The sequence below is a fragment of the Mytilus trossulus genome, chromosome 14, assembly GCF_036588685.1.
Source record: "Mytilus trossulus isolate FHL-02 chromosome 14, PNRI_Mtr1.1.1.hap1, whole genome shotgun sequence".
Lineage (NCBI taxonomy): Eukaryota > Metazoa > Mollusca > Bivalvia > Mytilida > Mytilidae > Mytilus > Mytilus trossulus.
The window spans coordinates 73,964,172-74,108,350 of record NC_086386.1 but is presented as its reverse complement, the minus strand read 5'-3'; the positions used below and the strand labels follow the sequence as shown (position 1 = coordinate 74,108,350).

General features: G+C 31.1%; 3 protein-coding genes across 3 annotated transcripts; all 3 read left to right on the top strand.

The window, feature by feature from the left end:
• The first annotated feature begins 30,343 nt into the window (after window positions 1-30,343).
• LOC134698053 (transcription intermediary factor 1-beta-like) lies at window positions 30,344-133,282 on the top strand. Its single transcript, XM_063560342.1, has 3 exons — window positions 30,344-31,137; window positions 132,170-132,217; window positions 133,231-133,282. Exons 1-3 carry the CDS (start codon window positions 30,371-30,373, stop codon window positions 133,280-133,282), a joined length of 867 nt encoding a protein of 288 aa, XP_063416412.1. The 5' UTR covers window positions 30,344-30,370.
• Window positions 76,658-84,080, top strand: LOC134696850 (transcription intermediary factor 1-beta-like). The gene is made up of 5 exons (XM_063558804.1): window positions 76,658-77,451; window positions 79,395-79,442; window positions 80,455-80,502; window positions 83,366-83,383; window positions 84,062-84,080. Exons 1-5 carry the CDS (start codon window positions 76,685-76,687, stop codon window positions 84,078-84,080), a joined length of 900 nt encoding a protein of 299 aa, XP_063414874.1. The 5' UTR covers window positions 76,658-76,684.
• On the top strand, window positions 88,310-91,275 carry LOC134696769 (uncharacterized). Its single transcript, XM_063558718.1, has 3 exons — window positions 88,310-89,433; window positions 89,973-90,123; window positions 90,670-91,275. The coding sequence occupies exons 1-3, from the start codon at window positions 88,609-88,611 to the stop codon at window positions 91,233-91,235; spliced, it is 1,542 nt and encodes a 513-aa protein (XP_063414788.1). The 5' UTR covers window positions 88,310-88,608; the 3' UTR covers window positions 91,236-91,275.
• Window positions 133,283-144,179: the final 10,897 nt, after the last annotated feature.

Sequence of the window (144,179 nt, the reverse complement as noted above, 5' to 3'; positions counted from 1 at the left end):
TCTTCGCCCAGGGATATGAATTTGACATTTAAAGTCCCTCAACAGCTTTACAATACCCGGCCGTGTCACTTCCGCGTATATTGTAGATGGAACGGATAATATACACAATGAATTTCATACACCAGAAATACTAATACAGCGAAATTTTACCTTTTTGGAGGACTCCGAAGAGGTGGTGCATTGCATGTGTGCTAATTTTGAACAAAAATCCAAATTTTTATTTGGGGTACGTCTAAACACCGGTAATGACCTCCTTAGTGCACTCAGGACATACAATGTGCACTCAGGATCCTTCATATTCATCCTATTTGCACACGGGACGGGATGGGTGAATATATTCATTACACGCTGCTTATTTAAGAGTATAATAGATTTTTTTTCATATAAGATGACCGATAGTGCTGTCTCAATTCAGAGATTGAACATTAAAAAACATGATTAAGTATGTATATAGTACAGAATAGTATAGAACGTGAAAGCGATTCGTTTGATATAGAATTTGCAGCAATTATCCAGTATAAAATGTCTGTCTATCTATAGCTACATCCAACGCTTTACATGTCATGATATAATGATATTCGTCAACTCTAAATCATTTTTTTACAGCCTTTTTTATCATAATATAACTTCTATAATAACTTTATGGAATTATACTGAATATAAAAGGGAATTTAACGTATGAATTTTTCAAATTGTTGAAGGCCGTACGTGACTATAGATGTTAATTTCTGTTTCAGTAAAGTTAACCTCTTTTCGTGCTTTTAGAGAGTTGTCTCTTTGGCAATCATACCACATCTCGACTTTTTTTTAATTTTTTATATATATATATTTAAAGTTAAACTTCAACCCCATCCCCCCCCCCCCATTTTTCATGAAACTCCTCATAGATTTATAATAGATAGCTTACATATAACATATGTTTCGATAGCTAATATAGATCTTATTTTAGTTTAAAAACTTTACGAATGCTCAGATTAAACGTGTTGCCGCATGATTCGAAGTGATCAGACTATCGCTAGGCCATTTCAACTCAAAATATATAAAAATATCGTTGCATCGGTAAAACTTTGAATCTTTTTTGACAAAACTATTAGAATTTAAGGCTGCCCTGTTTTTATAATAACTGTTATCTTGTTATCATTTCAATGAATATCAAGTAATATTTGTCGATGAACGGTTGTTGAGTTAATGCACGGTAATGTGATTTTTTTTCACAATTGAATTTATAGAACCTTTTGTTAAGATTCATTGTCCTATGTATCAAATTAAAATAGCTTTCTGTTATCAGTTCTTTGGCGTTGCAACACCACTGCATGGTCATCCAATGAAAAAAGGAAAGTCATAATATTTATTTTATTAATAATATAATCTTTTATTCGTAAGCAATACAACTTACAAAAAATAATTATTACAAATATTCAATTATATCAGTGAAATATATTTATATTAGTCAAATAATCATATAAGTAAGTATACCCATTTATATAACAGTACAGTACAGTATAATCAAATATAACACATTTTCAAATGAATTTAATTTTGTGCCTTCACAGTCAAAAATAAAAATTTCCCTTTAATTGTTAAGTTGCTTTACATAATGAACAGATACTGGTGAGCACCCAGCCACTTTAAAAGGGGGTCACAACCGAGCATCAAAAAAAGGGACGAACTATATGTCCCTATTCAAATGCATTGATCGTCTAAAAAGTCTAAGATTCGACGGTTTTCTTCAACAATATGGTTTGATAAATTTCTTTCGAAAACTCATTATACTTTTCACATACTAAAATAAAATGATATTCATCTCCAAATACTTGTTTATCACACATATTACAAAATTTTTGAAATCTCTCAATATTATAAAATCGACAAGTTTCTATATTCAAACGGTGAGCAGATGTATGCGGTATTTTCAAATAAATGATTCTATAAATATAATTTTAATACAGCATGATCTAAATAAAATTGTTGGGGTCAAATACATCTATGCAACAAACATTTAGGCGAGTCTTCAAAAAATTAGTTCATTTCACTATTAAAGCTACCGTTTAATCTATCTTTGAATTCAATTAATAACAAATTCACATTTTTTACACCCTGGTGTAATAAACAAAATTTAGCTGAATTTGTATTATTCAAATTAATGAAAAGGCAAGCTAGTGTAAGTTTAAAATGATATTGTTGGAATGGATTTATAACATGAAAAATGTGTGTAACCGATTTAACGTTGACTTGGACTGCGAATTGGAAAATAATATATTTGTGAAATCACATTCTACAAGATGACATATTTTGTAAGTACTTTAACCTTTGATTCTAATAATTCTAATACTAGTATCTTTGACATGCATTTTATAGCTGACTATGCGGTATGGGCTTTGCTCAATGTTGACGGCCGTACGGTGACATATAGTTGTAAATGTCTGTGTCATTTTGTTCTCTTGTGGACAGTTGTCTCATTCGCAATCATACCACATCTTCTCTTTTATATTTATATAGCTATTACTTTAAACTGTCATATTTACATGTTCCAGGCTCGTGCCGCTGAAAGAGGTCTCCTTTCAAGTTTGAAAATATGTTAATAGGTCGGAAAAACTATCAGAAATATATATGATAAAAAAAATCAGTAAAGTTCCCAATACTCTTTTAGTGAACTTTCTTGCTATTCCCGAGTGTGTTTTAATCGAAGAATTTTCTCTCTAATGACACTATGGTTATGTTAACCAGGATTGCAATTTAATATTTACGGAAGACTTGCGTTTCGTCTTAAAAAAAGGCTCATTAGACTAGTGCGCTCGAATCAAAAAATTAAAAAAAGGCAAAATAAAGTACGAAGTTGAAGAGAATTGAGGACCAACATACCTAAAAGTTTTCCCAATTTCATCCTCCGTTAGGTTATCTATTCCTGAGACAAAAAGCCTTAGTGTTTCAAAATTACAAAATTTTGTTAACTATAAATTTATAATTATGAACATATCAATGATAACTCTTCCATCCTTCAATTGCAAACCACATAAAACCTAAACAATTCAAGTGCACTTATAAATTAAATGATGCAATGATGTAAAGCAAGACTTTAGTTAGCGTGCTTGCTTTGGTTTTTTTATATTGTACAATCATTATGATAACACCAAATTTAATTCAAATATAATAATTATATAAATACAGGTTAAAATATGCCGATACATATTGTTTAAAGATGTCAATCTTATTAACAAAATTTGTATAAACAATTATACAAACAAAGCAAGCAAGTAAACCAAAGTTTTGCTTTACATGCATTAGGAAACTAGCTGTAAAGCCTTAATTTAGCCGACTTGCTCAAACAATAGATAAAGTAAGAGACGGATTTGATAAAATTTAACATATGGGGGAAAGTTTGGGTTTAAAACACTCTAGATAAATTCAATAGAAATTTTATTTATTTCAAATGTATTCCATTTAATTTCTTATAAATCGTATAGGGATCTTTATCCTTGTTTTTTTATCCATTTCCATATCCTTGTATTTTTTTTTATCCATTTCCATGACACTTCACCACTAATTACGTACATCTTGATATAGATTGAATCGTTGGTTTTCCCGTTTAAAAGGTTTTACACTGGGGCCCTTTATAACTTGCTGTTCGGTGTCAGCCAAGACTCCATGTTGAAGACCGTATTTTGACTTATTTTTATTATATACTATTATAAATTGTGACTCGGATGGAGAGTTGTCTCATTGTCACATACGACATCTTATCTATCTATGGCTCAAACCGAAACGAAACGGGACAAAAAGGGATAAAAACACACTTTTTTTATATATTTATAATGGGCTTAATATGAGTCAGAAAAGAGTAGAATAGCGAGTCGCGTTGGGGTATAAGCGTGACGCTGAATTGCCGATTGTTTTTGTAAGCGTGACACGTGAAAGTTAAATGATTGTGTCGTGAAAACGAGAAATAAAGTATAGCAGGACACGGAAAATTTCAAAAAATCAGAACTGCATATCATAAGCGGGATACGGGAATCTGACAAAGCAGTAAGCGGGATCAGGTATCAGACCCCCCCCCCCCCCCCCCCCCCCCAATGATACCCCAGAATAAGATATTTATTTATCTTCATCATATTGTTACAGTCATGCCTTCAATAACAAATGTATCCCATGCATGCATTTTCATATTTTGGTCCCTTTTTCAAGTTTGTGGTCTTCAAATTTATAGACAAAAGTCCTTATGGATATTTGGGGTTCTCTGACATGCTGAATCTAACCGTGTATCCAGTTTAGGGATCTTTTGCCAAGTTACCGAAATAGCCCACATAGAGGTCCAAAGGGTCTAAGATCATCAAACATGAATTGTAGCATGCATGTCGTGTACAATTACCCAAATGTGCATTGTTTGACCTCTGTGGTACTGAGTATCCACTCGCAGATTTAGAAATTTTCATAAGTAGGGCCCAATAACTGCCTAAGAGGGGGCCCGCTCCAGTGATTCTATAAAAGTTACCAAATGTTTTCCCAAAAAGGGGGCAACCCCCTGCCCCCCTAAATCCCCCCGTCGAAATTTACGAACATATATGCTTTTCAAGTGTGAAAACCATCAACAAAATTTATACATAATCGGGAATGTCTTTAACAGAATAGTCTCACACCGTAACTATATCGGGCCCAACTATATATAATAGCTATTTGACCAACAATGTATAAAAAAACAGAACGAATTTAATGTCATCTTTCCCTATTGTTTAATGTTATAAGTCTGTTTCAACTGGCAACAATACCCATAAAGCGGACAAGCAGTTTGTTCTTTAAATTGCTGTCATTGAATATCAAGAAAGAAAATAAATCCCGAAATTGATTTGAAACTTTGATACTCTATAGTTTTCCTGGAAAATATTCACATCGCTTAGGGATTATTAGTGTACGTCCAGTTGCGTACATATAACATGTATGTCGGAACAATTGTGATGATGACGAATTTCTTCCTTTATTCGAGAACAATCTAATTGATATATAAATGTCCAGAAATGAGCCAAAGAAAGTTTTATATCGATCTGTATTTAAATCTCTTCTTCTTCTTTTGGTATACAATAGTCTTTCGACATTTGATGATTACATACTGTTGGCATACGTGGACTAGTCTACTACATGTAACAAAACTTTTACCCCAATTCACACAAAATGTATGTTTCTTTCTTATGTACAATGTATACATAGATATAGGAAGATGTGGTGTGAGTGCCAATGAGACAACTCTCCATCCAAATAACAATTTAAAGATTAAACCATTATAGGTTAAAGTACGGCCTTCAACACGGAGCCTTGGCTCACACCGAACAACAAGCTATAAAGGGCCCCAAAATTACTAGTGTAAAACCATTCTGTATGTATTTGAATTTGCGCTATAGTTCCGTAACTTTTTATCCTGGCGTATATACGAATGGTCGACAAGTGCGTACATTTTTTGTTAATCAAAATTTCTGGTATAGTCTGATCTGTCCTTCACCATTGACAAAAAAAATGTATATAGATTTTAATTTCATCAAATCTGTTGTTTATTTTTATGTATTATCTATATTTTTATAAATAATTTTCTTTACATCAGAAATGTTATTCATAAACAAGCGTATGAGTTTAGTAATGACTAGTATATATAATATCACTTTCGGACACACAAGATAGAGATGCATATTATACGAATGTAGGAAAAAAAGTCACAGGAAAAAAAGTCACGGAAAAAAAGTTACGGAAAAAAAGTCACAGGAAAAAAGGTCACAGGAAAAAAAGTCACATGAAAAAAAGTCCCAATATATACTTTTTGCATGAAATAGTCATAGGATCTGCACATACATGTATTTACAGGAGAAACATTCCCAATTTGTATTTTTTTCTTATGGAAATGGTCACAAGGCCGCACATATATATGGATATATTAGCGAAACATTCCCAATAGATATTTGTTTGGAAATAGACATTTGTTAATTCATTTTATACGACTAGCTTTGGAAATTTAGATATAAATTGCAAATCATTTAAATGGAACATGTTCATGCTGGTGTACTAGATTGATACATGTTTTCAAGGATTTGTTGTAATTATTTTTGTTTTATATCTCTTAGAGATGTGAGTTTAACAGCAACAATTTCCCCTAATTTTAATAAAAGTTAGAAGTTCAGTATGGTTCATTCTGGCTATTCCTACATTTTAAAATTTATAGGTAGAATATTAAAATTTTATGTAGGAGTTCCCAGAATTTGTGTGTAAACAATGGGATTATGTAGGATTATGTTGTAATCTAATGAATGAAGGTAAATGCAGGTAATTCTTGTAGAAAAAAAAAGAAAAAGAATAATTTATATCACAATCTTATAGTTCATTTAATAATTTCAACGGCACAGTTTATGTAAATAATATTCAAATGCACAATATGAATTCATAGCTATAATTGCATGCACAAGTAATTCCAATTACAATAATATATACAAGTAAATAATATCATTTGAAATATCAATGTTAAATCATTCTTTAATCAAAGCAATACATGTTGAGTTATACTAAACAAAGCACCAAAAGTATACTAAATTTATAATTTTATTTATAGGACTCACATAGTAATACAACATATAAGAGAATACAAAGTCTTAAATAATGTGCAGGAGATGAGAAGCAGCATTTCCATACTCGACTGGAGTAAATTCATCCTTCTGTAACCTTATTTCCTATTATTATTTATAATAATTAAGTTTTTGATATTATATTCATTTTTAAAAATCATAATTTGTTAAAATAATGAAATTAATAAATTCTTTGTGTCTTTCTCAATTCAGGAGCCTGAAATTTAGTGGTTGTTGTTTGTTTATGTGTTACATATTTGTTTTTCGTTCATTTTTTATATATAAATAAGGCCGTTGATTTCTCGTATGAATTGTTTTACATTGTTATATCGGGGCCTCATCTCCTTATTTATATTTGAGGCTGAAGTTGAAAGTGTGGGTAACTATTAATTTTCTTTTTAAATCCTTTTTTTCAGACTTTCCAGACTTTTAAATGCTTTAAATTTACTACTTTTTCTTTCATATATTTTTATTTTTTCCAATGCTTATTTATAAATTCTATGGTATCAAAATACTTAAAATTATTACTTTATGCGTGTTTTCAAGCAAGAAAGTCTCATTTTATACATATAATTAATGATTTTTATTTAATTCCCACAGGTAAATTTACCTTTGACCAAATTAAACACTAATGATTAAACCAACATATTTTGCAATAACAACATGTATTGTTCTTCCACTAATCCCCCATGTAGGAATAGCCAGAATAGTAAAATACAAAATGTAGGAATAGCCAGAAGACACCGTTCAGTAAATAACTTGACCACATGTTTTTTGGATTTTTATAAAGATAAGTATTCTGTAATTTAGTGTTAAACAAACAACTCATTGCCATTAATAATAGCTTAGCATGTTATACGGTTTAGTCACGTTTCTCCAACATTTGATAATTACACTAAAACAACATTAGGGATTAGGGGGTCCTCATAAGGACTGGCATCTTGATAATTACCTGTAATTCACCTATATCAGGTCTTAACTAAAATATTGTAAAAAGGGATATTGTTAAAAAATATATATCAAAACATTAACAAACCATATATTTTTGGTCGGGTATTACCAGAAACTGTTACATAACTATTTTCATCCGTATTTGATATACAAAATTAAAAAGTTTATTCAACAACAAAAAAACCTTTTAATAGACAATGGAAATCTTAATCAAACTGAAAATATCATAAAAAAATATAAAATAATCTCGAAATTATTTGTTTTTAAATTATTTTTTTTTAAAAATCGCCTGAATACCTGGACGTGTCACACCCCCTGCAATACCTTTGGGAGTAATACCTTTAGCCATGCAGGTGATCAGTGGAACGAAGATCCTAATTTATTTGAATAAAGTTTATTACATAAAAGAATTATGAACTATTTAGATTTCCGAAAACAATTCAAGTTTCACGGAACAATTATTTATGATTTGAAATTTTTACTATTTAACTTATTCCAATATTATTATTATTGTTAAAAATAACAGATCATGGTTATTAAAAAAAAAAGATAAGAAAATTTTCCGTATCAACATAGTTTGTATAGTTAACTAGTCGGATAAAACAACCGTACGATTGACAAGATATCGACACGCAATTACGACTACATCGGGTTACTGTAGTTTTGTTCCTTAGACATATCTTGGGTGCAAAGCGGAGAAGGTAACAAAATGGCCGACCAGAGAGAATTGATACTCTAAATTCAAAATCGATGGTGATCTCTTATCTAGCAGAATTAAACTTTAATATTCATGCATTTGAGCATTTTTATACAGAATGAACATAATATCAATTTTTGATTTTTTTGCGAAGTTTCCCTTTAATGAAAATTCCCAATCATTACAATAAAAAGGGTGAAACAGCTTGTATACTTTGAGCTTTCGAACTAAATGGTAACCCCAACCCCCAACATAGAATGGTTCAAATTTTGAGTTGGAGCCGTTAGACTGCTCTATAATTTGATATAATTTGTCTCGGTGGATCCAGGGGGGTTCCGGGGGTTGGACCCCCTTTTTTTTGGCCGATCAATGCATTTGAATAGAGCATATACTTGGACCCCCCCCCCTTTTACTCTGGGTTGGGACCCCCTTTTTTAAAATGGCTGGATCCGCGCCTGATTGCAGTACACTGCACTGTGAGTATTTGTTAGATAATCACGCGCGATTTTATCATTTAAAGGAAATGCTTCACGAAATAACTAAGATCAGTTTATGTGTACTCGTAACACAAAGAAGAAAAGATTGGGCTGCCTCTCTTCAATTGTGTCTAGTTTCCAAAGTAAAATCAAAATTTATAATTCTCCGACAATGCACCTGGTGATATATTGTATATGTCATTCCAACACTTACACTTGTTCTTTTATTTGTGTGGTTATTTAATGACCATTTTAATTCAAAGCTTGGTCAGTTGGATTTGCATCCTTCATTTTCCAGTACTCCAGAATTTCTACATACATATCACAGTAAGTAATTAAAGTTGTGTGTTAAACGTCAATGCGAAAGCAAAAAATCCATAATTTTTTTTAGAGGGCACATATGTTTCTTTCGTCTGACAGCAGGTATACACCACAGTTATCGTAAATTATAAAAACATATATAAAAAAAATCGAAAAGAAACCATTATTTTTTTTAACACAAAACAGAGAAAAGAACTGATAAGTGCGGGGAATCCATGCGCCTTTCCTCCCTGATGTTTCGATATTTTAAAAAATAATTATTCTTTTATCCATGTTAACACGTGAAAACTACACCAGTGAGTTCCATATATGTCATAAACTTACAGCTGGTCCTGAATATGCATGAAGTATTTGCCACTGGACTTTAAACAACCAACAATCAATCACACTACAACTTATAGTATATATAGTTGTGAAATACAAAATGTATATTATAATTATACAATTAGCCAAATGAATAGAATACAATGATACACACTTTATATACTAATTAACTGACATAATTTAAAGGAATAATCTCTAAACTATACAAGTAGAGAAGCGAAAAGTTTCTTTTGAATAGTAAACAAACTTCCGAACAGTACATGTTTTTTAATGATTTTCCCTACGGCGCTCAAATATTTTGCATGGTCTTTTAGTGTTTAGACATATGACATTGTAAGAACCTTTAACGTATAATAGATTCAAATTCGTTATTTTGTTCAATATAAGAAAAACAAAGACATGTATATTAAAAACTGACGGTCAGACATCACTATTTAAATACGTGTATACACAAATTCATTAGTTCTTTATTAACGTTTAGCCCTACGGCACCTTTTTATTAAGAATGATGATGAGAGTAATTGTAAAATATAATAGGCATGTTCTTTCTTACGTTATGGATCATTGATTTTGTTACCTGTTGACCCGGTTGATTACTAGCACGTGCCATTGAAGTCGACCATTTTAACTAACACAGATTTTTTTTTAAATTAACGCCATACATATATACTAAGTACTATATACATATTATATGAATTAGAAAATAAATTTTATAAGGATACAACATTGTTTGAATGAACATTTTTATACGGTGATACTTTAACACGGTCCCGACAGAGACTGAATGCAGTATCATGATCAGCTTTTTGATCCGGGAAGTCTTTTTTTTGAATTTCCGGATGTCGAGAATATTTTTTTCCAAGGTTAATAGAATAACTCGCACGAAAAAAACATAAAAAAGCAACAGCTTCCACGGTAAACCATGACATATATCAACAGATAACGAATTAAAGCAACTGTAATACATAAAACAAAAATATGCATGTGTTAATTTGCCTCCGTTGCATTTCTGTGGATTGTCTCATTGGCAATCATACCACATTTCCTTAACTTTTTAAGGTAACGTTTAGGATTTTCCGTTACTTTTTAATCTTCAAATACGAAACACATTTTCACCGGTGTTCACATTTTAAGGTTAAATTGATGGCATACATTTTGGTGTGTATACAATAAACATACGTCCCTGCATTTAATTATCAATATATATATTCATATAAACTAACATTTATTAAAAAATAAACAATTATATAGACGAATAATTTAGTAGTTCCTCAACAAAACAAGAAAAGAAATAAAGAATCAACAGAAGATTTAATCCTTATTTATCTTTTAATTAACCAAAATATACTTCAAATTATAATTATATTAAAATACATGTATATTAATCTAAAATGCATTATCGAGTAGAAGGGGCGCAACTCGTGGTATCAAACCGATATACTGAACGGATCTAAACAGGGTCTGAAAATTTTGAACGTAATTTTGCATCCATGGTCTGTTTTGGTCTGACACTGTCTTAACGGGTCTAAACAGCCCGCTAGGCGATTCAGTCTTTTCCGTCTGGACATGCCTTAACGAACTGATTTACCTGATGCGGCTATCGATCGTAACGCAGTCTTAACGGTCTAAAATGTCTCGACGATTTCCTCTAGCGGTAAATCCAGTCAATCAAGATGTGATCAGACCAAAATGACCGTTTCAGACTTAAATCGTGCTACTAGTGAGTAATGGGCATAAAAGTTAAGAGACGACATCAAAAGTTTAATGTAGGATAAAAGAAAAAACTTAATTCACATAGTTTGTTCACCGCCCCCTCCTTTCCCCCTAATAACTTAATTTGGGAAATTTGATTAACCAATATGGCATTATGTCAAATCGATGTAAAATTAACAAAACTTGCAGCATCTTTTATTCCCCACCTCCACCTCAAACTATTTGATTTAAGTCTTTTTATCCTACATTGATCTTTTAAGTTAATCACTGTTTTCTCTCATTGATTATGGTCAATCCCAAAGTGTCACAAGACACAATGATTTTTTTTATAAAAAGATGCTATTAAAGATGACTTTGTTCTTTGCAGATCAACAAAAAAAATATTTTTGTGTTTTACAGAAATGACAGATTAACACATATAACGGCCATTTCCGTAAAAACGAGATCGGGGACATACCAATTTTATTAACTCATTATTATGCAAATATTTAATTCCTGAAATTCACAGTTAAAAAAAACCCGATGCACCTGGAAAAGGGATATTTTATGCTTTTTGTTGCCATGGCAACGCTTTTTTTAACCCCAAAATATAAAAAAAACTTGTTTTTATGAATTTTTTTATGATATTTTTAATTAAAATTTGAAGCATATTAATGAATGGACCACAATTCTTTAATTAATTATTTTTTTTATAGTCACTCGCATACATTATTATTTCAGAAGAATCCAAATACAAGTTTTCCTAAAAATTTTGAGTTTTTCGACTGAAAAAACGGGACGGGCGATGTTCGATTTTTTTTCATTTAAAAGTGGTTGGGTAGTCCTCCCTGAACAAAATGATGTATCATATTACTAAGAAAAAAATCAAGGTTTCATGCAAACCTTACCTTAAATTTCCATATAACATTACGTTGTACTGTTCTTTATCTCTATAATTATCATTTGTTCAATTGGTTTTGATTCCAGTGGAACCGATGAGTAAAAAATAAACTAAAAAGTTATCATATGTAAATTACTGGTTCTTTCTCTTTTGTACATGTATTTATTTAGTGGTTTGGCAGTACCGTAAATTGCTTTAAATTGATTCTCCTTTTGCACGTAATTAACTAATTTAAGCGACGTTGGTTTTAAGATTATACATAAAGTTTTACTTTTGATTGATAAGACTAATGGGTTGCACGACATACATAAACAATTTAAACATATGTAATTCGTTCAGTTTAGTTTTCCAAAATATAATACATTAAAGTATTCATGATAAAAATTTGTCCAGTAAAGAGATCAACACGTTTGAAAGATTGCTTAATTGTGGCGCAGAATATTGATATCAGAGTAAAATTTCTGAGCCAAATTAAAGGTGAGTAATCAAATAAGTTACATTAAAATAGTAAGACATCACGCTTGAGAATATATAAATATGATATATTTTATAGAGTAACCACAACGGTTAAACAATACAGATATAGATGCGATAGATGTCGGTAAGTGTGATGTTATTTAGTTTTCTTTGTAGAAGAGTACAAAAGACTAACTATAAGTGCAAAGTTCATTATGAAATAAAACATGTAAATTTGAAAAACAAATCTATGTAAAGCACAAATTAAGTTTTTTTCTTTCAACCAAATTTAATTCTATGTTAAAGATGTTATAAAACAAATGATGAATCATATCTGTGTTTTCAATATATAACCTTTGTTGTCAACAACTCCCCTGTAAATCATTGTCTCTTTCTTAGAAGTTATTTATCGTCTGGCTCTGACATTTACCTATTTTAGGTGATATGATATATGTTTGTTTTCTTATTCTCTGTTAACTATCATTTACAGCTTATCAATTTAAATACCAATACCTGTCGCTCGCATTTGATGGCATTGACAATTATCAATGTATATGTTACGCTTTTCCGTGTTCTTATTTTGAAGTAATATTTAGCTTCAAAAGGGGATGCTCGTTACACAAGAAACTTTTGACAGGTTTTTTTTGTAAAGATATGCACAGCAGAAGTTTTATGATCCCCATCACAAATGCGTTAACCGAGACGACTTGTTTATGTCTTATTGTACCTTATTAGGGCCATTTTTTCGTAGTTAAAAATCTTTCGATAGGGGAAAAGATGTATTAACTGCAATTTTATAACATACTTTACTGGGTAATGACTTGTATTCATTTTGTGGTAAGGCATGTATATCAGGAGAATTGTACCTTGTCAACTCTCCATAATGGAAGGAATGTGATGATCCTGTTTGTCACTTTGATTCGTTTTCCTTATAGAATTTTGAGAATTTGGCACCGGACAATCGAAGGACGAACTAAGAATGAGATCTAGATGCCTGTTGATTGATAAAATCGGTTTATTTCTGTTTTAGTTATTTTAGCCCATAATATTAGTGTTGACTTTTTTTTGTTCTGTCCGATTGATTTGCTTTAATTTTTACATTATATTAAATAAGTTCACACATATCAACATAAACGTTTAAATGCTTATAACAGAAACAATATTATAATATGTCTCAATCTTTAAACTATGATCGATTGATTTTTTATTGACATACCCATTAATTTCTAAAAGATGGTTCACGTTTACTTTTCTTAATTTTTCTAGTCTCAATACAATGATGTTAAACAGGTGTGTTATTACGTATTAAACTTTGCAGTTTGTGCATAACAAATATCGATTTATGGTAGACTTGAAGACATTAAAGATTGTTTCTTGGTCCATCATTTCTTATAAATTGCAAAGAAGTATTTGATGATTTCAGCATGGTCTACTATATATTTCAATTCAAAATGTATTACACTTATCTAAACTTGTGATGTTTATTAACTGAGAAGAATGATGTATTATCCGAATGCTTTGTTTTTTTTTAAGTACTTTTACTTGGAACTCGTTAAAGTCATAAAAAAACTCAAATTAAAAAAAATATGGATATGTTTTTTATAACTAAATGGATAGTTTTCATTATACAACTTGTGAACATGAGGAAAATTCTTTAATTTGTCCACACTTAGAAGAAGTTTACCTTTTTTGAATTGCTTGCTTCCAGGAAGCAATTCGCCGACATATTTTCCGTATGCAAAGTGACCCGAGCGTAACCCTCCTCGTAAAAATCCGGTGATCAATACACATGTATTTGTCATTGAAATAAACAAATATCTGATTATACATATTAAACACGTGCTCAATACCCATGCTTTTTGTGATTTGTTTACTATAAGGTGACAATCGGTAAAACTTGGCTTCAAAACACAGCATTTGATGAGCAGCCATATTTGTTAAATCATAACAATCAGAGAGAAACAAATTGACGATTATATGATATATTTGCGATAATAATGAGAAAATCGTGCACAGAGGACTAAGTTTATGATGTATACATGCATTGGTTCAAGAATTGGACAAATATTATTTTTCACCACTCACTCGTTTCATATGACTTAAGGAAACTATAAATCACATCGGTGTGTATAAAAAGCAATATTCCATACTTTTACAAAACGAATATATGTGTGTCTATTATTTATATTTTTGTCTTAGGTTCTTTGATATGTGTTTCGATTTAAGAATATAATTATAACTTTAAATTGTTTACATTTCAGGACAGAAATAACTTCTGAGTAAGTATTCCTATTCAAATTTATTAACGAAAAATATACTGCAAAAATCATATTGAATGGATACAGAAGTGTGATATAATATAAGAATAATAAATACTTTATCTGAAGAGGGTAAAATCAGTAAGAACATTACTAATCTTCTCCGTAACATATTTCGTAAATGTCAGATAAATAAGATCAATATATATATATTGATTTTTTAATAGTAGACAACTTAATCTGATAATTACGTTTTTTATTAGAAAATTATAATATTTTTGTTTGAACTGTTTTTTTTTTGTTTCTATCATTTATATTTCTACAGGAATACTGTTCAAACAGAACTGAACAGGAACATTGAAATATTTTTTTATGATTGTTCTATGACGTGGTATGACAATTATTATCTGATGAAAGCAAAGAATATCTTGCATTAACATTTTAAATTGCACACAAACATTATTAACATTGTATGTGATTGTATTTTGTAATTTACCTCTTGTTTCACATGTCAATGTGACTGAGTGTTTTTAAAATAAAGCATATTATATTGTATATTGTATTAACAGCAGTACATACTGATATATTTGAGTGGCTGACATAAACACAAATGAATTCATCATATCTTATAGTTGAGTAAACACAGCCAGGAACACCAATAAATATATTTTGGAGATATTGACACTTTACTGACCTAATCATATATTTCTGATAATTTTTCATTTATCGAACTATTCACATATTATCAAACTTAAAAAGGTGACCTTTTCCAGCGGCATATCTTATCATCTTGTATATAGAAAGTGCACACACAAAGGATCGATCATAGATCCAAGACATAGTTTATCATTTACTGTTCCGTTTATTGTAGTGTTACAATCAATGTTATTCCTTCTTGATATATGTAAGTGGCAAAAATTTTAGCATATTTATTTATTGGTGTTCTTTATGTTTTAATATTTCACAATACTGGGAAGTTTATCTTATCAGTTTGTTATTTTTTTTGCAGGAAAAAACCTGTGTAAGTATCAGCTTCATATCATTAAAGTCACTTAATTATACCTGAAATAAGACAAATGGTCAATGATTCAATATTGAGTTCTTGAGTGTTCAATGAAACTTGACACAGTCTGAAACCTTGAACTGTTTAATGTACAATGGGGACCTCTTCCCTGGTTTAAACGAACTGTGGTGCACCTGTATTAAAGAAACAATTGGGCAAAACTTTAGGAATTTTGGTTCTCAATGCTCTTCAACTTCGTTCTTTATTTGGCCTTTTAAACTTTTTTGAATTCGAGCGTCACTGATGAGTCTTTTGTAGACGAAACGCGCGCCTGGTGTATATACTAAATTTAGTCCTGGTATCTATGATGAGTTTATTGTTATACAAATTATAAAAGGTTTCACTAGAAATATTTGTCCTCTCCTCTAGTACGCAACTTTGTAAGAGGACGCGTTATCATATAGTTGTTTCTTGAAAAGGTCTCACATTAAAGCAATCCAATTAACGTAGATGGCATTTTTTGAATGGACACAAATTGATGTACTGGTTAAATACGTGAATGACAGCAAAGATGATAGCATAACGAAGACAGGGATAATAATTGTAGTACTCGAAATAGGATGATGTTAATTCCACATTTTAACAAATTTATCGGTTTAAAATATCATTTAAATTGTTACTATCTACAGAAATCAATACTGAAAGGGGAAAATTTCAAGCTATTTTACACTTTGATATTAACATTTTTATGAGCGTCACTGATGAGTTTTATGTACTAAATTATAATTCTGGTACCTTTGATAACTATTCTTACGTCCAACGAAGGTTCATAAGACATGTACAATACAATTATAAACCAAGGTTCAATGCCAGTTGTAGTTGTAGCTGATCGATTAAATTAAATAAAATGTTGAAGATTTGATACTTAAACCCTACACTAACAAAATGAACCTCGTACAATATTATTTATGCATATTTTGCAAGAAAGAACAAAAAACTGTAGAACACTTACTGTTGGGGTGTCATTTGTGATTTGTTGTCTTAGTCTTTAACATCAGAATGTCACATGTTACGTCTTATTGAATTATACATTTGTTTATATGTTAGTTGAATCGTATGTTTAACAACGTCCGTTTGTGAGCTGTAGATGTAAAAAGAATTATCGACATTCAACCTGTTAAAGGTTTACAGGTCTGTAAGGAAATGATTCAAACTTCACTGTTGATTGAAGTGACTAGATTTGTATAACAGGTCCAAAGTACTACACTCTTTTAATCACAACAATTGTAAAGTTTTAACCAGTTATATATCTGTATTCAAGATAACAGGATCCATTCTCTGATTTATCACAAACAATTTATTTTTTAAACATTTAATAAGTCTCGTTATCAAACATTATCTTAGAGCGTGCGAGGAAATTTTGTTAAATTTTGTTTTTCAAATATATTTGAAAATGCCTTTCTTATTTCTGTATCTTTATTTTCCAATAACATTTATTTTTTCCATTTTATAGCATTTTACTGTATTTGCACTATCTTATACATTTTATAACGATCATGGTAACTGTTCTATAGATCAAATATCAATGTTTTTCTTTTTTATTGTAGACCTTTTCTGTAAGTATACATTGTTTTGCCTTTCTTTAGATGTTTGTTGTATAATTATATCTGAGTTAGGCTGTTATCTGCTTGTAACTAGTTCTGAAAAAACATTTTTTTCACATAATGTATTGGAGTCTAATTTTTAGACCCCGAAGGTATTACAGCGTTCTTCAATAATACTGTTCATGGTATAATAATAAGTGAAGCGATACTTGTTCTCCTGACAAACATCGGGACCATGTAATTTAACCCTTGTTTGTCATTCCATCGTTTCATCATTCGACAACAAACTATAGACGGAATGTTTCCTAAACGCATCTACAGACTGTTGGTATTTAGTATCTGAATCTAATATAGTAAGCTACAGATTTGTTAACGTTTGATTCCGCTCCGCTGATTTTGGCAGAAATTACGCGCTTAACTTAAAATATCGTGAATAAAAGATGTATATACGTTTGGTTCCTAAACGCATTCAAATATTGTGAGATGATTTATAGATTGTGAGTCTATTGTGATGAGTTACTGATCATGTTTATATAAGATTCCATTCCTCTAATTTGAGATTGAATAAATTCGTTATAATAACAGTCCACCAGATACCAAATTTAGTAAATACACGTAACTATAGGTCAATAATAAAAAAAAAATGAGAATGGAAATGGGGAATGTGCCAAGGAGACAACAACTCGACCATAAAAAAGACAACAGCAGAAGGTCACCAACAGTTCTTCAATGCAACGAGAAATTCTCACACAATGAGGCGTCCTTCAGCTGGCCCCCTTACAAAAATGTGGGGGTTTAACATGTTTGTGAGATCTCAACCCTCCCCCTATACATCTAGCAGAATGCAGAATGCAGAAAAGTAAACGCATAACAATACACACAATAAAATTCAGTTCAAGAGAAGTCCGAGTCTGATGTCAGAAGATTTAACCAAAGAAAATAAACAGATTGACAATAATATATAATTAACATCAATCTACTAGCAGTTAACTGACATTCCAGCTCCAGACTTCAACTTAACTGATTGAAAGATTATGTCTTCATCATATGAATATCAAGCACAATCCTCCCCGTGAGGGGTTAAGTATCATACCATCATATGATATATATATATGAGAAGAACTTAACCCGTGTCATGCCAACAACTGGTTTTTAAACAAATGTGTTTAGTTCCGATGCAACTACCCTATAAGTGAATCAATATTAACGCCAAAATATGCAATCTTTAATGACCTGACAACAGTATCGTAACTGTATCCCTTCTTAATAAGTCTATTTAAAGTTTTGTTGGCTTCTGAGGTGAATACTGACATGTTTGTGCTTTATGAAGAATATTACCATAAAATATTGAATGTAAAATACCTGAACGTATAAGAAGTCCGCATGTTGAGTTATATTTACGAAAGATGTCCTTATACCGATGATAAAATTTAGTGAATGTTTTGACTAGTTTGTGATATTGAAAACCCTGGTGTAATAATTTTTCTGTAATACATACATTTCTCTGGTTAAAATCTAAAACATTGTTACATACAGGAGCGAGTTAAGTTAAGATATATAAACACCGTAAGATGGTGACAAGGGAGCGTCTCTATCTAAAAATGAATAAATAACGATAGGAAAGGAAAATTATCTCTTTTATCACCTCTTCTGTTTATTGAGGCCTGTCATAACAAATTATAACACAAACCGAAAGAGCAAAAGTATAAGTGTTTTCGCCTTACATCAAAATTTACGAGTATATGTTGTTTACATGATATGATTTTAACCCCTGTTTTAAATACAGACATCAAATGTTGCTAAGGTGGTGCAGGACCAATATCACTAAAATATGTTGATGATGTGCGACTCTGAAAGATAGGTTTCTATATGTCTAAATATTTATCAAATAAACAGGGACGTAGGGTGTTTGTTCGTCAGACAACAGCAACAACGCATCATGTCAATCTGGGTTTTACTTTTACATCTTGTTCTTGTTGGTCTCATCAGCACTTTAACGTGTTTTAAACATTTTAAATACTAGGTACTCCATCATTAAAGATTGATCCGTCTTCTTTTTAAATATTGATGAACTCAAAGTCAAATTATAAATTTATTTTTAATCTTTTACAGAGGTCGAGCTTTGTAAGTATTGTTGTGTTATACTATATATTTATAATAAGTATTTGCAATTCATGTTATGTCCTGGACCTTTTCTAACACTATAAAGGATAACAACAACTTCTATGTTATAGATAACGGTTAGAACTATTTTGAAATATTGAAACAAACATAATAATTATTTGTATAACGAAAATGTTTGGTTTTCTTTTTTTGTGTGAGAACTGCAATGTCGGCCTATAACATAAAAAAAAATTGTTCATCGATCTTGACATTTCTTAGATAATTGAATCGCCAAATTAAGAAAACAAACAAAAAACGAGGGAATTTTAAAAAAATGTCATTATTTTTTCCTATAATTCAATTAGTATATAATAAACATATGATACTAAATGTGGAATACAGAATTATGGAAATAAAATCATTGACCAGAACGTTGAAAGACAAATAATAACTTCATGTTGTTGTATATATTGATTAAATATAATAATAAGTTATCTCATTAATTGTTAATTATTTTTCATTTTCAGTGATTGTAAGACATGTGGGTAAGTTTTTTTGCATTTTTTTTGCTTCTTAGTTCTCTTTATTTCAAAAGATGTAGATCAAATGATTATAAAATTTGTCATAAATTTTAAGTAATAATATGTTAAGTAAATTGTGTTATTTAAAAGAATACATACTGATCTCTAAATTATTTGTACTATATGAGAACATTGATATATAACTTTTGGAAAACGTATATAATGTACGTTCGCAACGAAACATTTGGAGAACTTAGTATATATTCTGGTAGAAAAGATAGATAATATATGAGCATTTAAAGTATAATCATCATGATGTATAGCCAGAACCATCAATGGTATACCTTAACCTGAGAGATTTTTTATTTTGGTTTCATTACTATCGCATATCTTACTTCAAACTGGTTTGAAAGAGAACCTAAAGATACCAAAGAGTATTCAAACCTATACATAAGTAATTAACTACGCATTAACAATAAGAAGAGAAAAGAAAATGATAAAATAATACAAACAACAGTTAACAAAACATCGAAGGTAAAGAACTGAACTACAGAACCCCTTCCGGTAGTCTCTGGTGCTTTGGACGGTTCATCATATATGCCAATTAGTCGTCAAAAACGAAGACACAAAACAGAAACAAAACAAACAAACTCCTAATAAGAGTATTTTCAGAACCAACCATTATATTCCGTTACATCTATTGGTATATATATGAATGTCATGTCGTACGTTCTATAGACGACGATCTCTATCGTGAACATTCCACTACACTGTCCGTGTCACAATAGTTACGTTTTTTCATCATAATAAGAACCAATAGTTAAATGAAATCATCTGAGCAGAAGGACACCCGGCCCACCGTAAAATGTAAAATAACACAAATACAGAACTTCAAGGAAAATTCAAAACGTTAAGTCAGTAGCGAAATAACAAAATCAGTAGCTCATACATATCAATCAAATGGATAACAACTGTCATAATCCTGACTTGTTTTAGACATTTTTGTATGTTGAAAGTAGTGTATTACACATGGTGTAACTTATTCACAAAAAATCAAATCGAGATGGTCTATATTTAACTTTTTGATATTTAACTCAATGAGCGTGTTTAGGTGTTATCAATACTACATTTCAGCGAAAAAAATTAGGGATTTGAGCATATATCTATAAATGTTTAATTCATTGATACATGGCATGCATATTGCTTCATAATGGAATTTACTCAGTTATTTATCATTTTTAGTATGAAGAACTATCATGAAATAATTGAGGAAATATAGTACAGAATGACCATGCTAACTATTTTACCTTAAATTACTCTGAAGGACTAACGAATAGTTATCTATAGATTCTTCATCATCAGATCTTGTATGTTTTTAGTGCGCTTATGATTTTCAAAAATTGAGGATCAGAAATTCAACATTTATTGAAGAAATAAGCACCGGTTGCTGTACAATTAGTTACGTAAATGTTATCACCTAATGAAATTATTGTTAATTGTTTTGCAAATCTATATTCGACAGATATATATCATATTATACGAAATTCTGTACTCTTAAGGTTTTGTTTAATCTAAAATCATTTTTTATGCTATTATCCAAATGCTTATGAACTCTACATGCTCTATATTCACTTGTTACATTTTTTCAATATAAATCACGAGAGTAAAAATTTCAAATTGTACATGTTAAAATATTGTACTGTTAGTCTTTAATATATAAGAGCTAATACGTTTATATGCACAAAATTAAATAAATATATCAAAAAACCCAAACATTCTATTTTTCAAAAGGCTCAAATTTTAATTTCTCTATGAGTGTTACCCTCAAGATGTAGTTCGTTCATTTTGTTGTTGGGTTGTCTTCTAGACTAATTAGACCAAACATTTAATAATTGTACTAAATATCTTATCATACCAATATATTCTAGAAGTGGCATCATTTACTAAATTTATTTTTGTTTGTTATACATTTTATAGTAAGAAAATGAGGAAATTTATTTAAATTTCTTTTTAAATCTCGTTTGTCAATCCTTCAAACAAGAAAACGAATTCGGTAAAGTCCATATAAGCCAGATTAGAAGTCATTTTGTGTTTATCTGGCATAAAGATAAAATAAAACTTTCAAATACTGTATTTCTCTTGATTCCCCTTTTTGTTTCAGTAGAAAGAAACATGTTCTACATACATGTTTTTAGAAATTATAATGCATAGAGTAACATTATTATTAACATATGTGCATTTGATTTAATAAATGTATTTGTGTGTACAAGCTAATGTTAAATATTTGCATTGAAATGAAATAATTGTATAGTCCAATTAGTTAAGATAAAAACATTTACCACCCAAAATTTCTGTGTGTTTGTTTTATTCTGGTGTTTTTTTTTTTTTGCTTAGTTCCTTCCTTACATTCTTTTGGCCATAATTTAACGATGCTCTATATTCTATGTATCAATGGGTAATTTGATAGCTCTACTACACGTTTCCAAGATGCAAAAAAAAAAATATCATTTTAAAATGCATGCACTCGAAAAAATGTATCAGTATTTTATGTGTATTGTCGTCTCGACACCATCTATCTTACGACCAAGGTGACTTCTGAAAACCCGATATAAACATACATACAAAAAAATCGGTTAGCAATTATTTACTAAAAAACAAAAACACGAATACATTGAACTCTCAGTAAAATTCAAAAGGAAAGTTCGATTCAAACAACAAGGAAACCCAAAACTCAAACACCCCAAACAAACAAATAACAACTATCATTTTCCTGGCTTGGTACAGGCATTTTCTTATGTAAACAATGGTGAATTAAACCTAGTTTAAGAGTTAGATTATCTCAATTAAAATTGAGAATTGAAATGGGGAATGTGTCAAAGAGACAACAACCCGACCAAATAAAAAAAAAACAACAGCAGAAGGTCATGACAGACGCATAAAATTTCATTATATGGTTTGTTTGATTTCATATTAATGTTAATCATAGTTTTCACCTGACTGTATAAAGTAAAAACACAAAAATACCGAACTCTGAGGAAAATTCAAAAAGGAAAATCAAAAATCAAAAGGCAAAATCAAAAGTCCAAACACATCAAACGAATATATATAAGAATGAATTTTTGTGGATTGAATCCGTCAACCTATATCTAGCTAAGACGTTAAATGAACTGCCAAATGAATACGAATGCAATAAAGTCGAAGTATGGTTTTCAAATTGGTAATTGCTCTACATGTTCAGTAGCTTATTTCTGCGATATTTGCAATCTGGTAGAAAAATGTCAGTACAAAAAAAATAACATAGCAATTTATAACACCAAGAAACTCGAACCCCGCCAAAAACTAGAATTAATCTCATGTGATCCAAACGGGAGAGCAGATCCTGTTCCACGCGTGGTACACGCTGCTTTGTTCATGTAACAACATGGTGACAAGTTTAATTTTGAAGGTCACATTTGGGTTAAAGCGAATGGTATTTTATTCATGACAATTTGAACATGTATGTTGCCATCTGTGAAACAGACATTTCTTCTTTTATACCAAAAGTAACTAATACGTTGTCAATCAATTTATTAATTTAGCATCTTGATAATGTCAGTTTGAAGGATTTTTCATTTTTAGAAACAAAGTGATTTTTTACTAAGTACAATTTATGTGTTTCGTTTTACTCTATGGTGACAATAATTTAAGCTAAAACATTTATTTAACAGGTAACATGTATTTATATTCATTTATCAATTCAGTTTTGTAATTATGTTTAATAAAATATTATCAATCGCACAGCTGTAGTCTGATGAGTATTTCCGTCTTCTTGCGCCCTTTGCCTTGTCATGTCATACACTTAATCAATCAGTATTTCGAAGTGTCGTTTCCAATTATTTGATTCATTTTGAGTCTTTGGATATATATTTCATGGAAAAATGTTATTAGTAATATGAAGTCCCCAGTACTACCGTGATCTTAGTCAAGATACTGCAGCACTTTCATGATGAAGGATATCGATCAACTTGATGCATCTAGGAAAAGAAAAATTGAGACAGGGCCGTATTCATTTTAATCTTTTTAAATACGAACTATCTGTAAATTATGTTTCTTTCAATTTTCGAGAACATGAATTCTTGGTTTGCAGGTTTTTTTGGGGGGGTTTAAGTCACAAATAAATCTAAGAAGATTAAACTCATAGAGAAAAGGTGATGAATGACGATGACCATGATTGCGTCTGCGTCCGAGGAGTAGAGTGAACATGCTCACCACTATCAGCTTATTAAGGAAGAACTTTGTACTATACTTATACTGTCAATGTAGCAACCATATAGTGTCGCAGTTCGAAATTCACGAATCTGTATATAGCATATTGATGATACAAGATGAGGTTTATTGGTCATGTGATATTTTGTTTAGATGAAGCGGACTAGAATCCAATTTAAAATGCTGTTAAAGATGGTATGGGAGCCAAAACGTAGTATCTATTGATATATATTTTGAAAAATACAATAAAAATGATAGGTCACCGCGCATTTTCCCAAGCTACTGGACCTAACAAAATGACACATTTTGTATGGATTATACAGGGAAAAACACAATTTCGTGATTAAGAACTTAACAAAATGATAGAATTGTTAAAAACTTCAGAAAAAGATAGCTTTCAGACAATGCTTTGAGAATATCAAAAGAAAAGATAGGGTCACCGAACGTTTTTTCCGGCTAAAATGCAAAATAGGAAAATTCCACTAGAATCCTTCAGAAAATGCACGGGTTTAGAGTTACCTCCCCTTAAAATGTCATTTATTTTTTAAAACAATCAAATTAATCAACATTTGCATAAATATTAGTATTTATAAGCTATACTCTTATAAATTGGTTCTTTTGAATGAAAATACACATTAAATATCTGCATTCATGCATTAAATTTTGCTGAATTGATAGTAAATCTGGACCTTTAGTTCTCCGATATTTACAATCCAAGATGGAAGAAGACACCCATACCACCTTCAATGTCACTAATATTGTTGTTAGTGTTTGATCTATGGCACATCAAACGTTAGAATAGTTTTTATTTATGTTACCGACATTTACTATGTATTAATTATTTGGATTAACTCAATTGGCCTCTCACGATGGTAACATAACAATCATAAAACTACAAATGTTCAGAGCTCTGTTACAAGTAAGACAAAATATATGTTATCAAATATGAAGTAGTTTATAGTTAAAGTTTTCAACCTCTTAATGCATGCATTGTAAGAAGCACTTAGATTTTGTACCCTGCATACCCACACGGTCTCGGTTCTTTCATGCATTACCCCCAGTTGATGTCAATATCATTGCTCTGATCTTCCCGAATGGATCATTTAGATTTGAACATCTATGCAATGCATTTGCCCTCTATTATATGAGGCTTATGTAGTTGTATTAGTCGTACACCTTATGTCTCCGAACTCTATTTGTTTGATATTTTGTGGTAAATTATAGGGATGTTTTTGATCAAACTGTGGGATTTCATTGGCTACCAAGTGTAGATTCGAGTGGCATGGAAGGGGATCATCGAGATAAAAAAACAACATGTTATTGATTTTTTCAAAGATTTCCCCAAGATGATATTGACATGACAAGATTGTTTAATCACAATATCCCGATAGACCAACGAAGTGAAAACTAACAAACCTACATAACGAATTCTCTCTTAACCTAAAGGTTGACAAGGCGGTGTATCATAGAGAAGATATTCAACACTGAAGATTAAAACAAAAGCTATACTAGTACAACGTATTTACATAGTTTCCCTAAGATATCAGACACAGGGTCATTGCAACGAGGTTGACAATACATTTGTCTTGAACATGCGGTTTAGTATGATGAATCCTCTTGTAGTTGATGTAATTCTCTCGGTTTACGTTTTAACCCAGCTGTGTTATCGTTAACTCTATTTACTATTGAACAGCTGTATACTACTGTTGTTCTTATGAGTCAGAACTTTACAAACAAATTCTTCAGAGTTCAAATAAGTGCAAACTCAATCTATGCTACAAACATCAAGATGATTATGGCTTACTTACCTGATAAATGACAACTTTTCTATATATTTTATTCCGTAGCTAATCAAAAGTAAAATCAGAAAAATACTGAACTCCGAGTATCAAGAAAAAAACACGTATGACAAACCGTCATCAAAAGGAAATAAACTACTCTGACTTTTAAACATGAAATTTTTATTATTTTAATGTATTATATCAATTACGTTTATTTGATATTCTCCCTGAATACAGAATTAAATAGTAAATCTGGGAAACTTAGTGCAATGATGTACATTAAGCAAATTGTCAAAATCAATAGTATGAAATAAAAATTATAAAAGTATAAAAATGTAACAAATGCATATAACCAGATATCCATATATATACAGTTAACCCACGTTGTCTCGAACTCGGTTGACTCGAAATTTCGGATGAGTCGAAGTTTTCACGTGGGGCCAAACTTTGTTCCATATAAATGTAAGTATTTTCACTCCTGATGAGTCGAAATTGGATGAGTCGAAATGTCGGTTGAGTCGAACGTAATTTTCGGTCCCAAGGTTAACAAAAGCATTCAAAATTCATTATTTATCTCAAACTTATAAAAATATGTCAAAACATGACCTCCGGGATTTAAATGGATTGAAGAGTTATTCTGACAATACACGTCGTGTAATTAAATTTCCGGTCGCTGACCACTGTAATTGATTTAAGACATGATATTTCCACGAATGTTTATCTAAGATTATCTTTTATAGAATTTTTATAAATAATAAGTGATACATTGTTAATGTTTAATGTTCATGAAAAAGTATTTAAAATGTTTACAAAACAATTATTGGTGATTTACACAAGTCTAATGAGCTTTGGTGTGTATAAAGTGAAGATTACCTACAAACTACTCAATCGGCGTCTTTAATCTTATTGTATTTTCTTTTGAAAAGAAAAAGTGAGATGACACAAAATGAAGAAAATATCAATTTTCTAAAATTTCTTGTATCCGAGAATAATCAAATTTTATCAACTTTAAACATGGATGTGAAGTTAGCAGCCGGTTCGTTATTCGATATTCGATATTCAAATTTATTTGAAATTCATAAAAAAATAATATTTGATAACATTGATTATAAGCATGATTTCAATAGTTCAAAGGAGCGAAAAGATACGTAGGAAATCGTTTTATGACCCTTGGATGTGAAGTTAGCAGCCAGTTCGTTATTCGTTATTCAATATCAAACCGGCTGCTAGCAGTCTGTTGGATATTCAAATTTATTTCAAAATCATAAAAAATATAATATTTGATAACATTAAAAACATGATTTTTATAGTTGAAAGGAGCAAAAAGATACATAGGAAATCGGCTTATGACCCCATCAAGTTGTCTTAAACTCTCGTTGTCCTCGAATATAAACCCTTATCAATGCTGAAGTAAGTTGCATATTTGTCTTTATGATACATAGGTTTTTATCAATAAAACGACGCCAAAAATGTAATTTTATATATAACATTTCTTAAAACAAAAACAAAAACCCGATCACTCTAGAAACATATAGAACTATAAATAGAAAAAAATATGAAAAGCCTAAAAAACAGTAATATATAGTGAAAACCTACCTGAGACCGCTTAAATGAGGATGAAACCCACCTGGTCTTTCAAAGTCCATAAAATTCAAGTAAATCATAGACTCTGTATATATAAAGTTTGTTTCAAAAATTCCTTTGAGTCACGTTTTTATCTATCTATTAACTAATTGTCTGCATAACATTAGAAAGATTGAGAGATCAGGGGGCTCTCACCATTGCCCTGTGCCCTCTGTCATAAAATTTTGATAATTTTTAGCTGAAAAGTGACAATAAAAGCCCTCCATAGATATTGAATATGACATTATTCTGAGAAATCCTTCTAATACAACCTTTATATATACAGAGTCTATGATTTCATAAAATTTTATGAACATTGAAAGACCAGAGGGTCTTACCCTCATTTAAGCGGTCTCAGGTAGGTTTTCACTGTATATTTTGAATATCCAACTGGCTCTTTGGGCGCTCCGTAAACAGAAATGACAGGAAGTGTACCCAAATTCCTTTTCGTCACGTTTGTGTCTACATATTAACTTAATGTCTGTTTAATATTAGGCAGATTGAGAGATCAGGGGCCTTTCACCATTGCCCTGTGCCCTTTGTCATAAAATTTTGATATTTTTTAGCTGAAAAGTGACAATATCAGCCCTCCATAGATATCGAATATGACATTATTCTGAAAAATCCTTCTAATACAAACTTTATATATACAGAGTCTATGATTTAATTACATTTTATGGACATTGAAAGACCAGGGTGGTCTCACCCTCATTTAAGCGGTCTCAGGTAGGTTTTCACTGTATATTTTGAATATCCAACTGGCACTTTGGGCGCTCCGTAAATATGAAAAACAGGAAGTGTTACCAAATTCCTTTTAGTCACGTTTGTATCTTCCTATTGGCTAAATGTCTGCTTAATATTAGGCAGATTGAGAGATCAGGGGCCTTTCACCATTGCCCTGTGCCCTTTGTCATAACATTTTGATAATTTTTAGCTGAAAAGTGACAATAAAAGCCCTCCATAGATATCGAATATGACATTATTCTGAGAAATCCTTCTAATACAACCTTTATATATACAGAGTCTATGATTTCATAACATTTTATGGACATTGAAAGACCAGAGGGGGTCTCACCCTCATTTAAGCGGTCTCGGGTAGGTTTCACTATGTATTTCTTTTTTGGGCTTGCCATAAGTATTTCTGTTTTCTAGAGTTAGCGGGTTTTCTTTTTGTTTTTAAAAAATATTATGAATAAAAGTCTTTGAAGTTTTTTTTATTGACAACAATCTTTATTACATAAAGACAAACATTCAAGTTAGACAAGGGTTTATATTCGAGAACAACGAGAATTTACGACAGCTTGAAGAGGTCATGAAACAATTTTCTACGTATCTTATCAGATCTTAACTATGAAAATCATGCTTTTAATGTTATTAAGTATATATATTTTTTTTAATGATTTTTAACCTAATTTTGAATATCGAATATCGAATAACGAACCGACTGCTAACTTCACATACATCTTTAAACGACATAATAAACGCTATGATCGATTGGAAATTACTCTTGGATAAAGCCATTAGAAATTGTTTTAACTGAAACAATTGAATAAGTAAAAATAATAATTACTATAATAATGAAAGACCATGACATACAAATACATCGATCTGATACCAGAATATCGATCCCCTTCCAAAATCAATCCTGATTTATTTTAGCTTTACCAAGCTAAGCAAGAGTTGTGTCCCTTGGTCTGTCAAACTTCTGGTTTTCGTTTGAGTCGAACAACGTGTATCTCGAAATAATTATCTGGTCCGGCTGACTTCGAGATAACGATGTATCATGATTCAGTAATTATAGCACTACAACTTATTGCACCTTTTTTGTATTTACCCTCGATTTGTCTCTTCCTAATCGATTTCTATCATCATATTTTACCAATTAAAAGTTACATATATAGGGATAGGTAAATACATAGCCATGTGTAACATGTGTATCATGTGTAATGTCTCAACATGTAAAACATCGATTATACCTGTTACACACATGTATGTATATGTGACTAGTGTATCGCCTGATATGTTATAGATGTAATCGTCGTTATCTTATTGACTGTATTGTCCCTTTAACAAATACACACGATGGAGTAGCTAAATAAATCAACAAATTCAATGTGGTTAAACCTAAGTAGTAAATTGACTGCTAATCAACTATTTATATCTGATCATTTTAAAACATGAAATGTTTAACCTATTTTAAGTGTTTATGGTAACAAAGAAACAGTTAAAGTCGGTAAAATTTCCAATAAAAAGAACAATTATAAGTCGGTTTTTGAAATGGAATAAGAACTTCATAAGCAAAAAGCGTTGATGCCAAAATATATATACATGCCGTCGGGGCAACGAAAACACATTCGTTGCTTATTCACTTCCTTTATCCTACACTGTAAATTACACACCATTCAAAATTTATTTTGAATCATGATAAATGAGGAGTAGACGAAGCAAAAAAATTTAAAACCAGTGGCTTATTTCTAATGTAGCCTAATTCCAAATATATCAATTACCATCTTACTAATAAAAAAATACCAAATATTGAATAACCACTAATTGTTACTTATATATTATATTATGGGATTGAAGTGATCACTTGACAACAGTATCAAATGATTATATCTATACTTTTAAATATAACAAATGACGGTTAATCCTTTAAAAACAAAAATGACAATAATGATTTATAATAGGAATAATTACGACTTTTACCTTTTATACAACGAAAATTCATTGATGATCCGGAAAAAAGTTATTCTATCTCCGTATATGATCGGGATTTAAATAACCTTGTCATAACAACTTGAAAACAAAACATACCAAAATGGCTCAGGCTGCTTCTAAAACGTGTGAAATTTGTGTTTCCGGACCTGGACATAACTATTGTGAACAATGTGACCAGCTGTTTTGTGATGGATGTAAAATATCTCATTTACGGACAAAGATGACCAAGAATCACACATTTCTAAGTGGTCCAAATATAAACCCGGAAGTAAAACAATATTGTAAAGAACATGATGAAAACTTTATATACTTCTGCATGGAATGTGATGCACCAATATGTAAAATATGTGTGATTAAAAAACACAAATCACATGATTTTGCTGAAATCAAGGAATCAACTGAAGGCATCAAAGCTGAGGTCAAAATGATGATCGACATGAAGGTGAGAAACCTGCAGTCACATATAGCAGATATTGACCAAGGTACCCATAAATATCAAGCTGATGTACAGCAAGTTGTCCAGACTATAAGAGAAGAGGGCAGACAATTGAAAATAATGATTGATAAGGAAGTTGAAGGTCTTATTAATACGCTACAGAAGAAAGACACAAAGAATGTTCAAACCTTACAGTCGGTTGGCAATGAGTTGAAAACAGCTTTGGACAAGGCAAAGGAGCAGCAGAAGTTTTACCAAGACACCCTGGGTATAAAAGATACTACGAAATTGTTACAAAAACTCAAACAAATAAAGTCACAAATCGATCAAATACAAGAAATACAGATTCCAATTATGCCATCAGTCAAATATGTTAGACAAAAAGTAGCAGAGAGTGAAATAGGGAAACTGTTTGGGGAATTAACATTTGGGTGAGTTTGATCTTAGTTATTATTGATTCTATGAAATTGCTTTGAACACTCTTATTGTCTTTTCCTCTTTTTTTATATGAAAACTTTGTTCTACAAGCGGTCTCTTTTCGATTGCAAAGGTTGAATAATTATGGCATCTTCCGCTTTGTGTTTCAATTATATTATGTTGTTGTATATCATATAATCAAAATTCTCCAGATTTAATAGAATATGCGATAATCATGATAATGCAATTTCTATATATACACACTTATTCAAAATTGTCAGTCGTATTCTGATCATTGATTAAAATCACCAGCATTTCATGAGTTACAAAACAAGCAAATTTATGTGTTGACTTTATAGAATCCTAAATATATGTTGACAGTTTCAATTGGAATTCAGTAGGATCAAACAATCCTCCTCCTACATATTTGAATTTCAATATCTACTTATAGAAATTGGAATACCGATTTATACTTTAAATAATAAAAATCCAGTAGCCCTTTTAACAAAAAATCTTAAGTGTAAAATTAATCTTACGATAAAAATATTAAGTTGAATTGTTAAGGAATGTTAAAAACTATAAAGAACCTCTTATAAGCTAATGATAAAGCGAATTTAAAAAAAGATTGAATAATTTTAAGACAAAAGCTTTGAAATGAAATAAATTTAAAGGAAACTGTAAATCCGATTTATCCAATGATGTTTCAGGATCCTTCTCAATCATATTGTACCGTAACATAAACATCTCAACTGATTTTTTTTTAATTTTTGACGAAGATCTTTTCAATATTTCACTCCGCAAACGCTTAATTATGTGTTTAAGTTTCAGTGAATGATTTGCCTTTCTAGCTGAAGTTTTATCTCAAGACTTTGCAACTCACACCAATCAGCAATCAAAGAAAACTAAACGGTTTTCAATAAGGGACATAAATAAAGCTACAGTTTTCAATTACAAAGTGTCAGTACAAACTTTATATAACAATTATCATCAAAATCTTATCAAGTCAATCTTAAGAAAAAAAGTACTTTTAATGCAATTTGGGAACTAGTTTGCGTTATTTTTGGGTTATCTTAATAAATAATTCTGTTTGTTCATATTTCGAAAAACACTGTTTATTTGATTTTATAATAATTTACAATTTTGACGCACATATAAGATGAGAATGAAATTGTAAATAAGATCATTGTTTTTTCTCAGAGAAACTGTCAAAAAAGAAAAAAACCCGAAACCTCAGAAGAACGTCAGGTTTGTATTTATAATAGACATTTCACAAAGTTGTTTCTTTTGTTTCCATTTTTAATGTTCTTCTGTGGATTGGCTTTTGCTGCAATAATAAAACCAAAATACAAAGGTTTCACATTACGTTGTAGTGTTCTTCATCTCTATAATTATCTTTTGTTCAATTGGTTTTGATTCCACTTGAATCGATAAGTATGATATTAGGGTGGTACCTAACACTACAGGGAGACAACTCTGTAAAATCAGCTAAACGTTTAAATTACGTTGTATGGTTAAGAAAATATTTAGCTTCTCAGTGATCAAAATTAGTGTTTTTTAAACTGTTAATATCCAACCAGTTTTTTTCTGAGAATGATTGGTTCAAGTTTTTTTTAAATTTTTATATTTTTGTCAGAGGGTCAGGGTAAATATTTTGTCAAAATTTTATGAAAATAAAACGAGACAAATAAATTTTAGTCAAGGTACCACCTTAACAATACTCACGTATAATTTACTGGTTCTTTCTCTGGCAGACATGATATTATTATATAACAAACCTAAGAACTAATCAGTTTTTTAGCAGTACCGTAAATTGCTTTAAATAAACCCATCATAGATACCAGGATTAAAATTTTATATTTACGCCAGACGCGCGTTTCGTCTAAAAATGGCTCGAATAAAAATAAATCAAAAGGCCAAATAAAATTGATTCTCTTTTTGCACATACTCAATTAATTTTAGCGAGGTTGTTTTCAGAATATACATATGGTTTACTTTTGATTAATAAGACTAATAGGTTGCACGACATACATTAGAAATGTGAATATGTGTAATTCGTTCAGTTTAGCTTTCCAAAATATTATACCTTAACATTGTAAAGTATTCATGATAAAGATTTGTCAAGAAAAGAGATCAACACTTTTGAAAGATTGCCTAACTGTGGCGCAGAATATGGATATGAATAAATAAAGATAACAGTAGTATACCGCTGTTCAAAACTCACAAATCCATAGACAAAAAACAGAATAAGGATAACAAACTAAGACTGAGGGAAACGCATTAAATATAAGAGGAGAACAACGACACAACATTAAAATGTAACACACACAAAAACGGACTAAGCATTAGACAGAATCATATGAGAATAACAATTATAACATCAAAACTAAATACATGAATTTGGGATAGATAAGTACCATCACACGTCTTATAGTAATGTGAATTCACACTAAAAAAAAAAGAGAAAACAAACGACACAACGGAAACACAACGTTAAAAGGTAACACACACAGAAACGAACTATAATATAAGAATGGCCATATTTCTGCCTTGGTAAAGGACATTTTTAAAGAAAAAATGGTAGGTTGAACCTGGTTTTGTGGCATGCCAAAACCTCCCTCTTTTATGGTAATGTGAAATATAACATTAAAATGACAACACAGGATTACAGGACAACCAATATAAATACACAGGAGACCACAATTGACAAAGAAACACACGAATAATAGCTTACAAAAGGAAACAAGTTTAAAATTTAAATACCCCAGAAGTGCATTTTGTCCGCACAAGACTTACTAGTGACGCCCAGATACAAAACTTTGAAAGCCAAAACAAGTAAAAAGTTGAACAGCATCGAGGACCAAAAGTTCAAAAAAAATGTGCCAAACGGCCAGGGTTTTCTGTTAGATACCAGAACATCCCTATTATTTATCTATGAGAGTAAAATAAAAGAGCAAAATTAAAGGTGAGTAATCAAAATAGAAGTTACGTTAACATATTTATACAAGATCAAATGCTATGAAAGTGAGACATCTTCCTTGAAAATAAATAAATATGATATGTTTTATAGTGTAACACCAACAGCTAAACAATACAGATACAGATGCTTAGGATGCAAGTAAGTGTTATGTTATGTAGTTTTCTTTTGGAAGAGTACAAAAGACCAAGTATAAGTGCAAAGTTCATTATGAAATCATATATGCAAATTTGAAAGACAGATATGTAAAGCACGAAGCAAGTTTTTCCCTTCTAATAACATTTCATTTTATGTTTAAGATATTATAATACAATTAATGAAACAGATATGTGTCAATCAATATATAACCTTTATTGTCAATACCATACACATTGATTCAACTTTCCTGAATGATATTATCAAAACGCGCGTATGGTATATACAGATGATAACATGGCATATTTTATTTTGGACCCTTTATCAGTCATAGGTCCAAATATTATATCTTTGAGTATTTATGATAAAACTCATGTCGACTTCTCATTGTTAATTAGTTATTTATCGTCAGACTCTGACCTTTACCTATTTTAAGTGATATGATATATTCGGGAATATGTATTCTTCCCTTATGTATTTACTGTTAAATTCTAATTCGTCAACTCAAACGAACATTACTTATTAATCAAATCTACACAAACTCTAACATGGGAAACGCCACTTGCAGAGACAAGCGCACATTTTATTATAAATATGAGTATAATATTGTGGAAAATTCGTAAAAATACACAGGTATTAAGCAGCTTGTACTTGTTTCCCAAAACTAGTGGCCTACAAACCTGAAAATAAATAATATAATTAACAATATTTTTTTATTTGGCAAAATGCTACTGTACACTTTGACTTCAATGGCTCGAATGACTTTAAACCATCTGAGTTCACTCGTGATTGAACTCAATATCCCAATTGAACGGACATTACTATAATTAATCAAACACGTGTCAACTATAAACAAACAACATTTTAACATGTTCGATTTTGTACAACTTTGATAAATAAATATAAAAGACTATTCCTGAGTAAACAAATATTCCACCATGATAAAGAGGACACAATAGTTAATTCAACAATGTAGAGCCGTAGACCTTTTTTTAAACTTTTGGAAAAAAAAAGCATTGTGATAATAGCAAACATCATTAATATGTTAAGCCCTGTTTATGTTAATACTGAACCTCAAATATGTAAGACATAAAATATAAATGTCCTCATTCAGTAACTTAGTCAGTGGTTGTATTATCAGTCTATGGAGAAGCGAATCGATAAAAGCTTTTCTTATATCAACGAGCGATATTGTCTTATATCAACGAGCGATATTGTCTTATATCAACGAGTTGCATTGGGGGAAATTTCCGACGAATGTTAGCATTTGTACGAAGAAAGGCAGATTTCTCGGTATAAAGTAATGACTCTTTTCTTAAAACAGGGTGACATTTAACACGAAATACGTTTGCTGTATAATTTCGATGAATTATTTTATGTAATAACAAGGTGTTATTTAAACGAGAAAATTGAATTGTTGAATAAATGGAACATAAATGCACGATTTATCAATTGTAGATATATATAACGTAACAAATTCAGTGGAATGCAATTGAGATGAATGCAACTGTTTGCTAAGCCAAAATCCCCTATAAGTCAAAGATACTGTTATATTTTATTATGTCAATGCGATGTTTGTCTTATATCATAGCGATGCTTTTTATATATCAACAATGTATGAATGCGATACTTTTCTTATATAACTACAATAGTTTTCTAAAAAAAAATGAACCAAATGACACGTCACAATGCATGTCAAGAAAACGCAAATATAATTCACAAACTTAGTTCATGACTTTTGAAAACGGCTGGATCCACCCTTGAGGTCACACTGCTATAGCCTATCTACATTGGTAATATCGAAATAGACAAAAAATATCATTACTTAAAAGAAAAGAAAACATTCATTCAAACAATCCAATCCCATTCAGCTCCAAAAAACAAGGAATTTTTAAATGGTAAATTAAATATTCCAAACAAATCAAAATGTACAAATGTTGATGTCCCGAACTTTGAAGATACCAACTGAGTAGCCTCAGACTATTAATTCAACGACTTCAGATACAACGAAAATCAAATATCTTGTCAAACAGAAAATGTGTGTATTATTAACATAGAAAAAAATATTGACAAGGAAAACAGTTCTTTTTGGATATCAAAGACTTTTCTCGTTTAGTAAATCGATATCTCTATGAACATAATCAGCTCGCCGCATGTACGCTCTTTTACAGCGTGATGGCCGTGAGGGCATTCCGATGTATTGTTGCCACAGAGATTTGACTTTCGTTTTTGACTCGTAACCGATTGTATAAATACGCGAATATAGCAAAATAACAATCCGTATCTATTCTATATTTATAAATTTAGATCGTTCAGTGCTGTTTATTTGGTAATTTTATTGACGTAATCGTTCTTGTACCATCATAACTGTCGTTCCTGTTAAAGCTTTAGACGTGTGCTAGTTCATATTGCACTTTACAAAAAAAAATTCAGCACCCAAATGACGTTTTTGGAGGACTGGAAAGCAGTTATTCATAAGGGGTAATGTTAAAGATTTATAGATATAAGAAGACGGTGCATGAGTTCGAATGAGAAAATTTTTCGTTAAAGTAAGAATTTGTTTCAAGTAAACCATTATAGATCGAGGTAGGGCATTAAACACGGAGCCTTGGCTCACAGCGAACACCACGCTATATAAGAACAAAATACTAGTGTTCAACCATTCAAACAGGAAAACCAACAGTCTAATGTGATTTTCCGAATCAATTTGAACGAGGACAATACTGTATGGTTCATCTTTGTCACAAGTTAGTTTCATTGTTATCAATAAAGAAAGTCGTCCATGCGTGCGTTGCGAACATATCAGATATATATATTATTTTGGTGCGTTTATTATAAAATTTGCTAAATGATATATATGTGAACAATAATTTTGATACTTAGCTATTTGATTACGACATTGTTTATTAAACCGAAATGGTACTGGCATTTTCAAATTTCTAAAATGGTGGATTGAACCTGGTTTTAAAGTGCTAACCCTCTCACGTGTATGACAGTCTCATCAAATACTGTCATATTTACAACGATGCGTGAATAAAACAGATATAATAGTTAAAATTGTCAAAATATAGATACATCAGTCAAATATTAATACTAATAAGTACCAATATTGATATAAGAAAATACCGCTATGATATGTTAAAAGTATCGCATTGATGTTAGAAATAATAGCATTTGTATAGTTATACATTTGTATATTATATAAGAAAAACACAACATTTCAAATTTTACACGGACATAAACGTTTGCTTTAAACTAACTTCTGAATGTATATTTAGACTCAATAGTTGTTTGAACAATAAGTCTCAATTTTTCGTTGCCGAAAACAACATATCCGCATGGAATGTCTGCATACTAGTATTTACAATTGATATTAGACAATATCGCTATGTGATATAAGAAAAGATTTTATCGATTCGCTTCATCAATAGACTGATTATATAAGAATCTATTAATCTATTAATATTATCTTTTCCCTACCTCGGGACTACAGCTTATCAATTTAAATATCGGTACTTGTCTGTCGCAATTTATATGTCATGCTTGTATATGTTCCCATTTGAAGGTCATTATAAGTTAGAAAAGTGGAGGTGGCGATGTCCTAACACAAAAACGTTGAGACAGTGTTTTACGATATACATGTTTTACGATCCCGATCAGAAACGGGTTAACTGAGACGACTTGTTTTCGTCTCAATTTTCCTTATAAGCGCCATGCTATCGCAGTTTTCAGATCTTTGAATAGGAGAATAGATGTCTCAAATGCAATTTGAACTATAGTGACATACTTTACTGGGTATACATGGAGGGTAATACATGTATATCAGGAGAAGCATACCACGTCAACTATCCATACTGGAAGTAATGTGTTGATCTGCTTAGTCATTTCAATTTGTCTTCTTAATGAAATTCCGAGAATGTATTTCCGTTTCAGTTATCTTAACCAAATATACTCATGTTGACCTTTTCTTTTGTTCTTTCCGATTGGTTTGCTTTAATTTGGATTATGGTGAATAAGTACACACATATCAATGTAAACGTTTAAATGCATAAAACGGAAACATTGAACCACATGGGGATTGTGTCTCCATCATTATAACTATGATGAATAGTTATGTTATTGACAAGCATAACACATCCTTTTATTTTATATGATGGTTCACGTTTACTTTTTTAAATTTTCTAGTCTCAATACAAAACATAAACAAGTTTTGTTATTGCACATTACATTGAGGATTGTGTGCATACCAAGGATCTTTTTGGCAGACTAAAATGACATTAAAGACTGGTTCGTGATTTTTTTGTCATTATAAACTGCAAAAAAATATTTGGTGATTTCCACATGAGCTACTAGTAGTTGTCTCAATTCAAAATTTTATTTTAGTTATCTCATCTTATTATTTTTATAATATAAAAAAGAAGATAAGGTATGATTGCCAATGAGACAACTATCCACAAAAGACCAAAATGACACAAACATTAATAACTATAGGTCACCCGATAAGACAATATAAAACAATGCAAACGAGAAAACTAACGGCCTAAAGTTAAGAAGAAGGATTTATTATCTATAAGTTTAGAAGAAGGATGTATTATCCGAATGCTTTGTATTTTTAAATTATGTTACCTGTAACTCGGAAAATATAAATCGTATGATCACATCGGTGTGTATAAATAGCCATAGACAACACTTTTACAAAACACACATATGTGTGTCAATTATTTTGTCCTAGGTTCTTTGCTATGTGTTTTGATTTACAAATATAATTTGAACTCTAACTTGTGTACATTTCAGGACAGAAATAACTTCTGAGTAAGTACTCCTATTCAAATTTATTAACGAAAAGTATACTGAAAAATTCATATTGAATGAATACAAAAATGTGATATAATATAATGATAACAAATACTTTATCTAAAGAGGGTAAAATCAGTAGAAACATTACTAATCTCCCCAGATGCCCTCTGAATAACTTAAAATTTAACAATAATATAATATATACGTTGACAACTTTTTATGCAAACACTAATGACAAAAAACCCATACAGAATCGGTTAATTAACATATTTTGTAAATGTCAGATATACAAGACAAATATGTATATTGATTTTTTAATAAGTAGACAAACTTCATCTGATCATTTCATTTTTAGTTAAGATACAAGAAATTATAATTTCGTTTCTATCATTGTGATTTCTACCGGAATACTGTTCCAAAGAACTGTACCGGAATATTAAAATGTTGCTTTTTTTTAATTTGTTCTCGAACGTGGTATGAAAAGACAATGATTATCTGATGAACGCAAAGAATATCTTCCATTAACATTTTCATTTGTACACGAAAACATTATTACCAACAATACATACTAATATATTTGAGTATCTGACATAAACACAAATGTATTCATCATATCTTACAGTTGAAATAATGTTTATAAACACAACAGATCTGGAGTTAAAGGAGAATATGACCGACCGATCCTCAGTGGCGGGTGCAAACTTCAATACTTAGTTGAAAGGGGTGCCGCTGGGTTTCTGTTACCCCTACCTTTTATATAATTCAAATTTCAAAAAGTTATACCTTTTCATATACTGAGTAGGTAAAAATGTTACCTTTTCCCATATTGTTTGGGTTTCGTTTGTTGTATAATGTGACATTGGAAAACCAAAAGTGTCAAGAGTCAAAAACAAATGGTTGATCAAACACAGCCATGAACACCACTAAAGATGACAGACGAAGTTACAGGAAATTTATTGACCTTATCATATATTTCTGATAGTTTTCCCAACTTATTCCCATATTATCAAGCTTGAAAAGGTGACATTTTCCAGCCTATCATCTCTTATAGAAAGTTGACACCCCAGGGACTGATCATTGATCCAAGACATAGTTTATCATTTACTGTACTGTATACTGTAGTATTACAATAAATTTTATTCCTGATTGATATATGTAAGTGGCATAAACTGTAGCATTTTTATTTATTGGTGTTCTTTATGTTTTAATATTTTACAATAGTGTGCAGTTTATTTTATAATTATATTGATTTTATTTCAGAAAATCACCTAATCGGTAAGTATAAGCATCATATCATTAAATAAATAATTTTACCTGATATAAGACAACTCCTTAAACATTGAGTTCATTAATAAGACTTGTCACAGTCTGCAACCTTCACCTGCTTAATGCATTATGGGAAACTATTCCCTGGTGTAAACTGTGGTGCACCTAGATAAGAACGACATTTGTTGTATTTAATATACGGTCTACTAGAAATATTGGTAGTAACGTCTTGTAAACAATGTTGAAAGAGGACACGATATAAAGTTGTTTCTAAGAACAACCCAATGACAATCTGTATACCGTACTGTAGAATTTAGGTAGCTATCTTGGTGGTAAATTAACTATTTTACACATATTTTGGTTGAATACATGAATGAAAGCAAAGACGTTTGCAGCATGACAAAGACAGTTATTGGAATCGTAATATTTGGTAAATGTGATTCTTTTTAAACCAACATTCTAACAATTTTACTGGATTTAAATATCACTTAAAAGATTACAATCTATAGGAATCAACACTGAAAAAGAGGAAAAAATACCAGCTGTGAATTTGTATATGCTTGTAAAAGGATATGTATCAGTCATTTTTTTTTGGTAGTTAGAAACCAGTTTTATCATTTATATCTAATATACATGTATAGTCATTATATAAAAAAAAATACTATTTGCAAAAGTATGAATTATTCTAAATGATAAGGATGTTCTTATCCTAGCCAGAAAACCCTATATTTGGCACAACTTTTTGGAACTATTGGTCGTCAATGCTTTTCAACTTTGTAGCTTTTTTTGGCTTTCGAACTTTTTTCATCAGACCACTGGTTGGTCCTTTGTAGACGAGACGTGGTCTGGCGTGTTAAATTTAAAAATTAGCACCTAATGTTAGCTATTATTCGTGTGTTTCTCTGTTCTATATGCTCTCCCATATTTTTGTATTGTAGTCCTATCATGTAATGTTGTCATTTTAATGTTATATTGAACATTGTTATAACAGCGGGAGGTTTGGGAGGCCACAAAACCAGGTTCAACCTACCATTTTTTTTTCTAAAAATGTCGTGAACCAAGTCAAGAAAATGCCCATTGTTATATTATAGTTCATTCTGTGTGTGTGTTACATTTTAATATTGTGTTTCTGTTGTGTTGTAGTACTCCTCTTATATTGGATGTGTTTCCCTTAGTTTTAGTTTGTAACACGGATTTGTTTTTTCTCTATCGATTTATGAATTTCTATCAGCGGTATACTACTGTTGTCTTTATTCTACAAATAAAGACAGCAGTAGTAAACCGCGTTTTGAAATAAATAAATCGATTGAGAAAAAAAACCCAAATCCGGGTTACAAACTAAAACTGAGGGAAACACATCAACTATAGTAAACCCCGCCACATTCTTTATGTATGTGCCTGTCCCAAGTCAGGAGCCTGTAATTCAGTGGTTGTCGTTTGCTTATATGTTACATATTTGTTTTTCGTTCATTTTTTGTACATAAATTAGGCCGTTAGTTTTCTCGTTTAAATTGTTTTACATTGTCATTTCGGGGCCTTTTATAGCGGTATGGGCTTTGCTCATTGTTGAATGCCGTACGGCGACCAATAGGTGAATATAACTGTGTTTTTTAGTTTCTTTCTCATTGACAATCATACCACACTTTTTTTTTAATATCAGAGAGAACAACGACACAACAGAAACACTAAAATGCAACAAAAACAGAAACGAACTTTAAGATAACAATAGCCATTTTCAAGAAGTCAGACAAAGGTTCAAAAGTCGTGTATAATACAATTTTAAACCAAGATTAAGTTCAGTTGAAATTGCAGATGATCAAAATTTTAAGAAATGTTTGAAATTGCAAAAACAAAACACAATGTGTTATTAAGTTTTTCAAAAACAATTTCAATACCGACTGATTGACTGGGTTTTATCAACTAATATTGATTTTTTAAATGAACCTTTTGCAGTGCAAGGAAGAACCAGAAACTATAGAACACCTACTGTGGGTTGTTTGTCATATTGTAGTTGAAATCAACCTGGTTCTGTCTGAATATTTGAATTTATGATGCAAAATAAAAACAAAACTCATATAGAGGAACTTATAAAGGACAATTAACTTAATAAAGCATATTTGCCCCAAAAAAATAATTGTGTAAATGAACATATCATATTCTGGAACTCCAAGGTTAAAGTCACTGAATGAATTTAAGAATTGATGTATCGATATGCTTGTACTGTGATTATAATCAACTTTACTTAGTGAAAATGTAATACTTATATATTTTTTTCTGTAATGTCGTATCGTATTGTTTTTCTCTCTCTCATTTTGCTAGTTTTATTGTGTGCAACCATACATGATTATGTATAATGCCTGTCAATCCATGAAGAAGAAAATGATACAGAAAAAAAAAAACACTTTATTAATTTCTAAATTATTTTCAAAATGTGATATTTGAATATCCCTACACATATTGATATTTCAATAAATATGGATATTGTTATCTTTGGCCCATATAAAAACTATAATCTATGATATAGTTCTTCAGTGCTGTACAACTTTGTACTTTTTTCACTTTCGATCTTTTATATCTGGGCGTCACTGGTGAGTCTTGTGTAGACAAGGCGCATTTTTGGCGTATTGAATTTTAAACCTGATGCTTGTTGTTATCTATTAATCATGTTTTTCTTTGTCTTATATGTTCTCCTATTTATTTGTATTGTAGTCCTGTAATATTATGTTGTCATTTCAATGTTATATCTAACTTTGCCATTAAAGTGCGAGGTTTGGCATGCCACAAAACAAAGTGCAACCCACCACTTTTATTCCCCTTTAAAAGTGTCCTGTACCAAGTCAGGAAGATGGCCATTGTTATATTATTGTTCGTTTCTGTGTGTGTTGCATTTTAACGTTGAGTCATTTGTGTTTTCTCTTATTTTTGAGATATTGAGATAAGACATGGCACGGTACTTGTCTATCCCAAATTCATGTATTTGGTTTTGATGTTATATTTGTTATTCTCGTGGTGTTTTGTCTGATGCTTGGTCCGTTTCTGTGTGTGTTGCGTTTCGGTGTTGTGTCGTTGTTCTCCTCTTATATTTTATGCGTTTCCCTCGGTTTTAGTTTGTTACCCCGATTTTGTTTTTTGTCCATGGATTTATGAGTTTTGAACAGCGGTATACTACTGTTGCCTTTATAGTCATTTTCGGGAAAAGAATAAATCAAAGACGCAAGATAAAAAGCCGCAAATAGAGGGACTTAAATTTTATAAAAGACAATTTAACTTTATATAGCATATTTGTCAAAACAAATTATGTGTGTAAATGATCACAACATATACTGGAACTCCTAGGTTAAACCGTTGGCCCTCCATATTTTAAACCACACATTGATTGGATGATAAACAAAATATATTATGTCACAGGAAATGAAGAGCGGAAAGGCTCGTCAAATCACTAAGCATAGTATTATTGCCGGCGTTGCACTGACATATGTAAATGAGATGACATTTACGTGATTTTTTTCTAAATAATCGTTCTATAGAGGCATTGCATCCTTTGTCATAACCGAGTAAACTACTGATTTTAGAAGCCGGAACATATGGCAAAATTTTGCTGATTTTCAAAGCGGTCATTTTGCCTCATCAGAACGGACATTACAATAGCATGATATATGAACGGCAGCCATTACAAAAGCATTATATATGCCCCTAAATTAAAAATGAGAATATGCCCGTTCATATGCTGTTTCAACAATTTGTTCGAATAAAGGTGAATTGTACAGGTTTTTAGGGTTCTTTTAGAGTTCAAAAAAACATTCATTTGACTACTTTGAAAACTTTCATTCTTTTCAATTGAAAATCGGACGCGTATAAACCGACTGATAATTGCTATGTAAAATAGCTATAAATCTGAGAAATGCAAGGTTCAGAACAGAATCAAGATACAAGAAGATATTGTTCATGATTTGTCCGCATATAGGGAAACACCTTGTAGGTTGAATTTAACATGTTTAAAGCTTAATAACTTTTAACCTACCTGCTTTCTTAAGTTTTCGTCCAAATTCTTTTAAAAACATAATGATTTCAACCTTCCCATTTTGAAAAAAATCTTATTTTCAGCATTTTCCCTTATATTTACACATTATTTTTGTAAATATCCGTCAAAGTAAGTTTTCTAAAACACATTATATTTAGATCCATGACGCAAATGGGCTAGATTATCCACAAAATTGATATAATTTAACATCTCAATCCTGAACTAGGGGAAGTAATTTAATCAAAAGGGTCAAAGTCACGTGGTGCAAATCATAGGAATAACGTACCCTTGATTTTGTCATATGGTTCGATTGACTAGAGTTGAACTTATGTTTGGAATACGGTGCAGTAAGACTGAGGATATTCGTTAAGCTGTGGTATATCTTTTTCATCTATTTGAATTGCCACTTCTTTTTATTTTCCTCATTTGTTGTCTTAGTCTTCAATATCAGAATGTCACATGTTATGTCATTATTGAATAATACATTTGTTGATTTGTTAGTTGAATTGTATGTTTTACAACGTCCAGTTGTGAGTTGTAGTTGTATAGAAAATATCAAAATTCAACCTGTTAAAGGTTCACATGTTTATAAGGAAATGATTCAAACTTAATCACATTTAATCTCAACAATTGTAAATTTTAACCAGTTATATATCTGCATTCCAGACAACATGATACATTCATGATTTATTACAGACATTTTTTTTTAAATTCAATGAATATAGTTTTAAAACATGTTAAACGTTTTTCCTTCAAGCATGCTGGAAAATTGTGTTTGATTTAGTATTTCAAGCATGATTTGACATTCTTATTTCTATATCTTTTTTTCCAAATAACATTACATTTGTCCATATTATTTCATTTTACTGTATTTGAATTATATTATACATTTTATAACGATCAATGTTTTTCTATTTATTGTAGAGGTTTTTTGTAAGTATACATTTTTATTTACCTTTCGTAAGATATTCGTTATATAATTATATCTGAGTTATAATCTGGTATCTATTTGTAACTATGCCTGAAAAAAACATCATTTTCACATAAGGTATTGGACCATAATTTTCAGACTCCGAAAGGATTACAGTGTTCCTCAATAATACTGTTCATGGTATATCATAAAGAAAACAATAAAATTTCTACGGAGAAACATCGGGGCCAGGTTAGTTTTTCACTTTGCATCATGTTTCCGGTCAATCAAACAGATTACTGTATTGCTTATGTGATATCAAATCCGGTAAATAGTCTAATTCGGAAGGTCACATTTAAGTAACTGTGTTGCCTTTTGATATTATCATGTTCTTCAAGTCAGATAAAGGGTCAAAAGACACGACTGTATATTACAATTGTAAACCTAGGTACAATGCCAGTTTTAATTGCAGCTGATACGAAATGAGAGATTATATTCAATATTTATGTTGGAGATGTGAATAAAAGTACATACTTATGCTAGTAGGTTTTAAAAAAATACCAAGCTCTATTCGTTTGAATACCGATTTATTTGTACTAATACTTTACTTTTAAAAATGAATAATGTAAAAAGTATCGTATACACAATTTGTAAGATGAAACAATAAACTATCGAACACTTACTATGGGGTAGACAACTGGCACAATTTAAATGCTTTTTACTACCAAAGTACATATACAAATCGTAGATGCAAGATAAATGCTTGGATTTATAAAGCAACACATATTGCAATGATTACGTATTTTTTCCGTTTTTTTGGTGATTTTCCTTTAATTTTATATTGAGCTTCTATTAAAACTATCAAGTTAGAACTTATACCAAAGAAAATAGTAAGGCCTATTTCCTCAAATACAGGAGTGTGAAAAAATATAAACCAGAAATCTTGTCTTAATTATTAATTACTTAATATGCGTAAATATGCTGATTATGTTATTACTATAATCTTTATCATGTTTATACCAGTGAAACTGTTATATAGTGTTCAGATATTGTATCTGTTATATCGTATTATGTTATTCCCTTCATTTGTTTAATAATGCTTTTTTTTTTATCAGGCTTGCTTAATTATGTGACACCTCACGTGAATATGTGCGAATGCCCTTTAATCCATGAAAAGACTGTAAAAATATATAAAAAACACTTTATTAATTTCAAAATTATATTCAAAATGTGATAGTCGAAAATCTCCAATATTTCTTCGTGTAGACCGAGGAAACCTTGCTTTTTAAGGGGAATCTTTAATTTTATTGTGGTTTTTTTTTCTGAACGGTTTGGTTGGTTGAAAATTTAAATTTAATATTTTGTTTGCGGTTTCTTAGATTTTTCGAAGACGTTACAAACTGTAAAACATTCTCGAATGCACGTTTATCTTACATATTTTAAAGAACACGTTAATTGGTTTACATACATACCTTATGCTTTTAACAAAGACAACATGATCCAATAACTGAGAACCGTTACTATAAGGTCATTTCAATTTAGAAAAGTGTTCTTCGTGACCCTTAATCAGTATCAGTAGCAAACATTTTCTCGAAGCATGCGTGGAAATTTGGTTACCAAATTTACTTTGCCGTTCTTAGCATGCTTAGTTTATATCGTTTCATTTTCTCTTAGAAATAAAATAACATTTTACTTTTAATGTTTTTTTAATTGATTGATTGATAGTTATTTTATTCTTTGTAGATTTGGTCCGTAAGTATATATTTTCATTTTTATTTCCTACGATAATCGTTGTAGGAATATATTTGAGTTTTTCTGGTATCTGATTGTAAATAGTTTGAAAAAAACATAACATTATTATGTAGTTTTGTGTACCATTATGTTCAAACACAGAACAGGTCACATTGTCATACATAGATACAGTTCAGGATATAATAATAAATAATTGATGCATGCACTACTATAAAACAAAATTTAATGATCAAGTATAATCACTTTTTGTTATGTAAACAAAGGACATTTGTTGTCTTAGTCTTTAATATCAGAAAGTCACATTTCACGTCATTATTGAATTATACATTTGTTTATTTGTTAGTTGAATCGTATGTTTAACAACGTCTATATTTGAGCTGTAGTTGTAAAGAAAATATCAAACCTCAACCTGTTAAAGGTTCACAGGTTTATAAGGAAATGATTCAAACTTAATGACATTTAATCACAACAATTGTAAATTTTAACCAGTTATATATCTGTATTTAAGATAACATGATCCATTCACTGATTTATTACAGAGGTTTTTCTTTAATTTAATGAATATAGTTGTTAAGCATGTTAAAAGATTTCTTTCAAGCGTGCTAGAAAATGATTTTTAATTTAGTATTTCAAGCATGATTTGACATTCTTATTTCTATATCTTTTTTTTCCAAATAACATTACATTTGTCCATATTATTTCATTTTACTGTATTTGAATTATATTATACAATTTTTACGATATAATACGACCAATGTTTTTTATATTTATTGTAGAGGTTCTATGTGAGTATACATTTTTATTTGCCTTTCGTAAGAAATTCGTTATACTATTATATCTGAGTTATAATCTGGTATCTGTTTGTAACTATGTTTAAAAAAACATTATTTTCACATAATGTATTGGACCATAATTTTCAGACTCCGAAAGGATTACAGTGTTCCTCAATAATACTGTTCATGGTATAATCATAAAGAAAACAATACATTTACTACGGCGAAACATCGGTGCCATGTTAGTTTTTCACTCTGCATCATGTTTCCCGTCAATTAAAGGTTGCAGTCTTGTAATTGACTGCTCCATAGGCTTACATGCTAAACAGCTGATCTTTGAAAATAAAATAATAAAAAATGCTACATAGAAAAAAAAATTCAAAATCACTTTTTGTTATGTAAACAAAGGACAACGAAAAGACTCTATGTTGAAAATGAATTTAACTAATTGTTTTCAAATTTGTTAATTTGGCTAACAAAGGTCTACTTATTATTGTACATGCTGTATATGCCAAGATATGCATTTGCATAGGCCCAACCACACATAAAATGGTCTGGGTCAAATAATTTTCCCGTCATTCCTTCATTGAGTTGTTCCGTCATTCCTTCATTGAGTCGTTCAGTCATTCTGTCATTCAGTTATGGCGTAATTCTCCTTTTTCTTAACCATTTATATAGAGGGCTTGTTTTGCCAAAATAACGTGCTTTGATAATTTCAAAAAAATAATAATGTTTTTAAGCTCATTCACTCATGGAGCTGATTGATATCATGTGAAACTATAATGATGAGTAACAGATCGAGTTTACGTTTGGTTCTTCTCCTCTGTTTTTTTTCCGAAACGACGGGCTTCGGACTTATGTGAAAATTACAAGATTGTTCTTTTGTAAATAAAGGCAATGCAATTTCCAATATGGACTCATTTTACTGATAAAACTGTCCTATTTTTTCTATGAACTTTTGTAGAAGAGTGTATCCTGTAAGGACAAATTTATATGCACTTCAATTTTTTTCAAAGATAAAAACATAGGGATGTGCGGCAGATTTACAGCATGTATATGCCCCGAATCTCAGATTTTTTTGATTTTTTGTTCTTCTCCTCCTTTTACGTATGGTCATCTTTAGAATTCAATATGACCACTAATCATGTGTATTTATATTGGTACCATTCCAAAGCTATGTCACCCAACATTTTTATAATAATATGTAGTTCTCCAAAAGAGCATGGTGAGTGTAACAGCTGTATTTACAAAAGGCAATCCATATGCACTTTTTTAAACACCTTCATATATTGAGCGAATTTTTAGTATGTGGGTCTGCTATGATGAGTTTTAGATTTATTTTACTTTTGGTTCTGCACTTCTAATTTTTGCTTACATTACAGGCTCTAGGTGAACAAATGACCACAAAATTTCAGAAAAGGAAAAACTAATGACATATTATTACATTTATTTTTTTTATCGACAAAATAAAATAACTGACGATAGTCATTAATATAAAAATAAAATAATGTGGTATAAATGACAATTTGACAACTATCCACCAAATTATTTCAAAACAAATAATTGTAGGCAACTTCTAGATCAATGAGCAAATCCCATTCAAAAAGTAACCGTAAACGTCCAGACATAACAAATATAACACAATTTGAAAGAGCAAAATCAGTTTGCCTTAGAAACTTACATGCTAACTTTGAAGTTTTTCAGTATAGAGTAAAATTGAGAATGGAAATGGGGAATGTGTCAAAGAGACAACAACTCGACCAAATAAAAAAAACAACAGCAGAAGGTCACCAACAGGTCATCAATGTAGCGAGAAATTCCCGCACCCGGAGGCGTCCTTCAGCTGGCCCCTAAACAAATATATACTAGTTTAGTGATAATGAACGCCATATTACTAATTTTATTTGCTATGATTTTCTACCACTAATTGAACTACAGACGTCCCTCGTTGCTTAGATGGTGTAATTTACATAATTCATTATTCAGTCGGTTTTATTTTTTTAAAACCTGGTACCTGGCCTTTTGTTGGCTATTATTCGTTTGTTTCTCTGTCCTTTATTTTCTCCCATTTATTTGTATTGTAGTCCTGTCATGTACACTAAAGAGCATAACAACAGCTAATGTTATATATTCGTCAATGATAGGCTGACAAACTGTTAGAACTAGTTTGATATATTGAAACCAATAATTATTATTAGCTGTTATTAGAAAACTGTTTGATTTACTTCTTTCGTACGATAACAGCAATGTGCTTGTTAAATGAAAGCAACAGTAGTTCCTCAATCTTTACATTCTAAGAACATTGAAGCGCTAAATCAAGATTACAAACAACAATGGAAGAATTGTAAAACAACGTCATTCGTTTTCCTCTATAACTCAATCAGTAAATAATAAACTTACAATACTAGATTGAGGAAACACAGAATTATGATTCATGTTATGTCTTGGACCTTTTTCGGAATCCAAACGGAATATTATCTAAAATAAGTTTACATACTAGTATGATTTTGTTTAAATTTCGCACCGTAGATTGTGATCGTTCTTAAATAACTATGCAAGTCAAATACAAGGTTCTGATCATTCCATTAATATCAACCATTGCTCCACTAATTGTACACATTTTGTGTAAACAAATTTGAATAATGAACAACCCAATCATGTAAAAGTCTTATTGGACCACATACAACAAATAAGATCAAGATAAATAACTTGACAATTAAAATTTCGCAGACTGTTTGTCTTTAGTATGTGAATCTAATATGATAAGCTACAGATTGATTAACGTTTGGTTCTGCTCCGCTGATTTTGGCAGACATTAAGCGCTAAACTTGAAAAATATCGTGAAAATAACATGTTTATACGTTTGTTCCTATACACATTCAAATATTTTGGGTTGAATTTTAGTATGTGACTCTATTATGATGAGTTTCAGATCATGTTTACATTAGGTTTCATTACTCTGATGTTTGCCGAAATTTAAAGCTATGAGTTGAGCTTAAATAAATTAGTTAAAATAACAGTTATTGAGACTATTTTTTAAAGTCCTACCCATATTGAGCTTGCAATCGTTTTTGAAAACGAGGTTATACGTGTCATTCTGATACATCAATGTATTGTTTTTTTTACTCTATTATCAATCCATGCAGTGTTAACATGTAAAGATCAGTTTATTTTATCATGTTGATAGTCTTCCGCGCTATTGGCTGTATTTTAACAATGTTTGATTCCATTGCTTTGCCTTATAACTGTCTTTTTTTTTATTTATCCTACGATTACCAATGCACACTGGGGTAAAGCTGAAGACCGTACCTATCATCTTTAAAATATTTTCAAGATGACCGTAACATATAATAAGGATGACCGTGATTGGTAAAATGATGACTGTAATTTCGAAAGGATGACTGTAATTTATATAAGGATGACCGTACCTTTCATAGTATAACCGTAATTTCTAAGAAATATCCGTATTTGTATTACCTTTTTTGTATCAAATAATTAATCGTGTTGGTGAAGGACGTATTTATAAGACAACATTAGTTTAAACAATATTTATTGAGATAATTCATCATGATACGATATTATACAAAGGGGATAATATTCAGGATTCAGAAACAAGCAATTTGCTTTTACAAATCTGTCTCCTTTACAAAAATAAAACACTTATTGAACAATACATAAATATAAATACTGGCATGCTCTGTAATAAATATATGAATATGAAAAAGGTGAAAGAAGAAAAAGAAGAAAAAATTTAAGGAGAAAACAAAATAAAAAAAATAAACATGAATTGTTGTAATGTATATCAGTGTGAAATGCTTTGGTTCCTTTTGAGTGATGAAGCATTTACATCAAGGGTTAAAACGTTTATAAATAATAATATAGTTCTGCACCAAACTAAATAAAAGACTATTTTGCTCATCTGAGAGTACCGTTGATCCAAAAAGCAAAGTTTTTATGTTAACTTGGACAGGAAGAACTGAAACAGAATCCAATAGTTCTTTTCTTAAATTAGTATATATAGGACAAGATAACAGGAAGTGAGAATTTGTTTCTACATCACCACAACGACAATTTGGAGAGTCTACTAAGTTACGAAGGAAAAGGTGAGAATTCATTGAGCTTTAATCCATTCTTAAGCGAGCACAAAGAATTTGACCAAAACGATGTCCTATATAATAATACGCTGGGATCTTACTATTTTGGGTAATAATTTGTTTTTTGAATAATGATAACGATTCACATTTTCTTATGTTTAAGTTTAGAGTGTCCCATAGTTTTGTTGTTGCAGGGATGAAATATTCAGAATATAAACGGGTCCGTGTGTTAATTTGTGAAATATTATTTCTCTGTCTTGTATTATGATCATGCATACTGCCTACTGAATCAGGCAATAAGTCTCTTAAATACTCTGGAGTTTTATTATTCAAAATTTTGTGATAATGAGTTAGTCTGTGATTGCGTCGTCTTTCAGATATTTTTTTCCCATCGAGTTTCAACGTATACATTGTTTATACTGGTAAGTTAAGTACCCCCGTGACGATACGCGCTGCGTCAAGCTGAATACTTTCAAGTTTTTCAATCAAATTCTGATTTTGAGAGTCCCAAACGACATCGGCTTATTCAAGAATCGGGCGAAATTTTTTCAAGTCAAAATCTATCAAGAACATTTTTCATTTTTCTCATTATATTTATTCTTTTGTAAGATTTAGAAACTATATATTCAATATGGTCGTTCCAGGATCCGTTGTTAGAAAAAAAAAAGACACCTAGATGTTTGTGTTTACTTACTGTTTGTAGCTCTTGGGTGTTCATATTCAATGGAGGATGAAAGGGTCTATTTATTTATTTTTGAAATTATCATACTTTCAGTTTTTTTGGAATTAAAATTAACAAGCCATTTTTTTGACCAGTTATAAATCTTATCTAGATCGTCATTTAAAATTTTAGCTGTTTCTGTTGGATTGTCAACCATAATATATAATGAAGTGTTATCTGCGAATAGCTTTATTTGAGCTTGAATTTCTTCTACACTATCGTTTATAAATATCAAAAAAAGGAGAGGGCATAATATGGACCCTTGTGGGACGCCTTCATTTACAGGTAACCATTCGGAACTTGAATCGTTAATAACCACCCGCTGAACTCGATTTGTAAGATAATTTTCAAACCACCTTAGTAAAGAACCCGGTATGCCCGCTTGTTGTAGTTTACATAGTAGTCCCTTATGCCAGACTCGATCAAACGCTTTACTTATATCACATAATACTACCCTTATTTCTTTACCGCTATCTAAAGCCTTCACAAAATCATTCGAAATGTTAATTAATTGATTAACTGCTGAATCCCCCCGTGTAAAGCCCGACTGATTTTTCGTTAAAATATTATTGCGCATAAAGTGATTGTAAACATGTTTATGTACACATCGTTCCATACACTTTGATATTACACTCAACAAGGAAATAAGTCTATAATAGTTTTTAACGTCATTCGGTTTACTATTTTTATAAACTTGGGTAACATTTGCTCTTTTCCATTGATTTGGAAAAGTAGACGTACTTAAGGATAAGTTAAATAGTTTACATAGTGGATACTTTAAAACAGAAGATGCTTCTTTTAACAATTTGGGACTTATGAGGTCTGGGCCAGAAGCTTTTGTGGGATTAACAATTTTCAATATATCTTCAACTTCAGTAACAGTATACACCTATTGACTGGGTGTGAGGGTAATAGCAAGTTTGTTGTCCCTGAGATACCAACTATTGCTCGAGGCAAAGCCGAGAGCAATAGTTGGTATGCGAAGGGACAACAAACTTGCTATTACCCGCATAACCAGTCATTAGGTGTTTAATTATACTGAACAACACAGTCATTAAGTGTTTTTATAAACCAAATTAACTAATTTTCTAAAAGTGTAATTATATCATCTGAAAGAAAAGATAAAAATGTCACATAACTTGACCTGCACAAGATGAACTATACGTCTTTTTTATAGTTTTTTTTTGTATTTGTAAATATTTCATTAATTGCAATTTTAGACTAGAAATACTTGTGTTAAATATTCCGTGCATATATGATAAATTTAAGCTAAAGTACACCAAACGCAAATTCACTTTTAGAATATGACGACCAAACCAATTTTATGAATAAGGTACTATATTTTAGATCTTTACACAATGCGCACAAAGATGTTCTCTCTTTTATATTTGCTTCTTGTAAATGAAGTTACAATCGACACAAACAGATTGTACCGTTTACAATATTAGAGTTTGACGTTGCCAAGCAAAATAGTCATTGACATCATTATTGTCCAATGAAAAATAAGCATGAAAAGTACGGGAAAGATGATTATGAAACTATTAACCGGGGTAATAGTCTTTGAAACTATTGACTGGCAAATAGTCTGTAGAATGGAATAGCACAACTATATCATTAATTTTTATATAGAAAAAATATACTGAGGTATAATAATAAGTTCTATATAAGTTATGTCATCACTAATATTATGAAGTTCGTCAGGTAACACAACACTTGAATCATCAATATTTGACTGGGAAGAAAAAATCGATTAAATTCATTTGCCTTTTCGATTTCATCAAATATTAAGTTGTTATTAACCATTAATGCCGGTACACTTGCGTCGTTGTTTTAATCCGGATATTTGTTTAACCGTTTTCCACCAGTTAGTAGTGGACGGGTTACTGCATGTTCGTGATTTTTTTAATTAAATTGTTGTTATAATCAGCCTTCGATTTTCTTATTAAACTAGTAACTTCATTTCGTATTTTCTTAAATTTTGACCACTCCGATGGGTTATTATATTTTTGAGCCTTTCTGTGGATTCTATTTTTTCCCTTATCTTTTTTTTTTAACATCATTTGTTAGCCATGGAGGTTAATTTTTGCGAACCGTTATTATTTTATTTGGAATACAATTTTCAGCAGCTTCTATGATAGTTTTTGTTATTTCGGTTGTAAATTGTTCAACGTTATTTAAGTTAATTACGGAATCCCAATTTTTTTCAGATAAAATGTTACGATATCTGTCATAGTCTCCTCGATCATATAGCCAAATTTACCGCTTAAAAGTTTTTTCACGACATTTTAGAAAGTTCAAAAGACTAATTATAGGACAGTGAAAACGTATTTGGTCTAATAAAGGTGGCCCGACTCCAGTGTCCACAGTAATTTATTATGTGAGCATCATTTGTTATAAAAAGGTCTAACAATGATGACGACGATTCAGTAATATGAGTAGGTTCATCTATCATTTGAGTAAGACTAAATTGGCTTAACAAAGGTGTAATTTTTGAAGACAACATTATCCTAAAGGTAGACAAAAATAAGACGTGCTTCAAATACATGGTTCGTCATATGTAGCATCCAACTACAAGCCAAATAGTTAAAAAGAACTAACCGAGCCCCTATTACGACAAATCAACAAAAACAATGCAACAAATATGGATATTTTTTCAATTGACGGTCATCCATTTAAATTTAGTCATTCTTTATAAATTACAGTCATCCTTAACAATTTACGGTCATCTTTTAACCAATTACGGTCAGCCTTGTTATGAATCGCTAATCCTGTTACGGTCATCTCGATTACGATTTACGGTCATCCTCGCAAATTTTTCAAATCCAAATTCCCGTTTTATACACGTTCCTCGGTAGAGATTTGTGACTTCCGTGTGAATCTTTTATATACTTACATCGTATCAAAGTATGCTTTGTAAAGAAAATGATGTAGAAACACCTTAACAGACAATAAAAATACTGACCTAATTTTTCATCCGACATCTTGGGATGACCGTGAATGCAGTTACGGTCATCAGCTTTACCCCAGTGAATGCAGTCACATTTTATTTTGGATAACAACAATGACCTTTGCATCAGGTTTCCATCATAACAATAGTTGTTTACACATAACTGTATTGCCAGAAATCACTTTTAGAATATAGCCAACATAAGACAAGAACTAATGCTACATTTAACCAGATTTATTGTTCAATTTTACCAGAAATATTACACAAGTTGAAATGCCACCTATAGACTTTATAATATCTGATGGTCCTATTTTAGTTTTTTCTTTGTCCGGATTTTTCTCCTAAATCCAAACCGAATATTATTTAAGATTAGTTCACAAAGTAGTATGATGTTGTTCATAAATTCAAAATGTCAATCCAACAACTCCAGAGAATTTCTAAGAACAACAATACATCAATGTCTGAATAATTGTTGTGTCTATATATATGATTACTACTGAAACTTCTACAACACCGTAAAAGTTTGAATGTCTCACCGTAGATTGTGATCGTTCTTGAATCATTACGCAAGTCAAATAGAAAGTTCTTATCATTCCATCAATATCAATGATTGCTCAAGTGATTTGTTAACATTTTTTTGTAAACAAATATAAATGACAAACAACCTATCAAGTACACATCTTTTTAGGCCAAACACAACAAATTAGGTCAAGATGAATTACTTGACTATTACAGTAACATAAAACTACCAAATTTAAGAAAAACAATCACATAACGCTAAACTGCATCAAATTTCGAATAACAATAAAAAAGTACAAATGACAAGAGTGCTTGATATAAAGATAAAACAATGTGGTATGATTGACAATTGGACAACTATCCAACAGATACCAAATTGGATAACTGAGCAAATCCCTTAATGTGCTAATCATAATAAAGTAAAACAATCCAAAGGATCAAAACAAAGATTTCTCTTTGCCTTAGAAGTGTAACAGCCAACCATTAAAATTTACGAGTACATGATGATTAAATGATGTGATGTTAACCCCCTGTTTGAATTGTTGCTATGGTTATGCTATACATTAATCCGTTGCTATAAAATAGTATATGTTGATGATGTGCGACTCTCAAAGATAGGTTTCTATATGTCTAAATCTTTATCAGAATCAGGTTCAAAGATCAACAAAGAAACAAAAACGCATTTTTTTATGCATGTGTACATCAAGATTATTTGTCACTAATTAATGATTTTGTATGGTATCATTTAACTTGATCCATTCTATGCATAGTGGTTGGTATTGTTTGAATCACCACGCGTTGTTTTATCTCTGTGTAACAAAAAAAGGTATTTTTATTACATTTCTACATTAAATACAGTCACATGACAGCCTTGTGGCCATATAACTTAATGATTCATCTATTTTCTGTTTATGCTTTTCAACTTCGTGTTAAAATAAGTCATGCAAATTGTTATTTGAGCTCCAATGGGCATGCGTAACAAATTGACGTAGCATGCATTATGTCTGGTATCTTTGATATGTTTTGCAGTCCTGATATTATTATGAAGTTTTATCATGATTTACCAGGTAAACATTTGAATACTCAACAAATCTTCATTTTCAATAGTTCTGTCGGTTTTACTATTTCTTAGTCTTACTTTTTAATTCTGAATTACTGGTATATTTCTATCAATAAACAGTGACGTAGGATATTTGTTTGTCAGACAACAGTAATAACAAACCATGTCAATCTGGGTTTCACTTTTACATCTTGTTCTTGTTGGTTTCATCAGCACTTCAACGTTTTACGAAATCTTTTTAAATGCTTTTAAAATAATCCGGCATTACTGAAGCGTTATGAAATGTCGAAATGTTGAAATGGTGCAAAATATTTTGTACCATTAAGGCTGTTAATACAAATGATAAAAAATGATAAAATCTCCGTTGTGATAGGAACTAAGACTGCTTCAGATTAAAGTTTAAGGTTTATAGACATCTGAATATCAGATAATATTTACATACTTTCATTATGTAATATATCACAAATCAAACTATCAATTAGAAGTTAAAGATCAGAAAGTTTTTATTAAGTAAAAGTTTAAGGTGAATGAATTTTGATGGAAAAAATAACATGAATGTGATTGCAATGTATTTCAAAGTGTAATTCAAATAAAAAGATAGAAAACCATAAGTCGAGTTTTAATTTCTGCTAATTTATTATATTAAGATCAAAGATTGATAGACTTCTTTCATAATATTGAGTTAATTCATTAAATTATTTATTATCTCTTAAAATCTTTTACAGAGGTCAAAGATTGTAAGTATTGTTATGTTATGGCATATATTTATTAGAAGTATTTGCATTTCCTGTTATGTTTTGGATCTTTTCTAACACTCGTGTTCTTTCTCTAAACGGCCTTTACACTAACGGACATAACAACAACTTATGTTATTTATTCGTCAATAAAAGATTTCAGGCTGGCAAACTGTTAGAACCATTTTGAAATATTGAAACAAAAATTATACTTATTTGTTATAACGAAACTGTTTTTTTTACTTCTTTTGTACAATATCAAGCATGTTGGCCTTTTAAATAATAACAAATTGGTTCATCAATCTTAAAATTTCTTAGATCATTGAGGCACCAAATGAAAATAGCAAACAAAATATATAACTTTCTCATTGAATAATAAACATATTATACTAGATTCAGGAGACACAAAATATTGTTTTAACTGCTGATGTTTTCTTCCTTTGGTGACTTTCATCAAACCGTTATATATATACATATTTGTATCTTGCAATATCTTTTGCTTTTAAAAGACACAAAAAACATTGCACATGTATAATAGTATCAGTGCAGTATAGTTATATTAGTTGTTTTTAATCATTTTTCATTTTCAGTTATTGTGAGAACTGTGGGTAAGTTTTTGTTGCTCCTTTTTTTGAAGATTTAGAATTATATTAAAATTTGTCATAAACTATAATTGAAAATATGACTAAATCGTATGTGTATAAAAAGTATCACAATATACTGGACACCTAAGAACATTCTAAAAGGGGAAGTCCATACAAACCGACAAAATCAAACAATCAATCAACGGAACAAGTTAAAAACAATACAATAATATTGATTTGGTTTAGGTATTTTTGAAAAGAAAATGGTGGGTTAAACCTGGTTTTACAGCTAGTTATAGTCGAGATACATCAACCTTTTAAAATATTTCTAACTAGAAATGTTATTAACATAAAGGCTGTTTTTTAACAGAATAAACATTGAAAACATATAAATGTGCTGAAGCAAAGGAAAACAAAGGATCTTTCTACAAAATTACTTCTTGCATATGACAAACACTGGTCTGGTATTGTACAGAAATCGTAACAGATTAAATGGATTCAAAGTTAAAGACAAATATAAACATGATAAAAAAAAGAGTTGCAATATGAACAGAAAAATAATAGTACAAAGTAGAAACCCAATTTTATCAATTGGATCAACATAACTGCCCCTTGTAAGATATGAAATTACATTTAAGGATATTTTTTGTTATTCATTTAAAGAAGATTTTCCTGGTGTTTTGCAACTAATGTCAACAAAAAAAGGTTAACAAATTATTTGTTCTATGTGAGAACATTCATCATGTTGATATATGACTTTTGGAAAACGTATTTAATGGTACGTTCGCAACAAAGCCTTTGGAGAACTTAGTATATATTCTAGTAGAAAACATATATGATATTTGGGCATTTAAAGTATAATCATGTATAGCACAATCCATCAATGGTATTAAACCTTAACCTGAGAGATTTTTTTATTTTGGTTTCATATTTTACTTCAAACTGGTTTGAAAGAGAACCTAAAGGATATTCAAACCCATACATAAGTAATTGACTACCAATTATCAATAAGAAGAGAAAAGAAATTTATAAAAATACAAACAACAGGTTACAAAACATCGAAGGTAAAAGACTGAACTACATGAGCCACTTCCGGTAGTATCTGGTGCTTTGTACGGTATATCTGATATGCCAATTGGTCGTCGAAAAAAAAGAAACAAAACAAACAAACTCCTAATAACAGTAATTTCAGAACCAACCTTTATATTCCGGTACATCTATTCGCACATATATGAATGTCGTGTCGAACGTTCTATAGACGACGATCTTTATCTTGAATATTCTGTGTCACAATGCTTATTTTTTTCATCATAGTAAGAACCAATTGTTCATTGAAATCATCTACGAAGAATACCACCAGGTCCACCTTTGTAAAAAATAAAATTATAAAATATTGAACTCCGAGCAAAGTCCGTAACGAAATAACGAAACCAAAAGCACATATATATCAAACAAATGGATAACAACTGTCATATTCCTGACTTGGTACAAGCTTTGTCGTCTGTAATGTTTTTGTTAAAAATGGTGTAACTTTTTAACTAAACCAAATCACGATGGTGTATCTAATTTACTTTTGATATTTTTAAATCAGCGAGAATGTTTTAGTGTTATATATATATTACATTTCACTGAAATATATTGGTTTAAGTATATAACTATATTTGTTTAATAAAGAAATATATGCTATCATATTGCTAAATGTACTTTACCGGTATTTTATTATTTCTAGAATAAGACAATTTTACGGCTTGATGGGCGAACTGTAGTACAGAATGACCATGCTAAGAATTTCAACTGAAATTACTTTAAATGAATAACGAGTAGTTATATATAGATTGTTCATCATCAGATCTTCTATGTTTGTATTGCGCTTAGGATTTTCAAAAATAGAGGATCAGAAATTAGAAATTTATTGACGAAATAAGCACCAGTTGCTGTACAATTAGTTACGTAAATGTTATCACTTAATGAAATTATTGTTGATTGTTTTGCAAATCTATATTCGACAGATATATATTATATTATACGAAATTATGTACTCTCAAGGTGTTGTTCAATCTAATATCTTTTTTATGCTATTATCCAAATGCTTATGAACTCTATATTCACTTGACACATTTTTTCAATATAAATCAAGATAGTACAAATTTCAAAGTGTACATGTTAAAGTCTTGTACTGTTAGTCTTTAATATAGAAGAGCAAATACGTTGCTATGCACAAAATTTTAATAAATATATAAAAAAGCCAAATATTATATTTTTCAAAAGGCTCAAATTTGCATTTTCTATAATAACAAATGAATCAATTGAATATTCTTGAAAGGCCATAAAAAATGAATTGAGATAAAGTGCATACCCATGTACAAATGTAACAGCAACCTGGTGTCTATAAAGTCAATTGAAGTCGATCAATATATTCTTCATCAATAAAAAAGTGTCTTTGTTATATTTCAATAATTCGGAATTTGAATTTCTCTATGAGTGTTACCCTCAAGATGTAGATCATTTATTTTTTGTTGGGTTGTCTTCTATATTTATTAGACCAAACATTTAATAATTGTACTAATTATCTTATAAATTTGTTTTTATTCATACAAATCTGTTCTAGAAGTGGCATCATTAACTAAATGTATTTTTGTTTGTTATACTTTTTATAGTAAGAAAAAGAGGAAATTTACTTAAATTTCTTTTTTAATCTCGTTTGTCAATCCTTAAAACAAGAAAACGATTTCGGTAAAGTCCATATAAGTCAGATTATAAGTCATTTTGTGTTTACTTGGCTTAAAGATAAAATAAAACTTTCAAATACTGTGTTAATCTCTGGGTACCCTTTTTGTTTCATTAGAAAGAAACATGTTCGACATACATGTTTTTCGAAATTATAATGCATAGAGTAACATTATCATTAACATGTGTGCATTTGATTTAATAAATGTACATGTGTGTACAAGCTAATGTTAAATATTTGCCTTGAAATGAAATAAATGTATAGTCCAAATAGTTAAGATAATAACATTTCCCACACAAAATTTCTGTGTGTATTGTCGTCTCGACACCATCTATCTTACGATCAAGGTGACTTCTGAAAACTGTTGACACTCATATAACCCGATAGAAACATACATACAAATAAAATCGGTTAGCAAACATTAACTAAAAAGCAAAATCACGAATACATTAAACTCTCAGTAAAATTCAAAAAGGAAAGTTCGATTCAAACAACAAGGAAACCTAAAACTCAAACATCCCAAACAAACAAATAACAACTATCATTTTCCTGGCTTGGTACAGGCATTTTCTTATGTAAACAATGGTGGATTAAACCTAGTTTAAGAGTTAGATTATGTCAATTGTATGACAGACGCATAAAATTTCATTATATGGTTTGTTTGACTTCATATTAATGTAAATCATAGATTTCACCTGACTGTATAAGAATGATTTTTTTTTATCTAGCTAAGACGTTAAATGAACTGCCAAATGAATACGAATGCAATAAAGTCGAAGTATGGTTTTCAAATTGTTAATTGCTCTACATGTTCAGTAGCTTATTTCTGCGATATTTGCAATCTGGTAGAAAAATGTCAGTACAAAAAAAATAACATAGCAATTTATAACACCAAGAAACTCGAACCCCGCCAAAAACTAGGATTAATCTCATGTGATCCAAACGGGAGATCAGATCCTGTTCCACGCGTGGTACACGCTGCTCTGTTCATGTAACAACATGGTGACAGGTTTAATTTTGAAGGTCACATTTGGGTTAAAGCGAATGGTATTTTATTCGTGACAATTTGAACATGTATTTTGCCATCTGTGAAACAGACATTTCTTCTTTTATACAAAAAGTAACTAATACGTTGTCAATCAATATATTAATTTAGCATCTTGATATATCAGTTTGAAGGATTTTTGTATTTTTTAGAAACAAAGTGATTTTTCACTAAGTGCAATTGATGTGTTTCGGTTTACTCTATGGTGACAATAATTTGGTCTAAAACATTTATGTAACAGGTACACATGTATTTATATTCATTTATCAATTCAGTTTTGTAATTATGTTTAATAAAATATTATCAATCGCACAGTCGTAGTCAATTCGGAATGAGTATTTCCGTCTTCTTGCGCTCTATGTCTTGTCATGTCATAGACTTAATCAATCAGTATTTCGAAGTGTCGTTTCCAATTATTTGATTCATTTTGAGTCTTTGGATATATATTTCATGGGAAAATGTTATTAGTAGTATGAAGTCCCCAGTACTACCGTGATCTTAGTCAAGATACTGCAGCACTTGTAGAAGCAATGTTTATGGTATAAGTATAAAACATGATAGGTTGAAACAGATTTGTATAGCCAACAGGTATTGATTCATGATAAAAGATATCGGTCAACTTGATGCATGTAGAAAAAGAAAAATTGAGACAGGGCCGTATCTCATTTTAATCTTTTTAAATGCGAACAATCTGTAAATTCTGTTTCTTTCAATTTTCGAGATGACGAATTCTTGGTTTGCATGTTTTTTTGGGGGGTATAAGTCAGAAATAAATCTAAGGAGATTAAACTCATAGAGAAAAGGTGATTAATGACGATGACCATGATTGCGTCTGCGTCCGAGGAGTAGAGTGAACATGCTCACCACTATCAACTTGTTAAGGAAGAACTTTGTACTATACTTATACTGTCCATGTAGCAACCATATAGTGTCGCAGTTCGTAATTCAGGAATCTGTATATAGCATATTGATGATGCAAGATGAGGTTTATTGGTCATGTGGTATTTGGTTTAGATGAAGCGGACTTTAATCCAATTTAAAATGCTGTTGAAGATGGTATGAGAGGCTTAAATAAAAATGATAGAATTTGTTCAACCTTTACCAATATATATATGATATATGTTTAAAATTATAATAAAAATGATAGGTCACCGCGCATTTTCCAAAGCAACTGGACGTGACAAAGTGACACATTTTTATTATACAGGGAAAAACACAATTTTGTGATTAAAAACTAAAGAAAATGATAGAATTGTTAAATACTTCAGAAAATTTTACTTTCAAACAATGCTTTGAGAATTTCAAAAGAAAAGAAAGGGTCACCGAACGTTTTTTCCGGCTAAAATGCGAAATAAGAAAATTCCTGATAGAATCCTTCAGAAAATGCACGGTTTTAGGGTAACCTCCCCTTAAAATGCCATTTATTTTTTAAAACAATCAAATTAATCAACATTTGCATATATATTGATATTTATAAGTTATGCTCTTATAAATTGGTTCTTTTAAATGAAAATACACATTAAATATCTGCATTCCTGCATCAAATTTTGCAGACTTGATAGAAAATTTGGACCTTTAGTTCTCTGATTTTTACAATCCAAGATGGAAGAAGACACCCATGTCACCTTAAAGGTCACTTATATTGTTGTTAGTGTCTGATCTATGGCACATCAAGCGTTAAAACAGTTTTTATTTTTGATACCGACATTTACCATGTATTAATTAAATACATTACCTCCATTGGCCTCTCACGATGGTAATATAACAATCACAGCTCTGTAACAAGTAAGACAAAATATATGTAATCAAATATAAAGTACTTTATAGTTAAAGTTTTCAACATCTTCTTATGCATGCATTGTAAGAAACACTTACATTTTGTACCCTGTATACCCACACGGTCTCGGTTCTTTCCGAATTCATGCATTAACCCCAGTTGATGTCAATAACATTGCTCTGATCTTCCTAAATTGATCATTTAGATTTGAACATCGATGCAATGCATTTGATTCTATTATATGAAATTTTGTAGTGGTATTAGTTGTACACCTTGTGTCTCCGAACTCTATTTATTTGATATCGTGTGGTAATGCTAGGGATGTTTTTGATCAAAATGTGGGATTTAATTGGCTACCAAGTGTAGATTCGAGTGGCATTGAAGGGGATCATGGAGAACAAAAAAAACCATGTTATTGATTTCTTCAAAGATTACCCCAAGTTGATATTGACATGACAAGATTGTTCAATCACAAAATCCCGATAGACTAACGAAGAGAGAACGAACAAACCTACATAATGATTTCTCTCTAAACCTAAAGGTTGACAAGACGGTGTAACATAGAGAAGATATTTCACACTGAAGATTAAAACAAAAGCTATACTAGTACAACGTATTTAAATAGTTTCCTCTAGAAATTAGACAAACAAACACGTTTTCAGGGAACAGGGTCATTACAAGGAGGTTAACAATACATGTGTCTTGAACATGTGGATTAGTATGACGAATCCTCTTGTAGTTGATGTAATTCTCTCGGTTTAAGTTTGTAACCAAGCTTTGTTATCGCTTAATCTATTTACTATTGAACAGGTGTATACTACTGTTGTTTTAATGAGTCAGAACTTTACAAACAAATTCTACAGAGTTCAAGTAAGTGCAAACTCAGCATATGCTACAAACATCAAGATGAATATGGCTTAAGGTTGATTAATGGTATACCGCCATCTTGGATTGTATAATTACAGTACAAAATCGTTCTAGTTATTTGCCCAAATCAGCAAATTTGCAACATATTTGCAATTTTATGGTTATACTATTTAATTATATAAGGAAAACTTGTTAATTTTATTGTATTATCCAAAATATTTTAACAAATATTAATCTTTTTGTTTTTTTTTAAATCATTTTTTGCAAATGAGCCATTTAAGGGGAGATAACTCTTTTAGAATTTTTTTTATACTAGACTAATAGGGAAATTTTTTTTTTTCTTTTAATTTTTTTTAAGGGAATTACGAAACCTATCTTCTCACAATTTATTTCAAAATTCTATCTAATGGAACTTTTTTTATGCACTCTTATGTTTTTTTCCATGAACAAACTAACAAAATTAAGGCAATTTTCAACGACTCATAGCTTGAAAAAAAAAAACCACGGTGACCCACATTTTTTATTATATTTTTGAAAAAAAAGCATAGTAAAATCGTCATTTTAGTAAATTATAAGAAAATTCTGTCTAAAATAACATTTACTTATGATGTACCTTAATTACCTGATAAATGACAACTTTTCTATATATTTTATTCCGTAGCTAATCAAAAGTAAAATCACAAAAATACTGAACTCCGAGTAGCCAGAAAAAACACATATGACAAACCGTCATCAGATAGAAATAAACTACTCTGACTTTTAAACATGAAATCATTATTATTTAAATGTAATTTATCAATTTACGTTTATTTGATATTCTCCCTGAATACAGAATAAAATAGTAAATCTGGGAAACTTAGTGCAATGCTGTACACTAAGCAAATTGTCAAACTCAATAGTATGAAATAAAAATATAAAAGTATAAAAATGTAACAAATGCATACAACCAGATATCCATATATATACAGTTAACTCATGTTGTCTCTAACTCGGTTGACTCCAAATTTCGGATGAGTCGAAGTTTTCACGTGGTCCCAAACTTTGTTCCATATAAATGTATGTATTTTGATTCCTGATGAGTCGAAATTGGATGGGTCGAAATGTCGGTTAAGTCGAACTGAATTTACGGTCCTTAGGTTAACAAAAGCATTCACAATTAAGTATTCCTCTCAAACTAATTAAAATATGTCAAAATGTGACCTCCGTGATTTAAATGGATTGAAGAGTTAATCTGACAATACACGTGTAATTAAATTTCCGGTCTCTGACAACTGTAATTAATTTGAGACATGCTATTTCCACGAGTGTTTATGTAAAATATCTTTTATAGAATTTTTATAATTAATTAGTGATACATTGTTAATATCTAATGTTCATGAAAAAGTATTTAAAATGTTTACAAAATAATTATCGGTGATTTACACAAGTCTAATGAGCTTTGTTGTGTATAAAGTGAAGATTAAGACTTCCGTTGATGATCACCTACAAACTACTCAATCGGCGTCTTTAATCTGATTGTATTTTCTTTTGAAAACAAAAAGTGAGATGACACAAAATGAAGAAAATCTCAATTTTCTAAATTTCTTATATCCGAAAATAACCAAATTTTATCAACTTTCAACGACATAATAAACGCTATGATCGATTGGAAATTACTCTTGGATAAAAGCCATTAGAAACTGTTTTAACTGAAACAATTGAATAAGTAAAAATAATAATTACTATAATAATGAAAGACCATGACATACAAATACATCGATCTGATACCAGAATATCGATCCCCTTCCAAAATCAATCCTGATTTATTTAAGCTTTACCAAGCTAAGCAAGAGTTGTGTCCCTTGGTCTGTCAAACTTCTGGTTTTCGTTTGAGTCGAACAACGTGTATCTCGAAATAATTCTCTGGTCCGGCTGACTTCGAGATAACGATGTGTCATGATTCAGTAATTATAGCACTACAACTCAGCGCCTTTTTTGTATTTACCCTCGATTTGTCTTCTCCTAATCGATTTATATCACCATATTTTACTAATTAAAAGTTACGTATATAGGGATAGTTAAGGTGGCTCACCCCAATAGTGACCCCCGGTAGATTTTTTTTATTTTCACTTATTCTGTAGATTTTTTTATGCTGAATCCAAAAATGCAAAGAAAAAAGGGCGTCACCAGGCTCGTTTTTCCCTCAAATTGAAGCGAAGTGTGCGATTTTGACCCTATTTCCAAACAAGTCCACCCTTACAACAATAACGGTTACATCAAATTAAAAGACTTTTATAACCAAGTCAGTATAATTTTTATGTGAATAAACATTAGAATTTGAAATGTAAACCTTTCTCATTGTTGTTTTTAACTGAAAAATCCTTTTTTTTTTTTCGGATTTATGTCTATATTTTGCATTTTAATTTCAGTTGTAGGCAAAAAATATTGATTGAATCGATTTTTCGTAAAATTTCCCCGGTAGATTTAAAAAAAAAACAGATATGTCAAAGCTATTAACTCTTCGAGCATTTTAAGGTAAAATAAAACGGTGGTCACCAGGTTTTAAAAAAAGTTACTAGCTTTTGTTTAACCCCTCTACCCTATAAGATCTGATTTCAATGCACTCCATTAATTACGTAATTGTAATTTTTTTTATTGATGGCTTAAATGAAATAATGTTTGTAATTATATCAATAAACGATGGCTGAATATAAATGTGGTTATCGTATGACTGTTTGTTATCAAAAAGCGAAATTTTGATTATTTAGGTGAAATACGGTAATTTTCTCTGGCGCGAGTTGCTTCCCTCTAATTTGGCGCCATAATCGGACCAGAGGAATTTCAAGGTCGCCATTGCCGAGTAGCATACTACATTAATAAATACGACCATGTACATGCATAACAGACATTGTGGCGAATATACAACGATGAAGGTAGAGTTATTACATAAGAAAACATAGATTTCGATATATTAGGCAGCCAAATGTTATCAGTATCACGAAAAATACAAACTTGGGGGCTGTCTCAAAATACTCGCTACTGTTGAAAATCACTGCGACTGAGAACTTGCATGGGCTCAATTTCTGTTCCATGTTTTATCGTTATAGCCGGTATCTTTTTTATGTGTTAATCCTAGTATTTTTACCCTTTACTGACAAGTTGTTAACATGTCTGGCCCGTTTTGAAAGATGTCCGTGCGCTAACAGACGGAGAGGAAGCACCACAACTGTCATTTTTACGCTACTGTTAGTGTCAATGAATTAGTCTTTTTTTATCATCATTTGTGAAATCTAATTTCGTAGCCAAGTTAGGGTCATATGTATGTGAGGTACCCCATAACTTCCCTCGGGCAGTTTCTACTCCCTTGCTCCAACTATATTTTCCTTCCTTTTTAATACCCTAAATTTTTTCCTCTTTCCAAGACAAAATAAAAATGACAAAATGTATTTTCAAGATAACCCTTTTCTCTGGATTCCCTCATTTCCCTGTTTCCTTACCCCTGTCCACCCTCAAATAATCAATTAAGGTTCTCAAGGGGTTTGATTGACTTGGTTTTTTGGTTGTTGAGAATATGACATAATTGGCCTAATTTGTAAATGATAACCCTTACAGTAGGAGGCAATACATCGTTTTGAAGAATTCGTCTTGATCAATCACAATTAAACAATTTGTTAACAATTACCCCCCATTGGATTGAATTTAAGCAACCTGGTACCAATAGAAGTAGTATTGTCACAGGTTTGTATATTGTGGTTCTATTTATTTTTTTAGTCTCATTTTCATTATTTTCTGTTTAAAATAAATTTGTTATAAAATGATAATCAATCAAATTAAATTATTAAAAAATATTTTATGTGACAGTGTTCTCAAGGGAAAACAAAAACGCATAAAACGAACCTATTATCAAATAAACACATATTAATTTACTTCTTTTAATGCCTCGTAGATATAAATTAAATCCAACCATACATTTTTAAATGCCCTCATAATATTTTTTTGAAGTAATGTGCTTTTATTTGATAAAAGTAAAAACACAAAAATACTGAACTCCGAGATAAATTCAAAAAGGAAAATCAAAAATCAAGAGGCAAAATCAAAAGTCCAAACACATCAAACGAATGGATAACAACTGTCATATTCCTGACTTGGTACAGGCATTTTCTAATGTTGAAAATGGTGGATTGAACCTGGTTTTATAGCTAGCTAAACCTCTCACTTATATACATGATATAAATGCAAAAAAATGCAGATGACAAATACTTTTGGCCAGGTACTGTATTTTGAGTTGAAAATAATTGTTGCTTTGTGAATAATAAATTTTAATGAATACAAAATTTGTGTATTCTATATTCCAAACAGGGTACAAAAAGCCTCAGCATAATTTTTTCTTGAGGACTGAGCTGCATTTTCAAAATTCGAGGCAGCCGAACAGCAAGAAGTCTTTATTCAACATAGAGAAACAAAATCAATATTTACACTTGTTGTGCATGTAATTATATTTTGTTTGCTCATTACTGATCACAACAAATTCTTCATTAGTTTTACACCATATATGCTTTTGAATGTCAATAATTGTTGATTTTCTGACAGAATTACTCTGATATTTAATTTACGGCTACAAGTACATTTGTACATGTACATGCAAATGGAAGGAGTGATCTTGGAATGTTCAACTTTACTTTGAAACTATTGGCAGAGTACTGACAGAATTTTATGAGAAGCCAGTATCATCTAGTCTTGCAACCGGAAACTATGTGAAAAGTGCTGAAACTTAAGAACGATATTCTCCATGTATATGCAATATGTGTTGGCAAAATCCACTTGAGGAGCTAAGATCAACTATAAATTGGAACTACATGTATATGCTTTAGTGCTGTCAAAATCCTTTAAAAAATGCTTTAAAGGACCTACTTCACCTTCCTGTCCCAATGATGAATACAGATCATGTATATCTGTATATATATATATATATATATATATAAAAGTCTATAAAAAGGACCAACCAGCAAATTTACTATGTACCGGATCGTCTAGAATAGGCGATACTATGCAGATAAGGAAAAAATTATATCAGTCTAAAGATTTGCACAACGGTACTGATATAAGGTGTTATTAAACGAAAATGTTGTTATAAAATCGTGTTGACAAATATTTCGGCTCAACAAATGGCCTTCTTCTTGTGTCACAAGTTTTAACAATACTGATACATAATGTATAAGGTGTGAAAATAGATCAGGTGATAATACAGGTAAGTTTTGGTCGATTGATTTTAATCCTGAATATCATAATTTAAACAAAACACTATAAGTCAATATACGTGACTGTGTATATTAACAATAAAAATAAGTGAAAACAAAACTGTTAGTATTTCTTATTGATGCCATTTGGGTGATGTACATTAAGTTCCTTTATCCAAAAGCTTTCCCGAACCTGTCGCTGTGCATCACTCCAGTGAATGTTCTGTTCAATCACTAGAATTTTCATGCGGTTAAAGTCATCAAGTTTGTGATCTGACTGTCTGAAGTGCTGAGAGACTGGAAGAAGTGGCTTCTTAGATATATCACTCCTATGGCCATTGAGGCGTTTGTGGAAAGGCTGCTTTGATTCACCAACATATTGGAGGCCACAAACCGAACATTCTAGTATGTAAATAACATTCATACTTTTGCAGGTAACATTGCAAAATATCTATAGTTATTTTCGGTTGCCTTACTGTGAAATGTTGACGAATGCTGCATCTGTAAACAGCATTTGCAGCGTTTTTCTCCACACGAACGACATTCTCCAGGAGTACTTCTATTATCAGACACTTCAGCCCGCACTAGTAGGTTCCGTAGACTACTAGGTTGCCTAAAAGCTATCATTGGAGGCTCAGGGAAAATCTTGGACAGTTTGGAATTCTTTTCAACTGATTTCCAATGCTCACGAATGACACCAAAGCTGTTTTTGAGAGATGGGTGATAAGTTAGAACACATGGAGTCCTTTTGCTTTTCTTTTTAACTTTGTATTCCAATAGTTCACTCCTCGGAATTGACTCCGCTTTCTGAAAGCTTTTTTTGATATTTCTGTGTTTGTAGCCCCTTTTCTTCAAGCGAGTTTCAAGTTTACGCAGTTGTCTTTTAGTTGTTTCTGTGTTGGAGCATATTCGCTTGACTCTAAGTGCCTGACTGTATGGAATGCTCTTGGTAAGATGAGCAGGATGGCAACTTTTAGGGGACAAATATTGATGAGTGTCAGTAGGCTTAGAATATAAATCTGTAGATATGATGCCCTCTGTGAGCGAACTTGAAGTATCGAGGAAGGCGATTTTGGATTTAGACTTCTCATGAGTAAATTTGATACTTGGATGTATGTTGTTGGCATGAGTGATAAAAGTGTCTAAATCCTCGTCGCTTTTATTCCATTTCATATCCACATCATCTATAAATCTAAACCAGGAAAGCGGTTTTTCGATGGAAGTTTCAAGGAGTTGTTTCTCTAATTTGCCCATAAATATGTTGGCATATGACGGAGCCATTTTGGTGCCCATGGCAGTTCAATTTACTTGCAAATAATGATCTCCATCAAAAGTGAAGTTGTTTTTCTTAAGTACCAGCGTGAGCATTTTGACCAGGCATTCAGTAGGTGGATATTTCACTGGTCTGGAATTCCAAACTTCTTTGCATGCATCGATGCCATCTGCATGTGGAATATTAGTGTAGAGGGAGGTAACATCCATGGAAACAAGAGTCGTGTCGGAGGGGAGTGGGTTTAAGGCCTGCATTTTTCTAAGATAATCGGTTGTATCTTTGATGTGAGATGGTAAGTCTTCAACATGTTGACGAAGATGGAAGTCAACAAATTCCGATATTTTTTCCGTCGGATGACCGTTCGCTGAAACTATAGGTTATCTTTCTTCGTCCAGAATAGCAGTTGAATCAACTTAAATCTTTGTTATATACAATATACAATGTAAATTCACTTTTTACTACCAACTGATAAATTAAAACAATCTTTACCATGTGTATACCATTCAGTGATAACAAGCCGTTTTTAACATCTTTATATGTTATGATGTATTTAAATGAGTAGTTATTGTTGCAAACTCCATTAGAAACTTGAATTGAGATCAGTTTTGGAATAAGGGATAGGGGGATGTGAAAAAAAAATTGGGTTTGGGGGGGGGGGGGTGAGTTCAATTTTTCTCATTTGAAATTTCCTAAATAAAAAGCAAATTTCTTCAAACATTTTTTTGATAGGATTAATTTTCAACAGCATAGTGAATTGCTCAAAGAGAAAACAAAAATTTAAGTTCATTAGAACACATTCACTTGTGTCAAAAACCTATGCTGTGTCAACTATTTAATCACAATCCAAATTTAGAGCTGGATTCAGCTTGAATGTTGTGTCCATACTTGCCCAAACTGTTCAGGGTTTAACCTCTGCGGTCGTATAAAGCTGCGCCCTGCGGAGCATCTGGTTCAGGATGTAATATGGTACACCATTGACTGTCAGAGACGTGAACATGGTCGACATATACTCATGTAACAAATACTAAAAGGTACACATAGTAGATAAACTATTTGTGTGCAAAAGTTTACAATTCTCACAATTATCATTGACCACATAATCATTTGTATGGTTCATTGATCAACAGTAAGTCCTCTTTTACTGTGCTATATTGTGTAATCAATAGATAATCTTCATGTATATTTGGTGTAGTAAATGTATTATAACAAATTGAAATAACAAATAAGAGGATGTGATATGATTGTAAATAAGACACAAGAGACCAAACAACACAAAATTAATTATACATGTAGGTCACCATACAGACGTCAACAATGAGTAAAAATTCTGCATGGTTGGTTTTTCTTGAAATGACAAATGAACAATTTAAAACAATTCAAATGAGAAAACTAATGGGTGATTAATGTACAAAATAATGAATGAAAAACAAAAAAGTCTGTCTTGCAGGGTTTATCTGAACTTAACCTCATTTTCATGGATTTATCTATTTCTTGAATTCTAAATGTGTTTCAAAATATTTGGTTGATGGGATGATTTTTAGAGAGTCTGACATTGGGTGCAGGCTCATTGGTTGATAATATTGCGAATAACTGAAGCCCCTGCGTTGGCTGTCAGACCCTCATTGTCACTAGTGAATTAAAATAAGAAAACAAATGGTATAAGAAAAAAAAATGAATCATAGTTTCCTGTCGATATGCACATCTATATAGTATGCCCTTATTATCTAAAAAGGTGTCAGCAATTCTGTTTTGCGGTTTAAGAGGAGTTGCGATGAAAAACTGTAGCAATACTATATTACAGCAAATAAGTTCAAAGGGGCATAACTCCTAGAAAAAAATAAATGAATTGTTATTGCCTTTCGATATGCACATCTACATAGTATGTTCTTATTATCTAAAAAGGTTTCATGAAATTCTGTTGTGCGGTTTGAGAGGAGTTGCAATGAGAAACTGTTACAGTACCGTATTGCAGAAAATAAGTTCAAAGAGGCGTAACGTCTAGAAAAAATACATGAATCGTAATTTCCTGCACATCTACATACATGTAGTATGTCCTTATTATCTTAAAAGGTTTCATGAAATTCTGTTGGGCGGTTTGAGAGGAGTTGTGATGACAAGTAACAAGACTGACTGACAGACGGAAAGACGGGTCAAAAACATTATACCCTTTGCAACTTCGTTGCGTTGGGTATAAAAATAGGAAGATGGGTATCATTGTGTATGAGGCAACTCTAAACCGGAGACCAATTACTTAGAAGATAACAATTGTGTCCCCGTCAATTACCAATAAAAACATATACAACATTTTTTTTTTATTTATTGATCATTAAGAATATTTAATTTGTTCATACTGACTGGTCACTGGCAAATATTTCAAACATAATACGGATGAGAACATATAGAAAAGTGTCAATCATGAAAGTTATGCAATTATGCTTGGTGCATGTATAGGCAAAATTCCCCATTTTGACCTTACGAGGCTTCGTATGTATACATCCAGCTGTTTGAGCACCCTGTATAATCAAGGGATCATCAGTCAGATTATTCAGATTTCTATCTTATCCATACGATTTGTAAAGAAGCAGATGTAGTATGATTGCCAATGAAACAACTATCCACCAAAGTTCAAATTTAAAATTCAATATTATAAATAAAAACATCATCTCCTTTTATCATCACGCATAGATTAGTTATACATTTCTTTGCCACAGTAAGATCAAAGACCATTAAATCCGTGCCCACAAACAAAATTGTCATTCACATTTTTTTGCCGCAATGACATCACTCCACTATAATTATTTTCATCATCAAGAACTTTCCTTATTAGCTTACCTTTTAAAAAAGCATGTCAAAAATTAAGATAAAAGTAAAAATTTGCCCGGCTAATATAGCGTTCCTGTGTACTGAGTGGAGTTTTAAAATTACCATCCAAACTTTTCCTGAACCTAGTAGTGGTATAGAATTTTTTTTATATATATATAAAGTCTTTAGTAGTGTTTGTGACTGCCCGACACGATGCGAGTGTTCCTAGAAAAATGCCGACAAAGTAACCAAAATTTTTTGCGGTCCTCCGCAAAGCATGCAGTATTGAGGAATTATATCATAGGTCGGAATACTCAGCCAGTCCCGGTTACTTTTGACAGTGGTGGATCCAGGGGAGGGTTCCGGGGGTTGAAACCCCTTTTTTTGGAGGATCAATGCTGTTGAATGGGAAAATATAACACACCCCTGTTTATCCTGGATTGGGAACCCCCTTTTAATATGGCTAGATCCGCCCCGATTGATCAATTTTCATCTTCATGAAAAGGCGGAAAAAAGCCAATTATTGAAGTGTCCTTTTATTTCTTCAGGAAAACAAATAGTAATTTTTGTGAAATAAGTTGCTGAATTCATAAGTCTATTATAATAATAACACCTGCTCTGATTCATTTAATGATGTTTCTTTTTTTTTTAAATTGAACTCGATTGACATATTGAAAGATACAGCAGCAAATTGCAAATCATGCAAAATAAGTAATAGAAAAAAATCATAAAATAAATAACATTGGCTCCGAGGTCTTAGATTTTAGGACTTAGTCTATATTCAGGAAATACTGGAATTGTGATACGAGGAAGTTTATCAGATGATTTTCGTGCTCTTTCATTGATAAGGTAAACAAATCTTTAAATGAAAATGTTAGTTGTGCCTTTCAAGTATTAAATCTGTTAGAAAATTGGCAGGTTCAAATTTGTTTCGGGGTAAATAAAAAATATTATACTATAATTATCAAAATTTTGCAGTATAAAAAATATCGCATAATCGGTAATAAACTCCTAAAAATAACTCGAAATAAAGATATTAAAGAGATTTGTGACAGAAACAAACTGTTATAAAACGCCAAACGGATAGCTTGAAAAAGGAACCGCCCCGATGCATTTAAATCATACTATATACGGGTTTTAGCTGTTTTTGAAAGCTGCACGATGACATGCAGTTGTGTACGTCGCTATCACTTGTTTACAGTTAATCATTGCGTCATTGGCAAAACATTTTCAAAAATAAATCTCCAAGACATCATTTAATATTCAATCGGTATTTAAGTGAATTCAAAATCTGGTACGAACGGACCCAAGGGGCGACCGTGTAAGATGACAATGCGTTTTTGGAGCGAAGCGGCACCAACGACGTCATACATATAACTTTGTCAGTATTAATATTCTTTGGTTTTTTAATGTTTATATGCTTAGATTATGTATATTTCTCTCCTTTAAGACTTTAATGCCAAAAATAAAGAAAACACTCTGAATTTCTGACCGTTCGTATTTCCTGTTTTGAAGAACGTTTTGCATCACTTGTTTACATCGTCAATGATGCTTTCATACACGCCCGCGTTCCAAGGTCGTCAAAGCTATTTTTGAGAAGACCCCTGAAAAGGACCGTTTCCAAGGCACTCGTCGTAAGAAACATGCGTTAAAATATGCGCATTGTTAAAGGGCCGAGCCACCTTAAATACATAGCCATGTGTGGTGTCTCAACATGTTAAACGTCGATTATACCTGTTACACACATGTATGTATATGTGACTAGTGTATCGCCTGATATGTTATAGATGTAATCGTCGTTATCTTATTGGCAGTATTGTCCCTTTAACAAATACACACGATGGAGTAGCTAAATAAATCAACAAATTCAATGTGGTTGACGGCAGTAGTATTTAAACTGCTAATCAACTATTTATATCTGACCTTTTTATCACATGGAATGTTTAACCTATTTCAAGTGTTTATGGTAACAAAGAAACAGTTGAAGTCGGTAAAATTTCCAATAAAAAGAACAATTCTTAGTCGTTTTTTTTAAAATGGAATAAAGCGTTGATGCCAAAAGATATATACATATGACAAAATGCCATCGGGGCAGCGAAAAAACATTCGTTGCTTTTTCACTTACTTTTATCTTACACTGTAAATTACACGCCAAATTTACTTTGAATCATAATAAATGACGAGAAGACGAAGCAACAAAATTTAAAACCAGTGGCTTATTTCTAATGTAGCCTAATTCGAAATATATCAATTACCATCTTACTATTAAAAAAATATCAAATATTGAATAACCACTAATTGTTACTTATATATTATATTATGGGATTGAAGTGATCATTTGACAACAGTATAAAATGATTATATTTATACTTTTAAATATAACAAATGACGGTTAATCCTTTAAAAACAAGAATGACAATAATGATCTATAATAGAAATAATTACGACTTTTACCTCTTATACAACGAAAATTCATTGATAATCCGGAAAAAAGTTATTCTATCTCCGTATTTGATCGGGATTTAAATGACCTTGTCATAACAACTTGAAAACAAAACATACCAAAATGGCTCAGGCTGCTTCTAAAACGTGTGAAATTTGTGTTTCCGGACCTGGACATAACTATTGTGAACAATGTGACCAGCTGTTTTGTGATGGATGTAAAATATCTCATTTACGGACAAAGATGACGAAGAATCACACATTTCTAAGTGGTCCAAATATAAACCCGGAAGTAAAACAATATTGTAAAGAACATGATGAAAACTTTATATACTTCTGCAAGGAATGTGATGCACCAATATGTAAAATATGTGTGATTAAAAAGCACAAATCACATGATTTTGCTGAAATCAAGGAATCAACTGAAGGCATTAAAGCTGAGGTCAAAATGATGATCGACATGAAGATGAGACACTTGCAGTCACATGTAGCTGATATTGACCAAGGTACCCATAAATATCAAGCTGATGTACAGCAGGTTGTCCAGACTATAAGAGAAGAGGGCAGACGATTTAAAATAATGATTGATAAGGAAGTTGAAGGTCTTATTAATACGCTGAAGAAGAAAGACACAAAGAATGTCCAAACATTACAGTCGGTTGGCAATGAGTTGAAAACAGCTTTGGACAGGATAAAGGAGCAGCAGAAGTTTTACCAAGACACCCTGGGTATAAAAGATACTACGAAATTGTTACAGAAACTAAAACAAATAAAGTCACAAATCGATCAAATAGAAGTATTACAGATTCATATTATGCCATCAGTCAAATATGCCAAAAAGACAGTAGCAGAGGGAGAAATAGAGAAACTATTTGGGGAACTAACATTTGGGTAAGTTTGTTCTTAGTTATTGATTCTATGAATTGCGTTGACAATTTTTATTATCTTTTCCATTTTTAGTTCACCTGGCCCAAAGGGCCAAGTGAGCTTTTCTCAACACTTGGCGTCCGGCGTCCGGCGTCCGTCGTCGTCCTGCGTTAACTTTTACAAAAATCTTCTCCTCTGAAACTACTTGGCTAAATTTAACCAAACTTGGCTACAATCATCATTGGGGTATCTAGTTAAAAAAATGTGTCCGGTCAACCAACCAAGGTGGCCGCCATGGTTAGAAATAGAACATAGGGGTAAAATGCAGTTTATTGCTTATAACTCAAAAACCAAAACATTAAGAGCAAATCTGACATGGGGGTAAAATTGTTTAATCAGGTCAAGACCTATCTGCCCTGACATTTTCAGATGAATCGGATAACCGGTTGTTAGGTTGCTTACCCTGAATTGGTAATTTTAAGGAAATTTTGCTAGTTTTTTGTTGTTAATATCTTGAATATTATTATCGATAGAGATAAACTGTAAACAGCAATTATGTACAGCAAAGTAAGACCTTAGAATAAGTTAAAATGACCAAAATGGTCGATTGACCCCCGAAGGAGTTATGCCCTTCAAAGTCAATTTTAAACATTTTTCATAAAATTTGTAGATTTTCACTAACATTTCCCACAGAAACTACTGTTATAGATAGAGATAATTGTAAGCAGCAAGAATAAAGTAAGATCTTCAAACACATCACCATCACCAAAGCACAACTTTGTCATGAATCCATCTTTGTCCTTTGTTTAATATTCACATGGATCAAGGTGAGCGACACAAGCTCTTTAGAGCCTCTAGTTTTTTTATATGAAAACTTTGTTCTAAAGCGGTCTCTTTAATACTGCAAAGGGTTGAATAATTATGGAATCTTCCGTTTCTTGTTTCAATTGTATTATGTATTTGTATCTCCGATAAATCAAGTATCCCAGATTAAATAGAATCCGATAATGCAATGCATATACATGCACTGTCATTCAAAATTGTCAGTGTTCTCTGATAATAGATTAAAATAACCAGCATTTCATGAGTTATAAAACAAGTAAATTTATGCGTTGAATTTATAAAATCCTAAATATATGTTTACAGTTTAAATTGGAATGCAGTATGATTCAAAATCTTCCAAGTACACATTTGAATTTCAATATCTACTAATCAAAACAGGAGTACCGGTTTATACTTTAAATAATAAAAATCCAGTAGCCCTTTTCACAAAAAATCTTAAGTGTAAAATTAATCTTACGATAAAAGTTGAATTGTTCAGGAATGTTACACACCATAAAGGACCTCTTATAAACTAATGATATAGCGAAATCAATTTAAAAAAAGATTGAATAATTTTAATACAAAAGCTTTTAAGTGAAATAAATTTAAAGGAAACTGTAAATAAGATTTATCAAAGGATGTTCCAGGATCCTTCTCAATCCTATCGTACCGTAACATAAACATCTCAAATGATTTTTTTGGATTTTTGACGAAGACCTATTCATTACTTCACTCCACAAACGCTTAATTATATGTTTAAGTTTCATTTAATAATTGGATTTTCTAGCTGAAGTTTTTTCTCAAGACTTTGGAACTCACACCAAGAAGTCAGCAACCAAAGAAAACTAAACGATCTTTAATGAGAGACATAAATGAACCTACAGTTTTCAATTACAAAGTGTCAGTACAATATTTATATAACAATTATCTTCAAAATCTTATTAAGTCAATCGTGAGGAAAAAAGCACTTTTAATGCAATTTGAGAACTTGTTTGCGTTATTTTTTGGTTATCTTAATAAAGCTAATTCTGTTTGTTTATATTTAGAAAAAAACACTGTTTTCTTTGATTTTGTAATTATTTACAATTTTGACGCACATATAAGATGAAAATGAAATTGTAAATAAGATCATTGTTTTTTCTCAGAGAAACTGTCAAAAAAGAAGTAAAACAGAAACCTCAGAAGAACGTCAGGTTTGTATTTATAATAGACATTTAACAAAGTTGTTTCTTTAATTTCCGTTTTTAATGTTCGCTCATCTCTCCCGTTGATTGGCTTTTGCTATTATAATAAAACCAAAATACAAAGTTTTGTCCTTCAAAGTCATATTTGACATTGCGTTGTAGTGTTCTTCATCTCTATAATTATCCATTGTTCACTTGGTTTTGATTCAAGTTGAACCGATTGTATGATATTAGAGTGGTACCTTACACTACAGGGAGACAACTCCGTAAAATCAGCAAAACGTTTTAATTACGTTGAATAGTTAAGATAATATTAAGCTTCTCAATGATCAAAATAAGTGTTTTTTAAACTGCTATATATCCAACCATTTTTTTCTGAGAAAATGATTGGTTCAAGGTTTTTAAAACTTTTATTTTTGTCAAAGGGTAAAAGTAAATATTTTGTCAAAATTTTATGAAAATAAAACGAGACACATTAATTTTCGTCAAGGTACCACCTTAACGATACGCACGTATAATATACTAAGTTATCATATGTTAAATACTGGTTCTCTCTGTGGCTGACATGATATTATTATAAAAAAAAACACTTAGAACTAATCATAGTTTGGCAGTACCGTAACTTGCTTTAAATTGATTCTCTTTTTGCTAATCATTTTTGTATCCACTAATTTTAGCGACGTTGGTTTTAGAATATACATATGGTTTTCTTTGATTGATAAGACTAAAAGGTTGCACGAAATTCATAAGTAAGGAAAATATATACTATTCGTTCAGTTTAGTTTTCCAAAATGTTATACCTTAAAATATTCATGATAAAAAAAAATGTCAAGAAAAGAAATCAACAATTTTAAAAGATTGCCTAATTGTGGCGCAGAATATTGATATGAGAGTGAAATGTCGAGCTAAATTTGAGTTGAGTAATCAAATAAGAAGTAACGTAAACATATTTATATAAGAACAAATGCTATGAATGTTAGACATCTCCTTTGATAATATCTAAATATGATATCTTTTATAGAGTTACAACAACGGCTAAACAATACAGATACAGATGCGAAGAATGTGGGTAAGTGTGATGTTATATAGTTTTCTTTCGGAAGAGTTCAAAAGACTAAGTACAGGTGCAAAGCCCTTTATAAAAAAAACTTGCACATTTAAAAATTTACCTTTTAATGAAATTTCATTTTATGTTAAAGATGTTATAAACAATTATTGAAACAGACATGTGTCTATCAATTTATAACCTTTATTGTCAATAACATACACATTGATTCAACTTTCCTGAATGATATTATCAAAACGCGCGTAAAGTATATATTGATTACAAAATGGCATATTTTATTTTAGACCCTTTATCAGGACGAAATATTATATCTTTGAGTATATATGATACAACTCATTTCGACTTCTCATTCTTAATTATTTATTTATCTTCAGACTAGGACCTTAACCTATTTTAAATGATATGATATATTCGGGAATATGTATTCTACGCTTATGTATTTTCTGTTAAATTCTAATTCGTAAACTCAAACGAACATAAAATATTTATCAAATAACCACAAACTCTAACACGGGGGACGCCACTTGCAAAGACAAGCGCACATTTTATTATAAAAATGAGTATAATATTGTAGAAAGTTCGTAAAAATACACAGGTATTAAGCAGCTTGTACTGGTTTCCCTTTACTACTGGCCTACAAACCTGAAAAGAAATAATATAATTAATAATAATTTTTATTTGGCAAAATGCTACTGTACACTTTGACTTCGATGGCTCGAATGACTTTAAACCATCTGAGTTCACTCGTGCGTGAACTCAATATCCTAATTGAACCGACATTTCTATAATTAACCAAACACGTGTCAACAATAGACAAACAACATTTTTTACATGTTCGATTTTGGACAACTTTGATAAATACATACACGATAGATATAGGAAGATGTGGTGTGAGTGCCAATGAGACAACTCTCCATCCAAGACTGTTTCTGAGTTAACAAATATACAAGACTGTTTCTGAGTTAACAAATATACAAGACTGTTTCTGAGTTAACAAATATATACCACCATAATAAAGAGAACACAGTAGTTAATTCAACAATGTAGAGCCATAGAACTTTTTTTAACTTGTGGAAAAAAAGCATTGTGATAATAGCAGACAGCATTAATATGTTAAACCCTGTTGATGTTAATACTGAACCTTAAATATGTGAGACATAAAATATACATGTCCTCATTCAGTAACTTAGTCATTGGTTGTATTATATTAAAATCTTTTAATTTATTAATATCCTCTTTTCCCTACCTCGGGACTAGTTACAGCTTATCAATTTAAATATTGATACTTGTCTGTCGCAATTTATATGTCATGCTCGTATATGTTCCCATTTAAAGGTCATTACTAGTTTGAAAATAGGGGGGTGACGATGCTCCTAACACAAAAACGTTTATACAGTGTTTTAAGATATACATGTTTTACGATCCCGATCACAAACGGGTAAACTGAGACGACTTGTTTTCGTCTCAATTTTCCTTATAAGCGCCATGCTATCAAACTTTTAGATCTTTGAATATGAGAATAGATGTCTCAAAAGCAATTTGAACTATAGTGACATACTTTACTGGGTATACATGGAGGTTAATACATGTATATCAGAAGACGCATACCACGTCAAGTCTCCATACTGGAAGTGATCGCTGATCTGGTTAGTCACTTCAATTTGTCTTCTTAATGAAATTCTGAGAATGGGGCTACGATCATTGAACGAAGAACCTATGATTGGGATCTAGATGGCTGTTGATTAATGATATCGATGTATATCCGTTTTAGTTATATTAACCCAATATATTCATGTTGACCTTTTCTTTTGTTCTGTCCGATTGGTTTGTTTTAACTTGGATTATGTTGTTTTAACTTGGATTATGTTGAATAAGTACACACGTATCGATGTAAACGTTTAAATGCATCAAACGGAAACATTGAACAATATGGGGATTTTGCCTCCATCATTATAACTATGATGAATAGTTGTGTTATTGACAAGCATAACACATCCTTTTATTTCTATATGATGGTTCACGTTTACTTTCTAAATTTTTCTAGTCTCAGTACAAAAAATTAACAAGTTTTGTTATTGCACATTACATTTAGGATTGTGTGCATAACAAACATCTTTTTGGTAGACTTAAATGACATTGAAGACTGGTTCTTGATCCATTTGTCATTATAAACTGCAAAATATTATTTGGTGCTATCCACATGAGCTACTAGTTGTTTCAATTCAAAATTTTATTTTAGTTATCTAATCTTATTATGTGTATTAATTAAGGAGAAGGATGTATTATCCGAATGCTTTGTATATCTGAATTCTTTTACCTGTAACTCGTTAAGGAAACTATAAATCGTATGATCTCATCGGTGTGTATAATAAATAGCAATAGACCATACTTTTACATGGTATATAAAAAAAAAAAAAAATTAAAAACACAAAAATACTGAACTCCGAGGAAAATTCAAAAAGGAAAGTCTCAAATCAAATGGCAAAATCAATAGTTCACATCAAACGAATGGAGAACAACGGTCATGTTCCTGACTTGGTACAGGCATTTTCTTATATAGAAAATGGTGGATTGAACCTGGTTTTATAGCTAGCTAAACCTCTCACTTGTATGACAGTCGCATCAAATTCCATTACATTGTCAACGATGTGTGAACAAAAGAAACAGACACAATAAGTAAAAATGTCAAAAATATGGGTACAACAGTCAACATTGTGTTATCATCTTAATCACTATAAAAACAACAAATGTAACGAAGAAGCACATAAAAATATGTGTGTCTTTTATTTATATTTTTGTCTTAGGTTCTTTGATATGTGTTTTGATTTACAAATAGAATTTTAACTCTAAATTGTGTACATTTCAGGACAGAAATAACTTCTGAGTAAGTACTCCTATTCAAATTTATTAACGACAAATATACTGAAAAATTTATATATACAATTGATACAGAAATGTGATATAATATAATAATGATAAATACTTTATCTAAAGAAGGTAAAATCAGTAAGAATATTAATAATCTCCCCCGATTCCCTCTGAATAACTCAAAATTTAGCAATAATATAATATATACGTTGACATAACATTTTCACTTGTACACGAAAACATTATTAACAGCAGTACATACTGATATATTTGAGTATCTGACATAAACACAAATGTATTCATCATATCTTATAGTTGATTAAACACAGCCAGGAACACCAATAAGTACATGTATGACAAACGAAGATATTGACACTTTATTGACCTTATCATATATTTCTGATAATTTTACCGACCTATTCAAATATTATCAAGCTTAACAATGTGACCTTTTCTAGCGGCAGATCTTATCATCTTGAAAATAGAAAGTGCACACACAAAGGATCGATCATAGATCCAAGACATAGTTTATCCTTTACTGTACCGTGTAGTGTAGTATAACAATCAATTTTATTCCTTTTTGATATATGTTAGTTTCATAAACTATAGCATATCTATTTATTGGTGTTCTTTATTTTTTTTAAATTTCACAATATTGTGCTGTTTATCTTATAATTATATTGATTTTTTTCAGAGCATCACCTAGTCTGTAAGTATAAGCATCATATCATTAAATAATTAATTATACCTGAAAGAGAATTCTCGATATCTGACTTTACTAACGTCATACATAAAGTATACGTAAGAAATCACAATTGAGACTATATTTGAGATTGAAATTTCTCCCTTTTTTCGAAATGCATTCAGTTATAATTTCGCCTTTATCTTCATATTTTTCCTTAATCTAATTAGAACATTTGAATTAAGACAACATTAGTGGAACGTTTATTTTCAGTTAGGGAATCATGAATACATTGGAAGATTAAACAATCTTTTGTTGGTTGATACTGTACGTGTAAGTCTGTTTTTTTTATAGAAACAAACCGATCGAAAAAACAGATACAGCCCAATGCCATTAATCGGCTGAGTTCTGCTTTATGGTCTGGTGGTGTCTTATTGAAATGTTTCGGTCTTTCATTTTTTTTTATACTTCGTCATCCCGGGCACTGATATCTCAGATCGTTAATCTATGTCATAGCTTAGTCTATTTCTTACGAGTTATTTATTGTGAATTGTTGCAACTGTCTTTTTAAACTGATTTTTACCGACTGCTGTTGCATCACTTTCTAAACTTAGGGAAGAATTTTGAGTCGGTAAACATGTTTGTCCACCGCCATAATTTATGATTGGTCATATGCTACTCAGTGCTTGACTAAGTTGCTGCTTATAATATTTGTGTTTTGTTTGCACATGTTTGCTTTCTCGTTTTAATTCCCTTCCCAAAAAAAGAGATTTAGTCAGTGCACAATTCGTCGATCTTTAAGCTAACATGCACGTCTTAAACTTGAAAAAGCAGTTTTGATTTTTTAAGTATTTAGTGATTCTGGTAACTTAAAATTATTGACCATTAAATCGAAAGAAAAATAATCGTAATTAATGGAAGCAAAGGAAGGTATAAAGAGCTGATATCCAGTTTAGGATTCAATAACTGGAGACACTGCTATACATCTGTTATACTTTGTTTTAAATGTCAAGGGTTAATAATTAAGTCAAAGCATATTATATTATAATAATATTATAATTGAAATAAAAAATCTCAAAATTCAAATATCATCTCACTTTGTTGCCGATATCCACGATATTCACACCAAAATAGGTTGTATCTCTAATTTAAAGTTGTGTTTGACGTAAAGTTGTGTTTGGAGTATAGTTATCATAACTAGTATTCTGAAGGTTTTTTTTTAACCCCGTCAGATAGACCTTTTCCTATATATATATATATTGTCTTGGTTTTTTTTTCATGTTGTTCTTTCCAATTGTGAGTTAAGGCTATTTTTTTTACTTAGTAAAAATAACGTTCGATATTCAATCATTTGGTCATTGGAAAAATCGTTCTAAACCGATTTTTTTAAATAAAAAACGGTTAACAAAAAGGTAAAATAACAAAAACACGATTTCAAAGGAAATTTCACATCTGAAAAAAGTGAATTAAACCTTACAAACAAGTTATTACACAGAAACATTATAACGACTGTTAGATGTGAAAATCTTAAATATCGAACTTCAATTTCATTTTGCTATCGTTTACGTTATAATTTCTACATGTGTTGATACTAGTATATTGATATCTATACGTTTAAAGATCTATTACACTCTAAAGAAAGTATCATGATAGAGCTTAATAATTTTTCACAACCGTTTTTACATCTATACGTAATTGATCGATAGTAAGAGGTGAATTATCTGTATTAAAGTACCGTATAGCGGGTTATTTTCGCGGGTGTAAAATTTCCCGATTTTCATTGAATAAGGTATACGAAAAATTTTGGCGGTTATTATTTTGGCGGATTCAACATTTTTAACATTACCTTTGCATGTACACTTTCAAATTGGCGGAATTTATTTTGGCGATTTTGTTCTATCCGCGAAAATAAGCGAAAATTTACACCCCGCGAAAATAACCAGCTATACGGTATGTCAGTAGGCACCAGGTCATGCATACAATTTTTAAGTGTGACTTTATATCTTTATTGGAGCATTTTTTATGAATACTCTTACCTGAAGACGTTTTAATGTAATTAAACTTATTAATCGATAGGAATAATTCTCAAAGTATGCAAGTGCATGAACCTCTTTAAGGTCTTCAATTATATTGCTCTTCGATCATGTTTAAAACAAGATAGCTACAAAGTGAACTTTTAAACAATAGAAATTTAACTCTTATTGGATTCTATATATTACAACATTTGTACAAAGGAGTATGGCCACGAAGTGCCTATATTGGCCCTGTAAAATTACCAAAAAATAAATATAAACAAGGTGGATATATTGTAGTTAAAACATATCTACCATTATCGTTGTTTGTTATTTTGTAAAAAAAAAATATTTTCATGACGTCACTAATGTGACGTAACACCCGAAATCGAACCGGAACGCTCAAAACATCGAAATTTTCGAAGAATTTCACACTTCTTGGTTCAATTTCGCATTGGCCACAGGTCTCGACCAAAGTAATTCTAATCTCATTTTAATTGTTTGACACTTTGAAATCGTTTGCAACAATTTTTAGCGTGGTCGAGGCCTGTGGCCAAGTCGAAAAATAAACTTTTGCAAACAAGCAAATCTGGATTCGACACTGTTATTTCCGAGGTACGATAGATTTTTTGGCAAACTAACTAATGAATGTACCACGAACTTATATTAAAATAGAAACAATTTATATAGTTCATCTTCTTTTTATATTATTTTTAATAAATTCTATCATTTTTCTGGGTTTTTTTTGTGTGTGTGTTTTGGAATTACATTGCGCATGTTTGTTGCACTTACCTAAAGAAATATGGATGAAGGCCGTTTTGCCGGGCGGTGACATGATCGGCATTTTTTGTTTTCCCTGACATATACTGTAGACTATTATGTGAATCTTTTCTTGCAATTGAAGTATGGAGATACCATATTGAGGTAAGTCAAAATTAATTTACAGATTTAAATAACAAATAAAAGTTGGAATAAAAAGTTCCGTAGTTTAGCTTCGTCAACTGCCGACGGGGATTTTTTTCTCGTAGTTACATTTTTTTTTATTGAAACACAGGACAAAGTTGAGGAAAATAAAATGACAAGTAGATAAAAAATTGATTGAAAGTTCACTTTCGACGTTATTTTAACACTTAAAAAAGATTTTGAAATGTTATGTCAAGTTAAGATTGGTCTGCTTTGTTACAAAAAGAAATGGGGCAGCTTTTAATTAAGGCCGAATTAATTCTATGAAAACCGTCTTAAAAATATCCTTATAACTAGGCTAGAACAGTAATATTATACTGATGTTAAAAACAAAATAAACAAAAGCAGACGACTAGCTTCAGTACCGACTTAAATTTAAGTACCACTTGTTTTCATTTTTTGGTAAGGACGACGACGTGGTGTAATGGTTAGAGTGTTACGCTTCAGACTAGCGTGACATTTTTAGCATGGGTTCGCGGCCCACTGGTATACAAAGTTTTTTTTCTTTTTTTTTTTTATATAATATCATTAAACCTAATGCATTACTTTCATTCCTGTGATTGTTTGAATGGATCCACTGATATTATTATTTTTTTAATCATTTTCTAGTCTTACTGATTGATTGATAACATTTTTTTGAAACGTTTCTATTTGTCATTTGATTTTATTTAAAGAAGAAATTGTTATCCAACAAATTATTTTTATATAGAACTTGCCTTTCTGATGTGTAATAAAAATTAAGCAAGTTAAGATACCTGCATATTCAGTCCAACATAAATGATTAAATATGATATGATCTATAAATACTGATTGTAGTCTGACTACTAGTGTCGGTGACTTAGGATTTGGAACTGAATTATTTTATTACACATTGTACGTTCAAGCTTCATTCCTGAATACATATGTTTATACACAATAATAAAAATTAGATGTGTTATAAAATTGTTGCTCTGTTTTATATTGTTGGGTTGCTGTTCATTATCACATGCATCAAATCCTCTGTTCTAAACTGCAGTCGTGGTTCGCGTACTAAGATTCATTTCTTTATTTCACTTCAGAATGCCTGGAAGCGGTCCAAAGAATTACCCGTGCGTTCTATGCAATAAAAGGACAAAACCACACGAAAGAAGATCAATCAATAAATCTGTAGCAAAGTATTTGAAGAAGAATTTTTTGATAACACATAAGCAAGAAGACAAAATATGCAATACGTGTAGGCACACATACTATGTTAAGGAAACCAGACAATACTCTGTTGAAAAGCATATATTATCTGACGATGAAGATTATGTTCCACCAGCAAAACGTAGATCTACTGTTTTATCCAGTCCACCATCAGTATCTCTTTCAATACCTTCTACATCAAAAAGCCATTCATACTGTTTTATATGCAAAAAGCCTGGACCAAAGCTAATTGTTGTTCCATCACAAGCAAGATTTTCTGCATTTCTTAAAAAAGAGGTTATAATTCCTGCAGGATGTCGCTGTTGTCCGGGACATTTGACGGAAGACAATTTTACAGAAGATGCAATAAGTAAAATAAACTGTACAAATGATAATGTCATCCTTAACAGATCTACAATTATGGATCTTTTGAAGAAGTTACGATATACAGCCTTACAAAATGAACAATCAAGAATTGACTTTGATACAGATAAAGTGTTATCTGACTCTGACTTTATCAATTTAACCGGTATAAATAAGGACAACTTTAATGATCTTCATTCCTATATCAAAAATATAGTAAGAAATACACCTACACGAAGCACAAGAACTTCTCTTGGAATTTTCCTTTTTAAATTAAAATCTGGAATTTCAAATAAAGTGCTGTCTACCATTTTCAACATATCAAGATCAAGTTTACGCCGAGCCATTTCGTGTGTCAGACAAGCTTTAGTTAATAATTTCGTACCTGAAAATTTGGGTTTTAAACACGTCAGCCATGATGATGTTGTTAATCTGCACACACGACCACTAGCTCAGACTTTATTTGGGGATGGAACAAACACACAGGCTATCTTAGTGCTTGATGGAACCTATATGTATATTCAGAAGAGCGGAAATTTTCATTTTCAAAGACGGTCATATAGTTTACACAAGGGACGACCGCTTGTTAAACCAATGGTAGTTGTTACTACTACAGGATACTTCGTGACTGTTCTTGGACCATACATGGCCGACTGCAAAAATAATGATGCGGCAATCCTCAAACATATGTTTAACACAAATGTAGAAGATATCAAAGAATGGGTACAAGAAAATGATATATTTGTAGTTGATAGAGGGTTCAGGGACTCATTGGAGCTGCTTGATGATTTAGGGATAAAGGCACAGATGCCAAGCTTTTTAACGAAAGGCCAAAAACAGATGACAACAGATGAAGCCAATGCAAGCAGATTAGTTACTAAGGTTTGTACCCCTACAGCAAAAATACTGTATTATAACTCTCAAAACAAATTTTAAAACTGTGTCACTTTATATAGTATCATGTTAAAATATTTTTAGCTTTTTTTACACACAAATATCAATTAAATAAACCAATAACGAAAAAAACTTGAGGTAGCACACCTTCCATAAACGTTTTATATTCTGCACACGTGACGGTATTGCTGTTACTGTTCGCAAAAATGACAATGTATATAATATAATTGACATTGACAGACATAGTTTTAATTGCAACCAATTATAAATTGCAGACTTTATGTTTAGAGCTATTTTTCTAATGCGTGTAGATCAGAGGTTTGGTTGGATTGCTTGCTTTTATCGTATAAATGTTTAGTCAAGCAACCACTAACAATATATAAACTAAAGCCCTACCTATGTATTTATTACAATTGTAAAATTGTATTACAATGTTTGGGCAAACAGTTATACAAAGCAAGCCAACCAAACCTTTGATCTACATGCTTTAGGAAAATAGCCCTAAATTACTATTTTTTTCATTTTAGGTCCGTTGGGTAGTAGAATCTGCTAATGCAAGAATCAAGAGATGGAAGTATCTGAGCCATGTTTTACCAAATAAACAAGTTCCATATATCGGAGATTATGTTTGCATTGTATGTGGAATATCAAATAAATATTTACCGCCGTTGTCTCCAGGTAAACATTCTCACTAAGATAGCTCGTATTGGTAACTGTGTATGTATATCATCAAATCATAAAAAGTGATCGACCCAATTTGTGATATTTTAAAGACACATTTTTGTCACTAGAAATTTGCACTGTGAGAGCTGTCATTTCCCACTTAGTTAAAAAAAAATGTATTTGTAAGAAAACGTAGGAAGAAAACAAACTTTCTCTGAAAAGTATTATTCACCCTTCCCTTACTATTCATTAGAAAGCAAATAAACCAAACAAGCAATCTAAACAAAATATATAAGACAAATGATAAATAATACCACATGATAATGCATGTATAAAGCAACAATTTTTATTGTTCTTTTGTATATAGATATAGGAAGATGTGGCATGATTGCCAATGAGACAACTCTCCATATTGCGACTAAGAGTTAGTAATTTTTGTGTATTTTGGTTAAATTGAAAATAGTTGTATTGGAAATCACAACACACTTTTTTTTTATATTTGATTAAAAAATTGTGAAACTATTAACTTGTATTATAATTGATATTTTCTTGTTTAAAAAGGATGTGACAATGAAGAAGCATTGGCTGCAAAAATGTTGTATCTGTCGAAAAGAGTAAATACACTGAAACAGAGGGTAGAAGACGAAAATTTGGAGAGACGTAAGACAATTTGGAAAGAGCCAGATAATCATACTTTAGACGATTTCCCACTTCTTGATGAAGAAGATCTGAGAAACATAACGTGCGGTGTTTATCAACTAAAACTTAGCACTAGCTACATTCAGGAACACTTGGAGGGCAATTGTCAAATTCTTATACATAAAGAGGATGAACATTTGATACGCGTGAAACTTCAGAGCCGTCATGTTTCTTCTAAAACCTATATTTTGTGGATAGAATACACATCTGCTGAAATTACCGCATGGTACTGTAAATGCAGAGCAGGAGCACGTGTTGTGGGAGTGTGTGCGCATATTGCATCAATACTCTGGTATCTTGGTTATGCAAGGCATAATCAAGATTTATCTTATGGAGTCCAGAATTGGGGAGCATATCTAGAAGATGCAGCATCTATTCCACAAGCTGTAGACGAAAGTGATAGTGAGGAGAGTGTCGTTGAAGAATAGAATATTGTATCAATCCTTGTTCGGTCACTGTCTCCTTGACTTTATCTTTGTATTCCACTTGCTAATGTATTTGAGCATGGTGAACTCTTTTTAAATATATTGTAATGGTGTTGTTTTTTTTTCAATTAAGCAAACTTTTAAAAAAAGTTATGAAGTATTTTATTGATGAATATAACCTATTCATCAGACATTTCATACAACATTAAAGAAAACAAAATATAGACACAATAATAGATTTTATCTACCGATAGTAGTAATTTACAGTTTTTAATAATAAATAACTTTAATTGACACAGCTTACATTTATACTTTAATATCATTTATATCATTTCATTCAACTCTATAGTTAACAAGTAAATCCGTAAATGAACTTATCCGATTTTGACAACTAAGATGGAGCATTTTGTCAATTCTTTTTGTATAGCCTTTTTTTAAAAACATTTACTAGATAAAAAAAAACCTTTGGGAAAATATGAAACGTATCCACTGAACAATTGAAATATATTCTTATTAATTTTAGAGTTGTACATTGAACATATATTCACGCGCTTAAGGTACAATTAGAGACAGTAAAACTATAAATTATAAATATTGTGTGTGTCAGTGGCCGTTGGTGTATACATGCAGAGCAGTGTTGAATGAAATTGTCGTTCATACGTATTTTTATTCTAAAAGAACGAGCGTGGTGCTTATGCGTGCACGTGTGGTACTTTTGTATATTATGTGTTATATGATTATATCATATGGAATTATATGTATTGTCTGTATGAATTGTTTTCATTCTTATTTTTTTTCCAGGAAATAAAATGTTTTGAGTTTCATCGAAATCACGGGTTTTATTTTCGTATTAAGGTTCCACTGAAGTAAAAATATAGGACACTTCATAAACATCTAAACTTTGCCTGTATTTTTCAACCTATAATGAATAAAGTCATAAACTGTGAGAACATATGTTCATTTAAACAAACTTTACATATACACATTGGGTAAATTGTAAATAAACTTGAAATTGTTATGTTGTGGCCAAACCGGTTCTCGGGGTGAACACTAAATTTTCAAAAAAATCTGCAGTCCTGCAAGACGACTTAATTTGCTTAAAATTGGTATGGACGAATGCTGTTACATGTAATGCAGGGCAAGCGCATGCTGATTTGTCACATACATATGTTTTAATGGCATATTTGTTCAATTTCTGTATTGTACCTTCGATATTCGTTCACTTAGACACATGAAATTAACCAAAACTCGAGTATCAATACATTTTATAAAAAATCAACATGCGCTTGCCCTGCATTACATGTAATAGTATTCAGTGGTCATTGTTGTATAAAGAGCAGTGTTGAATGAAATTGTCGTTCATACGTATTTTTATTCTGAAAGCTGAATTGAGAGTAGGCATGTAAATCCTTCAGAACGAGCGTGGTTCTTATGAGTGCACGTGTGGTACATATGTATATGATGTGTTATATGATTATATCATATGGAATTATATGTATTGCCTATACGAATTGTTTTCATTCTTAATTTTTTTCCAGGAAATAAGATGTTTTGAGTTTCATCTAAATTACGGGTTTTATATTCATATTAATCTAAAAGATGACATGGCATGATTTCCAATGAGACAACAATCGTTAAACATTTTTAAAGATGTTTAATCGGCTGTACTCGGCTCGCCAAGATATTTTACAGTTTTCAATGAATGTGCCTTCTGCCAAATATAAGACTAATATGCTATAATGTGTTTGGAAACTATATATAACTTTGAATTTAATCTATGCTATAGAATTTTGATAGTCTGCAATTTCTTTTTCGTGAATATCAAAGACTAAAACGAGTTTTCGGTGCAATTGTACTTAATGTAACTGGAGCATTGTTTGCCACTTTAATCTCTCCGGCTTTTAGTAAGTTTCTGTTAATATATATATAAATAAAGAAGGAACTATGTGTACGAGATTCAAGAAATACTTTGCAAAATAATACATATGGCAAAATGATTATATTAGTATAAGAACGTCAAGAAAAACAATTTTGACGTTACGCACAAATTGTTAAAATAGGATTTCACTGTGGTCTTTTCTGACGCTCAGGAAAATTATACAGACAGAGTTACAAGTCTGGTGGTTATCAATTTATAAACTACCCTAGTAAGGGATCATTCTGACTTAATTTCGTGAATTTCTAAGACAGGGCCATTTTTGACCCTTCGTGGCCCTACTCCTTTGTATAACTAATCCGTCCATACAATATTTTTTAGCATTTCGGAACGTTCAAACAGAAAAATATGGAAAGTTCATTAACGTTTTCCTGTTATTAATGCGTTGTGCTACAGCACTTCTCTAGCTTTTCCAACGACCTCAGATTTTATACTTGGTCATTGGCCCTTTATAGCTTGTTGTTCGGTGTGAGCCAAGGCTCCGTGTTGAAGGCCGTACTTTATCCTATAATGATTTACTTTTTTAATTGTTATTTGGATGGAGAGTTGTCTCATTGGCACTCACACCACATCTTCCTATATCTACTTATAGTCAAGTCAGAATCACCATGTTTGAAATTATAAAAAAATCTAAAGATGAATATTTATGGTTGATACAAAACTTCACGCCAACATATACATGTGTCGTACATCTTATTTCAAGATAGTTTGTTTATTGTCGTCAGTACATAATTAAGGCAATCTGAAATTGAGCCCTGGGTCTGGACTAAAGCTCAATAATGAAGGTCATACGGTAACCAATAGTTGCTATAAATCAACATTACTCCCCATTATAGTTAGCTATCTGATTGTTTATATTGTTTGATATCGACCATTCATCTTTTGTGGTTAAACAAAGGATTTTTTTTTAAAGTTTTATTCTTTATGCTTCATATACACTTCATCAAATTGTCTGTACGAAATAAAATGTCCCTCCGCACCAAATTTTTAAACAAATAAAAGGATTGTGCGTTCCTTCTTTGATGTCAAAAGTAGAAAGAAAATTAACGGAACATCTGAGTGGCAATCTTCTGGTTATATTGTTACTTACATCTCTTTAAAGAAGTATCTACAGTAAGGTTGAACACATAAGTAACAAAGTTTTTTTTGGGAAAGAACTTCTTGCAAACACGTTTATGAAATATCGAATGAAACAAGTGTGGACACAGGCTCGTGGATTGTATCCAGCATATAAAGAATAACACGGTCAAACTCATAAGACCCAAACAAATTCGAACTTGATCTGGATTTAATCATGGACATTTGCCAGCCAGACAATACCACCAGAAAGACAGATATACAGACAGATAAGACCATCAGACTGACAAGACCATCAAAGACAGACCGACATAAAAAAAACACCACCAAACAGACACACAAACAAGACCATCAAAGAGACACAGACATACATACAGACAGACAGACAGACAGACAGACAAGACCACTAGACAGACAGTCACACCAGATAAACAGACAGACGGACAACAACACCAGATAAACTGACAGATAGACAAGATCACCAGACAGACAGACATACAATACCAGCAGACAGACAAGACAACCAGACTGGACCACCAATCAGACAGACAGACAGACAGACAGACAGACAGACAGACAGACAGACAGACAGACAAGACAACCCGATAGACAGACAAACAAATATACAATAAAGTCTCCTATAGCGCCACTTCACAGGTCAGGAACTTGTATAACTAGTGAACACTAGATAAGTAACGATCTATATCAATCAGGAATATGTTTTTTTAGATAATTAAGCACAAGTCCCACACAAATCAATTTAGTTTAATTAACCCAAGTTAAACTTAAGGATGTTTGCTACTCTATTTTAAAATAACAAACTTTTTAAAAGACTGTTATAAATTGATAGTATACAATTAAAGAAACTATAAAAGCAGAAAAAAATGGAGGGTCCGTGTGCATGTTTTCGAGATATATAAGTCGCACAGGCACTTGTTAATTATATTAAGGTATTTAGGTGTTTTTTTTCTGAGACAAGTGCCTGTGATAAGTTGTTGAACATTTGGCGGGAAACTATTTTCTGTAGACTTTTCATTCATTAAACATTGGCCACTATCTATTTAAAACAACTATAAAAAATAACAAGGATTTTGTAAGATTTTGAAAAATGGCTTATTTAAGTATATGTTATGAAAATATAAATAAAAGAAAGGGGGTAAATGGGCAAAAAATTCGAGGCACATTGAAGGATAAAACCAGAGGATTCCTAAAATCTGATAAAATGTCTAAAAACTGAGTAGCAAACCTCCTCAATCAGCCTATATTTGCGTCTTGGCGTTAAACGTCATATATAAATATGTAACATAACGTTGCTATGAAATAAAGAGAAAAGCAAATATATATTGCGGGTTCCCAAAAGGTACATGAAATACTATGGAGACCGAATATCTACAGATAAGCCTTTTTATATTGTACTATAACACCCCTGTTCCAGTTAAGGGGGAGGATTGGGACTCCGCTAACATGTTTAACCCGTTTTACGTACATATGTGCCTGTACCCAAGTCTAGAGCCTGTAATTCAGTGGTTGTCGTTTGGTACCGTGTTACATATTTGTTTTTCGTTCATTTTTTTTGTACATTAATTAGGATTTTAATATGTTATTGTTAATCTTTAAAAAATTAGTCTATCACAATTATTGGTCTCTTCAAAACTGAGTCGATCCAGAGCTTTACATTTTGTGTAAAAAATGCATGTTACTATATTGCAGATAAAAGGCCTAGACTACAATTAATTGACGGTTCATGTAATTGTTGTCGTAACTTATATAGCTACGACTGGATTACGAACTTGACAGATAAGAATTAATTGGAAACTAGTGATACGAAGCAAAAATGTAATTCGTTTTTAAACAACAATTTCCTATCAGAAATAGTTTTCTGTGACTTTTTGTTTTATTTATATCCACCTTTTGACGCTTTTATACCCCCTTGTTGACATCATGTAAACGGATTTAACCTATGAGATTAAAACATTTGTTTCATCAAAGAGCTCAACACATTTGTTTCATTAAAGAGCTTAAAACATTTGTTTCATCATTAGATTTTTTTAGATAAGGTTGTACAAGTTCCGGATAGATGAAATTTCAAAAAAAAGGAAGGACAGAAATTTTTATTTAAAAAATAAAGGACATGAGTTTCAATTGAAAAAAAGGCAGGATGAGCAACTGGGCAAAAAAAACAGGACCAAATAAAATAAAAAAATGCAGGAGAAAAATTACAACTTCAAAACAATGCAGGACACAATTTTTGTTATCGTAGCCCCCCCCCCCCCCCCTTTCCTGAAATCAAAAGGTAGCTTGCTGAAATATCAGATGTATGACATTAAGTGATGTGAATATACTCCTTACATTGTGATGCGGCAACTGGTCTACCATGATAGGAATACTAACCGCATCATTTAATTTCAAAAGGTTTTTCGAGAAATCATGCATTGAATTTGCGCTTCAGAATTGTGCAACATTTCGCGAAACTAAATTGAATCTGTAGGAAAAAGACTTTATCTTATCTGTGAGAAGATATATTTAAACTTCAATGTTGGATGACGTTATACAGCCGATGTTAGTTCTTTATCGTCCCTGGAGTGCCGATTGGGAGTCCCAACATCTTTTCGCCTTTTTAGTTCTAAACTTCTCGGATGGGTTGATTTGTATAGAAATAGTTCTAGGTGCTTTTTTGTTTTTTTTTATCTTGGGTAACAATGCAAAATCACTGCAAGTTCCAGCTCAGAACAACTCTTCACTAGAAGATGGAGTAAATTAAAATAGTTCCGGAACAGAATCGATCAATGTTGGGCTTCATAACGTTGCAACTACGAGACAGGGCTTTACGGGTTGGGGTGCTTTCTATAAGGTCCGCGTTCTCAAATTCATATATGAAATTGACTAGGATGTCAAATTGTCTCATTGGCACTCACACCACATCTTTTTATTTATATTGATAGGTTAAAATTCTAATTTGGGTGCTTTCTGTGACGTTTTCAAGTTGTGTTCTCAAATATCGACCTAGTGTAGTAGTGCGCATTTCACACTTTAAAGTATTGCCGCTACTGCTGTTGCTTCATGTTGAGTCATATACAAGGTGTTTCCATGTAATGCTTTTACTTCCTCTACGGCTTTTGTGCTCACAACCTTCTTGCATGTATTTTGCTGCTGCCGCTAGTCGAGTATAGAGAGTTGTTGTTGCTGTTGCTTAAAATACTCATATTAAGATTTTTTTAATAAACTGTTTTCAATGCTCCTGCAACTTTTGTCGTTCTCATTTCACTACCTAAGTAGTTATGCTGCTGCTGTTGCTTAAGGGAAGAACGAACAGAGGGGATTTTTTTTTAAAATTCATAATAGTTATCAAAAGTACCAGGATTATAATTTTATACGCCAGACGCGCGTTTCGTCGACATAAGACTCATCATTGACGCTCAGATCAAAATAGTTAAAAAGCCGAATAAATACAAAGTTGAAGAGCATTGAGGATCCAAAATTCCAAAAAGTTGTGCCAAAATACGGCTAAGGTTATCTACTCCTGGGGTTAGAACATCCTTATTTTTTCGAAAAATTCAAAGTTTTGTAAACAGAAAATTTATAAAAATGACCATATAATTGATATTCATGTCAACACCGAAGTGCTGACTACTGGGCTGGTGATACCCTCGGGGACGAAACGTCCACCAGCAGTGGCATCGACCCAGTGGTGTTAATAGTTATCAAAAGTACCAGGATCATAAACATATAAATAAAGTAAAAAAATCATGCAATGAGTTTGAATGAGATTTCCTTTATTTGATTCTTAAAAGCAGCAAATTAACAGCAACATCATAAATATCCCAAGCAACAGCAGAATACAATGAGCATAAGAGCAAGCTATAAAGGGTCCCATAATGACCATTGTATCACAATTCAAACAGAAAAACCGACGGTCTAGTCTATTTACCAAAACGAGAAACATTTATCAAACATACCAACAAACGACAAACACTGTTCCTGAATTAAATTCCTGACCTAGGAATATATGCAGCGGATTTGGACGTTTTAACAGGGACCAACCTTCACCATAAACCTGATACAGCAGTATATTAACATTACAAACAGAAAAGATGCACTATAAAATATTAATCGAAAACGGCTTTACTCAGACTTTAAAATAAATGAATGTAATATGAAATCGTGTGTACCAGTGTATGACTGAAATTTCCTCAAATTTACTTTACATATGTTGTAATGGCTCTTACCCTTTCTGCATGAAAGAGAATAAACTTTCAATGATGAAAAAAATTGCAGCCATCAGCTACATTTCCTTTTATCTGTTTTGACTCCTTATAATTTTAAAATCTTGATTTATTTCCTTGCATAAACTTCAAAGTGTGTTCGATTTCATGTAGTATGCGCTGCAACGCATTAAAACAAATTGGAATTGATGACTGGGGAATCTACAAAGATCTTCTAGTAATCTAAATAAGTGTCCATCTGTAAAGGTACAAATGTCGTCTTCACCGAAAACTTTAACAAATCAATTTGGAAAAAAAGGTTTCAAATATGACAACTTAAATTAAAAGATACTGATATATTTCATTTTAGCTTACTGTCAAAATAAAATATGAATCTTTAAAATCAATCACGGACTTACCATCTTACGTATGCAAAGTCAGTGATTAATACATGTACGTTTTCACCTGTTTAACGGTCTAAAAATGATTTTGGAAAAAGGAAGACAATCCAAATTAATAATTTTCACTTTCATATGTATAATGTATGTTGAAATGACTATTGGAAGGTATAAATAACATGAAGTTGACGCTTCTTACGTACAAATACCATTGTTAAGTAACTGAAATTTAACGTATAAAGTAGATACTTATGTCGCTTGTGTTGTTTCCTCTGATATCAGACAACTACTTAAACATTGAGTTAATTGGTGAGACTTGTCACAGTTTGAAACCTTCACCTTCTTAATGCATAATGGGAAACTCTTTCCTGGTGTAAACGAACTGTGGTGCACCTAGATAAGAACGACATTTGTTGTATTTAATACACGGTCTACTAGAAATATTGGTAGTAACGTCTTGTAAACAATGTTGCAAGAGGACACGATATAGAGTTGTTTCTAAGAACAACCCAATGACAATCTGTATACCGTACTGTAGAATATAGGTAGCTATCTTGGTGGTAAATTAACTATTTTACACATATTTTGGTTGAATACATGAATGAAAGAAAAGACGGTATGCAGCATGACAAAGACAGTGATTGGAATCGTAATATTTGGTAAATGTGATTCTTTTTAAACCAACATTCTAACACTTTTATTGTATTGAAATATCACTAAAAAGCAATTTTATTGGATTGAAATATCACTAAAAGCAATTTTATTGGATTGAAATATCACTAAAAAGCAATTTTATTGGATTGAAATATCACTAAAAAGCAATTTTATTGGATTGAAATATCACTAAAAAGATTACAATCTATAGGAATCAACACTGAAAAAGGAAAAAATATCAGCTGTGAATTTGTATATGCTAGTAAAAAGATATGTATCAGTCAGTTTTTTTTTGTAGTTAGACACCAATTTTATCATTTATATCTAATATACATGTATAGTCATTTTATAAAAAAAATACTATTTGCAAAAGTATGAATTATTCTAAATGATAAGGATGCTCTTATCCTAGGCAGAAAACCCTATATTTGGCACAACATTTTGGAACTTTTGGTCGTCAATGCTTTTTCAACTTTGTAGCTTTTTTTGGCTTTCGAACTTTTTTCATCAGAGCAACACTGGTTGGTCTTTTGTAGACGAGACGTGCGTCTGTCGTGTTAAATTTCCAACCTAGCACCTAATGTTAGCTATTATTCGTGTGTTTCTCTGTTCTATATGCTCTCCCATTTTATTGTATTGTAGTCCTATCATGTAATGTTGTCATTATAATGTTATATTGAACATTGTTATAACAGCGGGAGGTTTGGAGGGCCACAAAACACGGTTCAACCTACCATATTTTTTTTCTAAAAATGTCGGGAACAAAGTAAAAAAAATGGCCATTGTTATATTATTGTTCGTTTCTGTGTGTGTTACATTTTAATGTTGTGTTTCTGTTGTGTTGTAGTTCTCCTCTTATATTTGATGTGTTTCCCTCAGTTTTAGTTTGTTACACGGATTTGTGTTTTCTCTATCGATTTATGAATTGATATCAGCGGTATACTACTGTTGCTTTCATTCTAAAAAATTAAGACAGCAGTAGTACACCGCTTTTCGGAATTAATAAATCGATTGAGAGAAAAAAACAAATTCAGGTTACAAACTAAAACTGAGGGAAACACATCAACTGTAGTAAACACCGCCACATTCTGTATGTATTTGCCTGTCCCAAGTCAGGAACCAGTAATTCAGTGGTTGTCGTTTGGTCATATGTTACATTTTTTTTTCGTCCATTTTTTGTACATAAATTAGGCCGTTAGTGTTCTCGTTTAAATTGTCTTACATTGTCATTTCGGGGCCTTTTATAGTGGTATATCCTTTGCTTATTGTTGAATGCCGTACGGTGACCAATAGGTGTTTATTTCTGTGTTTTTCGGTTACTTGTGGAGAGTTTTCTCATTGACAATCATACCACATCTTCTTTTTTTTTATATATAAGAGAAGAACAACGACACAACAGAAACACTAAAATGCAACAAACACAGAAACGAACTTTAAGATAACAATAGCCATTTTCAAGAAGTCAGACAAAGGTTCAAAAGTCGTGTATAATACAATTTTAAACCAAGGTTAAGTTCAGTTGAAGTTGCAGATGATCAAAATTTTAAGAAATGTTTGAAATTGCAAAAACAAAACACAATGTGTTATTAAGTTTTTCAAAAACAATTTTAATACCGACTGATTGACCGTGTTTTATCAACTAATATTGACTTTTTAGAATGAACCTTTTGTAGTGCAAGGAAGAACCAGAAACTATAGAACACCTACTCATGCTACTGTAGGTGGTTTGTCATATTGTAGTAGAAATCAATCTGGTTCTGTCTGAATGTTTATTCCAATGACTAAGGATATTGTTGTCTTTGGCCCATATAAAACTATAATTTATGATAGTCATTTTACTGGAAAAGAATATATCAAAGACGCAAGATAAAAAGCCGCAAATAGAGGGACTTAAATTTTATAAAAGACAATTTAACTTTATATAGCTTATTTGTCAAAACAAATTATGTGTGTCAATGGACACAACATATACTGGAACTCCTAGGTGTAACCGTTGGACCTCCATATTTTAAACCACACATTGATTGGATGATAAACATATATTATGTCACAGGAAATGAAGACCGGAAAGGCTCTTCAAATCACTAAGTATATTATTATTGCCGGCGTTGCACTGACATATATAAATGTGATGACATTTACGTGATTTTTTTCTAAATAATCATTCTATAGAGGCAATGCATCCTTTGTCATAACAGAGTAAACTACTGATTTTAGAACGCGGAACATATGGCAAAATTTGGCTTATTTTCAAAGCGACCATCTTGCCTCATCATAACGGCCATTACAATGGCAATATATATGAACGGCAGTCATTACAAAAGCATTATATATGCCCCTAAATTAAAAATGCCAATATGCCCGTTCATATGCTGTTTCAACAATTTGTTCGAATACAGGTGAATTGTACAGGTTTTTAGGGTTCTTTTAGTGTTCAAAAGAACATTCATTTGACTACTTTGAAAACTTTCATTCTTTTCAATTTGAAAATCGGACGCGTATAAACCGACTGATAATTGCTATGTAAAATAGCTAAAAGTCTTAGAAACGCAAGGTTCAGAACAGCATCAAGATACAAGAAGATATTGTTCATGGTTTGTCCGCATATAGGGAAACACCTTGTAGGTTGAATTTAACATGTTTAAAGCTAAATAACTTTTAACCTACCTGCTTTCTTAAGTTTTCGTCTAAATTCTTTTAAAAACATAATGATTTCAACCTTTCCATTTTGTAAAAAGTCTTATATTCAGCATTTTCCCTCAGATTTACAAAACATTTTTGTAAATATCCGTCAAAGGAGGTTTTCCAAAACACATAAGTCTTAGGTCCATGACTGAAATGGACTCGATTATTCGCAAATTTGATATAATTTATGATTCCAATCTTGGACTAAGAGAAGTAATTTAATCAAAACGGCCAAAGTCACGTGGTGCAAATCATATGAATAAAGTACCCTTGATGCGATTGACTGGAGTTGAACTTATGTTTGGAATACGGTTCAGTAAGACTGAAGATATTCGTTCGCTGTTGTTTATCTTTTTCATCTATTTGTATTGTCACTTATTTTTGTTTTCGTCATTTGTTGTCCTATTCTTTAATATCAGAATGTCACATTTTACGTCATTATTGAATAATACATTTGTTTATTTGTTAGTTGAATCATATGTTAAGCAACGTCTTAATGTGTGCTGTAGTTGTATAGAAAATGTCGAAATTCAATAGAGGTTAACAGGTTTATAAGGAAAGGATTAAAACCTCACTGTTGATTGACGTGACTAGATTTGTATTACAGGTCCAAAGTACTACACCCATTCAATCACAACAATTTTAAAGTTTTGACCAGTTATATATCTGTATTCGAGATAACATAATCTACTGATAACAGACAATTTTCTTTAAAATATTTAATGAATATCGTTATTAAACGTTGTCTTGAAGCGTGCTGGAAAATATGGTTTAATTTAGTATTTCAAAGATGATTTGACATTCTCATTTCTATATCTTTTTAGATCAAATAGAATTACATTTGTCCATATAATCTAATTTTACTGTATTGCATTATCTTATACATTTTATAACGATTAATGTTTTTTTCTATTTATTGTAGAGATTTTGAGTAAGTATACATTTCTATTTGCCTTTTGTAAGATATTCGTTATATTATTATATCTGAGTTAATCTTGTATCTGCATGTTACTAGGTCTGAAAAACCATTATTTTCACATAATGTTTTGGACCATAATTTTCAGACTCGAAAAGGATTACAGTGTTCCTCAATAACACTGTTAATGATATAATAATAAATAAATCGATACTACTGAAAAACATCGGGACCATGTAGTTTAACCCTTGTTCGTCATTCCATCATTCAATAATTCGACAACAAAATATAGACGGAATGTTTCCTAAACGCATTTACAGACTGTTGGTCTTTAGTATGTGAATCTAATATGGTAAGCTACAGACTGATTAACGTTTGGTTCCGCTCCGCTGATTTTGGCAGAAATTAAGCGCTAAACTTTGAAAATATCGTGAAAATAACATGTATATACGTTTGGTTCCTAAACACATATAAATATTTTTAGTTGATTTTTTTCTCTGTGAGTCTATTGTGATGAGCTACAGATCATATTAACATTAGGTTCCATTACTCTGAATTTTGCCGAAATCATAGCTATGAGTTGAGCTTAAACAAATTAGTTATATTATAACAGTTATTAAAGATTATTTTCTAAAGTCCTACCCATATTGAGCAACCGTATTTGAAAACGGGGTTATAAGTGTCATTCTGACACATCAGTGTATTGGTTTTGTTACTCTTGGTCATCTGTAATTTAATAAGTTACACGGCAGGAATACACAATAGTACTGTAAACCTATTTAAGAAATTATTATCAATCCATGCAGTGTTAACATGTAAAGACTAGTTTATTTTATCATGTTGATAGTTATGTCTTCCACGCTATTGGCTGTATTTTGACAATGTTTGATTTTATTACTTTGCATTATAATTGTCTTTTTATTTATCCTACGATTACCAATGCAGTCACATTATATTTTGGATAACAACAATGACCTTTGCATCAGGGTTCCACCAAAACAAAAAGTTGTTTAAACAAATTACTGTATTGCCAGAAATCACTTTTAGATTATAGCAAACAAAAGACAAACAACAATGATAAATTTTACCAGATTCATTGTACAATTTTACCAGAAATATTATACAAGTTGAAATGCCACCTAAACTGTAAAATGTGTAATTGTGCTATTCTAGTCTTTTCTTTGTCCGGAATTTTCTCCTTACTGTTTCGAAATCAGAACCGAATATTATTTAAGATTAGTTCACAAAGTAGTATGATGTTGTTCATAAATTCAAAATGTCAATCCAACAACTCTTCAGAACTTCTAAGAACAACAATATATCAATGTCTGAGTAATTTGTGTGTCTGTATATATGGTTACTACTGAAACACCGTAGAAATTTAAATTTCGCACCGTAGATTATAATAATTTTGAATCATAATGCAAGTCTAATAGAAAGTTGTAATCATTTTGTCAATACCAATGATTGCTCCTGTGATTAGTAAATAATTTTTGTAGGCAAATATAAATGGTAAACAACCCGATCATGTTAACATCTTTTGGGTCATACACAACAAATTAGGTCAAGATGAATAACTTGACAAGAACAATATCATAACACTACCAAAATTAAGAAAGGCAAAACATATGACGCCTAAATGCATTAACCTTTCGATTAACAAAATAAAAAGAAGAACAAACAACGAGAGTGCTAATATCAAGATGAAACAATGTGATATAATTGAAAATTTGACAGCTATCCACTGGATACCAATTAAGGTTGCATTCTTGTAATTGACTGTTCCATGGATCTGATACAGTAAATTTTGTAACATTAATGCTATTGATAAAAATAAGAAATTACAACATAAACTGTATCGTATTGTTTTTATCTCTCTTATTTGGCTAGCTTTATTGTGTGCAACCATAAATGAATATGTATAATGCCTGTCAATCCTTAAAGGAGAAAAAGATATAGAAAAAGCCACTTTATTCATTTCTAAACTATTTTCAAAATGTTATATTCGAATATCCCTAATATTTCTTCGTGTAGACCAAGGAAACTAGTTGCGTGCAGTTCGTAGTTTCAAAGCGGATTTTTGTTTATTCATTAATTTCATTGTCGTTTATTTTTCTGAACGGTTTGATTGGTTGGAATTTTTAAATTTAGTATTGTGTTTGTGGCTTCTTATGTTTTCGTCGGATGATACAAAATTTAAAATGTTTGCTTATCCAAAACCCGTTGGTCCTACAAATCTTACCCTTACCGGACCTACTCCTTTAAAACTTTCGCTTAACAAGTTGGTCCTACATATCTTAAACCACACATTGATTGGTCCTACATATCTTAAACCACACATTGATTGGACGATAAAAAAAATAAATGAGGCATCAGATTTTCATATTATGTCACAGGAAATGAAGAGCGAAAAGGCTCTTCAAAACACTGAGTATAGTATTATTGCCGGCGTTCCACTGATATACATTAACTTGATGATATTAACGTAAATTTTTCTAAATAATATTTTTTTAATAGAGGTATCCATCCTTTGTCATAACCTAGTAAACCGCTGACTTTAGAAGGCGGAAGATATGGCTAAATTCGGGGTATTTTGCTTATTTGCATAACGGCCATTTTGTCTTATAATAACGGCAGCCATTACATTACCATTATATTTGCCTCTAAATTAAAAATGCCATTATACCAATTCCTATGCTGTATCAACAATGTGTACGGGTACAGGTTTTTAGGGTTCTGTTAAAAAAAATTAACATTGACTACAGTAACTTTGAAAACTTTCAGCCTTTTTAGTTTATAAATCGGAAGGGTAACCGACTTATAATTGCTATATAAAATAGCTAAAAATCGTCGAAACGCAAGGTTCAGAACAGAAATCAAGATACAAGAAGATTTTGTTCATGATTTGTCCGCATATAAAGGGGAAACACCTTGCATGTTGAATTTTAAAGCTTGATAACTTTAAAACTACCTGTTTTCTTAAGTTTACGTCCAAATTCTTTTAAACATGATGATTTCAACATTCCCATTGTGTAAAAAGTCAAATTTCATCATTTTCCCTCAGATTTACAAAACATTTTTGTAAATATTCGTCAAAGGAAGTTTTCCAAAAGACATTAGTCTTAGATCCATGACGGAAATGGACTGGATCATCCGAAAATTTGATATAATTTATAATTTCAATCTTAGACTGAAAGAAGTAATTTAATCAAAAGGGCAAAAGTCACGTGGTGCAAATCATATGAATAAAGTACCTATGATTCGATTGACTACAGTTGAACTTATGTCTGGAATACGGTTCAGTAAGACTGAGGATATTCGTTTAGCTGTCGTATATCTTTTTTCATCTATTTGTATTGCCACTTTTTTTTATTTTCCGCATTTTTTGTCTTAGTCTTTAATCTTAGAATGTCACATTTTACGTCATTATTGAATAATACATTTGTTAATATGTTAGTTGAATCGTTTGTTTAATAACGTCCAATTGTGAGCTGTAGTTGTAAAGAAAATATCGAACTCAACCTTAACAGGTTTATAAAAAAATGATTCAAAACTCACTGTTGAAGGGAGTGACTAGATTTGTATAACAGGTCAAAAGAACTACACTGATTTAATCACAACAATGATAAAATTTTCACCAGTTATATGTATCTGTATTCAAGATAACATGATCCATTCACTGATTTATTACAAACAAATTTTTTTTTAAATATTTAATGAATATCGTTGTCAAACGTTTTTCCTTGAAGCGTGATGGAAAATTTTTGTTTAATTTAGTATTTCAAAGATGATTTGACATTCTATATTTTTTTTCAAATAGAATTACATTTGTCCATATCATTTGATTTTACTTTATTTGCATTATCTTATACATTTTATAACGATCAATTTTTTTTCTATTTATTGTAGAGGTTCTTTGTAAGTATACATTATTATTTGCCTTTTGTAAGATATTGGTTATATAATTATATCTTAGTTAGTCTGTTATCTGATTGTAACTAGGTCTGAAAAAACATTATTTTCACATCATGTATTGGACCATCATTTTTAGACCCCGAAGGGATTACAGTGTTCCTCAATAATACTGTTCATGACATAATCATAAATAAATCGATACATGTACTACGGAGAAACATGGGGACCATGTAGTTTAACCCTTGTTCGTCATTCCATCGTTCTATCATTCGAAAACGAACTATATACGGAATGTTTCCTCAACGCATTTACATACTGTTGTTCTTATGTGAATCTTATATGATACAGATTTATTAACGTTTCGTTCCGCTCCGCTGATTTTGGCAGAAATTAAGCGCTAAAGTGAAAATAACATGTATATACGTTTGGTTCCGAAACGTTTTTTTGAGTTGATTTTTAGTTTGTGATGAGTAACATATCATGTTTAAATTAGGTTTCAATGCTCTGAATTTTGCCGAAATCATAGCTATGAGTTGAGCTTTAACAAATTAGTTATATTATAACAGTTATTAAGACTATTTTCTAAAGTCCTTCCCATATTGAGCTTGCAACCGTTTTTGAAAACGAGGCCATACATGTCATTCTGACACATCAATGTATTGTTTTTGTTACTCTTGGTCATCTGTAATTTAATGAGTTACACGACAGGAATACAAAATAGAGCTGAAAACATTTTTAAGAAAGTATTATCAATCCACGCAGTGTTAACATGTAAGGACCAATTTATTTTATCATGTTGATAGTTATGTCTTCCACGCTATTGGCTGTATTTTGACAATGTTTGATTTTATTACTTTGCATTATAATTGTCTTTTTATTCATCCTACGATTACCAATGCAGTTACAATTTATTTTGGATAACAACAATGACCTTTGCATCAGGGTTCCACCAAAACAAAAGTTGTTTAAACAAATTACTGTATTGCCAGAAATCACTTTTAGATTATAGAAAACAAAAGACAAGAACCAATGATTAATTTTACCAGATTTATTGTACAATTTTACCAGAAATATTATACAAGTTGAAATGCCACCTAAACTGTTAAATGTCTACTTGTGCTATTCTAGTCTTTTCTTTGTCAGGATTTTTCTCCTAAATCCAAACCGAATATTATTTAAGATTAGTTCACAAAGTAATATGATGTTGTTCATAAATTCAAAGTGTAAATCCAACAACTCCAAAGAATTTCTTAGAACAACAATATATCAATGTCTGAATAACTTTTGTGTCTGTATATATGATTACTACTGAAACACCGTAGAAATTTAAATTTCGCACCGTAGATTATAATAATTTTGAATCATAATGCAAGTCTAATAGAAAGTTTTAATCATTTTGTCAATACCAATGATTGCTCCTGTGATTAGTAAATAATTTTTGTAAGCAAATATAAATGGTAAACAACCCGATCATGTTGACATCTTTTGGGCCATACACAACAAATTAGGTCAAGATGAATAACTTGACAATTACAATATCATTACACTACCAAATTCCACAAAGGCAAAACACATGATGATTAACTGCATCCAATTTTCATTTGACAAAAAGAGTACAAACGATGAGAGTGCTTAATATACACTTTAGATAAAACATTGTGGTATGATTGACAAATTGGACAACTGTCCACCAAATACCAAATTAAGTAAATGCACGCAACTATAGGCCAATGAGCAAACCCTTACTGTGTAATAAGGCCCGTCATAAAAAAAATATAATACAAACAAAAGAGCAAAATCAAGGGTTCTCTTTGCAGTATGGGTGTTTCAGCCTTACATTAAAATTTACGAGTAAATGATGTTTAAATGATATGATTTTAACCCCTGTTTTAAATACAAACATCAAACTTTGCTAAGGTGGTGCAGTACACTTATCACTAGCCTTCACTTAAATATGTTGATGATGTGCGACTCTCCAAGATAGGTTTCTAAATCTTTATCACAGTCAGGTTCAAAGTTCGACAGACAAAGGAACAAGATTAAACGCCATTATTCGATGCATCTGTACATCAAGGTTATTTTTCATTAATCTTTTGTGTGGTCTTCTGTGACTTTATCAAATCTGCATATTGGTTTTTCTTCAATCACCATGCGTTGTTTTTACCTCTATGTAACAATAAAGGTATCTTTATTACATTTCTACAATAAGCACAGTCACAGGACAGCCTTGTGGTCATATTACTTAATGATTCTTCTTTTTCTTTTTATTCTGTTCAGCTTCGTATTAAAATTAGTCATGTTAATTGTTTTTGAACTGTGCTGGGCATGCGTAACAAATTGACGAAGCATGTCTGGTATATCTTTAATGAGTGAAGCAGTCCTGATTTTTTTTAAGGTTGATCATGATTTACCGGGTAAAGGTTTGAATACTCAAACTAATTTTCAATAATTATGTCGGTTTTACTATTTCTAAGTCTTACTTTTGGTTCTAAAATACTGGCATATTTCTACAAAAAAACAGTGACGTAGAGTATATGTTTGTCTGAAAACAGCATCAACTCATCATTTCAATCCGGGTTTCACTTTTACATCTTGTTCTTGTTGGCTTCATCAGCACTTCAACGTTTTTCGAAAAACATTTAAAATACTTAACACTCCAGTATTACTGACGAGATATTAAATGTCGAAATGTTGATCTGGTGCAGTAAAATTTGTACCATCAATGATGTTAATACAAATAAGTTTAAGGTCAACGAATTCCGAGGGAAAAATAATATGAATGTGGTTGTATGATTCTACAAGTATGTACTCATTTTAAAGTGTTAGAATTAGATAGAAAACTAAAAGTTACTTGGAACCAAGTTTTAATTTCTGCTAATATGTTTTACATTAAAATCATAGACTGGTCCGTCACCGTTTACTAATATTGAGTTAATTTGTTAAGTTATTACTCATTTATTATCTCTTATAATCTTTTACAGAGGTCAACACCTGTAAGTATTGTTATGTTATGGCATATATTCATAATTAGTATTTGCATTTCATGTTATGTCTTGGACCTTTGCTAATTCTCATGTTCTTTCTCTAAACGGCCTTTTCACTATAATAGAGCATAACAACAACTTATGTTATATATTCGTCAATAATAGATTCCAGGCTGACAAACTGTTAGAACTTTTTTGAAATATTGAAATAAATACTGATACTTGTTTGTTATAACGAAACTGTTTTATTTACTTCTTTTGTACAATATCAAGCATGTTGGCCTTTTGGATGATAGCAAATTGGTTCATCAATCTTAAAATTTCTCAGATCATTAAAGCACCAAATGAAGATAGCAAACAAAATATATAACTTAATCAGTGAATAATAAAAATATCATACTAGATTCAAGAAACACAAACTATTGTTTTTAACTGCTGATGTTTTCTTCCTTTGTTGTCTTTCATCAAACCGTTATATAAATACATATTTGTATCTTACAATATCTTTTGCTTTTAAAAGACACAAAAAACATTACACATGTATATTAGTATCAGTGCAGTAAAGTTATATAAGTTGTTGTTAATCATTTTTCATTTTCAGTAATTGTAAGAATTGTGGGTAAGTTTTTGTTGCTCTTTTTTGAAGATTTAGAATGATATCTAAATTTGTCATAAACTATAGTTGAAAATATGACTAAACCGTATGAGTTTAAAAAGTATCACAATATACTGGACACCTAAGAACATTCTAAGAGGCGAAGTCCATTCAAACCGACAAAATCAAACAATCAATCAACGGAACAAGTTAAAAACAATACAATAATCTTGATTTGGTACAGGTATTTTTGAAAAGAAAATGGTGGGTTAAACCTGGTTTTACAGCTAGTTATAGTCGAGATACATCAACCTTTTAAAATATTTCTAACTAGAAATGTTATTAACATAAAGGCTGTTTTTTTAACAGAATAAACATTGAAAACATATAAATGTGCTGAAGCAAAGGAAAACAAAGGATCGTTCAACAAAATTACTTCTTGCATATGACAAACATAAACACTGGTTTGGTAATGTACAGAAATCGTAACAGATTTAATGGGATTCAAAATTAAAGACAAATATAAAAATGATACAAAATCAGTTGCATTATGAACAGAAAAATAATAATACAAAGTAGAAACCCAAGTTTATCTATTAGAACAACATTACTGCCCCCTGTAAGAAATGGAAGCACATTTAAGGATATTTTTTGTTATTCATTTAAAGAAGATTTTCTTGGTGTTTTGCAACTAATATCAACCAAAAAAAGGTGAACAAATTATTTGTACCATATAAGAACATTGATATATAACTTTAGTTAAACGTATATAATGTACGTTCGCAACGAAACATTTGGAGAACTTAGTATATAATCTGGTAGAAAACATATATAATGTATGAGCATTAAAAGTATAATCATGTATAGCCGAACCATCAACGGTTTACCTTAACCTGAGAGATTTTTTATTTTGGTTTCAAAACTATCGCATGTCTTACTTCAAACTGGTTTGAAAGAGAACAGAAAGTACCGAAGGGTATTCAAACCTATACATAAGTAATTGACTACGCATTAGCAATAAGAAAAGAAAAGAAAATGATAAAAAAATACACACAACATTTTACATATCATCGAAGTAAAAAGACTGAACTACATGAGCCCCTTCCGATATTCTTTGGTGCTTTGAACAGTTTATCAGATTCTGTTCCACATGTGCCAATGAGTCGTCGAAAACAAAAAAAGAAACAAAACAAACAAACAAATTGCCACTAAGAGTGATTTCAGAACCAACCATTAAATTCCGTTACATCTATTTCAAATAGAAATTTCAAAACGGAAAGTCCGTAACGAAATAACAAAATAAAAAGCTCATACATATCAAACAAGTGGATAACAACAGTCATAATCTTGACTTTGTACATACATTTTCGTAAGCATACAATAGTGAGTTAAACCTAGTGTCTTTTTATGTTATTATGCTACACTACTGTTTAAAGTTAGGGAAAGGTTAGCGCCTGTTAAAACGTTAAACACACTGAGATTTTCCGAGTAAGCAGTTGTTCAGTCGTCAGTTGTTGGTATTTATATGGGTTTTCCGTTTCTTATTTTCTGTATTAAGTACACCGGTGTTTTTGTTGTTGAATTGTTTACACTAGTCTAGTTTGCTTTTGATGTGAGCCAATGCTCCGTGTTAAAAGCCGTACTTTGACCTATAATTGTTAGGCTTTTGATGTGGCTCTGTACTTTATATCCCGTCGATGTGGTTTTTTTTAGCTATGGTAATATTTTTGTATTCTTGACTTCAATCTTTGCTCATTTGCTTTTTCTATATGCCACAATGTTGACTGTTGTACCACACTTTTTGGCATTTTTTCCTATTGTGTATGAAGTTGAAAATGTAGATGAGGAATATATTAAAGAGACGACAACCCGACCAAAGAGAAGACAATAGTCGAAGACCACCAACGGTAAGTTCATTTGCATGTATTCTTGTTTTGTTCACACATCATTGTCTATATAACGGAATTTAACGGGACTGTCATACAAGTGGAAGTATTAGAAAATACTGTACCAAGTCAGGAAATGGCAGTTGTTATCCTTTTGTTTAAAGTGTAAGACATTTTGATTCGGCCATTTGATTACGAACTTTCAGTTTGAATTTTCCTCGAGTTCGATAAACTTGATATTTGACTTATTATACTTTGTGAATTGTATGGAGAGTTGTTCTACTGTAACCAATACAACATCTTTCTATTTATATTTCTCTGTACTTTTATTATTTTAGAGGCTATCAGTGGCATGATATGATTGGTGAACTGTAATACAGAATGACAATTATAAATGTTTGACAATAAATTACTTTGCAGGTATTACAAGTAGTCATCTATATATTGTCTTATCGCCAAACCTATAATGTTTGTATAACATTTTGTACTTCTATGTATTGAGGCCTTGGGTTAATAAAACAGAAATGAAGGTCAAAATGAGCTTCAGATGTAGTACAATTAGTAAGGTATATGTTATTACTTTATTTTGTATGAAACTATCATTCAATGTTATGCATATCCTGATTTGAATGAAATATACATGTATCATACAACATTTTATACTTTCAACATTTTCTTCAAATATAATCTTCAACATCAAAGGAAAGTGTCTTTATCATAAGAAATTAACTCTATAACATGAATTGCTCTATGACTGTTACCCTCAATATGTAATTCGCTTATTTTTTTGTTGGGTTGTCTTCTTGACGTACACAACATTCCTTATTATCGATTAGAACAAATATTCGATAGTGTCATACATTTGGTATGATTCATAAAAAGTTATTCGAAAATGGCATTATCATGATTATTGACTTAATGTATTTTTGTTTGTTATCATATACATTTCTTTTATTAAGATAAAGAGGAAATTTACTTAAATTTTCTATTTCAATCTCGTGTGTCGATTCCCAAAACATGTCCGTATAAGTCAGATTATAAGTCATTTGTGTTTACCTGGCATACAACCTAATAGATAACATAAAATTTTCAAATAATCTATTTGTCACTTGGTACCTATTTTCATTTCATATAGAGAAAGACAGAAAAATACAGCATGATATACATATACATTTTAGAAATTATATGGAGTATTCCCTTTAACATGATTTAACAGTAACACATTGATAATAAACAAATACATGTAACTCGTGTTTATTACTAAGTTGATTTAAATATTCACATTGAAAAGAAATAAATTTATAGTCAAATTAGTTTGGATAATAATATATATATTGGTTCAAATGATAACTTATATGATATCAACTTTTCTGTATGCTTAAACTTGTTTTTAAATGTTAGTTTTTTTTTATTTTTTGTTCAAAACAAGCTCTTAAATGTGCAACCACAATGGTTTGTTTGTTATTTTGATTTTGATGTTTGTTTTGGTATTTTTTTCCTTCATTTTTTCCTCTCCTCCTTGTTTTTTGCAAAAAGATGCATCTGCAATTCTGTGTTAAAGACAGCCAAAACACTATATAAAACATATGACAGTATTATTGTAATTTTGTATTGTAAATTGATTTCCCATATACGTAGATAATTGATAAACATTACTATAATAAACAGGCTAGCCTTTTCGAAAATAAACTGACAACACCATGGCTAAAAAAAAAAACAAAAAAAAAACAGCCAAACAATTATACTGAAAAAAGGCAACAGTAGTATACCGCTGTTCGAAATTCATAAATCGATACAAAAAACTCCGAGTTACAAACTAAAACTGAGGGAAACATATCAAATATAAGAGAACTACGACACAAGAGAAACACAACATTAAAATGTAACTCACATAGAAACGAACTATAATATAACAATGGCCATTTCCCTGACTTAGTACAGGGTATTTTTAAAACACAACATAGAAAACTTAAGACTGAGCAACATGTATACTATCAAAACCTGGGGGTTATCTCATGTGTAAGAAGATCCTGCTCCACATGTGACACCGTCGTGTTGCTAACTTTAGTATTAACCCGTAATAGGTCGAATTTGGTAGGTCACATTCGGGAAAAGTGAACTGGAGTGTAGTTACGATATAAGAAATATATCTGCTATCATCTATCAAACGGATATTCCGTAAAGGTCAAAGATTTCGTGATGGCGTCCTAAATATTTACGAGGGGATGATTGCAACTTCACCACTTGGAGTTCTTGGTTTAATAGCTTCCTTGTGAGCAGCAACCCTATATCAATGATATCAAGTACAAGCCATGGAGTATCGTATCAGCTGGGAGTTATATACTGGAACGGTGACCCAATTATTTGCCCCATTGAAACGCATTGAAAATCATAGTAAATACATAGGCTACTGTTCAATAAATAATTTTGATAGCCACCTAGGGACTTTTGGTTCATGTTAGGCATTCATTTTGATGTATCTAAGTTCAATCTCAGTGCCTCATGACCGGCATTCCGTTGAAAAAAATAGATTTTATTGACAACAGGGTCAGACTGTCTACTTCCGGGAAAGAATAAAGGCTAGAATTTAGGCAATTTACTATATGTACTGACGCCAGATTACATTTGAATCAATCAAAATGTTTACAGAAATTCAAACTAGAAAGCCTACCCTTTCAAAAAATCTACATTCAGTAACAGAACTAGTGGAATATTAACATTACACAATTTATAACAAAAGTTACAGATTTTTTTTAAGAACTACATTCTTGGGTACCGGACTGGTTGCCCTAACTGGGGTCCTATTCCTACTCCATATGTAGTCGCTGTAGGAATGTTACTGCATGCAAAGAAAAAGATCACAATTGGAAAGCTGAAATCTTTTTTCATTTAAAGCAAGGTAATAACATAAAGTTGTAACATCTGTATCTAGAAGTACACTAAATTACAGGCTCATTCTTTGATACAAGCGCATGAAAATGTTATTGACTTTGTTCAGAGGTGCATTAGCGGGATATGAGATTATACTGTAAAAAGTAGTTGGTAAAGGATTAACTAGCTAGATAGGATCGAAACACAAATCCCAAATAAATTAAAGACACATGATGGAAGATGAAATATAGAGCCTTTATAGTTAATATGACCCGTGGGTTCCCTATGCTTATCATTCATGTAGAGAATCTAATTGGTTCATTATATACATGATATATTTATAGTATCTTTTAAGGGCATATCCAACAGTTTCAGGGAAGGTAATAACAAATGTAAACGTCGTCTTTTGTTTCCCGTAATTTAACGTTGTTTCAACGACGTCATAACGGAATAACCATTGGAATTACCATGGCCGTCTGTGAAGGGCGGTTTCTTGCCTCATGATTTATTATTGCATTAGGCCTAGAATGCAACACAAATTGTAGTTAATACTTTACCAAAATTGTTGTCACTCAGGACAGAAAACTCAAATTTAAGTGTTTTTTTTTTAGAAAAATAAGATACGGTGTAAACTAACATTTATCATGCATCTAGGATCCAGCGTTGAAGTGCTAATATACCGGTTAATCTTTGAATGAATACGACCTTTAACTGATAAACAATGTAAAAAAAAAGATGACACCGTAAAAAAAAAAGACCGATCCACGTTCGCCTCGTCGTAAATAGGCGTTATATATTTGCCACTGGAGCACGGGAGCAATCAATTTATCAGTTTCCTTTAGTGATGCATAATCATTAGTTCTCAACTGATTATTGTCTAAAACAGTGTTCCAGTTTTCGGGTATTTTATTTTTATTTATGTTTAATATTTGAACAAAAATATTACAGTTTTTTTCTGCATCTGTCTCTTTGAATTTATTTGTTTATATAATAAATGATAAAGAGAGTCTACATCAGTGGTTACATTGTATGCAGCCAAACTAGGAGGAGTGCAGTTGAACAGAAAACAGTCTTTTTGTACATGCAATAACTCATATATTGAAACGTAAAACGTTGGCAGTCAGGCTCGTTTTTGGTGGAAAAATTACTGTGTCAGTTTCATATACTTACATGGTAAATATGTCATAAAAGCAAAAACACTTGAAACAAATTAACCACAATTTATAATTACATTGAACTTATTTTGGCCGTTTCGTTTATTCTCGTATATAAATGCCTTACTGATCTGTTTTATTAATTAAGTTTTTTTCATCTACAATTGTCCTTATAAAACCTTTCACTACACTATGCATATGATATATCACTTTTTATTTCGACTAAATTAGATGTGGGTGCATGTGTAAACAACTGAGCAGCTAAACGGCCGAACCCAATTTTTGCAAAAATACTAATGTATACTGTCGAGCGGGAGAAGTCCAGATATTTTTTTATATTCAATCAATCCTTTGTTTTGAAAAAGATTATAAGGTATACATTAATATGACAGCAACCAAACGACGCATATAAATCAAATCATTAAGATTTAACATCAATATTTTTGTTATAGTCAGAAGCCTATGAAGAATAAAGCCCAAAACCGCAACATGAATAAATAATGCGGAGTCCGTGATTTTTCAGAAAAGTGTTTGGTTGCAAAATTTCACGTGCTCTTTATTAATTTCGACAGATTAAAATATTAGAAGGTGCGATATAAATCAGTATAAGAAAAACACTTCATCGTAAAGTAACGGAAAATAAATAATGATTATGGATGACGGACGTCAAGTGGCATATTCAATGAATATTAAAGAAAAAACATCAAATGGAACTATACTATAAAATTTAACCCTGCTATGTACTAAAGACCGACACACAAGTTTGTAATTCGACGGTTTGCATGTTTCACACCCGGGATTCACAATTTTGACGAACACAATAGTAAAACTAACTGAATTATCATCTCGTTCTGCTCCTGGTTCATTATGAATAAGAAGATGTGATATGTGTTCTATCGAGACAACTATCCAATCAAATGACAGAGTATATATGTACATTTGTTTGCCTGTGCCACACCGTCGCACTGCCCTTGAAATATAAGTGCAGAAATATAACGTTATTTCCCGAAACGTCTTAACTTTTGGCGCAATTTATGAGGGTTACGGAAGGGATTGAGTGAACTATATTATAATACTCGATTTTTTTTCAAAAACCAGTATGGTGACAAATATTTTTCAAAACGTCATGACTTTCCATTTTTCTTAAAGTGTTAAATAATAATATATCTTACTTTGGCCAAAACGACACCGTTGGAAATATTTAAGTAAGAATTAATGCTTCAAGTGGTAAAGTTAAATTTTTCTACCAATATTGAATTGTGTTGCTTCAATTTGAGCCCATTATATAAGTATATCATGTATATGTTGATTAAAAAATCATATTTAAATTTTTCAAATAAAAAACGTTTTTTACTCCAAAATTGCAGAAATGTTCTATTTTCAGCAGTATTTTTTTGCAAAAACGATTCGACAACAACTTTTGTTTTGGGCATACTTCTCTATCAATTGAAGAATGAAATATCTTAAAGGGAAAAAATTCTCACCGTCAGAAATAAACTGTTGGAAATGCCCTTAACTACCAAATACTCAGCATAATTTTCATTTTATCCTCGGACCTATAATCTGCTAAGATGAGTATTTTCGATGAAAGTTCTAAAGGAATTCTGGGTCGGACATCGTCTATTGTAACAACAAAGTCTGACCTATACGTGACTAAGTTCATGGTTTCGCCTAAAAATAATTGTTGTCTTATTATAACCGACTATCACAATCATTCATTTTTCTATGTTAAGGAAAATAATAAAAGTTTCCATACGCGATCATGAACAATTCAGCAATAATATAAATGCAATTTAATGACACCGAAAGGATAGATAAACTCATCATAGATACTAGGATTAAAACATATTTGGAACGATATGACACTGACTTTACCTAGGCGTACTAAATAATAATCCTTTGATAAAGGATTTTCTTATTCCAGGCATAGTGTACCTTTGATAACTATTTACACCACTGGGTCGATGCCACTGCTGGTGGACGTTTCGTCCCCGAGGGTATCACCAGCCCAGTAGTCAGCACTTCGGTGTTGACATGAATATCAATTATGTGGTCATTTTTATAAATTTCCTGAATACAAAACTTTGAATTTTCGAAATACTAAGGATTTTCTTATCTCAGGAATAGATTACCTAAGCCGTATTTGGCACCATTTTTTGGAATTTTGGATCCTCAATGCTCTTCAACTTCGTACTTGTTTGGCTTTATAAATATTTTGATATGAGCGTCACTGATGAGTCTTATGTAGACGAAACGCGCGTCTGGTGTACTAAATTATAATCCTGGTACCTTTGATAACTATATAGATTAGCTTAGTCGTATTTGGCACAACTTTTTGTAAATTTGGATCCTCAATGCTCTTCAACTGTTTACTTGTTTAGCTAAATAAATATTTTGATATGAGTGTCACTGATGAGTCTTATGTAGACGAAACGCGCGTCTGGCGTACTAAATTATAATCCTGGTACCTTTGATAACTAGTGTATGATTATGTTTTTAAAAGTTATCGTTTATCAAAGTTGAAATAAAATAAACAAGAAACATTTAATTTGATTTTACTGTAACAATCAAAACATAAACTTGACTGTTACACCATCAAATCGGGCCTGGTAAAAAAGAAAATATTGGACAGTAGTAAATATGTACAACAAAAAAGTTCCTACGCATAGGTGTAAATATAAAACTATGTAGAATTTATTTAGTATTTAAGGTATCAGATGAAAGGTGAAGAACTGTTGGTCATTTTAGAACAAATATTGAATATAGTTTTGAAAAATAAAAAAAACGTATGAATTGTTTGTAAAATCGTGGACAGATATTGCCCGTTTATTTTTTCAGATATGAATTACTTTGTTTTGTGTATCCAAAATTACGATTTCCAATACAGTCTGTTGTATGAATAGCGTAATATTGATCTCGTGTCCATAAAATGTTTGGAAGTTAAAACTTTTAAGTATTGTGTGTCTTTTTCAATATTTGTACACAAAACCCGGATCAAACACTCCAACCTCACTACAATTTTAGGACGTCCCTAGCACAAACTTCGGCGGAATTCATTCTAAAGATAATTTGAATAGACTTGTAAAATATTACCCCACCAAACCTGATCCGGTAAAAAGAGAAACATCACAAGAAAAAGTATTTTGTTTTCCTTTCTGATGTGTGTGTGTGTTTGTTTTTATAAAAGCTGTTTTGTTTGTTTGCCTTCTGGTGGAATCAACGCCACTCTTGTTGTCCTGTCGATTATTATATGTATTGGTATATTATTGTTACTCCTGTAATGTAAGATCAGGTACTTCTTTATTCTAATCACCAATAACAAATCTAAAACAATTGAAATTTAAAAAAATATTACTTAACATTACTCTACTTACTACTAGAACAATGTTCGTCAATTTACAGAATTGACCACAATAAAAAATAAAATAGGATTTTAAGACCTTTGCACAGGTTGATATAATTTTTCACACAAATTGCGTTGATATCTTACTTAATTACTTAAAATCGAGAGTTAATTATACACATACATTATATATATATATATAAGAAATGTATGTGTATAATTGAAATATTTAAGTATAATTAAAAAAAAAAGATGTTAAGAAAGCACAAAAACGTTCGTAAATTGTTTTCCAATCATCAAAATTCAAACAACAAATGCATAAATGTTCCCCAAAAAATAATATTTTGTTCATACAATTCATGTTTTGATTGTGTAAGACAACATTAGGGACATCGACTTTATCAAACCTCCTGCACGTGTTATCTTTGGTTATGAGCGTTCTTAATGAAGGTGAATCCAGGAAAGTGGTTTCAGACGCATTATATTGATATCGTGTTGTTTTCTTGAAGATCTTGCAGTTTTATTTTTTTTCTATAAGAAGATAATGTATGTGGAACGTTAAACATCATATATATCAACATAAAGAAACTGATTTTCATTTGTTCACTGATGAAGCCAAAATGTATATCTCTTAAGAAGATTGAATAACTGTTTTACATCTTATACCGAATACAGATATCCGCGCAAGAAATTTGAACCATGTGCTTAGAACCAAACTGAAATTTGTAATTCTCAAATGAGTACAACTTTTTGAATAATTACTAAAAGTATTCTTGTAAGAAGGTTGTGAACATCAATTATATTAGTACAAAAAAATTCAGGTTTGTAAACCTGTTGACAGCTTTTTAACGTTATATTGCTTGATTGTCGGCTAGTATAAAATTGAGAATGGAAATGGGAAATGTATCAAAGAGACAACAACCCGACCATAGAAAAAACAACAGCAGAAGGCCACCAACAGGTCTTCAATGTAATGAGAAATTCCCGCACTCCGAAGCGTCCTTCAGCTGGCCCCTAAACAAATATATGCTAGTTCAGTAATAATGAACGCCATACTAATTTCCAAATTGTACACAAGAAACTAAAGACAGGCGCGAAAATGCGGCGGGTTTAAACATGTTTATGAGATCTCAAACGTCCCCCTATACCTCTAGCCAATGTAGAAAAGTAAACGCATAACAATACGCACATTTAAAATTCAATTCAAGAGAAGTCAGAGTCTGATGTCAGATTATGTAACCAAAGAAAATAAACAAAACGACAATAATACATAAATAACAACAGACTACTAGGAGTTTACTGACATGCCAGCTCCAGACTTCAAATAAACTAATTGAAAGATTATGATGTCATCATATGAATATCTGACACAATCCTTCCCGTTAGGGGTTTAGTATCATACCATCATAACATATATGAGAAGAACATAACCTGTGTCATGCCAACAACTGTTTTTTGAATAAATGTGTTTAGTTCCGATGCAAAGACCCTACAAGTGAATCAATATAAACGTCAAAATATGCAATCTTTAATTACTTGACAACAGTATCGTAACTATATCCCTTCTTGATAAGTCTATTTAAAGGTTTTGTTAGTTTCCGAGGTGAATACTGACATGTTTGTGCTTTATAAAGAATATTTCAATAAAAAATTGGATGTGAAGTACCTGAACTTATAAGAAGTCTGCATGTTGAGTATATACTTATTCGAAAGCTTCAAAATTATTCAATATACTTAAGAATGATTCTGTCGCTTTGCCAATCGTTCAGTTTTAAACAAAGTCAGCCAAGCGTGGCAACACTGAATAACTGTGTAAATATATATGAACAGATTAACTAGTCAGAATATATGACGCAAAATAAATAATGGCATAACATCTAAAGAATTATACGACTAACATAAAGATATCCAATTTGTTAGCCGGCATGACGTAAACACGATTAAACATAAAACTAAGAACTAGAAGTGAATCATTTATTAGTAAATTTCACACTGGTTTATTATGTACTAAAGGAAATGTGAGGTAAACATTTACACTTAATTCTGGTTGTTGTACTTGTACATAGTGTCCGTTTCCATTCTCAATTCTTTAAATAAAACAGAGAAAAAAAAACACAACCCAAAACCCATTAAACAGGTATTAAATAAACAAACAACATATTTAAGTTTTGTAGGTTATCATTCACCATTTATCAATTGTGACAATAACATTTATCATTAGATGCATAATACTGATGTCAAAAGTTGGGACACAACTTATATCAGCTAAAAGTAATAAAATAAATACTAAACAAGATAAATTTATTATGAGTAGAGATAATACACATATTTCATTGACTGACAATTCAGGTAAGTATATTTTCTAAAGGTTTCTTAATATTTTTCTCAAATAACTGAAACTATTAAAAACAACAATACTTATCGTGACAAAACTACTGGAAACTAGATTGGTTAGTAACAATTAATTGTATGAAGAAGACTAACGTTTAATTACATCGAGTAAAATTTAGCCACCAAGTATGACCAACGATGAAATTCAACGGAAAGTTGTATTTTTTTGCCGTCTGGTAAAAGTTCATTTAATTAGCTTTGGTTTCGTTGCAATTTGCTCGACTTAGATTTACTATAATTTAGACAAAACATTTGTGCCGTACGCGTATTTCCCCCTCCCCCTTTCCCCCATTGAATCGTCCTTTTTACATATATATCAGAACGACTCTTCAACAAAAAATAAATCACATTTTCTCTAAACACATCGATTAATTATAGTTTATGTTTAAAATTTCCAGCAAGCATTTTTCAGACATACATTTGAGGGCCAACCATATAAACCGTCTGAAACGAAACAGGCAAAAGGGAGAACTTTGTCAGATGAAGAAGAATAACGAAATTGTATGAAATGGAAATTTTCAGACACTTTATTCTATTTTATTTATGCCAATACCAATGCGATACAAATCAATGCAATATCTTATCTACTTCTCAAGTGAAGCATAACTAAATCATACAAGATGAAAAAAATAAATATACATACGTCAATCGGGACAGACTGATGAGCAATGCTTACAACTGACGAATATATGTATATAACGTATAAATAAGCCATTAATGATAAAAAGCATACAGCATAATTATGATTTTATTTACAATATAAGACTTTATCAAAACTCCTGCACGTGTTATCTATGGTTATGAGCGTTCTTGATGAAGGTAAATCAAGGAAAGGGGTTTCAGACGCATCAGATTGATATCTTGTTGTGTTTTTAAGTGGTACTCATCTGAGAATAACAAATTTTAGATAGCTTCTAAGCACATGTTTCAAATTTCTTGCGCTTATGTCTGTATTCTGAATAAGATTTAAACTTATCTTCATATAGAAAAAAAAACCATATCGAACTTCAAGATACTAGTATATATATATATATATTGAAGTTCGATATGTTTTTTTTTTCTATATGAAGATAATGTCTGTGAAACGTTAAACATCATAAATCTCAAAATAAAGAAACTGTTTTTCATGTGTTCACTGATGCAGAAAAACGTATTTCTCGTCAGTAGATTACAAAATTGTTTTAAATCTTATTCAGAATACATCCTTGTACCTTTGATAACTATTATTATGTACTAAAAGAAATGTAAGGTAACCATTTACACTTTAGTCTGGTTGTTGTATCTTGTACATATTGTCCGTTGCCATTCTCAATTCCTTAAATAAGACAGGTATCAAGAAAACAAACAACATATTTAAGTGTTGTAGGTTATTATTCACTGTTATTAATTGTGACAACAGTATTCATCATTAGATGCATAATACTGATGTCAAAAGTTGGGACACAACTTATATCACTTTAAAGTTATAAAATAAATACTAAACAAGATAAATGTATTACAAGTAGAGATAATGCACACATTGCATTGACTGTCTATTCAGGTAAGTACATTTTCTGAAGTTTCCTTAAATCTTCTTTAAATAACTGAAACTATCAAAAACGATAATACATATCGTGACACTACTGGAAACTAGATTGGTTTGTAACCATTAATTCTTTGAAGAAGGCTATCATTCAATGAAATCGAGTAAAATTTAGCCAAATAGTATGGCAAACGAAGAAATTCAGCGAAAAGTTGTTTGTTTTACCGTCTGTTATTTGTTCGGTTAACTATTATTTTAGCGAAATATGTTTGCCGTCTTTTTTACAAGTATATCATAACGATTCTTCAACAAGACATAAATCACATTCACCCTGAACACAGCAATGAATGATGATTTATGGTTAAAATTTCCAGCAAGTATTCTTGATGTATACATTTGAAGGCCAACTATATCAACCGTCTGTGAACGAAATAAGCAAAAGGGAGAATTTTGTCGGATGAGGTAGAATTATAAAATTGTATGAAATGGAAACAGATCGTTTGTTTATTTATTCCATTTTAATCATGCAAATACCAATGCAATGCAAATCAATGCAATATCTTATTTTCTTCAAACCTTACGCATTGTTTAGCATCATACTATTTAACACGATCATAAAAGATGAAAAAAATATACAGAAGTCAATCGGAATAGATTGATGAGCAATTATAATAACTGAAGAAAACGTGTATATAAAGTACACATTACTAGTAGCCATTAATGATAAAAAGCATACAGCATAATTATGATTTTATTTACAATTTAAGACTTTTCTGAGTCTTTTCAGGATAAAACTAAATGGCACATCACCTTAAAAATATCTTGATTTCAAAATTAAAATACTCTTCTCTATTTGTCTGTAAAACTATTAAAAACTTTCATAATTTGATGAAATTCAGCCAGGAGAATTTCTTTAAGATGATAATAAACAGGACAATGTTAGATAACGTGATTTTTATCTTTAAAAGTATGTCTCTACAGGTACATACTATCATACATTCCATCTTGAAGGCTAATCTAAATTTTACAAGGCATTCTATTACTGTCATAATATAGCTAATAAATGAATAACATTCTCAAGGCAGTCAACAGGAAGCAATATCATTTAAGTTGAAGTACAAACCTTATTGTTTTTTAGGAATTAAAGCGTTGTGATCATCGTCAATTTGTGTAAATGATCGCAAATGCAAATAAAAAATGACAGCGGCATTTTATTCGACTACAGTACTGTTATTCCGATTCTAATGCATTTCCACTATTGATACGTTACGTTTAGATCAATTTCAAATACAGATCTGTGTAACTTCACGAATGATTTTGGCGCAGAGACGTCATAGCTAGAAGTAGCGTAATAAAAATCAGAACTTACAAACTGGTTGCTATTACATTACTTTTACCATGTTTACTATTTGGATAAATATACCTTTAAACGGCGTTTTATTTGGGTTGGTTTTATTTTATTTTCCAAACAAATCGAGTTAATCGATTATCAATTCAAAATAACAGTTCATATCTAAGTAATACTATCATCAACTATGGATTTGATAGTAGGTTAAGCGTATGAAAAGAATGTTACATAAAATTGCTTAAGAATAAATATTGCACGAAACAAGAGTTTCTTGATTTTATTTTAGCGTGTCCATTATAGAAAAAGTGTGAATGCAATGAGGATAAACGTTTAAAATTGTCAAATCTTAATGTAATTTGACACTACAACGACAAACTTTTAAGGAAAGTTTTTCCTCAATTGCAACGATTCTCATAGTTTCATAAAAAAATCAAAAAGTGTATGAAGTAAATAAACAGTCAAAATTACATTATAATAATGACAAACCTCTCCACATTACTCCTACCTGAACTTACAGTAACTCTTATAATTTTTCGTTATGAATTGATCGACTAATGTGATTGAGCTTAAACATTTCTGCTATCGGATCTTTCGAAACATCGTAATTTAGGTTTATATTGTTCAGTAACATTTACTGATATTTTTCTTTGAAAGTATAGGTTTGGTCCGGTTCATAAATGATGTACACCTCGGAGGAGCCGAACATTTCAGAATTAAACTTTTTTCTTAAACGGATTTATGGGTTGATATGACTATAAACATGATAAAAGAAATAATAGGTGAAGAAACAAAATATATCGTGGTGCATTTCTTTTTTTTGCTACGACCATTTGAAAGTACCCTAGTCTGATGATTTTTCCATGATTCGTCTATTTTTACCCGTTTTTTGGACTATCAGAATGGAAACAAAATCACAGTTTCACAATTTAACCAATCTAAATGAATTTAACTTCAAACCTGAAAATAATTTCTTGCACCCCATATTCATTTTCTCAAAAAAAAAATGGCTAATGAGTCTGAATTGATTGGTATTAACATTTGAAATTTGACTACTCATAAACTACCTATTTCATGTATTGTAAATATACATTTTTTTCACAGAGTAAATTTGTTTAAAATATTTGTTTACTGCATTGCTATTTTCACATTGCATCACATATCCAAGAACGAGATTTAAATTAGACTGAAACGTCAGATTAATACATCCTTAATATATAAAGATATTAAGATACATTGCTTTAATAAACCCATTGAATACATTTGTTTTCAACTTCACAGTTAAAGTATCTAACACAACCCAATAACAAATCCTAATGGAAACAAACACATACACATTCCTATTTACCAGTAAAATTAGAACAGACGATAACGTAGGTTCAATACATTCATTTGTTGTCAATTTGACACATACCACGTTTGGATTCTTAATTTTAGTCAAAATGGTGACAAGTAATTTAGATTTAAGTTTATTTGAATCCGTATACCATCAACGAATAACACGATGGTACACATCTAGGTTACCACAGTTCGATGATACAAGAAACAAGGAACAAATACGTCTTAGTTATTTTAGTTTCTTTGTCAAATAATAGTAGTATACCGATGTTCAATGTCAACAATTATCCTGCCTTCATTATTAGACACATCAAACATACTAATGTCATAAATTGGGATATATCTTCTATCAGTTGTAATGTAAATACGGTGTAAGATAACTTATTTTAGTATAGAGATAATATTTATTCTAAACCCTCTAAATTGACTGTCATATGTTGATACATGTTGTAGCACTTTGCTAATGATCGACTTTGATTCTTGAATTTGACAAAATAGTTAAATTGTTAGTGAGTCTTTCGATAGTTTTGATGTAAAATAGCAGAACATTAAAGGTTTAGGTTTGCGATGATCGAATTCAACAAATTTCGATACAGGTAGTAATTAAATAATAGAAAATAGACATAGGAAGATGTGGTGTAAGTGCCAATGAGACAACTCTCCATCCAAATAACAATTTATAAAAGTAAACCATTATAAGTCAATGTACGGCCGTCAACCCGGAGCCTTCGCTCACATCGAACAATAAGCTATAAAGGGCTCCAAAATTATTAGTGTAAAACCATTCAAAACTCATTTAGAGAAGCATATTTATACGATTTTCTTACATGTGTAGTTACTAACATTTTTAAATAGACAAAATAGATTTACTTGATTCAATCATTATTCATTTAGCGTATTGAGGGAAATATATTCTTGTATAATTTAAAGAAAACTGCATGAAATGTCATGTTTCACGTTACGCCTGGATAAACGTACGGTGACCCCGTTTATTTGTTTGTTTTAAGCATTTCTATCCTTTCATATTTAATTTTTTACGTCATATCATTAAGGTGTGCTTCCATTCACATACTATTTGTTTGCTTTGTATAGGCTATACACATTGTGTCATTTACCACAGCCTGTTTTTGAAATTCAGTTCAGTGACCCATCATTCTTATTACATTTCTTTAGCATATCACTATATGGACTTATTTTGATACCGTGACAATATTTTATCCTTTTTACGAAACAAATATGAGGTAGAATTTATTTGTGATCTCGATTTGATATTTTTTTCATGTGTTAATTAATTATTCGACATAAACCAGCCATTGTATGAATGACAGCAAATTCAAAATGCTATTGTTTTTGAAACAAGTACACAGTCAACCTAATTTTACCTTTTTTTAATATAATTCATAACAATCCATACTTTGAAAACATTTCTCGTCCTTATCATGTTTATGTTATTTCCAGGTTAAATAGTTATCTTAGGGACCAGTATTATTATTGTTTACGCCAGACGCGCGTTTCGTCTTAATGAGACTCATCAGTTACGCTCAAATCAAAATAGTTATAAAGCCAAACGGGTACAAAGAAAAGTATTTAGGACACAAAATTTCAAAAAGAGGTGCCAAATTCGGCTAAGGTAATCTATTCCTGGGATAAGAAAATCCTTAGTTTATCGAAAAATTCAAAGTTTGTAAACAGGAAATTTATAAAAATGACCATATAATTGATATTCATATCAACACCGAAGTACTGACAACTGGGCTAGTGATACCCTCGGGGACGACACGTCCACCCACAGTTGCATCGACCTAGTGAAGTAAATAATTATTTAAAGGTACCAAGATTATAATTTAATACGCCAGACTTGAATGATCTTATATAAAGCTCTTTTAACAGTGATACCTTCAATTGCAGAATTTTGTTTACATGCATCACATTCATATTAGAAAGAAAATATTCCTAGGTACAGAGAGTTGTTGCTCTAGAAACTGATTACTTAGTGCTTGAAAATTTCAGAAAAAATGCTATTAAATCAATTGAGTACTAATATTTTCAATTTTCCAAATTGTTGGGTCTCAGACATGTTTAATAATACAATCTTCGCATATGTTTTATGTATAAATAATAAGTTTTTTCTGTGTATTTTCGACGATCAATTAATAAGTTGCAGTTGGAAAAATTGAGTATGTTTTCGTACTTGATTATTCGAAGCTGTTATAAACCAGGTTCATTCGACCATTTTCTACATCAGAAAATGCCTGTACCAAGTCAGGAATATGACAGTTGTTATCCATTCGTTTGATGTGTTTGGACTTTTGATTTTGCCTTTTGATTTTTGATTTTCCTTTTTGAATTTTCCTCGGAGTTCAGTATCTTTGTGTTTTTATTTTTTATAACTTTTTGTTAAATATCTTTCGATTAAAATTAAATGCTTGCAAAACAGATTCGTCTAATATCGATGCCTAATCAGTATCATGTCAATGTATTTATAACCACATATCTAAATGCACTAGCTTAAACAAAGGGCGGACAATTTTTAATTCGTATTATTAAAAAAAATAAGACTTGTATTGGAGCATCACACTCACACGATATAAAACAAAAAGGGAATGATATAGTAGTACCAATAGAACATCTCTCCAGCAAAGATCGAATGACAAAGACGTTAACAACTATAGGATTATAGGTCACATCCTGCCTTCAACAATAAGCATATACCATACGGCATAATCAGTTAAAAAAGACCACGAAATACTGATAATCAATCAATTCAAACATCATAATTTCTTAACGTCACATATATTGAGTCCGCCAAAAAGTTAAGCACCACTTTTCATTAAAAAAATTAGTAAATCCTCGAATAATAGAAAATATTCATTTGGCAATTTTGCTAACATATACCATAAACAAACCATCAACTTAAGTTTGGTCACGTATGCAGGTTCTGTGCATTTGGATTTTGCGTTCACAGAAATAGTGAAAATTACACAAATCAGAAACGAAATTTAAGTTTTCTAGTGATTTTTTTTTAAATGGTTACCTATGTTCCTAGTGCTCCTACCTGCATTTGACATGTCAATTGCTTGTCAACGTTTCGTCACAGATAACTAACGCCTTGCCATATTTTACAGTGACTTGGTGAAGGTCAAATTTCACTTGCACACGGTATAGTAGAATGCATTGAAACAGTGTATTTTAAAAAGTGCAGAAGACCTTTAAAACGGTTGATTGGCGGGTTTATCGGAGTGTTTGGTAGTCTAAATGGATTTCCTTAGCGTATGTTATATATTGGTAAATCATAACACCAACATATAAATATTTTGAACGCATAAATATTGCCAGTTATATATAGGTGGTGCTAATTACCTTTGGCGGAGTGTATTAAGCAATTCAATAAAGAAGAATCTTACAACTTATTAATGCGAATTATACAACTCGTTGAGAACTGCAAAACATGAAACTTGCATTTTGATACAGATATTTCTATGTAACCCCCTCCCCAAATAAATAAAATAAATTAAATAAAATAGAAAATTCAGACACTGATTAAGCAATTCATAGTATGTAAATATATGTTTCTTTTGACACATAAGATTAGCCACAAGTGTAATAACAAAATTTGACATTTGTTGCTGGAATGTCGTGACAGGAATGTGTCATTTGGATTAAACCCCATTGGGAAATCCAACAACAAAATCGAAGTACTATTTTAACAAACGATATATACATTACTTGAATTTGGACTTTTATGATATTTTTAAATGAATTTTCATTTTATGCAATAGATAAATTAGCGCAAGCAAACTGAAATGGCACAGGCTGCGTCCAAAACGTGTGAGATATGCGTGTCTGGTCCTGGACATAACTACTGCGAACAGTGTGACCAGCTGTTTTGTGATGGATGTAAAATATCTCATTTACGGACGAAGATGAGCAAAAACCATACATTTCTAAGTGGTCCAAATATCAACCCGGAAGTTAAACTATATTGTAAAGAACATGATGAAAACTTCATATATTATTGCATGGAATGTAATACACCAATATGTAAAATATGTGTAATTAAAAAACACAAATCACATGATTTTGCAGAAATCAAGGAATCAACTGAAGGGATCAAAGCTGAGGTCAAAATGGCGATTGACATGAAGATGAAAAACCTGCAGTCAAAGATAGCAAATATTGACCAAGGGTCAAATCAATATCAAGCTGATGTACATAAAGTTATCCAGTCCATTAGAGCAGAAGGCAAAAGATTAAAAGAAATGATTGATCAGAAAGTTGAGGGTCTTATTAATACGGTAAAAGAGAAAGACACAAGGAATGTCCAAACCTTGCAGTCTGTTGGCAATGAGTTAAAAATAGCTTTGGATAAGGCAAAGGAGCAGCAGAAATTTTATCAAGACACGCAGGGGATAAAAGATACTTCGAAATTGTTACAAAAGCTAAAACAAATGAAATCACAAATCGATCAAATACAAGAAATACAGATTCCTATTATGCCATCAGTCAAATATGCCAAAAAGACAGTAGCAGAGGGAGAAATAGAGAAACTATTTGGGGAACTAACATTTGGGTAAGTTTGTTCTTAGTTATTGATTCTATGAAGTGCTTTGAAAACTCTAATTGTGTTTTTCTCTTTTTTTCATATGAATTTTGGTATATAAGCAGTCTCGTTTCGACTGGGTTGAATAATTATGGCATCTTCCGCTTCGTGTTTCAATTATATAATGTATTTGTATCTCAGATAATCAAAGTTCTCCAGATTTAATAGAATATGCGATAATGCAATGTCTATATATAAACTGTTATTCAAAATTGTCAGTGTTCTTTGATCATTGATTAAAATAACCAGCATTTCATGAAGTACAAAACAAGAAAATCTATGCGTTGACTTTATAGAATCCTAAACATATGTTCACTGTTTCAATTGGAATTCAGTTTGATTCAAAATACTCCAAGTACACATTTGAATTTTAATATCTACTTATAAAAATTGGAAAACAGGTTTATACTTTAAATAATAAAAAATCAGTAGCCCTTTCACAAAAAGTCTTAAGCGTAAAACTAATCTTACGATAAAAATATTAAGTTGAATTTTTAAGAAATGTTAAACACCATAAAGGACCTTTTATAAACTAATGATATAGCGAATTTAAGAAAAGATTGAATAATCTTAAGACAAAAGCTTTGAAGTGAAATAAATTTAGGAGGAAACTGTAAATCCGATTTATCAAAGGATGTTTCAGGATCCTTCTCAATTCGATAGTAACATAAAAATCTCAAAACTGATTTTCTTTGATTTTTGACGAAGAACTATTCATAACTTCACTCCGTAAACGCTTAATTATGTGTTTAAGTTTCATTTAATAATTGGTCTTTCTAGCTTAAGTTTTATCTCAAGACTGGAACTCGCGCCAAGAAGTCACCAACCAAAGAAACTAAAGGGTCTTTAATAAGGGACAAAACTACAGTTTTCAATAACAAAGTGTAAATACAAACTTTATATCAACTGACAACAAAATCTTATCAAGTCAATCGTAAGGAAAAAAAGTACTTTTAATGCAATTTGGGAACTAGTTTGTGTTATTTTTGGATTATCGTAATAAAGCTAATTCTGTTTGTTTATATTTAGCAAAGCACTATTAATTGATTTTATTATAATTTACAATGTTGACGCACATATCAGATGAGAATGAAATTGTTAATAAGATCATTGTTTTTTTCTCAGAGAAACTGTCAAAAAAGAAGAAAACCCGAAACCTCAGAAGAACGTCAGGTTTGTATTTATGATAGACATTTAACAAAGTTGTTTCTTTAATTTCCGTTTTTAATGTTCGCTCATCTCTCCCGTTGATTGGCTTTTGCTATAATAATAAAACCAAAATACAAAGTTTTGTCCTTCAAAGTCATATTTGACATTGCGTTGTAGTGTTCTTCATCTCTGTAATTATCCATTGTTCACTTGGTTTTGATTCAAGTTGAACCGATTGTATGACATTAGAGTGGTACCTAACACTACAGGGAGACAACTCTGTAAAAGCAGCAAAACGTTTTAATTACGTTGAATAGTTAAGATAATATTAAGCTTCTCAATGATCAAAATAAGTGTTTTTTAAACTGCTATATATCCAACCATTTTTTTTCTGAGAAAATGATTGGTTCAAGGTTTTTTAATTTTTTATTTTTGTCAAAGGGTAAAAGGAAATATTTTGTCAAAATTTTATGAAAATAAAACGAGACACATTAATTTTCGTCAAGGTAGAACCTTAACAATACGAACGTATAATATACTAAGTTATCATATGTTAAATACTGGTTCTTTCTCTGGCAGACAAGATGTTATTATAAAAAAAACCACTTAGAACTAATCAGTAATTTGGCAGTACCGTAACTTGCTTTAAATTGATTCTCTTTTTGTTAATCATTTTTGTATCCACTAATTTTAGCGACGTTGGTTTTAAAATATACATATAGTTTTCTTTGATTGATAAGACTAATAGGTTGCACAAAATTCATAAGTAAGGAAAATATATGCTATTCGTTCAGTTTAGTTTTCCAAAATGTTATACCTTAAAGTATTCAAGATAAAAAAATTGTCCAGAAAAGAGATCAACATTTTTGAAAGATTGCCTAATTGTGGCGCAGAATATTGATATGAGATTGAAATGTCGAGCAAAATTAGAGGTGAGTAATCAAATAACAAGTTACGTTAACACATTTATATAAGAACAAATGCTATGAATGTTAGACATATCCCTTGAGAATATCTAAATATGATATCTTTTATAGAGTTACAACAACGGCTAAACAATACAGATACAGATGCAAAGTATGTGGGTAAGTGTTATGTTATGTAGTTTTCTTTCGGAAGAGTACAAAAAACCAAGTATAAGTGCACAGTTCATTATGAAATAAGACATTCAAATTTGAAAGACATAGATATGTAAAGCACAAAGCAATTTTTTACCTTTTAATTAAATTTCATTTGATGTTAAAGATGTTTTAAACAATTATTGAAACAGATCTGTGTCTATCAATTTATAACCTTTATTGTCAATACCATACACATTGAATCAACTTTCCTGAATGATATTATCAAAACGCGCGTAAATTATATATAGAGTATAACATACGTGCGTTTTATTTTTTACCCTTTATCAGTCGGCGGTCCAAATATAATATCTTTGAGTATTTATGATAAAACTCTCATTTCTAAATTAGTTATTTATCGTCAGACTCTGACCTTTGCCTATTTTAAATATATTCGGGAGTATGTATTATACGCTTATATATTTACTGTTAAATTCTAACTCGTTAACTGAAACGAACATAAAATATTTATCAATTAACCACAAACTCTAACATGGGAGACGCCACTTGAAGAGACAAGTGCACATTTTATTATAAATATGGGCATTGAAAGTTCCTAAAAATACACAGGTATTAAGCAGCTTGTACTGGTTTCCCCATACTAGTGGTTTACAAACCTGAAAATAAATGATACAAATATACCACCATGATAAAGAGGACACAATAGTTAATTCAACAATGTTAAGCCGTAGAACTTTTTTTTTAACTTTTGGAAAAAAGCATTGGGATAAAAGCAGACAGCACTAATATGTTAAGCCCTGTTTATGTTAATACTGAACCTCAAATATGTAAGACATACAATATACATGTCCTCATTCAGTACCTTAGTCATTAGTTGTATTATATTAAAATCTATTTATTTATTAATATCCACTTTTCCCTACCTCGGGACTAATTACAGCTTATCAATTTAAATATCGGTACTTGTCTGTCGCAATTTATATGTCATGCTCGTATATGTTCCCATTTAAAGGTCATTATTAGTTAGAAAAGAGGAGGTGGCGATGTCCTAACACAAAAACGTTGAGACAGTGTTTTACGATATACATGTTTAACGATCCCGATCACAAACGGGTTAACTGAGACGACTTGTTTTCGTCTCAATTTTCCATATAAGCGCCATGCTATTGCAGTTTTCAGATCTTTGAATAGGAGAATAGATGTCTCAAATGCAATTTGAACTATAGTGACATTCTTTACTGGGTATAAATGGAGGGTAATATATGTTTATCAGGAGAAGCATATCACGTCAATTCTCCATCCTGGAAGCAATGCGTTGATCTGGTTAGTCACTTCAATCTGTCTTCTCAATGAAATTCTGAGAATGGGGCTACGATCATTGAAAGACGAACCTATGATTGGGATCTAGATGGCTGTTGATTAATGATATCGATGTATTTCCGTTTTAATTATCTTAACCAAATATATTCCTGTTGACCTTTTCTTTTGTTCTGTCCAATTGGTTTGCTTTAATTTGAATTATGTTGAATAAGTACTCACATATCAATGTAAACATTTAAATGCATCAAACGGAAACATTAAACAACATGGGGATTGTGTCTTCATCATTTTAACTATGATGAATAGTTGTGTTATTGACAAGCATAACACATCCTTTTATTTCTATATGATGGTTCACGTTTACTTTTCTAAATTTTTCTAGTCTCAATACAAAAAATTAACAAGTTTTATTATTGCACATTACATTTAGGATTGTGTGCATAACAAACATCTTTTTGGTAGACTTAAATGACATTAAAGACTGGTTCTTGATCCATTTTTCATTATAAACTGCAAATTATTAGTTGGTGCTATCCACATGAGCTACTAGTTGTTTCAATTCAAAATTTTATTTTAAACAAGGTATTAAATAAAACTGGAAATCAACATCAATTCTAGAAAACCTCCATTTCTTCTTACCTCTTAATTTCATGGTGTTAGTTCAATTATTTTTTAATTTGATGTAATTACCTTTTTTTTCTGTTTAGTTGGTTTTTTTCATATTCAACCTATTAATTATGTTTTACATACATATTGTGCATTATAACTTACCTTAGGAAATAAATTGCAAAACTTGATAGTATGGCTAAACCTTTTCATGATGTGTAAACATGAAAACTTAGAAACTAAGCTTACTCCATGCATGCATGGACGAAGGTAACTAACGTTAACTTAGTCCATGCATGCATGGACTAACACAACAGACTTAGTCCATGCATGCATGCACTAAGGCAACTAACCCTAACTTAGTCCATGCTTGCATGGACTAACACAACAGACTTAGTCCATGCATGCATGGACAAAGGCAAACAAGGCTAACTTAGTCCATGCTTGCATGGACGAAGGCAACTAAAATTAACTTTTTTAAAGTTTAAAAAATTTATAAATGCAAAATATTTAAAAAAAAATCAAATTTTTCAAAAATTAAAAAAAAATAATTATATACTAAACAAAAATTTCTATTAAAATTTAATTCTTATAAAAATAAATGAAAAAAAAACATGAAAAATTTACAAAATTATTTTTTTCCAAAATGCTGAAAAAAGTTTAAATTCCATCTTAAACAAAAAGAAGAAAAAAATGGTTAATTATCACTGTGTATCATCACCACCAGATATAGGTACCCTTGCATATAGGTATAAATGCCACATGAGAATATTCACGTCTGCCAAAGGATTGGAATGTGTTCACATTTTATTTCAATGATAAAAACTCTTCACTGAACAGATCAGTTGGAGCTGAAAATTTGTTTAACATAACCTGGACAGTAGCTGCAATTAGTTCCTGAAAGTTCTTATCATTTAGTAGTGGTAAGTGTTATTTTAGTTTATTGTTATTATATCTGTAATAAACATGTTTAATCAGTTTAATTGAGGTCTGGAGCTGGCATGTCAGTTAACTGCTAGTAGTCTGTTGTTATTTATGTATTATTGTCATTTTATTTATTTTCTTTTGTTACATCTTTTGACATCGGACTTCTCTTGAACTGAATTTTAATGTGCGTTTGTTATTCTTTTACTTTTCTACATTGGCTAGAGGTATAGGGGGAGGGTTGAGATCTCATAAACATGTTTAACACCGCCGCAATTTTGCGCCTGTCCCAAGTCAGGAGCCTCTGGCCTTTGTTAGTCTTGTATGATTTTAAATTTTAGTTTCTTGTGTATAATTTGGAGTTTAGTATGACGTCCATTATCACTGTACTATTATGCATATTTTAGGGGCCAGCTGAAGGACACCTACGGGTGCGGGAATTCTCGCTACATTGAAGACCCATTGGTTGCCTTCAGCTGTTGTTTGCTCTATGGTCTGGTGGTTGTCGCTTTGACATATTCACCATTTCCTTTCTCAATTTTATTTGTTGCACTATGATTTTTGCCTTTGTCTCAATAGCAGCTAACTTTTTGTATATATTGTACATGTACATGCAAGTCGTCAAAACATCAACCCAAAAATGTAAGATCTGTAAATTTGCTTTCGCAATTTTTTTGTTCTTCCCATGCCGGAATTCTAACCCATGTTACTGAGATATTGTGACACCAAATCTGTACAATTTTTAAACACCAGAGAAGAGCAGATGATTTAAACACTTTTGTGTAATCCAGCATTATATAAGATGTTTTTGTGTCTAATGTTATAGTGCAGTTTGAGCACTCAAATAAATGTTCATTATGTCCACTGGTTGTGTTTGGTTGCTGTCTGCCATATTAAATGGATTTCCTTTTTTTTTTTTTTTTTTGCTTAAATTTGTCTATTAGCTTTCTCTTTTGAAATTAAAAGAAAACAGTTCACAAATTAGGTGTGCTGGGCTTATTTTAATTAACCTTCATCAGAAACATACAAACAAAAATTTGACAGCAAACGATGTAGATACCATTATCTTTGGACTTAATAAGCCCATGTATAACGATCTTTAAATTAAGGCTTTTGCTTATTGTTGAAGACTTCAGGTGACCTGTACTTGTTTACATCAGTGCCCTATTATGCAAGGCTAGTAGTTGTCTCAATTGCAATCATTCCATGTATCCTTGCTTTTGTATCATTTAAAGACTTCAATTCTTAAATCATTTAAGTTAACACATTTTAATTTCAAAATATTCAACAGATATTTCCAAATAACAAATTTTGTAAACAACAGATATAATTGGTAACTGGTAAATATTTTACAGTCAATATGTTTTTATATTTATCAAGAGGCATCATAATCATGTTCATTAAATTCTTTCCTTGTCAGACTGTTACTGATCTCAAAACCAGTGAAAATTGCAAGTAGCTTTTAGTTTCTAGTAGTACTATTTTGATAAGATGTGTAATTTTTCGTCATTTCTTTTGATGTTCTGTCATAATCAGTCAGACTATTTCACCAAGATGTTTTCAAATTCTCCTAGTACTTCAAAGTGCTCTTTTTTCAATAATAATCTGAAATACACAAATTCAACAGGTTAGTAACTTCATAATGTACAAACTTAAACATGTCAGATTAATATGATTAAGAAAATGACTGACCAGTTGGTGCATGTTTGGACACAATATTCAAGCTTGATAGACTGTCTGTATTTGGATTTGGATCAAAATTATGAGAAAAAAATCCCCCTCCCCCAATTTTTTTCAACCCCCTTTCAGTAATTACCCCAAAACTTAATCACAGCCTTTTCCTTTGTGGTATTGTACTTTGCAGTACAATTTTAAAGAAATCCATACACTTAAACACAAAATATTGTCTGGAAATTAGAAAATTGCTTGTTTTTGACCCCCTATTTCCTGAACGTTTGAGGCAATTACCCCTTTAAACAATTCCAGTCTACCCTTTGTGATATGGAACCTTGAAGAACAATTTCAGAGAGATTAGTACACTGGCACACAAGTAAATGTCTGGAAACTACAAAAATGCTTCTTTTTTGCCCCTAATTTCTAAACTGTTGGTACCATCACCCCAAAAATCAAACCAACCTTCCTTTTTGGTATTAAACCTTGTGTAAAATTTCATGGATATCCATTGGCTTAAACTATATGTTTATCCGGAAACCATATGTGTCGACATACATCGCTAACGACAACATCATACCATAATATGACTCAATTTTATTCTTCGAACTTATAAAAATCAGGACGCTGTTTTTTACTTCTTAATTGTTTAACATTTTACAATTGGGGGCTTTTATTAATAGCTTATTATAATATATATGGTAATTATTTTTGCTAAAGGCTGAAAGCAAACCACTGAACTGTCATTGTTCATAAAGATAGTTTTCATGGGCAATCTTAGCACATCTCTTCATTTTTACATGATGATCATTTTAAAAATCAGTCATTGTTATTTGTGGAAACCCTTCTTGGAATTTAGTGAAACTTGAATATATAAGCATAACCATTTTTATGATAAAAAATTTCAAAATATTTTCATTTCCTGTATCTAAAATGATCTACATGATCTAATTAATAAAGGATTTTAGTATTTTTGCAGTTAACATTAATCTGTAGCTTCTTTCTAGGGTTTAATATAAAACCAAGAGTGCATACGCTGAAATGTCTCGCCTTCTTTTGTAGTCCTTAAAATAAAGCTTTATTACAATTGAAACATAACCTTAACATTAACCAAAAAAACTACAAATTGACCACTAAACCAAGAAAATGAGGCCAAGGACAGGCAAGGTGAGATAAACCATACAAGGCACACATCTATACAGCTAATAATTCTTCCATACAACTAATATATTTCCATACACCTAATATAGTTATTATAGCAGTAGACTTATTGCATATAGTATTAGATAAAAAGACAAAAACTCAAAAACTTAACTTTGACCACTGATGTCCATGAAAATGAGGTCAAGGGCAGATGACACATACCAGCTAGAAATGTACACCTAACAATCATTCTGTTATTATTTCCATACACTAAATATATTAGACCTATTGCAAATAGTATATGAAAAACAGAAGAAAAAAACACAAAAACTCAACTATAATCACTGAACCATGGAAATGAGGCCAAGGTCAGATGACACCTGCCAGTTGGACACGTACACCTTACAGTCCTCCATACACCAAATATACTAGACATATTGCTTTTAGTATCTGAGATATGGACTTGACCACCAAAACTTAACCTTGTTCACTGACCCATGAAAGGAGGTCGAGGTCAAGTGAAAACTGTATGACAGCCATGAGGACATTGCAAGGTACTAACATACCAAATATAGTTATCCTATTACTTATAATAAGAGAGAATTTCACTTTACAAACCAGATGCTCCGCAGGGCACAGCTTTATAGGACCACAGAGGTCGAACCCTGAACAGTTGGGGCAAGTATGGACACAACATTTAAGCTTGATACAGCTCTGAATTTGGATTGTGATTAAATAGTTGACACAAGATAGGTTTCTGACACAGAATGAATGTGGTCTAAGAACTTACACTTAATAAACTGTTATCACAGAGATATGTATCGCCTTTTTGTAATTTTGATAATGCAATGTTGAAATTAAATAGCAATATTTTAACATGTAAGTTATGCAAATATTCATGTAATTTTGATTATGCAATGTTGAAATTAAATAGCAATATTTTAACATGTAATTAGTTATGCAAATATTTATGTAATTTTGATAATGCAATCATCGCCAATGTTGAAATTAAATAGCAATATTTTAACATGTAAGTTATGCAAATATTCAAAGTCTATGAACAATGACTGAAGTACATGGCTAAACAATCTCCATGGAATGAGATGTGCCAATGATAAATATAATACAACTGCATACCAATTACCATTGACTTATAATAAGTAGTTCCCTTTAAACGAACCTAAACACAAACATCAACTTTTAAACTATGTAAAAGTTTCAAAGTCAATGAACCATGATCAGGGGTGGGGCTATATAGTCTCCATGAAAACAACACTTTCAAATGACAATAAATTTGCATACCAAATATCATTGACTTAACATTAGCAGTTCATCTTAAACTGATATTATCACAAACTAATACATGTAAACTAAGCAAAAGTTTCAAAGTCAATAGACCATGACTGAGGCGGCAGGGCCAAATATTCTCCATGGAAATGAGATGTGCTAATGTTTATTAAACTGAACACCAATTAACATTGGCCTACCACTAATGGTTCCCATTGAACTTACCTTATAACAAACTAATACATATTAACTTAGCAAAACTATTAAAGTCTATAGACCATGACTAAGGAGGCGGAGTCAAAAAATCTCCATGAAAATGAGATATGCCAATGCTTATACAACTGCATACCAAATATCATTGACCTACCACTAGTGGTTCACCATAAATTGACCTAATCACAAACTAATACATTGTTGATGCTGCCGCCGCGGGGAACACCATACCTATGTCTCATTTTTTTACTCCGTCAAGCGAGAAACAAACTTATAAATTTTAAATTGGACATTTACCTATTATGGTCAAATATCCAAAATATAAATACATGGTTAGATTCAGCATATCATCATGATCATAGAACCCCAAGAATTCAATTTTTGATGAAATCAAATAATGTGCAATTTTAGACCCTTTAGACCTCAAGCATGTCAATGTGGATCAATTTGATAACCAGGCCCAAATATTAACAATCTAAATACACGGTTAGATTCAGCATATTAAAGAACCCCATTTTTGTTGAAATCAAACAAAGTTTAATTTGAACCCCGATTTGGACCAACAGTCCATAATCAAAAATCTAAGTACATGTTTAGATTCAGCATCAAAGAAGTCCAAGAATTCAACTTTTGTTAAAATCAAACAAAGTTCAATTTTGGACCCTTTGTACCTTAATGTAGACCAATTTGAAAACAGGACCAAAAATTAAAAATCTAAATACACGGTTAGATTTGACATGTATATATACAAGAACCCAAATAATTCATTTTTTGATGAAATCAAACAAAGTTTAATTTTGGACCCTTTGGACCCTCATTCCTTAACTGTTTGGGACCAAAACTCCCAAAATCAATAACAACCTTCCTTTTGTGGTCATAAACTTTGTGTTAAAATTTGATAGATTTCTGTTAATTTATACTAAAGTCATTGTGTGAAAACCAAGAAAAATACTTATTTGGGCCCTTTTTGGCCCCTAACTCCTAATCTGTTGGGGCCAGAACTCCCAAAATCAATTTGAAACTTCCTTTTCTAGTCTTTAACCTTGTGTTTAAATTTCATAGGTTTCTATTTACTTATACTAGTTATAGTGTGAAAACCAAATGTCTTCGGATGACAACGACAACGACGCCAACCTCATACCAATATACGACCAAAATTTTGAATTTTTGCAGTCGTACAAAAATCTTAACTTTTTTTTCAAGTAGACACTCAACCATGAAAATTAGGTCAAGGACATTGGACATGTGACGGAGAGAAACTTGGTAACCTGAGGCATCTTGGTATATATTCAAAGTATGAAGCATCCAGGTCTTCATCCTTCTAAAATATAAAGCTTTTAAGAATTCAGCTAACTCCGCTGGTGGCCCCCAGAACACTATATATATGTCGAGCTTTCTGCAGCAAAAGTTGCAGGCTCGACAATAAGATGATGTGGTATAATAGTCTATTTTCACATTATCAACTTTTGACTCGGATTCTATGTTTTTTCAACAGGTTTTAATACCTTCTCTGTGGTAAGACATCCTGGTACTCTGTCACTACAAACACCCGAAAGAAGTAAATTTAAAAATGTAAATGGTGCAATTTTGGGGGAAGGTTTACTGTTTTCTGATGATTTAGTCATGTATAGAAAACATAATGGCATTATGCATTAAACAGTTAACTTCCCTCAAATTTGTTCCGATTAAAGTGGGTACATGTAAATATGAAATTTGTCTATTGCCAATGACACAATATCCACCTTGAATGACATGGACATCAACTAGCTGATACCATAGATACTGTGTCATACTTTCACAGAATTCTATGAAACTTTGCAGATGCTTTTATGATTGCATTTTTAGTTGTGCTAATGTTGATGGTATGTTTTAATTTACATGTACTGCCCACTTTAAACAAATGTTATTGTTTCACATACAGTTATTACCATCTTACCCAATACATATTTGATGCATACTCGAGGTACATGTATTAATACAAACATAAACATTACTTTAAATTTATGTTTACCTTCATTTGATATCCTTAACCTTCAGTCAAACTTTCCGACTCCTCAACCATTTTTTGTCAACAGACGAAATTTACCTCCTTTATCTACAATAAAATCCTAATTAAAACTAAACCTTACAAAAAACTATGTGGCTAATTTATTAAATAATTAGGAGTTGACTGACAATTTCAACCATTCATGATACTTATTTGATGATCTTTTCTTGTTAATCATTTTTGCGACTTAACCTAAAATTTCTCTCCATCTATATGTTATTTGTTTAGATGACACAAGTGATGGCTATAATCATTCATTTATAGGTCTAGGTTAGCTTTTAAGGGCATACGATACAGTTACAGAGAGGGTAATGACGTTGCTAATGCAAAATGTTATTTTCGCGACATCAAACTTTAAGATACCAGGGGAAAATGCATTTTTCGACTGATTTTTATCATTCAAACTGAATTTATTTGAAAACGAGTTCATGGAACCCCATTTTTCAAAACAGCAATTTGTTTGACTTTCAATTTGCAGGGAGATTATGTGACCCAAATTTTATAAAACTGTAAATAAAGGATTTTTTTTAATTTTGATAAACATAAAGCCAAAAATGACAATTTTTTCCTAAATTCATGAACATTTGATAAATACGAGTTATTTCGGAATAAAAAATGCATAACTTTTTAGGATACTTATAAAATACAGAAATTAACGGATTATTTAAAGTCATAAGAAACCTCAAATTAAAAAAAAATATGCATATGTTTTTTATAACCAAATGGTTTGTTTTCATTAAACAACTTATGTACATATACTTTTTTCTGAGGAAAATTCTTTAATTTGTCCCCATTTAGAAGAAGAGTTCCTATTTTTAATTGCTTGCTGCCAGCAAGCAATTTGCCGACATATTTTCCGTATGCATAGTGACCCGAGCGTAACCCTCCTCGTAAAAATCCGGTGACCACAATACGCATGGATCTGTCATTGAAATAAACAAATATCTGATTATACATGTTAAACACGTGCTCAATATCCATGCTTTTTGTGATTTGTTTACTATAAGGTGACAATCGGTTAAACTCGGCTTCAAATCACGGCATTTAATGAGCAGCCATATTTGTTCAATCATAACAAACAGAGAGAGAAAAAAAATTGGCGATTATATGATATATTTGCGAAAATAATGATAAAATCGTGCACATAGGACTAAGTTTATGAATGTAAACATCCATTGGTTCAAGAATTGGACAAACATTATTTTTCACCACTCACTCATTTCATATGACTTTAACAAAAAAACAATTTGTGTTTATCTTTTATAACAAAAAATTTATATCTTTTTTTCAAAAAGAAAATACGGATGTATGTGAAGTTAGCAGCCGGTTCGTTATTCGATATTCGATATTAAATATCCAACCGGCTGCTAGCAGCCGGTTGGATATTAAAAATTTTGTTGAAAATCATAAAAAAAAAAAAGAAATATTTGATAACATTAAAAACATGATTTTCATAGTTAAGTTGACTGATAAGATACGTAGGAACTTATCAAAATGACCTCTTCAAGCTGTTGTAAGTTCTCGTTGTCCTCGAATATAAACCCTTTTCTAAGTTGCAAATTTGTCTTTATATAATATCAATTGGTGTCAATAAAAAAACTGCAAAGATTTACTTTTGTACACAATCTAATTGAAATTAAATCTCTCACTCGCTATTTTTTTTATCCCACGCAGCGACCAAGAATAAAAAGAATAG

Bases quoted from the DNA above. Each gene is read 5' to 3' on its own strand.
- LOC134698053 (XM_063560342.1), top strand. From the start codon at position 30,371: ATGGCTCAGGCTGCTTCTAAAACGTGTGAAATTTGTGTTTCCGGACCT. The intron at 31,138-132,169 runs GTGAGTTTGATC...TTTTTTTCTCAG, and splicing joins TTTGGGGAATTAACATTTGG to AGAAACTGTCAAAAAAGAAG. The intron at 132,218-133,230 runs GTTTGTATTTAT...TATCTTTTATAG, and splicing joins AAACCTCAGAAGAACGTCAG to AGTTACAACAACGGCTAAAC.
- LOC134696850 (XM_063558804.1), top strand. From the start codon at position 76,685: ATGGCTCAGGCTGCTTCTAAAACGTGTGAAATTTGTGTTTCCGGACCT. The intron at 77,452-79,394 runs GTAAGTTTGTTC...GTTTTTTCTCAG, and splicing joins TTTGGGGAACTAACATTTGG to AGAAACTGTCAAAAAAGAAG. The intron at 79,443-80,454 runs GTTTGTATTTAT...TATCTTTTATAG, and splicing joins AAACCTCAGAAGAACGTCAG to AGTTACAACAACGGCTAAAC.
- LOC134696769 (XM_063558718.1), top strand. From the start codon at position 88,609: ATGGATCTTTTGAAGAAGTTACGATATACAGCCTTACAAAATGAACAA. The intron at 89,434-89,972 runs GTTTGTACCCCT...TTTTCATTTTAG, and splicing joins CAAGCAGATTAGTTACTAAG to GTCCGTTGGGTAGTAGAATC. The intron at 90,124-90,669 runs GTAAACATTCTC...TTGTTTAAAAAG, and splicing joins TTTACCGCCGTTGTCTCCAG to GATGTGACAATGAAGAAGCA.